A 144,179-nucleotide genomic window follows, 5' to 3' on the forward strand; every position below is an offset into this window, starting at 1 on the left:
AGAGAGAGAGAGAGAGAGAGAGAGAGACAGTGAGAGAGAGAGAGAGAGAGAGAGAGAGAGAGAGACTGTACTATTTCCTGTAACCTACAACAGGTGTGAACAGTGAACCAAAAATGTGCCCCATGGAAATCGGTGGCAACCAATGATAAGAACAAAAATGATAAGATCTTGCTGGAGCAGTGCAATGCATGATCTGTAATGGATTTTTTTAAAACTCCACAAACTATATTTCTAACTGTGTGTAGAGAAAATGTTGATGGAACATGAGGGCTTGGTCCATGCTGGTACACACACAGGGGGCGGGAGCTGGCTGAGATCTCTGAGTTCTCTCTCTGTGTGTGTGTGTGTGTGTGTGTGTGTGTGTGTGAGAGAGAGAGAGAGAGAGAGAGAGAGAGAGAGAGAGAGAGAGAGAGAGAGAAGGAGAGAGAGAGAGAGAGAGAGGCAGACAGAGAGCGAGAAAGAGAGAACAAGTGTGTGCATGACAGATGTCTGGACAGATTCACACGAGGGAGCAGCCACTCCTTGGTCACTTGCTTCACACCATGCCAGGTCAGCAGTGGGTCAGCACCCAGCAAGGAAGAGAGAGAGAGCGAGAGAGAGAGAGAGAGAGAGAAATAGAGGGGGAGAGAGAGAGAGAGAGAGAGAGAGAGAGAGAGAGAGAGAGAGAGAGAGAGAGAGAGAGAGAGAGAGAGAGAGAGAGAGAGAGAGCGAGAGAGAGAGAGAGAGAAAGAGAGAGGGGACCTGGAGTATAGATGGGAGAGAAAAAATGTGAAGAAGTGTAGCTGTACAGAGGGAGCGAGAAGCAGAGAGACAGAGAGAGAGAGAGAAGCAGAGAGACAGAGAGAGAGAGAGAAGCAGAGAGAGAGAGAAGCAGAGAGAGAGAGAGAGAGAGAGAAGCAGAGAGAGAGAGAAGCAGAGAGAGAGAGAGAGAGAGAGAGAAGCAGAGAGAGAGAGAGAAAGAATCAGAGAGAGCGAGAGAGAGAGAGAAGCAGAGAGAGAGAAAGAAGCAGAGAGAGAGAGAGAGAGAGAGCGAGAAGCAGAGAGAGAGAGAGTAAGAGAGAAAGAGAGAGAGAGAGCGAAAGATCAAGCATTAATTTATTGTACAGCACATAGCAGCAGGAGCCATGGCACAGTACCAAAGGAAACGAGAGGCAAGAGTCGAAATGAGAGAGCGTTTCTTTTCGAAGTGTTTCGAATGACTGATGTGAAGAGCACATTTTTAAGTTCTAGTTCAGAGTTATGAGTGGGATGTTGTTTTCAATTAGAGCCACGATTTCCCTCCCATGTTAAAATATGCAATGCTTGGCTGTGAAACCATTTTCTTTGATAGACTGTGCTGCTAAATGAGAGGAAACCAGTATAGAAAAGGCACAGGAGGCATGGGGGAGCGTGCAGGCACACTGAAATAAATCTGGAGTGATTGCAAGTGACATGCCTGCAGCTCCGACATCCAAACTCTATCAATTAAACATCAAATCCTGATCCTCCACGATAGTTTTCCCTGCCAAACCCGTTCTTCATTGCTTTAATCCTCAATACTGAAACCCAGCCCAGTTCACAAGCTAGCGTGGTGAAAGAAAAACAATCTAAGCATGTTAAAGTAGCCCTATGGAGCAGGGGTGTTGGGGGGAAGACAACATGTGTGTGTGTGAGTGGGGAGGTGGGGGGGGGGGCAGAGTGTTTGTCTGTGTGAGAGACATGGTGTGTGTGTGTGCGCGCGTGTGTATGTGTGAGCGAGGGAGACAGTGTGCGTGAGAGGCATGGGGGAATAGGGTGTGTGGGCTGTGGCCAAACCCTCCTCCTCCTCCTCCTCTCCCCTCCATAGCAGGGTCTTGGCTGCATTCACAGTGCAGGCATGTCACTGTCTTTAATGAACGCCGACATCACACAAATCACTGGAGTGGTTTCTCGGCAACTGGCGGGGATTTTGGACCCTGGGTGGAGCCAAGACCGTCTTCCAGTGGGGAAATAGATTCAGTGGAAGTCTTCACAAATAAACAACTAAGTCAATAATCACCACAAGAGCTAAAGGAGGACATTGATTCAGTCTTCTGTTTTCCTGCCAGTAGTTTTCCTGCCAGTAGATATATCAGAGAAGTCAACCCTGACATACAGCCAGAGAATAGCCGGCCCAGTCTGCCACATGCACGCAAAATAGGAAAGACGTGCTGTTTTCACATTGTGGTGATATCCCAAAATCTATTTCCCACTCACTCTTAATCTTCCCTCTTCCCTCTCTCACCATCTTTTTTCTCTCTTTCAACCACTCCCACAAACTGTTATTCATTTCTTTCTTACGACTCCCCCCGTGTGGCCGTTGACATTTATAGGCAGGAATGCAGTCAATTCCCCGAAACCCAAACCAACGTTTGATAGTTGAGTTTTAACTTGAGGCTAAATTTGAAAGTGGTGAAATCTCATAACTCCCAACTCCAAAATTAAGAGTATGATGTCATAACACATGCTTATCTTGTGAGAAACCCCATAAAATGTTAATGATACGCCAGAGGTTGTGGTCATGAGGTCTGTTAATTGTAAAATACTTAAATGGACAATTTTATATCATTATAAAGTCATTTAGCACACATCTAATACATTTTGGTAGAAAAATGAACGAACGGAGGTAAGGCTCGAGCGGTTCTGCATGCATCGCCAATTTTAAGCTGCAGGTATCGGAGCTTAATTTGAGAGTTTTCAACAGCAGGAAAATAAATATGCAGTGAAAGGATTACTACGTGGAAAATAATTCATGTACATTCTTGTAGGGGTTTCCACATTTTTCGTAAGTGAAGAACAAGTCTGACATTTCTTAGTGGAGATTACAAACTTCAGAAACCTTTTTAAACCTCAAATACAGTAGAAGTTTTACATTTCCTGCATTGCAGGATGGTTCTCCTGCAACAGGGTGATCTAATTAAGATCCTACACACTCTCCCCACCTTGAGGGAGTGAATGGTAGGTCTCAAAGACTGTGTTCACACAGGCAGCTCAATTCTGATCTTTTTTTTCACTAATTGGTCTTTTAACCAATTCACATCAGATCTTTTAACATCTGAGCTGATCTAATTGGTCAAAAGACCAATTAGTGAAAAAAAATATCAGATTTGGGCTGCCGGTCTAAACGCAGCCAAAGGTCTGTAAAAAATACAACTTGCTCCATTCAATTTCACCATTGCTCTATAGATATTTTGGCAAATCAAAGACACCCCAAATAAAACCTAGCAGTATTTGCATTGCAAATATTAATGCAGACACTTTATTCAGCCAAACTCAAAGTTTATCGATACAAATCTTGCTATCAACGTCCGTGTTGTTGGTGTTTAATGTGTCTTATTGCTATGACATAGTTCGAAAATACCGGTACAGTAATTTGCTTGTTAACTTACCTATGTTTTCAGGCACGGGTTGTAACGTCAACAATTCCTAAAGACGCTAATTATCTAAACTCCCCACGTTACGCTTAACTGTTGCTTTACCTAAACGTTGGATAAGTAATAGGCTATAACATAATTTACAAAATACAGTATGTTTGATAAATTGGAGAAACAGAAATGTTGTGGGTTGCCTACGTTCACCTTTTAATCTTGCCCCCTCTGCTGGTTAGATTGGAGCATCAACCGTTAAAATGTATCTGGCGCATGCACACACAATTAATTGCAGGTGTTAGCTGAGGACTTTGCTTTGACATAAATGTGCAAATACTAAAGGAATAGTATGATAAATGTATTTAGTTACAAAATAGTTACATCTTTTATAACAGTTTTTCCAAAAGATTGTAATGCATCTGTAAACACATTTCCCAACAATCATATGGCAAGACAAATGCATCATAAAAATGTTTAATTACACAAAATAAAAATAAATTATTGCCACAACTCTAATCCACCACCATCTGTTAATGAATCGCATAGCCTATATCTATGATGGCAATTATCATAAACATTCTTACCAAAAATGATGGCACAACTGACATAACACATGCATATAAAACTCAGAACACAATAAGTAGGTTTTACACAGCTGGCTCAGGGACAGTGCCTAAAACTCTACCTGGTAGTTATTTAGGAGGGCAGGGAAAGATCATAAAGAGAGGATGTAGGTGGAAGAGAGAGGGAGGGGTTGGACATAAATCAAGTAGGCCTACGCGTTGCACATGAGGAAAAACCCTGATTGACAATTCTTCGTTCTCATTCCTAGAGTGAGTGACTGAGGGCCAATGATACCTGAGCTCTGTGTAGTCATTGTATACATCATCGAACACGAGTTAACGGCATAATACCGGTTACTTTTTTCACCCGTTAAAAAAGTGTTATTCCAAAAAATTCTGAGGACCCCATTTCCCGGTCTAAACGCAGCCAAAGGTCTGTAAAAAATACAACTTGCTCCATTCAATTTCACCATTGCTCTATAGATATTTTGGCAAATCAAAGACACCCCAAATAAAACCTAGCAGTATTTGCATTGCAAATATTAATGCAGACACTTTATTCAGCCAAACTCAAAGTTTCTCGATACAAATCTTGCTATCAACGTCCGTGTTGTTGGTGTTTAATGTGTCTTATTGCTATGACATAGTTCGAAAATACCGGTACAGTAATTTGCTTGTTAACTTACCTATGTTTTCAGGCACGGGTTGTAACGTCAACAATTCCTAAAGACGCTAATTATCTAAACTCCCCACGTTACGCTTAACTGTTGCTTTACCTAAACGTTGGATAAGTAATAGGCTATAACATAATTTACAAAATACAGTATGTTTGATAAATTGGAGAAACAGAAATGTTGTGGGTTGCCTACGTTCACCTTTTAATCTTGCCCCCTCTGCTGGTTAGATTGGAGCATCAACCGTTAAAATGTATCTGGCGCATGCACACACAATTAATTGCAGGTGTTAGCTGAGGACTTTGCTTTGACATAAATGTGCAAATACTAAAGGAATAGTATGATAAATGTATTTAGTTACAAAATAGTTACATCTTTTATAACAGTTTTTCCAAAAGATTGTAATGCATCTGTAAACACATTTCCCAACAATCATATGGCAAGACAAATGCATCATAAAAATGTTTAATTACACAAAATAAAAATAAATTATTGCCACAACTCTAATCCACCACCATCTGTTAATGAATCGCATAGCCTATATCTATGATGGCAATTATCATAAACATTCTTACCAAAAATGATGGCACAACTGACATAACACATGCATATAAAACTCAGAACACAATAAGTAGGTTTTACACAGCTGGCTCAGGGACAGTGCCTAAAACTCTACCTGGTAGTTATTTAGGAGGGCAGGGAAAGATCATAAAGAGAGGATGTAGGTGGAAGAGAGAGGGAGGGGTTGGACATAAATCAAGTAGGCCTACGCGTTGCACATGAGGAAAAACCCTGATTGACAATTCTTCGTTCTCATTCCTAGAGTGAGTGACTGAGGGCCAATGATACCTGAGCTCTGTGTAGTCATTGTATACATCATCGAACACGAGTTAACGGCATAATACCGGTTACTTTTTTCACCCGTTAAAAAAGTGTTATTCCAAAAAATTCTGAGGACCCCATTTCCCGGTCTAAACGCAGCCAAAGGTCTGTAAAAAATACAACTTGCTCCATTCAATTTCACCATTGCTCTATAGATATTTTGGCAAATCAAAGACACCCCAAATAAAACCTAGCAGTATTTGCATTGCAAATATTAATGCAGACACTTTATTCAGCCAAACTCAAAGTTTCTCGATACAAATCTTGCTATCAACGTCCGTGTTGTTGGTGTTTAATGTGTCTTATTGCTATGACATAGTTCGAAAATACCGGTACAGTAATTTGCTTGTTAACTTACCTATGTTTTCAGGCACGGGTTGTAACGTCAACAATTCCTAAAGACGCTAATTATCTAAACTCCCCACGTTACGCTTAACTGTTGCTTTACCTAAACGTTGGATAAGTAATAGGCTATAACATAATTTACAAAATACAGTATGTTTGATAAATTGGAGAAACAGAAATGTTGTGGGTTGCCTACGTTCACCTTTTAATCTTGCCCCCTCTGCTGGTTAGATTGGAGCATCAACCGTTAAAATGTATCTGGCGCATGCACACACAATTAATTGCAGGTGTTAGCTGAGGACTTTGCTTTGACATAAATGTGCAAATACTAAAGGAATAGTATGATAAATGTATTTAGTTACAAAATAGTTACATCTTTTATAACAGTTTTTCCAAAAGATTGTAATGCATCTGTAAACACATTTCACAACAATCATATGGCAAGACAAATGCATCATAAAAATGTTTAATTACACAAAATAAAAATAAATTATTGCCACAACTCTAATCCACCACCATCTGTTAATGAATCGCATAGCCTATATCTATGATGGCAATTATCATAAACATTCTTACCAAAAATGATGGCACAACTGACATAACACATGCATATAAATCTCAGAACACAATAAGTAGGTTTTACACAGCTGGCTCAGGGACAGTGCCTAAAACTCTACCTGGTAGTTCTTTAGGAGGGCAGGGAAAGATCATAAAGAGAGGATGTAGGTGGAAGAGAGAGGGAGGGGTTGGACATAAATCAAGTAGGCCTACGCGTTGCACATGAGGAAAAACCCTGATTGACAATTCTTCGTTCTCATTCCTAGAGTGAGTGACTGAGGGCCAATGATACCTGAGCTCTGTGTAGTCATTGTATACATCATCGAACACAACGAGTTAACGGCATAATACCGGTTACTTTTTTCACCCGTTAAAAAAGTGTTATTCCAAAAAATTCTGAGGACCCCATTTCCCCCCTAATCATTTCTCGCAACCCCACCCCAAATGTGTTGATACAATCTTAAAATCTGTCAATCAAATAACCTTCAATTTATTGCATTTTCATATCTTATCCAAATGAAAATAAATCAATAAATACATTGACTCAATACAAATGTATTTTTTTAAATGACCTTTCTCACGTTTTTATATTGTCGAATAAAACAATCTGTACTCTTCATTTGTATATTTTATTAATCCTTTTATTTTTGGCGGACCTCACTGCAGTTCCCCCATGACCCCGATAGGGGTCCCTAACCCAGACTTTGAATACCACTGCTTTAAAAACATCTTCCAACATAAATCCATATAACGCCTACTATCATTACACTTCAGAATAGGCAATGAAATCCCACATTGTATGGAAACGTAAAAAATGTCCGACAGTTAGTCAACATAGTTTGACTGGAATATCTACATTACATTTCTGTTGGGACTTGGGAATGACTATGGTTTCACAGGTTTGTTGAAATCCTGTATATAATATATATATATATATATATATATATATATATATACTGTATATAATATAATACAATACACAGTATAATATCTTTATGATAATAAAGATAATTGAAAAAGTGTTTTCCAAACACAATTTCAAGTAAATATAGGTTGGGAAAAACAACAGGAACTTAATGAAGCTAAACCAAAGTGCTGGTACATCTCATCATACTACCTTCATTACATGTCATATGTATAGGTAGCTATCATAGATACACATGCACACACAATCCATTTCCCTTGTCTCATAATGCCCAGGTGTGCAATGCCTACTGGAAACCTTCTCCGTTTTATCCATTTACAAATATTCTAAATCATAATTTTTTTCTTCAAATAAGGAATTCAAAAGACGTCCAATTTAGCCACCAGTACCTCATCAACAAACATTGACGCCTCCGATGCCCTAAAAATCACCACAAATCAGGCTCCACCCACACAATCTTCTTCTGCTCCTCCCAGATGATGGAGCGCAGGGTGGTGAGCAGAGTGGTTTTGTCGTACCATGAGTCAGGGCTGACGCTGCGGTAGAGGCAGGGCAGCTTGTCCAGCAGGGACTCCTCGCTGCGGGAACACTCCAGCAGCTGCTCCTCGGACCAGCCCTGACGCTGCAGCTTAGACCTAAGGAGAGACGGAGGGGGAGAAAACAGGAGTGAGCGAGAGAGAGAGAGAGAGAGAGAGAGAGAGAGAGAGAACAAGATAAATAAACACGTATATACACCATGTATGAGAGGCAAGGGAACAATATTGCTACCATTCATATTTCGTATCAAAAGTCACACAACGGCCTACTTGAGTTTGCGTGCTCTGCACTTGGAATGGCCGATGAAGATGATGATGGGGAAGATCTCTGCCCTGTGGAGGCGGCGTACGCAGTCCAGGCCTAGAGGCAGCACACAGTGGGTACCCTGAGAGTAGAGATAGAAGAGGAGAGGAGTTTCGCTACGGTCAATACTGCACCTGCACAGATTCTTCTGGAACACAGGGTACATCAAATAACAGGGCCACTGAAAAAAAGGGAGGTAATTATCTGCTGTTTTTCGTGACGTTCGTGTAAAACGGTTCAAGTCAGTCTATAAACCATTAGAGAAAAATATATAATATCAGTACGTCAAATACAGTGTTGTCCTTTTGACTCTCCCACCTGCTTCATGACCCTCTCAACACTCTGCAGGGTGTAACACCGCTGACCCCCCTGTTCACACTCCTCCAGCACCTCCGACCTCTGCAGCCTGGCAGCGTGCTCACTGGAACTCAATAACTCTGGGGATAGGGGGGAGGGAGGGAGAGAGAGAGGGTGAGAGATAAGTATAGGGTAAGGTGAGACAGCAGGTACGAAGAAAACAAACATTCACATCTTTCTTAACATCACCTTCCGCTACCGTGCTAATAATAGATCATCTCATTGGAATTCCCCTCTGGGCATCGGGCAGGAAGATATGCAGTTATTGGATGAAATAAAAAGAGAGAGAGAGAGAGAGAGAAGAACATCAGAAAAAGAAAAAAGAAAGACTCCTCCCTAACCTGGCTCACACAACTGAAAGCCCTGCCACTCGGCCAGCTTCTGATCCAGGACACGGCCGAGGATTGTGGGCAGCAGGAGGACCGGACGACAGACGGGTGGGTAGTGGGGCGTGACCAGGGTGTAGGGCATGAGGGTCAAACAGCCTCTGGGTGCAGAGGCATCCCCTAGAGCAGAGGACAATATTAGGACACACCAGGTTCAGGTCAATAACTAAGGCGACATTATTACAGGTATTAGAGCTGTGACGATACCAGAAACGCAATATTTTTTCCTGGCCAAAAATGAAAACACGATACATGCCACGATACCCGTATCGTCCCAGCCCTAATAGGTATGGTAATATCATAGGGCTGGAATTAATCCAACCTGCTTCAGCAATGGTTTTGCACAGTTTAGCAAACTTGGTTTGATGCAGAATTTCAATGGGCGCCATCTTGACAATTCAATGGAGTTTTTGGCTCCAACGTGGAGGATAGTCTGTTATGATACGGCCTCTATGGTTCTGGCTCTGTTAAGTGTTGTATATTCTTGTGTACAAAAATGACTTCCTATCCAGCCTTGACTGTATCTGATATATACCTGGCCCAGTGCTCTTGTCCTTGCTGTCTTCTACACAGACCCACAGAGGATTCCTCCCTTGTCTCCCCGTACTGACGATCCTCACAGTCTTCTTCTTGTCCTGGGCCTGGGGACCCAGCAAAACAATGTGTTAACCCGAACGTTTGACAGCGGTTCGGCGGGATATTCACATGACTACAACATTTTCTTCGTGAATGTGCGGTTAAACACATTTCAGAAACGTCAAAAGCAAACATTTTTGGAACACATTCGCGGGAAAGGAGCGCCCCTTAACTGTAACTCAGAACCCTAAAGCGAGTTGGATTTAGGTCCCGAGTAGTTCTGCAAACTTTGAAGCTAGTGAATGATGTTACCTTTCTAAGTGTCATGGGTTGGAAGCTCATGTCCTCGATAGCTCTGATCAGCAGGCGTTGGGCCCTGCGATGACAATGAATCTTCACTAATATAATTTATACAGCATGTCATTTATGCATTGGCCAACAGCATGTGATTGTATCAAACATAGATGACATGTAGTACATGCTAGTTCTCCAGAGGGTGATAGATATAGCCTAGTCCCAGATCTGTCTGTGCTATAGTGGTCATAGGAGTTTGGTAAGATAGCACAAACAGACCTGGAACCAGGCTAGGATAGAAAGAATCCATGTCAACAATCCAATCCCCCATGGTGGGTACTGGGCCTAGTACCTGTAGTAGTTGGGCAAGTTGCCAGTTTTGAGGTCCAGCAGTTGGCAAGGGTGGACGTGGCTGGCCCTCCAGGAGCAGTCGGCGCCCGCTGGGCGGGTGCTCGTGACGTGGAGGATGTCGTTACAGGAAACGGTCAGAGCGTCCTGCGAGCCCCCGGGTAACGACATGTTGACGCGCACGTAGAAGGAGTCACCTGACATGGCCTCGCCACTCTGCAGCTGGAGCAGAAGCTTCTCATAGGCTGAGAGAGAAAAAAGAGGAGGGACCGTAGAGGATTATGACTGTGACAGATCTGGGTCACGGCACCAATGTTAAAGGTGTGACATATACACACACAACCGACCAATATGAATACAGAAACATTAAAATAGCATATTTATGAAATGCCAAGTAGAAGCATAACTTCACCTGTTGCGTGTGATAATTCTTAGTGATACACATTACACAGAGAAGGGTACTTATGCAATGCTATTATTAGCATGCCAATAGCTTTCTAGTGAGAACCAGTGAGAAAAAAAGAGAGCACTCTTTTCTGATGTTGTGAATAGTAGCCAGGTGCTGAAATGGACTACTTTGAAGTTGTTTTGGGTTAAGTGTCCCCAGTATGTCACTCTGTTTTTCACCCCTATGTTGCTATGTTACCTCAAAACAAACAGTCATCCTAAAATACATATGAAACAGATAACCTAGGAACTTCAACCTAATCATGAGAATGAGGAACTCCTGCACTCCTTTTTAGTGACGAAATCCAGAGAGACACACTAGTCAAACAACATTCTTTCCAGTCAGCAAAGAGCGCATATTTTTACATCTCTTTGGCGCCTGATCCGAGTGATTTGACAAACTCCACCAAAGTCACGTTAACATTTTGAAGAACATCCTGGCTTTTACAATTCTGTCACATCAGAAGGATAACGTCAAGCAAGGGAGAAAGAAAGGACGCAATCTACGAGCATTTGCACTGGGCAGGGTATTTGAATGTGATGACATATCAATTATTTGAACCAGACTGTATTTGAACATAATGATGACATATTCATATATTTTAACAGGGCCAGGGTCTCACCATCTTGGTTGGGCCTCAGGGAGAGGTGGCAGAAGCCTCGGACTTGCCCCAGAGCCCACATGGCTTCTTCCAGGGTGGAGTCCTCCAGAACCATCCTTAGAGCCTGCTGAGCCTGTTCATACTTCACCTGGAACCCAGTAGCACAAACACCCATTGGAATTACAGTGCCTTCACAGAAACTATAAGGAAGAGGGGGGAGTTATGACTCAAAATGGCCGCATTGAATCGACCTGTCAGGTGCGTGCTGGATAGGAGACGGGAGTTGTGGGGACACAGACACACGCGCACACGCACCTCCAGTATTTGTGCACCCGAACTAATGCCCACTGTGTTGGCGGCGGAGCCCTCAGTGACCTGGTGGACGAACACGCCCGTCTTGTTACCCCCCACCACCTGCAGCTGGCTCAGCAGCGCCTCCCCCTGGAAGGAGATGGTCAGGACCCGGCCCGTGATGCGCATGGCCCTGGGCCGGGAGCGCAGCAGGAACGGGGGGGCTGACGCCCTGGAGAGACTGGGGTTGAGATAGAGAGGAGATGAGAGTACTTGGTTGTTAGATTACTCTCTCGTGGACAGACTACGGAAAGTTTGCAAACAATCGAGCATCTGACCAAATGTGCATGTTATTTTAGTTTCGGGTTCACCGAGTGTGTTGTTAAATGGAGCAAATCATTTTCCGTGTGTCGCCATCATAATACCCTCTCCTTGCAATATGCAGGCTAGATGGCTTTGTTCCTCTGTACTTATGCTTCCTTCCGCCTTCCCTCCACTCATCATCAACAATTCGAGACAGATTTCAGTGCATCAAGGTAAATTCAAGTTCCTCACCCATCACTGTTGTTGCTTTGGCAGGAAGGTGTGGGTGACATAACAGATTGCTCAACCGCATTGCCTGGAAATCGAATAAAACAAAAGAGAGACTGTTCAAGAATGTGTCCACAGAGAGAACGCCCAACCGTTAATGTGTTACCTAGCCTACCAGGCCAGGATCCAAACTTCACCCAAGGCTAATTTAATATCTGCTCGGAGTGTGGCCAACCAAAACATTTCCATTGGTTTTCAGGATGTCTCATCTGGGTGTTTACCCACAAAGATAAACACGCAAGCACACGCTTATATCCATGTACGCAAGCACGCAAAGAGCGCACACACAAACACACTTAAGTAAGTACACACGCATGCACGCACACACAGAAGCTGGTAAGTCCCAGTAAGGTAAGAGGTTGTTAAAGGTCGGAGTTCATTCAGTTACGTACCCCTGGGGATGAACACAAAGTCATTGTCAAGTAAGACGTCACATTCAGCCGTCTCCGAGCTAGGGGCAAGAAGGGGGAATAACACTTGTTTACAAAATGGCGTCTTCTTATTTTGTCCTTATTTTCTTTCTCTCTCTCTCTCTCTCTCTCTCTAACCATGTATGCTGCGACAGATAAACTGGTTGAGTGAGTTCGACTGCAGAAATCCAGAATTGCTATCATGGCACTTGGACAGACTTTTGTCTTGACTGTAAACGCAAAACTACGACAATAAACATGAACATGGGCAGCCGTTCATCTGTGAAAACAACCTATAATTAGTTCCAAAAATAACACCTGAATCCTCAATCAAATATGACCACCAAGGGTGCGTTTCCAATGGCAATCTAATCCCTATATAGTGCACTACTTCTGACCAGGACCCATAGGGCTCTGGTCAACACTACTGTACTATACAGGGAATAGAATGCCATTTGGGACACAGAGAGAGACCCCACATCGTTTATAGGAAGATCAAATCTACCTCTACACAGCTTTAGTAGTAAAATGGCTCTGTTGTAGAATGATCTCATGTTACTAGAACTGAAAGAAGGGCCGGGGACGCTGGGAATAAAATCCTTGAAATGAAGCTCTTCCCGGCAACACAAAGAGTAAACACATGGCCTTCCTGGTAAAAAAAAGCAGACTTTGGACAGTGACATCACATCACTCGGAATATAGAAGGAAGCACGCCAACTGTGCTACTGTGTCAATGTCCAACTTGTTCTGAATGAGGAGTCTGACTGTGTCTTAAACACTCACATTGTCTAAAACACACACAACCCCCCCCCCCCCCCCCCCCCCCCTTACCTGTCTCGATTGTACCATAGGGTCTCTTCTCGTCTCCGCAGTGACTCTGGGCATGGAGGCTCCACATTTTGGGACCGGACACTACTTGGAGTGATATCGCAACTCTACACACAGACCCACACACACAATTACCAGAAGTCAAGTTTATGATGCAAATCATTAAAGTCAACTCAGATGATATAAACAGCTGACATGACTGATATAAATCCTGCACGCACGCACACACACACACACACACACACACACACACACACCTTTATACTGCATCCCCTCAAGGAATCAGGGCAAATTGCATGCATGCGGCGGAGGCGGGGACGAGGTGGGGGGCTGGAGGGGAGGCTGTCACTGCTGGAGCCCTGGCTCTCCCAGCTAAACTTCCTCTCCTGGAACAGACAGATACACGTTAGTCTTTAGTATCGAATTTAGAATCTGCTCTGTAAGTAAATCTGTATACAATGTGAATGTGTGTATGGAGTGTGCGTGAGTGTGTATGCATTGTGCATGTACATGCATACAGTGTGTGTGTGTGTATGTGTGTTACCCCTGGTGTATCGGGGCCTCCTCGGAAGGGCCCCCAGGCCCTGAGGGTGAAGACCTCCTGGAGCTCCACCAGTTGGCTGCGCAGCGTGTCCTTCTCAGCCAGGCTCCTGGCTATCTGGGCCTGGGCCTCGTCTCTGGACAGGTACGCCTGGAAGGATGGACAGACAGAGCGGCAATAAGACACACACACACACACAAACACATACAGTGCCTTGCGAAAGTATTCGGCCCCCTTGAACTTTGCGACCTTTTGCCACATTTCAGGCTTCAAACATAAAGATATAAAACTGTATTTTTTTGTGAAGAATCAACAACAAGTGGGACACAATCATGAAGTGGAACGACATTTATTAGATATTTCAAACGTTTTTAACAAATCAAAAACTGAAAATTTGGGCGTGCAAAATTATTCAGCCCCTTTACTTTCAGTGCAGCAAACTCTCTCCAGAAGTTCAGTGAGGATCTCTGAATGATCCAATGTTGACCTAAATGACTAATGATGATAAATACAATCCACCTGTGTGTAATCAAGTCTCCGTATAAATGCACCTGCACTGTGATAGTCTCAGAGGTCCGTTAAAAGCGCAGAGAGCATCATGAAGAACAAGGAACACACCAGGCAGGTCCGAGATACTGTTGTGAAGAAGTTTAAAGCCGGATTTGGATACAAAAAGATTTCACAAGCTTTAAACATCCAGAGGAGCACTGTGCAAGCGATAATATTGAAATGGAAGGAGTATCAGACCACTGCAAATCTACCAAGACCTGGCCGTCCCTCTAAACGTTCAACTCATACAAGAGGAAGACTGATCAGAGATGCAGCCAAGAGGCCCATGATCACTCTGGATGAACTACAGAGATCTACAGCTGAGGTGGGAGACTCTGTCCATAGGACAACAATCAGTTGTATATTGCACAAATCTGGCCTTTATGGAAGAGTGGCAAGAAGAAAGCCATTTCTTAAAGATATCCATAAAAAGTGTAGTTTAAAGTTTGCCACAAGCCACCTGGGAGACACACCAAACATGTGGAAGAAGGTGCTCTGGTCAGATGAAACCAAAATTGAACTTTTTGGCAACAATGCAAAACGTTATGTTTGGCGTAAAAGCAACACAGCTCATCACCCTGAACACACCATCCCCACTGTCAAACATGGTGGTGGCAGCATCATGGTTTGGGCCTGCTTTTCTTCAGCAGGGACAGGGAAGATGGTTAAAATTGATGGGAAGATGGATGGAGCCAAATACAGGACCATTCTGGAAGAAAACCTGATGGAGTCTGCAAAAGACCTGAGACTGGGACGGAGATTTGTCTTCCAACAAGACAATGATCCAAAACATAAAGCAAAATCTACAATGGAATGGTTCAAAAATAAACATATCCAGGTGTTAGAATGGCCAAGTCAAAGTCCAGACCTGAATCCAATCGAGAATCTGTGGAAAGAATTGAAAACTGCTGTTCACAAATGCTCTCCATCCAACCTCACTGAGCTCGAGCTGTTTTGCAAGGAGGAACGGGAAAAAAATTCAGTCTCTCGATGTGCAAAACTGATAGAGACATACCCCAAGCAACTTACAGCTGTAATCGCAGCAAAAGGTGGCGCTACAAAGTATTAACTTAAGGGGGCTGAATAATTTTGCACGCCCAATTTTTCAGTTTTTGATTTGTTAAAAAAGTTAGAAATATCCAATAAATGTCGTTCCACTTCATGATTGTGTCCCACTTGTTGTTGATTCTTCACAAAAAAATACAGTTTTATATCTTTATGTTTGAAGCCTGAAATGTGGCAAAAGGTCGCAAAGTTCAAGGGGGCCGAATACTTTCGCAAGGCACTGTACATACATACATACATACATACAATGAGTGTTCAAAACATTAAGGACACCTTCCTGATATTGAGTTACACCCCCCCCCAGCAGTGTTGCAGTTCTTGACACAACCCGGCACCTACTACCATACCCCGTTCAAAGGCACTTAAATCTTTTGTCTTTCCCATTCACCCTCTGAACGGCACACATACGCATGTCTCAGTTGTCTCAAGGCGTCAAAATCCTTCTTTAACCTGTCTCCTCCCCTTCATCTACACGGATTACAGTGGATTTAACAAGTGACATCAATAAGAGATAGGTTTGACCTGGATTCACTTGGTCAGTTTATGTCATGGAAAGAGCAGGTGTTTTTAATGTTTTGTACACTCAGTGTATGTGGAGTGACTAGCAAAGACAGACATGCAGGCAGGTCAGTATGCAGATAAGTGGATATAAGCAGACAGACAGACTGACATGCAGGTCAGTATGCAGATAGGTGGATATAGGCAGACAGACTGACAGGCAGGTCAGTATGCAGATAGGTGGATATAGGCAGACAGACAGACAGACAGACAGACAGACAGACAGGCAGACAGGCAGACAGGCAGACAGGTATGGAATTCCAATAATAGATTTCAGGATGAGCAATGACGCCATAAGGTATAAGGTAATAGCTCCGTACGTGGTCTCTCTCTGCCTGCAGCTCCCTCAGTTGGCTCTGTATGACAGTACTCTTCTGCTGGTACATCTCACAGTCCAGAGTCAGCTTCTGAACCTGCAGCGCCAGACACTCCTTATGCTCCACTGTCTAAGAGCAAACACACCGGCACAGTGTTTAGAGTTTGGCCACTCTAAAATATACTGTGTAACACAAAGCATATAGCCTTTCAGCAGATATTTGCTGTCGAATAAAATGGCCAACTCAAAAGGGTTGTTCACAATCTCCTAGACACACACACCTCCCGCCTCTCGCGGGCCAGCTGTTCATTCTCCTCTCTGTAGCACCTGAGCTGCTCAGCCAGCTCCACACGGCCATCCCTCGCCTCAGCCAGGTCTTGGGCCAGGATATCCTCACGTGCCTGAGGGGGGAGATTTGCGGATGGAAAATTTGAGAAAAATGAAAGGGTAAAGAGGGATAGTGAGAGAAACCGAGAGAAAGACAAAGAGACAGTAGTCCGAACCACAGTGAAATTCCACAGTAGAAGTCTGAGCTTGTTTCCTCCTCACTCACCGGGGTGAATTTCTCGGCCACCAGTAGCTGCCTGCGCAGAGTGCTAATCTCTTCCCGCAGTTGCTGCGTCTCGCTGGGGGTGGTGCACTTGAGCGAGCGCTGCCTCTCGAAGTCCGTCTCTGTCTGGGCTTTGCGCAGCTCAAACTGAAGCTGATATACCTGCCCCATCATAGAAAAACAGAAGACTATTTGTCACAAGTTCTGTGACCGCAGCATTTGATCCACAGGTGCTTCAACATGTTTTCTATTGTCCCTTGTTGTTTCTTAAAGTAAATGAAATGTATCTCTTAAAGATGGAATCCGCAGCAGGGGAAACGGCGCCACTGTCCACCCCGTGGCGGTTAATTGTTTTTGTATTGTTGACTAAACAGAGCCGGAGAGAAGAAAAGTGTGGTAGATGCTGTTCTATCGCTCATGCAATGACGTCAGAGGGAAAGAAACGGTGTTGGGTCGTTTTGCAGTGACTTCTTTGTTGTCGTAATATCGCAAACGGACGTGGCCGTTTCACCGTTAAGGATTCCAACCTTTTTCTTAATTGAAATGATTTTTGGTAACAGACGTACTCAGCAAAATGTACAATGTGGACAGGGGTGCAGGAGGAGCCGCGGGAGCGTTAACACGTTTCTACGCCAAAATACTGCTGTTATTAGTTCAATCGACTTTACAATACTTTTGGTCAACTCTGTAGCAACACTGTCAATACCGCAACTAATCGCTTCATGTAACGCAGTGCGGCCATCAACCACTCCTGAATATATCACACAGCTAACCCTTTTCCCCCTAACCTGCAGGTTGAGGTCGCTGCAGTGGATGTTGGCGGCCGACCTCTCCTCGATGGCGGCCGTGTACCGCACATACAGGTCACACTTCTCGTCCTTCAGCTTCAAGATGTCGTGTTGCGCGGCAGCCAAGTTCTTCCTCATGCGGCCGTGGTCGGCCTTAAGACGGCGAGCCTCCTCCTGCTGCTCCAGAGTCTGACCTAGCTCCACCTCAAGGGAGGTGCAACGTGACCCCAGCCGACTGGCCTCCTGCCGAGCCTCCTGCAGCTCCTTCTGCATCCCTGTCACGGCTCTGACCAAGTACTCGGTCAAGTCCGAGCACTTAATCAGGCCTGGGAGGAAATCAGGTTAAGATGGACGCACTACACCCTTCTGCTAACCTATGACTACTGATTGGGCTATGTATAATTTCCCAACCAAATATCTTTACTAAATGATTTACCAAAATGGAGATTAATGTGAATAATTTATAGTGAGAATACTGTTTACTGGTGAATAGAATGAACACATTGTGCTGTTTTCAAGCAGACAGGACAACTTCAAAAAAAGCCACCATCCTTCACACAAGGTAACATGCCCTGATTCAGAGGGGTTGGGTAACATGAGGAAGACACATTTCAGTTGAATGCATTCAGTTGTACAACTGGCTAGGTATCCCCCTTTTCCCCTTTCCCTACTCCTTAACACAGAGCCTAAATGAGCCAGATGGGAAACAGGTCATGTGTTGCGTGCTACTCACCACTGAAGCCGGAGGGCTCGGTGCTGGGCTTGCGGCCTGTGACCTGGGTGTAGAGGGCGGGGTAGTGGATCATCAGGCTCTCCAGCAGGGCCATTGCGCCGTTCCTCCCCTGGATACGCAGCAGGTCCAGCATGTGACCTAAAGAAGATAAAGGGTTGAATAGGACGAAGGTCAGGGAGGGCACAACGTAAATCATACACGTAGATGGACTGTTTTATGGACTGATATTCAGAGAAAATGTACTGTTGTATTTCATCATTACTTTAGGATTGTTTTTATAGGGACAGACACTATTCAAATACTTGGACTTGTTGAGTTATAAACATGTATGAATTGCAGAACAAATTTTCATCACCAGTTATAAGACACGCTCAAGTGAGTAGATATACACTGAGCATACAAAACATTATGAACACCTTCCTAACATTGAGTTGCACCCCCTTTTGCCTCAATTTGCCAGGGCATGGACTCTAGTTGTTGAAAGCTTCCACAGGAGTGCTGGCCCATGGAACTGGATTCTGTGCAAGAACTAAGGCTACATGACAGGCTCACTTTCCCGTTGAACTCATCCTCTTTCTTCTTGAATCCGCAGGACATAAAACAATATATAGGTAAGATGGACATCGATTTTGAGACATGCCATGTAGTATTTTCATATTGTAGTACACACTTTTTTTTAAAATTCGAAATTCCTGTCCTTTCATGAAGATTTCTAAAAAAAAACAATAAAAAAACAAGCTTATCTCTGTGAAAAGTCAACGGAGCACTGAGCGTATACAATGCGTTTTATTTTCAAGGCGTTTTTAGATTTCATTCAGCTCGGAGCCTTTGTTTTTTTGCGACCCGCGGAAACAACTTTGAAGACGACAACAAAATGAAAAATCCTCAAAAGCTATGTCAACAGAGCTTGGTGCTTTTTAACGGACGTATTAGATTACGGAATCCAAATTTTAAAAAAAATATATTCTAATGATATTGTAACCCTCGACCTTCTAGCCCGAGGTCCGGCGCGCTATCGACTGTGCCGCAAAAGCATGCTCGTGTGGCAGAGTCGATTTCCGCGCTTATAAACCCAGGGTTGTTACACTATGTTAGAGAAAGAACCCACTGAATGATTCAAAACATGAATAACCATATTTGTCTTGTGAAATGTATTTTATAACATGAGGAAGTTACATTCCCTCACCAAAACTGGGTGAGTGGGTGGTAACCCTCTTAACAGTATCTCTTACTCATCCAAACTCCTACCAACTTAGTGACCTTGTGGTTAAAGTGTCCACCCTGAGATTGCATGGTTGGAATTTTGGATCATGGTCGATTCATACGAAAAAAATCTAAAAATAGATTGGACCTGATGCCTGTGCTTGAGACTCAATATTAAGGAGGATGGATTGCCGTGGGATGGGGGGGGGGGGGGGGGGGGGGGGGCATACAAGCTAGAACCTCCACATACACTTGAAACAAATAGCCAAACCGAAAACTGCAGACAAAAATGCCTTTTGCTACTAAGATCAGTGAAATGTAGGCTAAACTGACAACGGAGTGGGGGTTCTGTCAGGGGGGAGATTTTCGGCACAACACCGAAAGACCCTGTGACAGTCTAGTGCCCTGCCCAGGGGGTATACTTGTACATCAGGCTGCCTCACGCTACAGAAACAGAAAATAGTCCCTACGGTCCGTTCTGGTTGGGACAAGGTTTTACTACTTACTCCACCAAAGAAATGTATAAACAAAACCAAGTGAAAAAAAATGAACACCGATAGAATCAAATACAATTGAATGGAATATAATTCAACAGAATATAAAAAAATACAGAGAGCATTCAAAAGTAATACAATATAAAATTATAGAAACGAATAGACTAGAAGTCTTACTGGTCCTCATGGAGCGGTTGGTGAGCTTGAGGCTGGAGAGGATCTCGTCTTCATCCATCTCTGTGAGGACCCTGGCCTGGCGCAGGTAGGGGATCAACATGCATGGTTTCACACCCAGGGAGATACGATGGCGGTTGTCGTTGATCAGCTCCCATACATCTTCGTCGCCCATCTCCTTAAGGTCGGGCCCCTCCGGAACACACTCCGCTGCCATGATGAGTGTGGGCGTGTGTGTGTGAGGCGACACACTTCGGGTGAGTGCCACAGTCAATGGTGGTCGCAAGCAGTCGCAGTCCTCGAAGACACACACACTCAATCACACACACCTAGCATCATCGCTGTCCGACGCTGGGAGAAAAGCAAAATGTCAGAGACACAGGAACTTCAACACTGTGTGAGAGAGATTTATTTTCCGCTCTCAGCTGGTGTAGGCGTCTATGCATGCAAGGGTGCGTGTGTGTGTGTCTGTGGGAAAACCTGAAAGACAAGAAACATAATCCCCAGTGAATCAGTGCCCATGCACACACCAAGGGACTGCCCATGCATGCACACAATAACCTGAAAATGTGTACATTTCACAATTGTAAACATCATATTGTGCCGTAGCACCCGTGCTTCATTGATGTAGGCCTATTGTACCTTTTTGTTTGCACTACATGGCTCTGATTCAATATCCGCAGCTAGAACACAAAGCTACTTGCCTTCCTCCATGTTCTTTATTAATGAAGCCATTATTGCACTGTTTGTTGAATGGGGCTACGTCACACGAAGGAATGAATAATTCTGTATCTTTGTGATACTGTCATAAAGATACATAATTAAATTCACCAATTAATTAATTTAATCAATTCCAATTACTATAGCTCCCGCATTTGGGCCAATCAGTGTAACTTTGTAAATGCCGGATCTCTATAGCAAAACGCGTAATTCACCGAAGTTTCGTCAAATAGTATCTTCAGTACAGTCCGAGATATCGCGTGTGAATAAACGAACGGACGGATGGACAGACACACATCCACAGTGCCCTACTCGATTTCATCATGGGGGGAAAACAATAGATCAAGAGATAGGGGATCTTCGCTGGAAATGTACCACTTGTATATGCATGCTTCATATTGTGTTGTTACCATATGTGACTGTTATTACCACGAGTAAACTAATACAATGCCAAAGTTTGGCTATAATAACAAAACCCTAGATAAAAAGGGTAGGCTACATATTTGATTTTGGTCTGTACACGATAGCATGCATTCAAGTAGGCTACAAAACTGGCAAATGCAGGGAGTACTGAGAAACAATAATTAACAGATGTTACTGAATAACCATAAGGAATTTCAGGAAATGAGTACAATTCACACGCATCTATTTAAAGTAAAAGACATATAGGCCTACTTAAAATAGCGTACAATTACTTCTTAGAATATTTACAAAACATAACTAAAATTGATTAGTGCCATTTACCTTTTCTTGAGACTCGCCGGTGTAGCCTTACATATAATCACCATGAACGACCTCATGCGTGCGAGCAGCGCTCCTCTCTCCAATGACAGCGCATGGGCGAGGAGGGCAACTAAACTGACTAATTATACAAAGTTACTAATCAACCAATCAAAAAAAATAAATAATCCGTGTTATTTGAGTAAAAGAACAAAGACATATTAAGATATTTCCTGGTAACATTCCGAGGGTAATTGGGTTATTCCTTGGGAAATTGAATATTAAAAGGCTGTGGTTGGATTTACAATACATGACCAAAGGTATGTGGACACCTGCTCGTTGAACATCTCATTCCATAATCATGGGCATGAATATGGAGTTGGTCCCCCCTTTGCTGCTATAACAGCCTCCACTCTTCTGGGAAGGCTTTCCACTAGATGTTGGAACATTGCTGCAGGGACTTGCTTCCATTCAGCCACAAGAGCTTTAGTGATATTGGGCGATTTGGCCTGGCTCATGGTCAGCTTTGCAATTCATCCCAAAGGTGTTCAATGGAGTTAAGGTCAGGGCTCTGTGCAGGCCAGTCAAGTTCTTCCACACCGATATCAACAAACCATGTCTGTATGGACCTCGCTTTATGCACAGGGTTACTGTTATACTGGAACAGGAAAGGACCTTCCCCAAACTCTTGCCACAAAGTTGGAAGCACAGAATCGTCTAGACTGTTATTGTATGCTGTAGTGTTAACATTTCCCTTCACTAAGGGGCCAAGTCAGAACCATGAACAACAGCCCCAGACCGTTATTCCTCCTCCACCAAACTTTACAGTTGGCACTACGTATTTGGGCATGTAGCGTTCTCCTGGCATCCGCCAAACCCAGATTAGTCCTTCGGACTGCCAGATGGTAAAGAGTGATTCATTCACTCCAGGGAACACTCTTTCACTGCTCTGGAGTCCAATGGTGGCGAGCTTTACCCCACTCCAGCCGATGCTTGGCATTGCGCATGGTGATCTTAGGCTTGTGTGCAGCTGCTAGGCCATGGAAACCCATTTCATGAAGCTCAAAACAAACAGTTCTTGTGCTGAAGTTATTTCCTGGGGCAGTTCTGAAGTTGGTAGTGAGTGTTGCCAGAACTGTTTGTTTGGAGCTTCATGTGAGATTGTACCCCTTCGCTGCTGAGGCGTTGTTTCTTCTAGATGTTTCCACTTCCACTTCACAATTACAGCACTTACAGTTGACCGGGGCAGCTCTAGCAGGGCAGGAATTTTACAAACTGATTAACTGATTTGTTGAAAAGGTGGCATCCTATGATGGTGCCACGTTGAAAGTCACTGAGGTCTTCAATGAGGCCATTCTACTGCCAATGTCAGTCTATGGAGATGGCATGGCTGTGCGCTCGATTTTATACACCTGTCAGCAACAAGTTTGGTGGAAATAGCCAAATACATTAATTTGAATGGGGTGTCCACATACTTTTGTATATACAGTACACGTCAAAAGTTTGGACACACCTACTCATTCAAGGGTTTTTCTTTATCCCTTCTACATTGTAGAAAAATAGTGAAGACATCAAAACTATTAAATAACACATATGGAATCATGAAGCAACCAAAAAAGTGTTAAACAAATGAAAATATATTTAATATTTGAGATTCTTCATAGTAGTCACCCTTTGCCTTGATGACAGCTTTGCACACGCTTGGCATTCTCTCAACCATGACGTAGTCACCTGGAATGCATATCAATTAACAGGTGTGCCTTGTTAAAAGTTAATTTGGGGAATATCTTTCCTTCTTAATGCGTTTGAGCCAATCAGCTGTGTTGTGACAAGGTAGGGGTGGCATACAGAAGATAGCCCTATTTGGTAAAATACCAACTCCATATTATGGCAAGAACAGCTCAAAGAAGCAAGGAGAAATGACAGTCCATAATTACTTTAAGATAGGAAGGTCAGTCAATACGGAACATTTCTAAAACATTTCTAGAGTTTCTTTAAGTGCAGTCGCAAAAACCATCAACCGCTATGATGAAACTGGCTCTCATGGGGACCGCCACAGGAAAGGGTGCAATGCAAATAGTCTGGGTAGCCATTTGATTAGATGTTCAGGAGTCTTATGGCTTGGGGGTAGAAGTTCTTTAGAAGCCTCTTGGACCTAAACGCTCCGGTACCGCTTTCCGTGCGGTAGCAGAGAGAACAGTCTATGACTAGGGTGGCTTGAGTCTTTGACAATTTTTAGGGCCTTCTTCCTCTGGCACCGCCTGGTATAGAGGTCCTGGACGGCAGGAAGCTTGGCCCGAGTGATGTACTGGGCCGTACGCACTACCCTCTGTCGTGCCTTGCGGATGGAGGCAGAGCAGGCAGTGATGCAACCAGTCAGGTTGCTCTCGATGGTGCAGGTGTAGAACCTTTTGAGGATCTGAGGACCCATGCCAAATCTTTTCAGTCTCCTGAGGGGGAATAGGTTTTTTCGTGCCCTCTTCACAACTGTCTTGGTGTGCTTGGACCAGTTTGTTGGTGATGTGGACACCAAGGAACTCTCAACCTGCTCCACTACAGCCCGGTCAATGAGAATGGGGGCGTGCTTGGTCCTCTTTTTCCTGTAGTCCTCAATCATCTCCTTTGTTTTGATCATGTTGAGGGAGAGGTTGTTGTCCTGGCACCACATAGCCAGGTCTCTGACCTCCTCCCTATATGCTGTCTCGTCGTTGTTGATGATCAGGCCTACCACTGTTGTGTCATCAGCAAACTTAATGATGGTGTTGGAGTCGTGCCTGGCCTTGAAATCATGAGTTAACAGGGAGTACAGGAGGGGACTAAGTAGGCACCCCTGAGGGGCCCCCGTGGTGAAGATCAGTGTGGTGCATGTGTTGTTACCTACCCTTACCACCTGGGGGTAAGTCCAGGTTCCAGTTACAGAGGGAGATGTTTAGTCCCAGGGTTCTTAGCTTAGTGAGGAGCTTCGAGGGTACTATGGTGTTGAACGCTGAGCTGTAGTCAATGAACAGCATTCTGATATAGGTGTTCCTTTTGTCCAGGTGGGAAAGGGCAGTGTGGAGTGCAATATAGATTGCATCGTCTGTGGATCTGTTGGGGCGGTATGCAAATTGGAGTGGGTCTAGTTTTTCTGGGATAATGGTGTTGATGTGAGCCATGACCAGCCTTTCAAAGCACTTTGTGGCTACAGACGTGAGTGCTACGGTTCGGTAGTCATTTAGGCAGGTTACCTTAGTGATCTTGGGCACAGGGACTATGGTGGTCTGCTTGAAACATGGTGGTCTGCTTGAAACTCAGACAGGGAGAGGTTGAGAATGTCAGTGAAGACACTTGCCAGTTGGTCAGCGCATGCTCAGAGTACACATCCTGGTAATCCATCTGGCCTTGCGGCCTTGTGAATGTTGACCTGTTTAAAGGTCTTACACTCGGCTGCGGAGAGCGTGATCACACAGTCGTCCGGAACAGCTGATGCTCTCATGCATGTTTCAGTGTTACTAGCCTCAAAGCGATCATATAAGTAATTTAGTTTGTCTGGTAGGCTCGTGTCCCTGGGCAGCTCTCGGCTGTGCTTCCCTTTGTAGTTTGTAATAGTTTGCAAGCCCTGCCACATCCGACGAGCGTCGGAGCCGGTGTAGTACGATTCGATCTTAGTCCTGTATTGACGCCTTGCTTGTTTGATGGTTCGTCAGAGGGCATATAAATTGATTTCTTATAAGCTTCCAGGTTAGAGTACCGCATCCATCCAGCTCTACCCTTTACCTCAGTGTGGATGTTGCCTGTAATCCATGGCTTCTGCTTGGGGTATGTACGTACAGTCACTGTGGGAACAATGTTATCGATGCACTTATTGATGAAGCCAGTGACTGATGTGGTGTACTCCTCAATTCCATCTGAATAATCGCGGAACATATTCCAGTCTGTGCTATCAAAACAGTCCTGTAGTTTAGCATCTACTTCATCTGACCACTTATTTTAGTTACTGAGTCACTGGTGTTTTTCTACTTAAATTTGAGCTTGTAAGCAGTAATCAGGAGGATAGAATTTTGGTCAGATTTGCCAAATGGAAGGCGTGGGAGACCTTTGTATGCGTCTCTGTGTGTGAGTAAAGGTGGTCTAGAGATTTTTCCCTCTGGGTGCATATTTAACATGCTAATGGAAATGAGGTAAAACGGATTTAAATTTCCCTTCATTAAAGTTCCGGGCCACTAGGAACACTGCCTCTGGACGAGGGTTTTCCTGTTTGCTTATGGCGGGATACAGCTCATTGAGTGCGGTCTTAATGCAGATAGAGTATCTCATGATAAGCTGTCGACCACACTACCTCAGGTGAGCAAAACCTCGAGACTCACTTAGATATCGTGCACCAGCTGTTGTTTACAAATATACATAGACCGCCACCCCGTGTCTTACCAGAGGCTGCTGTTCTATCCTGCTGATAGTGTATAATCCGCCAGCTGTATGTTATCATGTCGTCGTTCAGCCACGACTCTGTGAAACATAAGATATTACAGTTTTTAATGTCCCGTTGGTAGGATATACTTGCTTTTAGTTCGTCCAATTTATTACCCAGCGATTGTACATTGGCCAATAGTACAGATGGCAACGGCAGATTAGCCACTTATCGGCGGATCCTCACAAGGCACATGGATCTTCTTCCTCAAAATCTGTTCCGTTGCTATCTCCAACAAGTGACAGGAAGGAGGGCTTGTTCGGGTGTCTGGAGTAAATCCCTCTTTTCCGACTCATTAAAGATACATTCTTTGTCCAGTTCAAGGTGAGTAATCATAAGAGACGGTAGCAGCAACATTATGTACAAAATAAGTTGCAAACAACGCGGTAAAACAAACAAATTTGCATGGTCGGCTAAGAGCCAATAAAACGGCAGCCATCTTCTCCGGCACCATCTAAACAAGCCTTCATGGTTGAATTGCTGCAAATAAACCCCTACTAAAGGACACCAATAATAATAAGAGACTTGCTTGGGCCAAAAAACACAAGCAATGGACATTAGACCGGTGGAAATCTGTACTTTGGTCTGATGAGTCCAAATGTGAGATTTTTGGTTCCAACCGCTGTCTTTGTGAGACGCAGAGCAGGTGAACGCATGATCTCCGCATGTGTGGTTCCCACTGTGAAGGATAGAGGAGGAGGTATGATGGTGTGGGGGTGCTTTGCTGGTGACACTGTCGTATTTATTTAGAATTCAAGGCATACTTAACCAGCGTGGCTATCACAGTATTCTGCAGCGATATACCATCCCATCTGGTTTGCGCTTAGTGGGACTATCATTTGTTTTTCAACAGGATAATGACCCAACTCACCTCCAGGCTATGTAAGGGCTATTTGACCAAGAAGGAGAGTGACAAAGTGCTGCATCAGATGACCTGGCCTTCATAATCATACAACCTCAACCCAATTGAGATGGTTTGGGATGGGTTGGACTGCAGAGTGAAGGAAAAGCAGCCAACAAGTGCTCAGCATATGTGGGAACTCCTTCAAGACTGTTGGAAAAGCATTCCAGGTGAAGCTGGTTGAGAGAATGCGTGAGCAAAGCTGTCTTCAAGGCAAAGGGTGGCTACTTTGAAGAATATCAAATATAAAATATATTTTTATTTGTTTAACACTTTTTTGGTTACTACATCATTCCCATAAAGTGGGGAGAACAAGTATTTGATACACTGCCGATTTTGCAGGTTTTCCTACTTACAAAGCATGTAGAGGTCTGTAATTTTTATCATAGGTACACTTCAACTGTGAGAGACGGAATCTAAAACAAATATCCAGAAAATCACATTGTATGATTTTTAAGTAATTAATTCGCATTTTATTGCATGACATAAGTATTTGATACATCAGAAAAGCAGAACTTAATATTTGGTACAGAAACCTTTGTTTGCAATTACAGAGATCATATGTTTCCTGTAGTTCTTGACCAGGTTTGAACACACTGCAGCAGGGATTTTGGCCCACTCCTCCCTACAGACCTTCTCCAGATCCTCTAGATTTCGGGGCTGTCGCTGGACAATATGGACTTTCAGCTCCCTCCAAATATTTTCTATTGGGTTCAGGTCTGGAGACTGGCTAGGCCACTCCAGGACCTTGAGATGCTTCTTACGGAGCCACTCCTTAGTTGCCCTGGCTGTGTGTTTCGGGTCGTTGTCATGCTGGGAGACCCAGCTACGACCCATCTTCAATGCTCTTACTGAGGGAAGGAGATTGTTGGCCAAGATACATGGCCCCATCCATCCTCCCCTCAATACGGTGCAGTCGTCCTGTCTACTTTGCAGAAAAGCATCCCCAAAGAATGATGTTTCCACCTCCATGCTTCACAGTTGGTATGGTTTTCTTGGGGTTGTACTCATCCTTCTTCTTCCACCAAACACGGCGAGTGGAGTTCAGACCAAAAAGCTCTATTTTTGTCTCATCAGATCACATGACCTTCTCCCATTCCTCCTCTGGATCATCCAGATGGTCATTGGCAAACTTCAGATGGGCCTGGACATGCGCTGGCTTGAGCAGGGGGACCTTGCGTGCACTGCAGGATTTCAATCCATGACGGCGTAATGTGTTACTAATGGTTTTCTTTGAGACTGTGGTTCCAGCTCTCTTCAGGTCATTGACCAGGTCCTGCCGTGTAGTTCTGGGATGATCCCTCGCCTTCCTCATGATCATTGATGCCCCACGAGGTGAGATCTTGCATGGAGCCCCAGACCGAGGGTGATTGACTGTCATCTTGAACTTCTTCCATTTTCTAATAATTGTGCCAACAGTTGTTGCCTTCTCACCAAGCTGCTTGCCTATTGTCCTGTAGCCCATCCCAGCCTTGTGCAGGTCTACAATTTTATCCTTGATGTCCTTACACCCTCTCTGGTCTTGGCCATTGTGGAGAGGTTGGAGTATGTTTGATTGAGTGTGTGGACAGGTGTCTTTTATACAGGTAACGAGTTCAAACAGGTGCAGTTAATACAGGTAATGAGTGGAGAACAGGAGGGCTTCTTAAAGAAAAACTAACAGGTCTGTGAGAGCCGGAATTCTTACTGGTTGGTAGGTGATCAAATACTTATGTCATGCAATAAAATGCAAATTAATTACTTAAAAATCATACAATGTGATTTTCGTTTAGATTCCGTCTCTCACAGTTGAAGTGTACCTATGATAAAAATTACAGACCTCTACATGCTTTGTAAGTAGGAAAACCTGCTAAATCTGCAGTGTATCAAATACTTATTCTCCCCACTGTATGTGTTATTTCATAGTTTTGATGTCTTCACTATTATTCTACAATGTAGAAAATAGTAAAAATACAGAAAAACCCTTGAATGAGTAGGTGTGTCCAAACTTTGACTGGTACTGTATAGTGTATACATTTTTAGCTCATGTGATGCCACATGCCAAATATATTTGAATAATGTGCAATCCTGGTTGCTATTTAAATATGACATATGCAATGACGCCAGAACTGAACTGGAAAATAAACGGTCATTGAGATGACACATCAGTGGTTGCACCTCCAAAACCACATTCATTCCATTGAGTTACTTCCTTACGGCCCATGTAGGCTTTTTACTTGGAGCTGCTGTCAATTATAGGCTGTGACATGAAAAGTTTTTAGGAAAAGTAACCTAGACACTTTGTGTGCAATAGATGGGTGTAGTAGTCCAAAGACCAATGGAACGAGGATGTTTTTGTAACAACCAATGAAACCATCAACAACATGCAGTTTTCACAAGTTTAAGTTATGAGAAACCATATGAATCCACCTCACTGTGACTGATTTCCCAATCAACACCGACAGATGCCCATATATGAGACTGACTAGACATGTATACAGTCATTTGGTGTCACAGTGGAAGTGCAGAACATACCAACTACCTATTTAAAAAATATGTCAATTCGGTATGTGTCCGAAGGCTGCATTTACACAGGCAGCCAAATTCAAATATTTTTTCCTCCTAATTGGTCTTTTGACCAATCAGATCAGCTCTGAAAAAGATCTGGTGTGAAAAGATCTCATGGGATTGGTCAAAAGACCAACTAGAGGAAAATAATATCAGAATTGGGATGCCTTAATTAATGTACACCTCTCCAAGTACTTGTTGACAATACCTGTAAGACCACATTGCAAGTGCAGCTATAGGCCTTCGAATACAGGTCACACACAAACACATTATAAGCCTGGTTGAATTACATTAAAAAGGGTTATACATAATTATAACAAGTTATACATAATTATACCTGGATGCTTTAAGTAAAAGTGTCACTGAAAGGAATTCAATCAAAATAATACATTTCCTGTGCTTGTGCTGTAAACCTTGTCATTTTCTGATTTGAAAGCAAATTCCTAGTAGGCATCCACTATATGCTTTCACCTATCATGTATCCTTAGATCAGAGCAGATGAGCGAGAGGATGCGAGGAAAGGAAGCCTTTATAGACCATTGAGACGCATCCCAGGACGGAACATAACAGGTTAGTGGGTGGTCCACCAGCTGATGTTGATCTGTACCAACTGAAGGACTGTGGCCTCACTGATATGTAACCTGGCCAGGCCTTCTCACCCTTCCAATTACATTCACGGTGTGTATTATAATAGCACCTAACCGGTCATGTAACAGGCAAACAAAGCCACTGGCAAAGCTATCTGTGAGATTGAGGCCAAGCCTCTAAATAACAGCCATCGCTGACAATAAAGATTCCTATAACAAAGGTTTCTGACAGTAAGTACACAAACTACTTTTTGGAGCCGTCAGTGAAACATATAGAATAACAAAAGCTGTTGAAAAGAGGGGGAATGTAATTGGTGACTGGCCTGGTTCCAGATCATCACTGATTTAGGGACAGTTCGGGAGTTCCCTTCCCTTGAAGGAGCCCCAAACCGTGACAAAAGGGACTTCAGGAACGCATGAGATTAGGGGTGGTAATCTGCTTATATAAATGGATTAGATATCCAGAGGTGAATAGAGAATCAACTCCAAATGGGCCTGGTGTTTATTCACAAAGAAAACCCTGGAGAGAGGGGACCATCTGGGACCACTTCCTGACTATGATGTCAGCGACTGCTTATTGGGTGGGGGAACCAGCCAATTGACCGATTATTATCCAGTATTATCTGATATTTGACATTGATGGACAGAACCTTTCATTTATGTTAAGTGACGCTTAATGGCATTGTATGATGTTTCTCTGTTATTATGACATATGATCATCCACAGGCTGGCTTTAGTGATTCCACACTTAAGATTTAGCTAGTTTGTGGATATTAACTAAAGAAAGAATTCCAAATGTTGCTTTCATTGTTTATTTATGTGTATCTTCAGTTTATCCATGGACAATATTATTTTCACACGCTGGTAGGATATCCGTGTATACTGTATATTAAATCAACTCTTCATTCTATCAAGTGAAACAAAAATAAATTGAAATATTCTGAAAACCAAAATTGCCCAAACATGGCCAGGAGGAGAGCTTCCACCCCAAGTCCAGCTCCCTAATCCTAACAGCCAGAGTAACATGGAACACCATAGAGCAGTAATACCCGACAACTATGATGGATCTCTATCTCCAATCTACTCCGTGAGTAATCCTATGATGGGGGTTTTCAGTCATGTAATAGTCAGTGGGTCTCCTGACCAATCGGAGTCTGCAGGCGCGCGGCCAGGGCTAGGGAGAGGCGTCGTAGCGCCCCCTGGTGCTGGGGGAACTCCTGCTGGACACGGTGCAGGATGGTGGTCACAGCGTGCAGACGCTCCTCCTGCCTCTGCAACGCAGGCTCCAAGGCTTCGCTGGTGGACAGGGCGCTGTAGCGACCCTCACGCACCGCTTGGAGCTGCTTGGCATGGCCCTGGAGGGAGACCAGACGGGCCAGGTTCTAGAGAGAGAGAGAGAGAGAGGGAGAAAGGGAGGATAGAGAGAGAGATTGGGTGTGAGAGAGCGAGAGAACCAGACCGAGAGAGGAAAAGGAGGATGGATAAAGGGATTAAAAAAGACATGAGATGAAAAGAGATATTCAAATAGCTATGCACAGCGCAAACCACTTCTCAACTATGGATAACAATACATTGGGCAGGAATAATGTTGAGAGTGAATGGGTGAATGTGTCTACATCGCGTACCCTCTCCTTGGTGTCCTGCAGACATTGGAAGTCTGAGGTGAGGACAGTTCTGGCACTGTGGAGCTCTCCCAGCTGCAGCTGTTTGTCCCGCAGACTGCAGCTCAGACTGGACTGGCCCTGCTGCAGCTCCCTGAGGACCCCGTCACACTCCTCCGCTTGCTGTTAGGGTGGGGAGACACACACACACACACACAACATAGACACACATGAAGCATATACAGTACCAGTCAAAAGTTTGGACACACCTACTCATTCAAGGGTTTTTCTGTATTTTTACTATTTTGTACATTGTAGAATAATAGCGACGACGTCACAACTATGAAATAACACATATGGAATCAGTTAAGAATACATTTTATTTACAAGGACAGCCTACTCCTTTCTCTCCAACGGGGATTTGAACCCCGGGTCTCCCACGTGCCCCGCATTCTGTAGTACAGACATGGCCTGCTCTCCCTTATGTAAGGAATTAGGCCCTTTTCCATGTTTACTACAGTATGTATTGTAGGCTGCACAGTGGCACATATGGAATCATGTAGTAACCAAAAAAGTGTTAAACAAATCAAAATATATTTGAGATTCTTCAAAGTAGCCACCCTTTGCCTTGATGACAGCTTTGCACACTCTTGGCATTCTCACAACCAGCTTCACCTGGAATGCTTTTCCAACAGTCTTGAAGGAGTTCCCATATATGCTGAGCACTTGTTGGCTGCTTTTCCTTCACTCTGCAGTCCAACTCATCCCAAACCATCTCAATTGGGTTGAGGTCGGGTGATTGTAGAGGCCAGGTAATCTGATGCAGCACTCCATCACTCTCCTTCTTGGTCAAATAGCCTTTACACAACCTGAAGGTGTGTTGGGTCATTGTCCTGTTGAAAAACAAATGATAGTCCCACTAAGCACAAACCAGATGGGATGCTATATCTCTGCAGAATACTGTGGTAGCCATGCTGGTTAAGTGTGCCATGAAGTCTAAATATATCACTGACAGTGTCACCAGCAAAGCACCCCCACACCATCACACCTCCTCCTCCATGCTTCACGGTGGGAACAACACATGCAGAGATCATCCGTTCACTTACTCCGCGTCTCACAAAGACACAGCAGTTGGAACTCGAAATCTCAAATTTGGACTGATCAGCCAGATTTCCACCGGCCTAATGTCCATTGCTTGTGTTTATTGGCCCAAGCAAGTCTCTTCTTATTATTGGTGTCGTTTAGTAGTGGTTTCTTTGCAGCAATTCGACCATGAAGGCCTGATTCACACAGTCTCCTCTGAACAGCTGGTGTTGAGATGTGTCTGTTAATTGAACTCTGTGAAGTATTTATTTGGGCTGCAATTTCTGAGGGTGGTAACTCTAATAAACTTATCCTCTGCAGCAGAGATAACGCTGGGTCTTCCATTCCTGTGGCGGTCCTCATGAGAGCCAGTTTCATCATTGCGCTTGATGGTTTTTACGACTGCACTTGAATAAACTTTTCTGGATTGACTGACCTTCATGTCTTAAAGTAACGATGGACTGTCGTTTCGCTTTGCTTATTTGAGCTGTTCTTGCCATAATATGGACTTGGTCTTTTACTAAATAGGACTTTATTCTGTATTCCACCCCTACCTTGTCAGAACACAACTGATTGGCTCAAACGCATTAAGAAGGATAGAAATTCCACAAATGAACTTTTAACAAGGCACACCTATTAATTGAAATGCATTCCAGGTGACTACCTCATGAAGCTGGTTGAGAGAATGCCAAGCGTGTGCAAAGCTGTCATCAAGGCAAAGGGTGGCTACTTTGAAGAATCTCAAATATAAAATATATTTCGATTTGTTTAACACTTGTTTGGTTACTACATGATTCCATGTGTGTTATTTCATAGTTTTGATGTCTTCACTATTATTCTACAATGTAGAAAATAGTAAAAATAAAGAAAAATCATGAATGAGTAGGTGTCCAAACTTTTGACTGGTACTGTACATACACACAGGAACGCACACCCACCAACACACCAACTGACCCACCGACCCACACCCCCACCTTCTGTGTGTCCAGTATCTTCCGACGCAGGCCCTGCAGGATGCCGTGGAAGTCGGTGTGAGTGGGCTGCTTGCGGTCGGTTCGTGCCTGGGCCTCACTGCGCATCACGATAGTCTCCCTGCGAGCCACCACTCCCTCCATCTCCCTCAGTAGGCGCTCCTGCTGCTTCATCAGCTGACCGTATCGCACCTGTAGGGACACACCCACATTGAAGGGGTGAAACAGGTGCATGAGTATATGAGGTGTCCTACCTATTCCACATTTAGCGCGCTGAGGAATCAAATCAAACATGATTTGTATAGTACATTTCGTACAAGACAGCAACACAATGTTGTCGTTTTCTATATGGAGATACAGTATATCGACCTACAGTAGGAGGGACTAAGTGAAAGATTGTGTGATGTGAGAGTTGCTCTTGGTTTCTCCAGTGTGTGTGATGTTACCTCCATCCGGTGGATCTCAGCCCTCATGGTGCGGATGTCTCCCTGGCCCACCTCAGAGTCCACAGCCGACCTGGTCTCTCTCACCAGCTGGGTCTTCTTCTCCCACAGCATGATCTGACGCCTGAAAATACATATGCACGCACGCAAATAAACATCAACAAATTTATTTTCTAAAGCCCTTTTTTACATGATGTCTGCAAAGTGCGCCGCAGAAACCCGGCCTAAAACCCCAAGCAGCAAGCCACGCAGATGTGGAAGCGCCGGTGAACTCAACAAAAACACACACCCATATAACACAAGCACGTGAAACACACACACACGTACACTCGCATGAGGACAAGACACAGACAGACAGATAGACGGAGGCTCATGTTTCTAGGAGGACCACTTTGCTACTGTTTGACTCACTCTGACTCCACCAGACTGTTGAACAGCCTGTCCTTCTCCTCCTGGATCCTCTCTAGCTTCATCTGCGTCTCAATGGAGTTTCTCTCCGCCTCCTAAACACACGACGTCACAGGAGTACACGGTTATACATGAGGTATACGTTTCTATTTCTATACGCATTTCTATACGTCTATTTACAGTCTGAGTAGGTGTGTCTAGCATACTGCCCTTTGATTTGGATAAAAAGGCCTTTGATCGGTTGTAACGGCCAGGTATATCTGATTAACGCACGGTATTTTGTTTCCTGACACAAGAACAAGCCTGTTGATCAACATCGATCGTGGTGCATCAGAAATTGCTGTCCGTCTAGACAGAAAAATACTTTGTAAGTCAGATTTTGTAGTAAAAAAAACAAACAACGTAGTTACTGCGTTTTGCTTTTGTGGGGCAATATAGAATGCAGTGGTTCAGGACTGAAACGTACATATTTATACGTGTGTGTATTTGACTGAGGGACGGATGAACACCAGAAATAGCCCCCACCGTGACCACCAGTCTGACCTTGAGTCTGTGCAGGAAGTCAGTCTCCATGACAACGTTGCCCTGCTCCAGGGCCTGGTGGAGATGCCTGTTCTCACTCAGCAGGGAGTTGAGCTTCAACATGTCCGCCATCAGCTCCTTCATGTGTCTCTCCAGCTCGGCCTGCTCCCGTTGCTCCTGTTGTATCTCACCTGGACGGGAGGCAGCGGAGAGGTGGGGAGTCCATGGGTTAGCGTGTGTTTTGTTAGGGTAGGGTCACAAAGACCCCAAAAATGGTGAAGTGTCTGGAATCTTGATTCAGACCGGGAGTGATTGAGATTGCTCTGTGGGTTCACAATGCCTGGAGGAGAAGGATACATGTACTGTTTGTGTAGTGGGGCTATATGGTAGCTGTATTCTATGCTCATAATTTGTCAAATGTTATTTTATGCTGTAGTGTTTTGTAAGCCCATGTGGGCTGGGTACCGGTAGGTGTATGACACTAGTGTCCGTAGTGTGAGCAGGGCGGTGCTCCGGGCCACTTTCTCCATGGTCAGTGAGTGTGCGCGCCCGTGTGTGTTACCGTACTCTCGGTGCGGACTTTCCTCTGCTGTAGGATGGTGAATTGGGTCTGCAGTGTGAGCAGGGCGGCGCTCCGGGCCTGTTTCTCCTGGGTCAGTCTCACCAGTTCCCCCTGCTGCCGCAGCCAGAGCTGCTGCTGCTCCTTGATCTCTCCTGCCACCCCCTCCAGCTGCTTGGTCAGAGTACTGGCCTGGATCTCCAACGGGCCCAGGTCCTCGTGCTGTTGACGTACGTAGGGACGTGATCAAGACAACATAGAAAGTCAGGAAAATGTGCATTTTTTTTCCCCCAAAGCTGAAACGTTTCAAATCCATTCTGGCTCCGGTCTTATGGTAGAGGATGGTGCTACCATAGAAATAGAATACCATTCTAGATCTGTAGGTGCCACCTATTTTAGATTCAGTACCTATAGTCCTTTATTCTAAGGGAAATAAACCCAGAGTGTTCAGTTGGTTACTGGTCAGTGCTTGGTTGTAAGTTAACTCTCACCCCAGTGCTGGCGACGAGCTGCTCAATCTTCTTGTTGTAAACGTTGATGGTGGCCTGCTTGCGCTCGATGACGGTGACGCGCTTGGTGATCCTGGCCTCGCTGGCGCCGAGCAGTTCGTTGCGGCGGCTCATCTCCGTCTCCAGCGAGGCGAGGGTGCGGGCCAGACCCTCCAGGCGCAGGGTGAGGTCACTGCTCTCCAGCGTCACCGCCGCCATTTCGTTCTCCAGCCGGGACAGCTGGGTCTCCTGGCAGGGTGAGGAGAGAGAGAGAGAGACGCACACACAGAGTTTGGTTTGAACACAGTGATACATTGCGCTAGCAAAGTTTCATATGTTGCATTGCGGTTGGTGTGGTTTTCAATGGACCCTTTCTTTGTCTACACAGGTCATTGAAAAACTAGCTCAAGATATTAAATAACAACCAGATGTAACTCCTTCTGTACTGTAATTTTACAAAGTCTCCCATTCCTAACACATCTCCACAATATGATTGACAATACACAGCTAAATAGTTTTTGTAATATTGTGAATTACTTGAAAACTCCCGGAATAAACTTATGTGAGCCCCACCTTTAAAAAAACAAATTAACTAGGCAAGTCAGGTAAGAAGAAATTCTTATTTACAATGACGGCCTACCCCGGCCAAACACTCCCCTAACCTGGACGACGCTGGGCCAATTGTGCACCGACCTATGGGACTCCCGGTCACGGCCGGTTGTGATACAGCCCAGGATCGAACCCGGGTCTGTATGCAGTGCGTCAGACCGCCGTCGATGCAGTGCCTTAGACCGCTGCCCCACTCAGGATAACCCCAAAAAATACGGCGACCGACCCCGCTCACCTTCTCCCTCTTGTGGGCGGCCATCTTGTCGGTGAGGCGTCGGGAGTACTTGGTGGCCTTGTCGTGGGTGAGATGCTCCTGCATCTTGGACATGATGCGGTCCTCCAGCTCGATGCGCCGCACCCACTCCTTCTCCGTCTGCTTCCTCAGGGAGGACACCTCCACCTGGCGCACCCCACACTCCTGGAGAGAGGGGAGGAGAGAGTGGAGGGGAGGAGAAGAGAGATGGGGAGACGGGAGGGAGGGGGACAGAGGTTAGAAGGGTTTCATCGTATTATCGTCCACTTACACGAGTCACGACAACGACAATACATTCCAGTCACTTCACATTGAGCGGATATTGCATTCAGAGGAGCCTGCATAGGGAAAGGACTATAGATACACAAATCAACTGCGGACTTGAGAAAGAAATAGAAGAAGCAAACCACAATAAACGCAAGTCTTTTGACTTCATTGAGTGTTTACCCTCGGTTAAAGCAACCTATACGCGTTACAAATGTGTCAAATAAAACCAATCCACTCACTCACCGTGTTAACGCGTTGCAGCGTCTGCTCGGTCTCCTGCAGCGTCCTCATGTAGATGCTGTACTGGACCTGCAGCGCCTCCTGCTGGCTGTGGCTGTGGGAGATCAGCTTCCTGGAGGTGGCGCTGTCCAGCTGGGTCCGGTTCAGTAGTACTGTCAGCAGCTCATTGCGCTCCCCCTCCTGCGTGATGGACTTCTTGAAGCCCTCGATCTCGGTGTCTAGAGAGCGGACCTGGTGGGTGGCCGCGCTGCATGGAGGCAGGGAGAGGGAGAGAGATTGACAGACGTGTGCACGGTGGCATCCCACAGGTGGACAGCATGTCCAGTCTCAAGGAGAAACGTTTGACCAGAGCAGACCAACAGGACTGATGCGCGGCAAATACAAATTATATTGTAACTAGACATTGGACAGTGGCCAATGTACATATTGGCAAAAGTAGTGCATTATATAGGGAATAGGGTTGCCATTTTAAGTCTATCCAGTGTGTATTATCTTCCACCGTGGTGTTGGCCTCGTCTCGTCATACCCGCCAGGCTGCTGTTCTACACTGTGTGGTGAGGTGTGTGTGTGTGTGTGTGTGTGTGTGCGCGCGTCACAGGCGGCTGGTGGTATCTTAATTGGGGAGGACGGGCTCATAGTAATGGCTGAAACGGTATAACTGGAATGGTAACCAACACATCAACAGACGGTTCCCATGTGTTTGAGAACATTCCATTCACTCCATTCCAGCCGTTACCATGAGCCCGTCCTCCCCTCAGCAGCCTCCTGTGATGTGTGTAGACTCTAGGCGTTTACGTGGCCTCACCGTAGAGCCTCCAGCATGGCGGTGTAGGCGTCGTCTCGTCTCCTCATGCCCACCAGGCTGCTGTTCCACTGCTGCAGCAGCTGCTTCCTCTCCATCCCCAAAGAGTCCATCTCCATCTGGGCCTGTATCGAGAGACACACAGGCAAAAGGCACACCGTTCACCACCATTCCCCATTCCTTCTGTGTGTACAGCTTTTGTCTCAGCCTAAGCAGTAACACATTTATTATTGATTGGCTGGATCAAAAGCCTGTACCCAACCTGGAGTGGACAGTAGTGTACCTCAGAGAGGGCCTCCTTGGCTGCCTGGGTCTCCTCAGACTGGGCGATGGTCTGTACTTTATACAGAGCTATCTGCTCCGTCAGCCGCTCCATGTGTTTGGTCAACCGCTCCACATACAAGTCCTGAGAGAGGGGGGGGGGGGTGGTAGAGAGTGAGAGGGGGGGTAGAGAGAGGGTGGGTAGAGAGAGAGGGGGGGGGATAGAGAGAGAGAGGGGGTAGAGAGAGAGGGGGGGTAGAGAGAGAGGGAGAGGGTGGGTAGAGAGAGAGAGGGGTAGAGAGAGAGGGGGGGTAGAGAGAGGGGGGGTAGAGAGAGAGAGAGAGAGAGAGGGTGGGTAGAGAGAGAGAGGGGGTAGAGAGAGAGGGGGTGGGTAGAGAGAGAGAGAGAGGGTGGGTAGAGAGAGAGGGGGTAGAGAGAGAGAGAGGGGGGGGGTAGAGAGAGAGAGCGAGGGGGGGGGGGGGGGTAGAGAGAGCGAGAGAGGGTCATATAAGGAATCACCTGTAATACACTACAAGAGAAGATTTAGCCACAGTAATAAGAATTATTTTAAATTCTATTTCTAGACCCTTAGCATCTGGTCCAGGACCAGTTTTGCGGTTTGGCTCAGAACGGTTAACATTAGAACTAACATGCCAATCAGCTGATCTTGAATCAGTTGTAAAAGAAGGAAGGCGTGTGTCCTGACCTGTTTGTGCTTCTGCTCCTCTGCCTGGGTCTTCTCGGAGTAGGCCTTGCGCGAGGCGTTCTTCATGGCCGTGATGTCAGAGCGCAGGTCGGCGTTAACCTCCTGCATGTAGAACAGACGCAGTGCCAGGTTCTCTACCTCACTCTGCAGCTGGGACACTGAGGAAGGAGGTGATAGACATAGTTAGGGACAGGAGTTTTTCCTGACTGTCACCTGACCAGGAAAACCTTTATATCATTATGGACTATTATAACTAGGCTAGGGTCCTGATTTTTTTTTCCTTGATTAGGTCAAGAAAAACTCCTGTCCCAAGCCATAGTATAGATATAGGATCTTAATTTGACCTATATTGTCACAGCAAAATAAGCGCATACTGTTGCTTGATCGGTGGTTAAGCTATTAGCTGGCCAAAAGTAGGTTACCTGAAAAGTGCAATACTGTTAGTATGGGTCTTCAGTGAATTTATGTAAATCACAAAGCTTGTCTGCGCAGACAACAAAAGTGATCAAATGAAGATCCTACATCTGTAGCAAAGTGACAACACCCTACGTTCACAGAAACGTGTGCTTTATGACAGTTGATGAGTCAATGTGTCTATGTCTCTTGTGAGCAGTTGTTTGGTATTCATACAATCCTTGTATAGTGTCTGTCCCTTTCAAGTCAGTGAGTGGTCTCAGCACAGAATGAAAAAAGACATATGTATCTTTATATCTTTATGGGTCTCACCGTGTGACCTCTGCTTGCCGGCCTGGATGGCTGTGGTGCGGTACTGGCTTCGGACCCCCTCCAGCTGATCCTGGGCCTGTCTGCGCTGTGCGGCCGCCTGCGCGTTGGTCTCGTGACGGCCCTCCAGACAGGCCTGGAGTCTGGCCAGCTCCTGCTGTACGCCGTACAGCTCCACACCCAGCTCCTCTCGGTGGTCGCTCTCAGACCTCTCTATGGCCATCTAGGGAGATGGATGGAGGAGGGGAGGGAAAGAGAGCATAGGTTGGGGTCAGAATTGCACAGGGCAAATAAATGCATTTGAAACATACTGCAAGGCCTGATGATCTCTTTAAACAAATGTTTTTATAACAATAGTGATTAATCCTTGTAAATCAATTGTTGCCGCTTATAGATCATTGCTAGTTGCAGATTAGCTTATTTTGTGTTTTGAAAAACGAAAGCACAGGGTCACGGTTCGAGATTGAGCCAAAATAAGTCAATGGCGCCCTCTCCTGGGAAAAGAGTGACTTCAAAAAGAATGACTATAAATGGCATGAATCGTACTCTATGCATACTGTAAAGTGGATGTCCATGTTGATTTGATTGTGGCCCATTGTAAAGGATGAAGAGTCTTTGGCTCAGAAGAAGAGAGCTACTGCACCTTCTCGCGCAACTCCATGTTGAGTCTCTCCAGTTGCTTGTGGAGGTGGTTCCTCAGTGCAGTCTGGAACCTTCTCATCAGCGGCTGCAGGCAGATGGGAGAAAGCACAGTAAGACATTTGTCTGATAAGCATGACGGGGCTTAAACCTTAAGGTATTTAAAACCACGTTAGCAGTGATGTTAAGCGGGGAAACTGCTTTTACGTGTTCAGGGTCCAGCACGATGAGCTCATCTTCCTCATCGCCCTCATCCGCCGCACTGCGTAACCCGTCCGCATCGCTGTCGGAGAGGGGGACTGAGAGGTGCAACGAGGGGTGAGGCGGCAAGGGCATCGTTCCGTTATCTGGCATCCCAAAAAAAACAATGTTTCATGATCACTCCTCAACAGATACCGCGCTTGGCAAGTCACAATGCTCAGGTCAATGGCAAAAAGTGATAGAAATCAGTTAAATTGTTCTATCCCTCCCTCTTATTGAAACCCAGCTGACCTGAGTTGCTGGCGGGGTTGAAGGCTGCGCCTGTACCACTGTTTCCTGACTGTGACACTGGGTAACCAGCACCCGCCTCGGCCTGCTCCCTGTCTGACTGCTCTGCTGATCCACCCTGCATGGAGGACAGACAGGAGGACACTCAGGAAGTCAGTTTTTGATCCATAAAGTTACAATACAAATAATAAAGGGTTATATTTAATTATGTGCATTGGACCACTGCCTAAATCATGTCTAAATCGTCTTTTGGGAATAAGTTCATGATTTTGAATGACAACAAATACAATGCAGATGACACAATATCATGAGTCACAAATCCTAACTTGAGAAACGTGTGAAAAAAAAAACATATCCTATACTGTAGAGTAGTATCTTTCACAAACCTCCTGCCCAGGTAGTACAGTAACCCCAGAGTCCTCTGCTGCCTCGCCAGCACCACCTGGCTGTTCAACGTACTTCCCCTCCTCCTGTGGCGGGGTTCCCCTCCTCTCCTCTTCTCCTCCTCCCTCACTTCCTCCACCCTCCATTGGACTCGGTGGGAACCAAGATGGTTGACTCTGTCAGCACTACAAGAAGGTTGCCTTTGTGACAGCGACATTGGATTTCATTGCAGTCATGTTGGCAGGTAGCCTAGCGGTTAAGAGCTTTGGCGCCAGTAACCGAAAGGTTGCTGGTTTGAATCCCCAAGCCGACTAGGTGAAAAATCAGTGTATGTGCCCTTGAGCAACGCACTTAAACCTTAATTGTTCCTGTAAGTCGCTCTGGATAAGAGTGTCTGCTAAATAATGTCACCTGCTCTTACCTGCTTCTTGAGTTAAGGAGTTACCTCTTCAGAACTGAAAGAAAGGCCAGAGAATGAAAATAATGTATTGAAGCAAAAATGCACATTTAAACGTTGACTGACAAAGCCTCCTGTCATCACCTGGGAAAACATGACAGAGGAGACACAAATATTTAAATATTAACTAACGTTATGAAGTTGACGACAATCATTCATTAGGCCCTCATACTGTACATTTGCTTAAAAATGAAACAAGACAGATACCTACCTATATGATGGCTATGCCTACTACGCGCATAATGTTTCCCGTGGAATGCTGCTATCCACTTGCCTTGAAGTTAGCGTGCTTATTCGTTAATACGCTATTAACGCTAACGTTAGCTAGATTACCTAACAGCTTAAAATACCAGAATGTTTTAACTGTTCTCGAAATGCACAAGTTACTCAACCTTACGGCTGCTTTATCACCTCTTCAGCAACAACAAATAATCCTGCAGCTCGTAGTACAAAATTGAATTTGCAAACTAAAAACAGCTAGACTCACCTCTGTTTGTCAGCCGGCCAGGCGTTGCTAGGAAACGATTAACTTCCGTGAAGGGATAAGGGGTAGAGCCTAGTCATTGGATAGTGCCGCCCCTGATGAATATTGAAATTTGTGGACTATTCAAGCTTTGAGGTGCATGTATTATCAGAAATGGAATTTGAACATTTTAAATATTGATGTATGGCATGCGAGTGTGGCAATTTAAATAACTTCAGTCTATGACAAAAAAAACTTGGTTTATTAAAAAAAAATCTTTATTTCAATCAAGAGCAAATAATTACAAAGCAAGTTGATCTTTTTTATCATTTGTACCACAATACCATTGCAATTCAGTCATACAAAATCGATAACAGAAAATAACAAGGCCTGCTAAATCAACATTTGTAAAAATAAAAAAGGCATCATTTTAAAGCACTTCCTTTAGGGAAACTTGGTCTCAACCAACTAAGAGACCAAGTTTCAGCCAAGCAGTAGACATGGATGAGGCTCAACAAATTTGTCCTTAAAAATCTAAATAAGTCATCTATTTGCAGAATCATCAACTCTTTATTGTTATAAATCTGATGTGCTATTCATAGCATCATTCTGTCATTGTATTTCAGGAAAGCAGACAAAGAGTTACAAAACATGTATTCCAACCTGGTACTAGACCTACATTCAGGTCCATAATTACTGGCACCCTTGATAAAGATGAGCAAAAATACTGTATAAAATAAATACAAATTTTTGTATTTGTACACTATTTTGTACACTCCAAAAAACTGGGGAATTCTATTATTTTATACGAATACAATTGCTCAGAGAACGAGATTTTGCTTTTTCTTTAAAGGCTCAGTGTCGTTATCCTCACAAAGGTACGGTCGGTGCTGGAGTACTGAAAACAGGGCTGCCAATAACTTTGACACCTATCTTTTTGAGAATTGTCTTATTACTTTTGAAACTAAACCTCTTTCTCTGGGCAATTGTGTTAATATACAATAAATCACATTTTCAACATAAAATTGCATGCAATATAGCGCAGTATTTGTATCATTTATTTTAGTATTTTTGCCTCATCATTATCAAGGGTTCCAATAATAATATTACTAACTGAATAATCGTTAAAACAAAAATTAAACAAGAAACCAAATTAGAAGGAAAGTTAAAAAACGATATTCCTTCATCAATGACATTCTACAACAGTGCTTTAGTGTCCTGACAAATAAATGGAACGAATGGAAACACAAATAGGAATTCATGTAAACAAATCCAATGCTAAAACTGTGCATTTAAAACGTAACCTCAAAATGAAGAAAACATAACAGTAGAGTATAGGAGGTGATTCAGACTTCAATAGTGATGATTTGAGACTACAATTATGGTTTGAGTTAACAGTTTATTTTAATATTAATGATGGTTTTGGCAAAAGGCACAGTACATCATATAGTTTAACTCTACCAAGTGTCATTTAGCACGTCTGGCAAGGGGGCTCATTTCCATGCATTGGCAACTGTGGATGATGGCCATTTGAAAATACATAAAACAACATAAAAAAAAATTAAAAAATGCATAACACTTCCTACATAATTTGAAAAAAAAATACATGAAAACCTGTTGTTCCGAGTACAACAGGAATGGTCTCAACATCTGCCACGGGTATTGTACATGCTAGAGAGCATAACACAATAGCACTGCAAATATGCAATACATGTCTGTAGATAGTATTTCATTAATAGTGTTTACAAGGAAAACATAAATCAAAACTTCTGTTTTAGTTGTGCAATACTTGGCATACCCCAATCAACATAATCCATGTGATTGGTTAGGAATAGTTTCCATACAACAAACAATAAAACAGTCCAATGTCAATATAGCCATACATACATTCAACAAAAGTGTTAGGCCCATTATGTACACCTTTTCAGAAATACATACACACACACACATATATACACTATTTTCTCATTGCTCACCTCATGTCCATGTCCTTAGTTGGCAAGGAACTTGCATAGGCATTAGTGAATTAAAGACACGTGTTGCCTAGGTAATGACGGCTAACCCTATAGCATTGGCTTGCAGAGAAAATTGAGGGGAGGGGTTTCATTTAGCTGCTTCCATACAGATATGGACACAGTGATCATTTGCATATAAAGCGGTGTGGTGTACAGTTAAGAGGGGAATACTGTAGGTAGAACTTTCCCCCTTACCACTGCTATAGGGTCAGACATTTTCTCATCCACAAAATGGTTAGGATTTGGGGTAATCTGATTCTAGACCTGTGGTAAAGGGGAACTTCTACCCCGAGCAGTAAGAGATGTGGGTGGGGTCACAATAAGTGAATACATGGTTAGTGTTCACCTGGACAAAGCATAGGGGGCATTAGATGTCTTATATCATATGGCAAATAATACATGTGACATTATCAAAAGTATGCACTCCTGCTTTAGTGTCAGGCTTCACACACACATGCACTCTCTTGCAGACATACCCGTACAATAACAAAAGTATAATCTAGAGGTTGCGCGTCTCATTCAACCATTTCTTTTCACTTCATTCTCCCTCTTGATTTGGGTCCCCAAACATAAGTTGTTTCCTACCTAGGACGTAAGGTGAACGGCGAATGCGAAATAACCATGTGTTCATAGGACACTGTGTAACCTCATAACCCACAGAAACTCTCCACACCGCTCCACCTATACCACTAGGTTGTATCACTGTTACATTTGTGCCATTCTGAGAAAAATCTACTTTTCTAAGTCTGTTCATCCTACACAGATTAAAAAACAGAGCAGAAAGTGAGTTTTTATTTTTAGTGTTTCTCCTTCCTGGTTGGTTGACTGACTGACTTCTGTCTCGTTCGGTCAGTGAGCTTGTTAAAAAGTCAAAGTTCATCTGATGACTGAGGTCATCCTGTTCTGCCAGTGACAAAAAAAAGACCCTTGGGTATGGAGCTATTGGAATGTCAATGTGGTAACAGAAGTCTTGTTGTATGTCCTTATCCACCAATAGGCCTTATACTACTTCAAAGCCCCCTGGCTCCCATTCTAATTCACACCTTTCAGGCAAATACTGTAAACAATCCTTCATATGCCGTGAGTGGCGCCCCCCTCTGTTTCGGAAGGCTCCGTTTCCCTCTGGGTCGTATCGGCGGTGGAGGTGGAGGGCGTTCCAAAAGAGCGGGGGTCCATGGCAGAGTGCATGATGGTCAGCCACAGGTCATCCATGTTTGGCATGACAAAGATTTTCTACGTCGAAGAGAAGATGGGAGAGATTCAGAGATGTTACATTTGATGTAGTATGCTGACATAGAGTTTGGACAAAGTACGGTATCACGCACACACACACAGGCATGCAGACACACACACACACACACACACACACACACACACACACATACCTGAAACTCCTGGTCCAGTTTCTTCTCGATCCAGTCGGTGACGTGGGCCAGTGTGACCTCTCTCTCTCCCAGTTTGGGCCGAGCCTTCAGCTCCAGGTGGGGTGGACTCCTGAAACCATACCTGCGATTCAAAACAGAGTCAACAAACACACTAGAGAAACACTAGAGTGTAGATTTAAACTATAACAGATCATGCAGCAATGAGCCATTTGTTATTGTAGTATGTGGGCAAGTTAATGGTAAAGGTTACTCAGAATAATAAGGCAAACAAAATGTCAGTTTTCCAGGGATGTGATCAGTCACCAGCAGAGGGCACAAGTGCATTGCAGAACATAATTAACTAATGCACAAGAATGCCAACAAGTGTTTTCATTATGTATTGTGGTGGTATGAATGTGTTGTATCCTGTTGCTGGGCAGAGGTATGATGTGTAACTCTATGAAGCTGTCTTAGAACATACCATATCCTGTCAGTGGGCGGGGGTGGGATGTTGACGGCCAGCGTGCCCCTGAGCTCCTGAACCTCCACGGTGAGCAGCAGGGGAGTGTTGGACACCTCCTCCATCTTCTTCTTGATGAACTCCGTCTCGGTGGCCTTCTGGAAGTACTTGGACTTGGCGATCTTGTCCACGAAGCGCATTATCTTACTGGGCTGGCGGCCCCCCATGTGTCTGAAGGAGAGGAGAGATTTAGGGGTTGAACTTTGTCGCGCAAACCTACCTTGATTTACGTGAAAGTTTGCATTAAGATCAAGTCTGGATTACATGAAAGTTGTACGGAAAGGTACTTTTAAAGGTAAACAAGGTAAATAATCAGGGTAAAAGTAAATACTCACCCCTCTGCTCCAGGGACGTCATTGGTGACCTCTGAAGTATCCTCTTCGTCTGAGGACCCAGCACTGGATGACTCCTCATCACTGTCAGCTAGGCAGTACGTCCGTGGTCTGTACCTGGCGCACACACACACACGATTCAGTATGGATTCATCTCCATTGTTTTCAGAGGGAACGCTGACTCTTAGAACTACAAAGCCTATTCATACAGTGATTCCTCATTTAAAAAGTTGCAAGCTTACACCGCGGGACTTAGAGGTACCCAGCGTCACGGCTTCATTGCTACAGACCACCACAAGGGGGAGTTAGAGCCCTCATTATGCATTTGGGTCCCAAGGTTTTTATATGACCCATCATATCGAGTGGTTCCAATGACGAATTTGACGAGAGCCACCCGTCCGTGGTGACTTTCTTCAGCAAAGATGGCTGACAAAACATTACGGGGGAAGCAAATGTATGTTGTTATAATGTCTTAACGAGTCAAGCAAAAAATGTACAATTGAGAGGAATATGTTAGTTAATGTAGAGATAAACGTTTACGCATATTTGTAACTATGCAATAGACTAGAAACATGATTTACGTAAAGGCTGATTTGTAATTCATATATACAGAATAAAATAACAGTATATCCTGCCAGCACGCCCGCAAGCGTGCTGAATGACGCGTGGAAGAGAGCGAGGAACGAGATGGGAGTAACAATCCAGGCTATTTGCTCTGAGACTGGCATAATAATGTAATGAAACAAAGCAGGGAGCAGGTTTCGAACCCTCAACATTCTAGTCCGAAGGCCAGAACGCTATCGACTGTTCCTAAATTTATTAATTGGGGTTGGGGCCGATTGTGGCTAAAAACACTATCAATTGGAATCTTTAACATTTGGAAAAGGGGAAAAAGCATTATTATTAGTTTTTCACAAGCGTAACTGGATGGGCTATAACTGAACAATAGACTATTCAACTTTTACTAAAGAATTGTCTAATAGCCGAGCTAGGTGTGAACCCCCCCCCCCTCTCCTCAGCTTGAGCTAGGTGTGAAGTTAGCTTGAGCTAGGTTGGAGTTATTAAAACTCGTTTTTCAACCACTCCACAAATGTATTGATAACAAACTATAGTTTTGGCAAGTTGGTTAGGACATCTTACTTTGTGCATGACACAAGTAATTTTTCAAACAATTGACTACAAACAGATTATTTCACTGTATCAATTCCAGTCGGTCAGAAGTTTACATACACTAAGTTGACTGTGCTTTTAAACAGCTTGGAAAATTCCAGAAAATGATGTCATGGATTTAGAAGCTTCTGATTTTCTGATTTAGAAGCTAATTTACATCATTTGAGTCAGTTGGAAGTGTACCTGTGGATGTATTTCAAGGCCTACCTTCAAACTCAGTGCCTATTTTTAGACCTCCACAAGTCTGGTTAATCCTTGTAAGCAATTTCCAAACGCCTGAAGGTACCATGTTCATCTGTACAAACAATAGTACGCAAGTATAAACACCATGGGACCACAGAGCCATCATAACCGGTCAGGAAGGAGACGTGTTCTGTCTCCTAGAGATTAATGGACTTTGGTGCGAAAAGTGCAAATCAATCCCAGAACAACAGCAAAGGACCTGGTGAAGATGCTGGAGGAAACAGGTACAAAAGTATCTATATCCACAGTAAAACGAGATATCGACATAACCTGAAAGGCTGCTCAGCAAGGAAGAAGTCACGGTTCTAAAACCACCATAAAAAAGCCAGAATATGGTTTGCAACTGCAAATGGGGACAAAGATCATACTTTTTGGAGAAATGTCCTCTGGTCTGATGAAACAAAAATAGAACTGTTTGGCCATAATGACCATCGTTATGTTTGGAGGAAAAAGGGGGATGCTTGCAAGCAGAAGAACACCATCCCAACCGTGAAGCACGGGGGTGGCAGCATCATGCTGTGGGGGTGCTTTGCTGCAGGAGGGACTGGTGCACTTCACAAAATAGATGGCATCATTATCGAACAAAACATAAATGTATTGTGTAACATGATGTCCTATGAGTGTCATCTGATGAAGATTATCAAAGGTTAGTGATTCATTTTATCTCTATTTCTGCTGTTGTGACTATCTTTGGCTGGGAAAAAGGGCTGTGTTTTTGGGGATTTGGTGGTGATTTAGCATAAATATATGTTGTGTTTTCACTGTAAAACATTTTTAAAAATCGGACACGATGGGTAGATTAACAAGATGTTTATCTTTAATTTGCTATATTGGACTTGTTAATGTGTGAAAGTAAAATATTTAAAAAAAATAATGTTGAATATCCCGCGCTGCCTTTTCAGCGGAATGTTGGAGGGGAGGGGGGGGGGGACGTGTGTCCTAGACAGGTTAACTGGCTGAGGAAGGCTATGAGGCTTAACAGCCGAGTAGAAGTTAGATTTTGATTTTGTTAGGCCTACTTACAATTGCAACTGGTCAAATGTAGCATCCTACATAAAACAATAATTTAAAGAAAAAAAATCTCCGCCTTCGCACTAAAACAACGTAACTAATAATTAAAAGCGCACATTTGTAAATCCCAAACTCTAAAAGTAATTGGAAAGGTAGATACAAATTGTGTGTGACATTGTGGTTAAAATAAAGAATGTAGCTCATCAATCAAATCTTTCCTATTAGCAGGACAATATACTTTTTATAGCCCGCCTACTGTTGTGAAAATCCCTCAATTTGCAATGTATTCGATGCTTATGTACTCTAGTGTTACATATCTAACTCAAAACAAAATTTCTTCATCAACATCTTTATGCTTTCGTTAATATTTTTGATCTTCTTCCACGGTTGATTCGTCTGTGAAGATGACGTTATTCAATGTCTCGCCAGCTTTGATCCATGCCTGGGCACGCAGGACACAAAGTTCTTTGTTTGTCAGTCGAATCATTGAAATCATTGACTCACTCAGGCGTTGAAAAGGGCGATGAATGAGATTGAGTCAACATACGGTTCGTCAGGTTTTCGGTTCACACTGACATTCCCATTCCTCTTCTGACAACAGAACTTGACCAACTGCTGCTCACCAGGCACAGCAATGGCCGCCCGGACCGTTATGCTGCTCTGCTATTCCAAGGATGAGTAACCGAAGAGAGAGATCACGAGTGGGCACAAAATATCTAGCCTTCCCGGTGTATCGCTTCGTGGCGCTCTGAGACAAGCATGGAGAAACAACATTTTTCAAATATTCCATGATATTCTTATATGTGTAGGCTGAATATAAGCAAGTGATGTCTGCTAAATAAACAAGTTCGGATTCTCCAGAAATAAATAATTCTAAATAACAAACTGCCATTATTTACAAATTACTGAGAATGTCTCACCCCATGTTCAAGAATTGCCTTTTTCCCCTCGCTCACTCTAGGTTACATGAAAACTAAATCTCCAAAATATCATAACTTTTTAAACAAAGTGATTATTATTATTAATAAATGTAGAATTATATAAAAGCCCCTTAGATATTCTCACAGATCTAACTGAAAATGCCCCTTAGTAATATGGAGTCCTCCAATCCTCTATATGTAATTATTGGCGGAGAGTCAAATCTTTGGAAAAAACATTTGTAGATATATTGTTTGAAATGGTGTAGGTCTTATTTAAAGAGCATATTGAAGTTAGAAGCAAAAGCCTACAACTATTTTAGCATTGTTTCACACTGCTCTGAGACAAGCATGGGGACTCTGAGATAAGCCTACTTCCTCCCCGTCGGGGATTTGAACCCCGGTCTCTCGTCACCTCGACACAGGGATTCTTTACCTAAATAGCCAAGTACTGTACTGTCATGTTGTACAGTGCCATATTTTTCGTTCCATCCTAACAGAAATCCAGATGGTTTTTCATTTTTCATGGAATAGAAACACCATAATATTAATCCAATTAATTAAGCACCAGTCAAAAGTTTGGACACACCTACTCATTCCAGGATTTTTCTTTATTTTTACTATTTTCTACATTGTAGAATAATAGTGAAGACATCACAACTGTAGCAGGTGTAGCCATTCATTACTTTTTAAACAAAGTGATTATTATTATTATTATTATGATTTAATTTAGAATGATATAAAAGCCCCTTAGATATTCTCAGATATTATCACAGATCCTAATGGAAAATACCCCTCAGATATTAATTTAGAGTCCTCCAATCCTCTAAATGTAATTATTTGGCGGAGAGTCTCGTCATTGAATTATAATTTTTTTCTTCGATGTACTGTAGGCCTACCATAGGCGAAATGAGTCTCACTAGTGTTGAGTAATGTGCTGTTAAAAATGATGTTGGTCTTATTTATTTAAAGAGCATACAAGCAAAAGCCTACAACTATTTTAGCACCGTTTCGCCCTGCTCTGAGGCAAGCATGGGGACTGGTCTTGATAAATCAATGAGATTTTTATTTTCACTTAATCTCCATTTGGGTATTGGTTAGACAATAATTTGAAAATTAGGGTGCAGAAATGTTATGCTCTTAGTGTAACCTTTATTTAACCATACCTGTCAAAAGTCTGGACACACCTACTCATTCCAAGATTTTTCTATATTTTTACATTGTACAATAATAGTGAAGACATCACAATTATGAAATAACACATCTGGGACAGGAGGACAGCCTACTCCTTCCTCCCCAACGGGGATTTGAACCCCGGTCTCCCGCACTCTGTAGTACAGACATGGCCTCTCCCTTATGTAAGGAATTAGGCCCTTTTCCACGTTTACTACAGTATGTATTATAGACTGCACAGTAGCCTAATATACAAAACTACATTTCGTTAATAAAACTATTTTAAAAGACACTGTCAAAATGCAGCTGATGATTTAGTTATGGATCCATAACGAATTACTATGGGAATAAACATCACTGATTTACAGAAACATTGAAACAAAGTTGTCTAATGAAGGCAAACCATTATGAATCCTCCAATCCTGTAGCCTCCTCCTGACTGTCACATTGTTCAGCGCCATATTTTCCATTCCATCCTAACGTAAACCCTGAGGGTTTCGTTTTTCCCTGAATAGAAACACCATAATATTAATCAAATGAATTAAGCCAAATTTCTTAAATCAATCCCATATACTATGTTACTGCAAAAAATGTTTTAAATTCTCCGGTAATGCCAATACGGAATACTATCAAATGCTTCTCAAAGATTCCCTCCGGTGGTCAAACGATTGAGCAGTGTTTTCCACAAGTACATAGAGTAGCCAGCCAAATAGAAATAAAATTGCCAGCTAGGCTCCCCCGATCCTGGGGGCAAAATAGAGCTCATTATTGAAGGAACTCTATTTTGGTGGCCTCTGGTACATTGAATTATTGAATACTTTATCAAGTTTTTCTCCCAGATTGGAAACATTTGTTGTGGTATTGTGCAGAAAGACTGAAAATATATGAATTCAGTGTATTGTTAGCCGTTTTGAATATTGTCTCGGTCTAAGACTTTACAGTTTAACTGCAAGATATGAAATGCCACATTGATGTTTGTTCTTCAAATTATGTATTGAATTAAAACAGAAATATGAAGTAAATAGCCCACATTATCTAGAAAAATGTATTAAAAGGTTTGGTTTTTAAGAGTGTGCAGTTGTGCCGTTGCAAACCGTAGTCTGGCTTCTTTATGGCGGTTTTGGAGCAGTGGATTCTTCCTTGCTGAGCGTCCTTTCAGGTTATGTCGAAATAGGAGTAGTTTTACTGTGGATATAGATACTTTTGTACCCGTTTCCTCCAGCATCTTCACAAGATCCTTTGCTGTTGTTCTGGGATTGATTTGCACTTTTCGCACCAAAGTACATTAATCTCTAGGAGACAGAACGCATCTCCTTCCTGAGCTGTATGACGGCTGCGTGGTCCCATGGTGTTTATACTTGCGTACTATTGTTTGTACAGATGAACGTGGTACCTTCAGGTGTTTGGAAATGGCTCCCGAAGAACTAGACTTGTGGAGGTATTCAATTTTTGGCTGAGATCTTGGCTGATTTCTTGATTTTCCCATGATGTCAAGCAAAGATGCATTGAGTTTGGTAAGCCTGGAAATACATCCACAGGTACACCTCCAGTTGACTCAAATTATGCAATTAGCCTATCAGAAGCCTCTAAAGCCATGACATAATTTTCTGGAATTTTCCAAGCTGTTTAAAGGCACAGTCAACTTAGTGTATGTAAACTTCTGACCCACTGGAATTTTGATACAGTGAATTAATCTGTCTGTAAACTATTGTTGGAAAAATTACGTGTCATGCACAAAGTACATGTCCTAACCAACTTGCCAAAACTATAGTTTGTTAACAAGAAATTTGTGGAGTGGTTGAAAAACAAGTTTTAATGACTCCAACTTAAGTGTATGTAAACTTCTGACTTCAACTGTATATTACATAGGACAGCAAAATCACGAGCATCAAGCTCTCTACCAACTCTGTGTAAAGAAACTCGATAGGCGACAAGCGTCGGTCCAAAATAATCCCATAGAAACGCATTGGGATTATTTTGGAAAATTTGGGGGTGAGAGTGAAACCTCTCGCTTCGCATGTTCCTCTCTGCTGCGTTGCCCTGTCATCGCTCGCTTCGTGACTGACAGGCGCCTATCCTACCAATAGCTCTTTAGAAGATGCATATCGCCCATTCGAGTGTGACAGGGTTCGACGGACTAGCCCATTTAAACTTTTAAATGAAAAGTAACGTAGTTAATATGAAGTGGAAAATGTAGCAAGCTGAAAATGAGTCTGTAAATTGGCTGATTAGCCGGCGCTAATGGAAAACACTGATTGAGTATGGACTGATGCATCCTCTTGAGATCCCCTTTGGATTTAGAATTCACATGAGGACACACAGTCTGAACACTGACAAAAATGAACCCATTCACAATGTCAGTTAGATGGGATGGAAGCTATATTTATTTTTATTATTTTTTAATTTTTTATTTCACCTTTATTTAACCAGGTAGGCTAGTTGAGAACAAGTTCTCATTTGCAACTGCGACCTGGCCAAGATAAAGCATAGCAGTATGAACAGACAACACAAGTTACACATGGAGTAAGTAAACAATTAACAAGTCAATAACACAGTAGAAAAAAAAAGAAGGGGAGTCTATATACATTGTGTGCAAAAGGCATGAGGATGTAGGCGAATAATTACAATTTTGCAGGTTAATAACACTGGAGTGATAAATGATCAGATGGTCATGTACAGGTAGAGATATTGGTGTGCAAAAGAGCAGAAAAGTAAATAAATAAAAACAGTATGGGGATGAGGTAGGTAAAAATGGGTGGGCTATTTACCGGTAGACTATGTACAGCTGCAGCGATCGGTTAACTGCTCAGATAGCAGATGTTTGAAGTTGGTGAGGGAGATAAAAGTCTCCAACTTCAGCGATTTTTGCAATTCGTTCCAGTCACAGGCAGCAGAGAACTGGAACGAAAGGCGGCCAAATGAGGTGTTGACTTTAGGGATGATCAGTGAGATACACCTGCTGAAGCGCGTGCTACGGATGGGTGTTGCCATCGTGACCAGTGAGCTGCGATAAGGCGGAGCTTTACCTAGCATGGATTTGTAGATGACCTGGAGCCAGTGGGTCTGGCGACGAATATGTAGCGAGGGCCAGCCGACTAGAGCATGCAAGTTGCAGTGGTGGGTGGTATAAGGTGCTTTAGTGACAAAACGGATGGCACTGTGATAAACTACATCCAGTTTGCTGAGTAGAGTGTTGGAAGCAATTTTGTAGATGACATCGCCGAAGTCGAGGATCGGTAGGATAGTCAGTTTTACTAGGGTAAGTTTTGCGGCGTGAGTGAAGGAGGCTTTGTTGCGGAATAGAAAGCCGATTCTTGATTTGATTTTCGATTGGAGATGTTTGATATGAGTCTGGAAGGAGAGTTTGCAGTCTAGCCAGACACCTAGGTACTTATAGATGTCCACATATTCAAGGTCGGAACCATCCAGGGTGGTGGTGCTGGTCAGGCGTGCGGGTGCAGGCAGCGAACGGTTGAAAAGCATGCATTTGGTTTTACTAGCGTTTAAGAGCAGTTGGAGGCCACGGAAGGAGTGTTGTATGGCATTGAAGCTCGTTTGGAGGTTAGATAGCACAGTGTCCAAGGACGGGCCGGAAGTATATAGAATGGTGTCGTCTGCGTAGAGGTGGATCAGGGAATCGACCGCAGCAAGAGCAACATCATTGATATATACAGAGAAAAGAGTCGGCCCGAGGATTGAACCCTGTGGTACCCCCATACAGACTGCCAGAGGACTGGACAGCATGCCCTCCGATTTGACACACTGAACTCTGTCTGCAAAGTAATTGGTGAACCAGGCAAGGCAGTCATCCGAAAAACCGAGGCTATTGAGTCTGCCGATAAGAATATGGTGATTGACAGAGTCGAAAGCCTTGGCAAGGTCGATGAAGACGGCTGCACAGTACTGTCTTTTATCGATGGCGGTTATGATATCGTTTAGTACCTTGAGCGTGGCTGAAGTGCACCCGTGACCGGCTCGGAAACCAGATTGCACAGCGGAGAAGGTACGGTGGGATTCGAGATGGTCAGTGACCTGTTTGTTGACTTGGCTTTCGAAGACCTTAGATAGGCAGGGCAGGATGGATATAGGTCTGTAACAGTTTGGGTCCAGGGTGTCTCCCCCTTTGAAGAGGGGGATGACTGCGGCAGCTTTCCAATCCTTGGGGATCTCAGACGATATGAAAGAGAGGTTGAACAGGCTGGTAATAGGGGTTGCGACAATGGCGGCGGATAGTTTCAGAAATAAAGGGTCCAGATTGTCAAGCCCAGCTGATTTGTACAGGTCCATGTTTTGCACCTCTTTCAGAACATCTGCTATCTGGATTTGGGTAAAGGAGAACCTGGAGAGGCTTGGGCGAGTAGCTGCGGGGGGGGCGGAGCTGTTGGCTGAGGTTGGAGTAGCCAGGCGGAAGGCATGGCCAGCTGTTGAGAAATGCTTGTTGAAGTTTTCGATAATCATGGATTTATCGGTGGTGACCGTGTTACTTAGCCTCAGTGCAGTGGGCAGCTGGGAGGAGGTGCTCTTGTTCTCCATGGACTTCACAGTGTCCCAGAACTTTTTGGAGTTGGAGCTACAGGATGCAAACTTCTGCCTGAAGAAGCTGGCCTTAGCTTTCCTGACTGACTGCGTGTATTGGTTCCTGACTTCCCTGAACAGTTGCATATCGCGGGGACTATTCGATGCTATTGCAGTCCGCCACAGGATATTTTTGTGCTGGTCGAGGGCAGTCAGGTCTGGAGTAAACCAAGGGCTGTATTTGTTCTTAGTTCTGCATTTTTTGAACGGAGCATGCTTATCTAAAATGGTGAGGAAGTAACTTTTAAAGAATGACCAGGCATCCTCAACTGTCGGGATGAGGTCAATGTCCTTCCAGGATACCCGGGCCAGGTCAATTAGAAAGGCCTGCTCATGGAAGTGTTTAAGGGAGCGTTTGACAGTGATGAGGGGTGGCCTGACCGCGGCTCCGTAGCGGATACAGGCAATGAGGCAGTGATCGCTGAGATCCTGGTTGAAGACAGCGGAGGTGTATTTGGAGGGCCAGTTGGTGAGGATGACGTCTATGAGGGTGCCCTTGTTTACAGATTTAAGGTTGTACCTGGTAGGTTCCTTGATGATTTGTGTGATGAAATATGTAATGAAATGACCACAAAAACAGATTGAAATGGAACGAAAATGGAAACGAGAAGGCCCCAGAGAAACGCTGCACTCACCAGGTGAAGAAAATATCCATGTAAGGGTGTGCGTCCAGGAACAGAAGGAAGGAAGGACAGAGAAAAAGGTGGTGTACAGAAGACGAGTTAAAAGAGAAGTGTAGCTAACCCCTGACCCCGTGGAAAGCTAATTCTGTCATTATCATGTGTTCAGAGGAGGAAAACAGTGTGAATCTTTAACAGTTGTTTCAAGAAAATGTTTACAATCATTATTAGAGTAGGTCACACACCAGTCAGTGTAGTGTTTAGTGAGGACCGTTCCTTCCCCTTACCCATCCTTGCTGATGTCTCTGAAGCGCATACAGTCGCCGTCCTTCCCCAGTCTGATCAGGTTCATCTTGGTCTCCAGGGTCATCAGGAAGGAGCCGCTGTACGAAATCTCCAAGTCAAACCACAGACCTGGGGGAGAGAGACAGACAGACAGACGTAGGTCATTGTGAGTATGTGTGGGGCGGGAGACGACAAGTTTGTGTGTCCGTGTGTGTAGTCGCAATTGCACATCTCAGTGTGTGTTTAGAAGAATCACAACGGAGTGGAAGAACGCACATCAGATGATCATTTTGACAAACCAAACTACTTCAACCAACTTTGATCAGTAACCTACCACCATTGACTGTAGTATGAAAAATATCAGTGCTGAAAAGCAGTGCTTCAGGTAAAGTAATTGGAAACTACAGTAAGTGATGAACTTTCCAGATCTGCAGAGCCTAAAAGTTGAGTAGATCTGGCTAAAGGTTCTCAGTCTGTGGCAAATGCTCCAGGACACTAGCCTTCAAGTCTGCCATTCACTTCTGCCTCCCTCCCTCCCTCGCCCAGTCTTCCTCGCTCCCCTGCCTCTTCCCCTCCCACAAGCATCTCGGACCCCCACGTTCATCCCTCTCTCAAATCTCCCTCCATCTTTCTCTCATTGCCTGACAGTGGAAGAGAACCGAAGTGAGGGATACAAAAAGAGAGAAGGAGAGAAAGAGGGAGAGATCACAGGACCCTTTGAACAGAGGGGAAACAGTTGGACACCGTGCGATACCCCTCATAGGGCTCGTTTGATGTCAGCGGGGTGCTGCTCGCTGTATAAACATGGTTCTCTTCTGAAAGCCCCAGCCCTGCTAATCTGGGTTAGAGAAATCTCCTATCAATGCCCCGGCCCAAAGCCCCCCTCGCATGGGGCAGGCCTGGGTTCTCCGACAGGGGGCCCATCACACACAATATTACACAGCATGTGAACACACACTAGCACATATACGGTAACACACACAGAACTGTACTTTGGGAGAGTGCTACTTTACACCACTAGGGGGCACTCATGGGTTGATAGATGATGCAGGCTGGTGTGTGTGTGTGTGTGTGTGAGAGAGCAAGAGAACACACACTTTCTCTTGGCAACACAGTAAGACTTCCCACTAAAACATCACTTGTACCTCTCCTACAGCAGGAATGATGGGAATTCTATCGGTCTTAATCAGACAGTCAATCAAGACAAAACACAGACACATACAGTTCATTCGGAAAGTATTCAGACTCCTTCACTTTAACCACATTTTGTTATGTTACAGCCTTACGCTAAAATGGATTCAAATTACAATTCTTTCATCAACCTACACTCAATAACCCATAAAGACAAAGTGAAAACAGAAAGACTATTTACATAAGAATTCAGACCCTTTGCTATGAGACTGGAAATTGAGCACAGGCGCATCCTGTTTCCATTGATTATCCTTGAGATGTGAGGGATAGGTGAAACTTTGCCCTAGCAAGCGATAGAGGGATAGATGAACAGAGCAAAGTACAGAGAGATCCTTGATGAAAAACCTGCTCCAGAGCGCTCAGGACCTTCAAATCAAATCTTATTGGTCACATACATGTGATTAGCAGATGTTATTGCGGGTGTAGAGAAATGCTTGTGCCTTCACCACACTGTCTGTATGGGTGGTCCATTTCAGTTTGTCAGTGATGTGTACGCCAAGGAATTTGAAGCTATCCACCTACCCCACTGCAGTCCCGTCGATGTAGATGGGGGGGAGGGGACGCTCTGCTGTTCCTGAAGTCCACGATCATCTCCTTTGTTTTGTTGACGTTGAAGTGAGAGGTTGTTTTCCAAGGCACCACACTCCTAGAGCCCCCACCTCCTACCTGTAGTCTGTCTCATCATGGTTGGTAATCAAGCCTACTACTGTTGTGTGTGTCGTTTGCAAACTGGAGTTGGATGCGTGCTTGGCCACGCAGTCATGGGTGAACAGGGAGTACAGGAGGGGGCTGAGAACACACTGAGCACGCACCCTTGTGGGGCCCCAGTGTTGAGGATCAGTGGAGTGGAGGTGATGTTTCCTACCTTCACCACCTGGGGGCAGCCTGTCAGGAAGTCCAGGACTATTTACATAGGGCATGGTTCAGACTCAGGGCCTCGAGCTTAATGATGAGCTTGGAGGGTACTATGGTGTTGAATGCTGAGCTAGTCAATAAACAGCATTCTTACATAGGTATTCCTCTTGTCCAGATGGGAAAGGGCAGTGTGCAGAGTGATGGCGATTGCATCGTCTGTGGACCTACTGGGGCGGTATGCAAACTGAAGTGGGACTAGGGTGGCCGGTAAGGTGGAGGTGATATGATCCTTGACTAGTCTCTCAAAGCACTTCATGATGAGAGAAGTAAGTGATAGTGATTTAGTTCAGTTACCTTAGCTTTCTTGGGTCCAGGAACAATTGTGGCCATCTTGAAGCGTCGGTGACACTGTTATCCTCAAAACGTGCAAATAATGTGTTTAGCCTGTTCGGAAGCAAGACGTCAGTCTCGGCGACGTGGCTGGTTTTTCTTTTGTAGTCCGTGATTGCCTGCCACATTCGTCTCATGTCTGAGCCGTTGAATTGCAACTCCACTTGATATCTATACTGATATTTAGCTTGTTTGATTGCCTGCCGGAGTGAATAACTACACTGTTTATATTCTGCCATATTACCAGTCACCTTGCCATGGTTAAATGCGGTGGTTCGCACTTCCAGTTTTGCGCGAATGCTACCATCTATCCACAGTTTCTGGTTAGGGTAGGACCTCAGACTAGATCAAAGGTTCACCTTATAAAAGACGGAAGCCACAGTAACAAAAGGCACATGACAGTCTGCTTGGAGTTTGCTAAAAGGCACCTAAAGGACTCTCAGATCATGAGAAACGAGATTCTCTGGTCTGATAAAACCAAGATTAAACTCTTTGGCCTGAATGCCAAGCCTCAAGGCTGGAGGAATACCATCCCTATGGTGAAGTATGGTGGGGGCAGCATCATGCTGTGGGGATGTTTTTCATCGGCAGGGACTGGGAAACTAGTCAGGATCAAGGGAAAGATGAATGGAGCAAAGTACAGAGAGACCCTTGGTGAAAACCTGCTCCAGAGCACTCAGGACCTCAGACTGGGGCAAAGGTTCACCTAACAGGACAACGACCCTATGCACACAGCCAAGACAATGCAGGAGTGGCTTCGGGACAAGTGTCGGAATGTCCTTAAGTGGCCCAGCCAGAGCCCGGACTTGAACCAGATCGAACATCTCTGGAGAGACCTGAAAATAGCTGTGCAGCGATGCTCCCCATCCAACATGACAAAGCTTGAGAGGATCTGCATAAAATGGGAGAAATACCCAAGAACACTTGAGGCTGTAATCGCTGCAAAAGGTACTTCTACAAAGTACTGAGTAAAGGGTCTGAATACTTATGTAAACGTGATCTCTTGTTTTTATTTATTTATAAAAATGAAAAAATGAAATATCACAGTTACACAAATCCTCAACTGGCAGCTTCATTTAATAGTACCCGCAAAACACCAGTCTCAACGTCAACAGTATAGAGACGACTCCGGGATGCCAGTTGAGGACTTGAGGCGTCTTTCTCAAAACTAGACACTAATGTACTTGTCCTCTTGCTCAGTTGTGCACTGGGCCACCCACTCCTCTTTCTAGTCTGGTTAGAGACAGATTGCGCAGTTCTGTGAAGGGAGTAGTACACAGCGTTGTACGAGATCTTCAGTTTCTTGGCAATTTCTCGCATGGAATAGCCTTCATTTCTCAGAACAAGAATAGACTGACGAGTTCCAGAATAAAGTTAGTTGTTTCTGGCCATTTTGAGCCTGTAATCAAACCCACAAATGCTGATGCTCCAGATACTCAACTAGTCTAAAGGGGGTCAGTTTTATTGCTTCTTTAAATCAGAACAACACTTTTCAGCTGTGCTAACATAATTGCAAAAGGGTTTTCTAATGATCAATTAGCCTTTTAAAACGATAAACTTGGATTAGCTAACACAACGTGCCATTGGAACACAGGAGTGGTTGCTGATAATGGGCCTATGTACACCTATGTAGATATTCCATTAAAAAAAAATATTTAAAAAAGCAGTATCCAGCTACAATAGTCATTTACAACATTAACAATGTCTATTTCTGATCAATTTAATGTTATTTTAAAAATTGACAAAACAAATGTGCTTTGCTTTCAAAAACAAGAACATATCTGAGTGCCGGCAAACTTTTGAACGGTAGTGTAGACACACACATTTAAAAAAAAAAAAAATGGTTTTGCTTTGTCATTATGGGGTAGTGTGTAGATTGATGAGGGGGGAAAAACAATTTAATCAATTTTAAAATAAGGCTGTAACGTCGTTTTTTTGGGGGGGGGGGGAAAGTTAAGGGGTCTGAATACTTTCTGAATGCACTGTACAGTCGTGGCCAAAAGTTTTGAGCATGACAAATATTAATTTCCACAAAGTTTGACTCTTTAGTGTCTTTAGATATTTTGTCAGATGTTACTATGGAATACTGAAGTATAATTACAAGCATTTCATAAGTGTCAAAGGATTTTTTTGACAATTACATGAAGTCGTTGCAAAGAGTCAATATTTGCAGTGTTGACCCTTCTTTTTCAAGACCTCTGCAATCCGCCCTGGCATACTGTCAATTAACTTCTGGGCCACATCCTCTGATGGCAGCCCATTTTTGCATAATCAATGCTTGGAGTTTGTCAGAATTTGTGGGTTTTTGTTTGTCCACCCACCTCTTGAGGATTGACCACAAGTTCTCAATGGGATTAAGGTCTGGGGAGTTTCCTGGCCATGGACCCAAAATATTGATGTTTTCTTCCTCAAGCCACTTAGTTAGCACTTTTGCCTTAAGGCAAGGTGTCCATCATGCTGGAAAAGGCATTGTTCGTCACCAAACTGTTCCTGGATGGTTGGGAGAAGTTGCTCTCGAAGGATGTGTTGGTACCATTGTTTATTCATGGCTGTGTTCTTAGGCAAAATTGTGATAGAGCCCACTCCCTTGGCTGAGAAGCAACCCCACACATGAATGGTCTCAGGATGCTTTACTGTTGGCATGGCACATGACTGATGGTAGCGCTCACCTTGTCTTCTACGAACAAGCTTTTTTCCGGATGCCCCAAACAATCGGAAAGGGGATTCATCGGAGAAAATGACTTTACCCCAGTCCTCAGCAGTCCAATCCCTGTACCTTTTGCAGAATATCAGTCTGTCCCTGATGTTTTTCCTGGAGAGAAGTGGCTTCTTTGCTGCCCTTCTTGACACCAGGCCACCCTCCAAAAGTCTTTGCCTAACTGTGCGTGCAAATGCACTCACACTTGCCTGCTACCATTCCAGAGAGCAAGCTCTGTACTGGTGGTACCCAGATCCCACAGCTGAATCAACTTTAGGAGACGGTCCTGGCGCTTGCTGGACTTTCTTGGGCGCCTTCTTCACAACAATTGAACCGCTCTCCTTGAAGTTCTTGATGATCCGATAAATGGTTGATTTAGGTGCAATCTTACTAGCAGCAATATCCTTGCCTGTGAAGCCCTTTTTGTGCAAAGCAATGATGACGGCACGTGTTTCCTTGCAGGCAACCATGGTTGACAGAGGAAGAACAATGATTCCAAGCACCGCCCTCCTTTTGAAGCTTCCAGTCTGTTATTCAAACTCAATCAGCATGACAGAGTGCTCTCCAGCCTGGTCCTCGTCAACACTCACACCTGTGTTAACGAGAGAATCACTGACATGTCAGCAGGTACTTTTGTGGCAGGACTGAAATGCAGAGGAATTTTTTGGGGGGGGGATTCAGTTCAATTCATCTGATCACTCTTCATAACATTCTGGAGTATATGCAAATTGCCCTCATATAAACTGAGGCAGCAGACTGTGAAAATTTATATTTGTGTCATTTTCAAAACTTTTGGCCACGACTGAACATAACACACACACACACACACACACAACAATTAGAGACTCATATCCTCCTCCAAACAGTGAAGCTCTGTATGAGTCTGTAATTGAATAACATACATCCTCTATATCACATGGTCGTCTTTATCATGGCATGTCTTTGAACACTGTGTACAGAAAGACCACTGAAGGTGTCCTGCATGGCACTACATGGCTTTGAAATGACAGATGTTAGGCCTAGTTACACTTAGAAGAAACTTGATAGCTAGACAGACAAAGTTTTGGTACAAATGTAATTAGCAGTGAGTATTTCGTTTCATTTTCAATTCTTATTGTAGGCCAATTTTTTGTGTGTGCTTTCATCCAAAAGTAATTTATCTAGGACTATGCTTGAGTGAGAGGAAAATCATAAAGAGAGTAGCAAGCCCATAAAACCATAAAGAGACTTGAAAGCCCATAAAACCAGCAAGCCATCAATGTGCCGGGCCGACCTTTAGCCTCACTGTTCATGTTGCTTTCACAGAAACATAGCAGGTTGAGAAAACGAGGAACTATGCAGGACAACCAACTCGTGACACCATCCGCCTACGGGGTGAACACTCCCAGGGGGAAGGGTTGGAGAAGCTAGTGCTTCTTTCTCAACACCGTCGTCTCCAAGCCTAAACGCCAGCTGTGCTAAGTGACCACAAGGCAGCCCTGTGACACCAGAGGCAAGCAAACGCACACAAACACACTCCCTGCCCTGTCCACTCAGACCTACTCCGTCGAAATCCCCATGGTGTGAAAGAGAGAGAGAGAGAGCCCGTGGACTTGTGGCCCTTGCCTAACCCTGTGTGTGGCTCTGGCGAGCCCTGGTGATAATAAGGCTGTGTCCGACAGCGTTAGGGAAGGCAGGGCTGATGGCGTGGGGAGAGGAGCCCCAAATCGCTAGCTGCGAGAGCAGCGTTGAAAGCCAACTCTGGCTTAATTGGGGTGAGCTGGCCTGGTGACGAGTCAGACGAGCGGAGCACTCCCATGCATACAGGCTCAGAGGAAGGAAGGATACCAACGTGAAAGCACGCAGGAAAGTACACACTCTGACACAAAAGCATACAAGCGAGTGCACGTATACGTGCACACAGAGAGAGAGAGAGAGAGCGACAGATAGATGTTGGTCCTTAGGCCCACCCTCTATTCCACTGCCAGTGAGTTTTATTGATCGTGGTTGCCCAGCAGTTCCAGTAAGGGCAGAAGGCAGAGACCTGGCGCTGCCTGGAGGACAGGCAGGCTGCACACTACCAACTGGGCCTCTCGAACTCCCTGGATTATGTACATGTTTCTTTAGAATGTAAGCTAGAGGAATCTTTTCCCTAAGAAACATTATAGTTGCATACACTTGTTCCAATGCAAATGATTCAAATGTTGGTGAATTCTAGCAATTATTTGTCGGTTAACCTGCACATTGCCAGTTCAGCTGTGTGTTAGCCTCAGTCTAGAACAGTGGTATTCAGTGGTCAGGCTGGGGGGGTGGGAGATTGGCACTGCAGCGGGGTTGCCAAAATAAAAACATGTTTGAGAGACTAAAATGTAATCAATGAAAGGTTATTTGTTGATAGAAAATCAGCTAATTCTACTGTTAGTGAGTTTTATATCGACCTAATCCCTACTTACTTGGGGGCCTATTTTGAAACGGTTAACCAAGTTGCAGCATATGATCATTACTAAGTAACATTTGGTTGCGAGATAGTGGGACTCTGTAACCGAGTTGGATCGAACCACCATATTATTGAGATCATCTTACATTGCATAACATCAGGCAAAAAAACAATATCTTCCCAGAAAGCAGATTACTCCTTAAACCCATAACAACTCACAAAAGAAACACAATTAACAACCCAGAAAAAAAATGGGTCGTGCTCATTCTTATTGGAAAAGTACAAGTAGCCCCTCCAGATTTCACTCAATGCTTTACTGTTTGGTGACTAACGAACATAACCCAGTCCTCCTGAGTGTAGTGGAAGTGCATTCCTCCAACTCTGATCCAACAGAATCTGTTCCCCTCTCAGCCTGTGGTGGAATCCATTTCCTCCGTCATTAAGTCACATCGGAGCGCGGGGCGATAGAAATGACAAAACAATGGTGGCAGTGACTCACAGAGGAACAGCGGGGAGACAACGAGAGACCTAGACAGAGAGTGTTCGGCAAAAAGAGGAAGAAACAGAATGAGAGGAACAGAGAGAGGGAACAGAGAAACTGGGAGAATTAAAGATGGGTACTGTGGAAAGACAGAGATGGGTAGAAAGAGAGAGAGAGAGAGAGAGAGAGAGAGAAGCAACAACCCAAATGCCAGACACAGAAACACACATTATTTCACTAGTGTTTATCTCTTCCTGTCTGTAACTCAAGCCCATGGGAGAAGCAGATTCAAGACTGGGCCCTAGTCATTTAGAGGCCATAGGAGGGCCATGCCCCAATGGAGTGGGGGGCATTCAGTGGGCCAGTCATCTTTAGCCATTACTAGAATGTAAAGTATCTGATCTACATATCATATGACGCCATCTCTCCTAATATTTACACACTAATAAGATGCAGGAAAATCTATACTGTGGTGCGTAAGGGTGTACGTACCCAGAAATGACATGTGATGTGTATGCACCCAATAATGATTACCTACTGTGCAAATATGGAAGGTGCTGGATGGTTAGATGTTACGAGAGACATACTTGCTTCTGCTAGAAAGCAACCAACTGACAGTCACTCTACCAAAGTGAAGGCATTTACCTCTAGTAATATTATGTATTGTCCAAACCTCTGCGCAACTGTGCTATACAAACTGCAACGTGTCTGTACTGAGAAGCCGGTTGTGCAACTAACAGCCAAGTCTATGACCCCTCTAGTGTACCTCAGCCTTTATTTACTCAGGTCTAACAGATAACCATGTGACCCACTCAACAGCTCAGGACTTGATTACGTTGTACTTAGCAAGGCATTTGTGGTATTGGGTTGAGCTATTGCCCCTACTTGGATTGCACATTCTCCCTCTGTTGATGAACGCAATGCTAGAATTCTTATTCTTAGATAGTCTCACAATACAGAATTGTGGTTGTTGTTAGCTAGCATGACATCGTTTCGGTCAGTGGTGTTATTGTTGGCACTTGTTAGCATTGCTATATCTGCTGTCACTGTGGTCTCTTGGTTGTTGTTCACGCTGTCAGCTAGCATTACATCGTGTCGGTCAGTGGTGGTGTTGTCCCCTGGTCCAGGGTTTATGACAGAGCCGGTGAACTCAACACAGGGCCCTAATATTACAATGTTATTAGGCAGAGAAATGGCGGGGTGGGGAGTAGTCACAAGACACATCGACACTTCCGTACTAGGACAGAGCCGAGTGTGGAGGGTGTGTGAAAAGAGAGAAAATGTATACTTGTTAAACAGTAGCGTCGCGTGTGCGAGTAATCAGAGGATGTATATCAACAGTGCGCCATACGTGTGTGTGTGTGTGTGTGTGTGTGTGTGTGTGTGTGTGTGGGTCGCACCTGCGAGAGTGTGCGTGTGTGAGACTATGTATCCTGGACCTGTGTAGCACTTTAACTCATATCACATGAGACCACACCGCAGATAAGAAAACTTGGAATTCCTGTACTGATATGACTCCAACCAAATTGTCAACATATTAGACACAGACATAAAAAACACCCACTCTCACAATACTGCCCTTATGCTTATAGAGAGCCGTGCTAGACTGAATCTACGGTTCATGCCTTCTCGTAAGGAAAGAGTGATTCTAATAAACAGATTACACAGCACAGCTCGACATGATGCCTCTGCCACGATGGCACCACGCAGCGGAGGGGATCAATTGCAACGATGGGGCGGTGTGAAGTTGAATTCAACCCTGCTAATAGCACATTGCACAGTGGGAGCCTGGCTGAGCGAGTGTGTGTGTGTGTTAGTTGCACAGTATGTGTGTTTGAGTGCGTGTAAAAATACAATGAATTGCAGTTTTTCTTCACGGGTCAGGATTTGGTTGATGGATAATACAGTAGCACATTTCCAGGGTTCTTACCTTGATGGTCAACTGAGGGTTTGGAGGCGCCAAGGATTCTGGGAGTGGCCACGCCCATGTCCAGCTCTGTCAGGGTCAGCTCGTTCATGAAGTAGGGGAGCTGGGGGAGAAAGAAACAGTCAAGTAGATGACACACACACACACACACACACAAAGGATCTGCAGCTGCAGGTGTATAGTAAGTGCAAGTTAGAGGTTGATGGTAACAAGCCACTCATTCACTCCTTCTACATCTCCCAGTCATTCTCATCTGCCACAAAGGCCCCTATCGACTCCCTCACGCCGGAAACTGAGACAACAAGACTAACAGCCAACATCACCACACGACATTGGGAATAGGACCAGACGAAGGGCTATCGTGGGGCTAGTAACAACCCCAAAGATGAAACATGGAGGGATAATCGAAGGACCAGGATACAAAACTGGGATAGATGGATGGATATATAGAGAGATAGAGAGATAGAAAGAGAGAGAAAGAGAAAGAGAAAGAGAGAGAGAGAGAGAGAGAGAGAGAGAGGAATGAGGTTCTCTCTCTGAGCCCAGTGTGGAGTCAATGAATCCTGTAGCGGGGGCTGCACAGCGGAAGTGGCTGACATTTAGAGTGTGTGTGTGTGTGTGTGTGTGTGTGTGTGTCCATTCCTGGACCCACTGAGAGGCATGAGTCCCCTAGTCTCTTTTTATTTGTGTTTTTTCTATATTTAGGAATGCATGGCTCCTTCTCTCTCTCTACCCCTCTTCCCTCCTTCTGAGCCAAATAAACCTCATCTTCTTCATCCCTTTTTTGTGTGTCCTTTGATCTGCTCTGTTGAACATATGCAGCTCAGTGGTAACAGAATACAGTACAGATACAACAGTGTAAGAATGCTCTTTTAAACACACGAGCCCTTTGTCACAACAGGGTCATAGGTGAGAGAAGAGAGGTCAAAGGCCACCCACCCGGATCTTGCTGAGTTTCATCTGGATCTTCTTGGAGACCACGTCAGCCCAGTAGGGCTCGCCCAGGAAGTCCCATGCCACCCGGCCAATCGCAGAGTTCACCCAGGCAACAGGCTCCTCCTCCCCCAGCAAAACGACAGGGTCAAAGCTGCTGCTGCTCTGCAACTGGTAGGCGGGTACACAAGAAGTGAGATAAATACACAACTGTGTACTGTAATTTGATTTATTTACAGAAATGATGTATAACAACAGAGTATAGTACACAGTTGTGAGAAATGAGAGGGGGTTGAATGTATACCTTCTTGCCCGACCCAGGGCTACTCTGTGGACTCTGGACTACGGGACTAGTGGCAGCGATGGGGGTGGCAGTAGCAGTAGCAGTGGCAGTGCCAGTCTCGGGGGGTACCAGGGTGGCCATGTAGACACTGTAGTCCAGTAGGGACTTGGTCTTGGCTGGTATGCCTGCTGTTGAGTCCCTGGTCCTGGGCTGAGACGCTAGCACCTCGTCCAGACTGCTCCGGCTGCTGCTGCGGCTGTGGGAGCTCAAGGCTGCCACAGGGGTCAAAGATCAACAAGATATTAGTACGATGCAGCTGGATCAATATATTGCATGTGCATTATGAAATACAAATGCAGCCTTGCACTTCCCTCAGTCGCTTTCACATTGTCACACTATATTTGTGCAAGCATGCTAGCGCCAGACATGTTGAGTCAAGCGATAACTTCCTGTAAATAACTAGTACGGAAGAATGTGTGTGTAAGTGTGTGTGTTGGTCCGTGAGTGAGTGTGTGGCACCTGGATCCATCCACTCACCAGTCTTACTCCCCTGCAGACCAGTGACTCTCTTCATCCCTGTCTTGGGGGGCTTGGAGGCCAACAGGATCCTCCGGTGCCACTCCTCCTTCTCCCTCCCCGTCCGACCAAACAGGTACAGGGTCAGTTCAGGACCACCGGACCTTTTGGCCTCCTCCGTCCCCACGGTCGCCTCTCCTGTGGCCGTGGTTCTCTCGTGTGTGGTTTCGCTGTGGTCGCCCTCTGCCTTGGACATGAAGTCGTCCTGCTTGGCCAGCTCGATGCGGATAGGGTACTTCTTGTTCCACACACGCTTCCTGGCCAGACTCTGGGGCACCAGATAGATCTAGAGAGGGAATAGAATGTTTGATTGAGTTGGGTGTGTCTGTGTGGGTCTAATGGGAACACAAAATTAAGTTGAGCTGTAGTGGATATTTTAAGTTAACAATGAGGAGAGACAAGATCAATCACCAATCAGTATATTAACATTATTAAAACCTCTCTAGGGTACGTGGGACGGTAGCGTCCCACCTGTCAACAGCCAGTGAAACTGCAGGGTGCCAAATTCAAAACAACAGAAATCCCATAATTAAAATTCCTCAAACATACATGTATTTTACACCATTTTAAAGATACACTTGTTGTAAATCCAGCCACATTGTCCGATTTCAAAAAGCCTTTACGACGAAATCAAACCAAACGATTATGTTAGGTCAGAGCCAAGTCACAGAAAAACACAGCCATTTTTCCAGCCAAAGAGAGGAGTCACAAAAAGCAGAAATATAGATCAAATTAATCACTAACCTTTGATGATCTTCATCAGATGACACGCATAGGACTTCATGTTACACAATACTTATGTTTTGTTCAGTAAAGTTCATATTTATATCCAAAAATCGGAGTTTACATTGGTTTACATTGGCCCATTATGTTCAGTAGTTCCAAAACATCCGGTGATTTTGCAGAGCCACATCAATTTACAGAAATACTCATAATATACATTGCTAAAAAATACAAGTGTTATGCATGGAATTTTAGATCCACTTCTCCTTAATGCAACCGCTGTGTCAGATTTCAAAAAAACTTTACGGAAAAAGCAAACCATGCAATAACCGAGTACAGCGCTCAGACGACAAATCAAGCCAAACAGATATCCGTCATGTTGGAGTCAACAGAAGTCAGAAATAGCATTATAAATATTCATTTACCTTTGATGATCTTCATCAGAATGCACTCCCAGGAATCCCAGTTCCACAATAAATGTTTGTTTTGTTCAATAATGTCCATAATTTATGTCCAAATAGCTTATTTTGTTAGCGCGTTTGGTAAACAAATACAAACTCACGAAGCGCGTTCACTAGGAGCAGACGAAAAGTCCAAAAGTTCTGTTACAGTCCGTAAAAACATGTCAAATGATGTATAGAATCAATCTTTAGGATGTTTTTAACATAAATCTTCAATAATGTTCCAACCGGAGAATTCCTTTGTCTGTAGAAAAGCAATGAAACGCAAGCTAACTATCACGTGAGCGCGCAAGACTCGTGGCTGCTGGCAAGACTCGTGGCTGCTGGCAGACCTCTGACTCATTCCCCTCTCAATCAGCCCCACTTCACAGTAGAAGCATCAAACAGGGTTCTAAAGACTGTTGACATCTAGTGGATGCCTTAGGAAGTGCAAGATGACCCCATAGACACTGTATTCGATAGGGCAAGAGCTGAAAAACTACAAACCTCAGATTTCCCACTTCCTGGTTGGATTTATTTCTCAGGTTTTTGCATGCCATATGAGTTCTGTTATACTCACAGACATCATTCAAACAGTTTTAGAAACTTCAGAGTGTTTTCTATCCAAATCTACTAATTATATGCATATTACTTTTTTATTTCTTATTTTTCTATGGCTGAGTAGCAGGCAGTGTAATTTGGGCACGCTTTTTATCCAAAATTCCCAATGCTGCCCCCTACCCAAGAGAAGTTAAAAAACGTATTGATAAAGGGATCTGGTCTCACCACCCACAAAGTGAATAGAGTGAGAGTCCACTGAGTGGATTGAGCCTCTGGGTTATATACTATATAAGCGCAACATCAGAGATGAAGTACAATGGTTCCGGACACCAACCCCACACATCCTGTGCCAGACCTTGGCCCCAAATGCAAAGATCTTGTTGTTTTGTTCAGTACTAAGAACATTTGCTGTTACTTCATCTCCACCTTGCTAAAAAGGGGTCGAGGGGAGAGAACAATATCCCCCAAGGCCCCAAGGAGGGGGTGACTGACACACAGACATTGTTGAGACAAGTGATTGGTTCCCCATTGCTCACGCTGTCCCCTGGGGCGGTTAGAGCGGTGGACCAGTAACTGAAAGGTTGCTGGATCAAATCCCCAAGCTGACAAGGTAAAAATCTGTCGTTCTGCCCCCGAATAAGACAGTTAACCCAATGTTCCCCAGTAGGCCGTCATTGTAAATAAGAATTTGTTCTTAACTGAATATCCTAGTTAAATAAAAAAAATCCCTTCACATGGTTTGCAACAGGTAAAGACACATATTCACATATGTAAACAATGTTCCCTTCTGACCTCCTTTGCCTTATTCTCTTTTTGATATTTTTTTAAATGCACCCACCTTGCTGTCAGTGAGGTCGTAGATCTTCTGGCTGATATAGGTGACGTCGGGCTTGGGTTCGTTATGGGTGGCCCGCCGGGCGATGTTGCGGTTGGGTGTGGACAGGCGCAGGATGGAGCCCTCCAGTCTCACATACACAGAGTGGGTCAGAGTGGCGTGGTATGTCTCCGGGTCGTAGTTCACTATCTCGTTCATCCAGCCCTGCAGGGGGAGATAGAGACATCAGTCAGGTCAATCAAATCAATGAACAAACCAGTGGAACAATCAACCAATGACACATTAAACCAATCAATCAATTAACACATCTACTTTGTATGGCGCAATAAAATTATTTGTACAGTAGACTATACAGTGCATTCGTTAAGTATTAAGACCACTTGACTTTTTGAAAAAATTTGGTTAGTTTACAATCTTATTCTAAAATTAAATCGTTTTTACCCTCATTTATCTACACACGATACCCCATAATGACAAAGCCAAAATAGGTTTTTAGAAATGTTACTAAAAGTATAAAAACTTAACTGAAATTTTACATTAAGATACAGTACCAGTCAAAAAGTTTGGACACCTACTCATTCCAGGGTTTTTCTTTATTTTTACTATGTTCTACATTTTAGTATAATAGTGAAGACATGAATACACATATGGAAGCATGTAGTAACCAAAAAAGTGTTAAATCAAAATATATGTAATATTTTAGATTCTTCAAAGTAGCCACCCTTTGCCTTGATGACAGCTTTGCACACGCCTGGCATCCTCTCAACCAGCTTTATGACGTAGTCACCTGGAATGCATTTCAATGAATGAGTGCCTTGTTAAAAGTTAATTTGTGGAATTTCTAGCCTTCTTAATGCGTTTGAGCCAAGCAGTTGTGTTGTGACAAGGCAGGGGTGGTATACAGAACCTACTTGGTAAAATAACAGGTCAAATAAGCAAAGAGAATAGACAGTCCATCATAACGTTAACTTTTTATGGCTGCAGGGGCAGTATCGAGTAGTTTGGATGAAAAGGTGCCCACTGTAAACGGCTAGCTCCTCAGTCTCAGTTGCTAATATATGCATATTATTACTAGTATTGGATAGAAAACACTAAAGTTTCCAAAACTGTCAAAATATTGTCTGTGAGTATAACAGAACTGATATTGCAGGCAAAACCCTGAGGAAAATCAAAGCAGGAAGTGGCTTCTATTTTGAAAACTCCATGTTCCATAGAATCCCTTTGCACCATTTAAAGGGATATGAAACCGATTCCTTTTCCTATCGCTTCCTCAAGGTGTCAGTCTTTAGACATAGTTTCATGCTTTTATTTTGAAAAATGAGCCAGAACGATAACATCGCGTCAAGTGGTCACATGAGTTTTGCTTGCGCAACAGAATTTGGACAGCCATGGTTTTCCCCTCTCCTACTGTGAAAGAAATTTGCGGTTGATATATTAATCGATTACATGTTTTAAAAACAACCTGAGGATTGACTATAAAAAACGTTTGACATGTTTCTGTGGACATAATGGAAACTATTTGGAATTTTCGTATGCGTTGTCGTGACCGCTCTTTCCTGTGCATTTCTGAACATAACGCTCCAAACAAACTGAGGTATTTTGGATATACAAATAATCTTTATGGAACAAACGGAACATTTGTTGTGTAACTGGGAGTCTTGTGAGTGAAAACATCCGAAGATCAAAGGTAAATGATTAATTTGATTGCTTTTCTGATTTTCGTGACCGAGCTACCTGATGCTAAGTGTACTTAATGTTTTATCGTGCGATCGATAAACTTAAACACATAAACATGGATTGCTTTTGCTCTAAAGCATAATTTCAAAATCTGACACGACAGGTGGATTAACAAAAGGCTAAACTGTGTTTTCCTATATTGCACTTGTGATTTCATGAATATACATATTTATAGTAATGTTTATTGTATGTAGAGCTATGCTATTCAGCAGTTGTTGATGACACTTATCCCGATATCAGGATTGCAGCCATAACAAGTTAAGACATGGTCAGTCAATCCGGAACATTTCAAGAACTTTTCAAGTTTCTTCAAGTGCAGCCGTAAAAACCATCAAGCGCTATTATGAAAGTGGCTCTCATGAGGACCGCCACAGGAAAGGAAGACCCAGCATTATCTCTACTGCAGAGGATAAGTTTGTTAGAGTTACCAGCCTCAGAAATCGGCAATTAACTGCACCTCAGATTGCAGCCCAAATTAATTCTTCAGAGTTCAAGTAACAGACACATCAACTGTTCAGAGGAGACTGCGTGAATCAGGCCTTCATGGTAGAATTGCTGCAAAGAAACCACTACTAAAGGACACCAATAATAAGATGACTTGCTTGGGCCAAAAAACACGAGTAATGGACATTAGACCGGTGGAAATCTGTCCCTTGGTCCGATGTGTCCAAAATTGAGATTTGAGACAGATGATCTCTGCATGTGTGGTTCCCACCATGAAGCATAGAGGAGGTCTGCTGGTGCTTTGCTGGTGACTGTCTGTGGTTTATTTAGAATTTAAAAAAAGGTTAACTTAACCAGCATGGCTACCACAGCATTCTGCAGCGATACACCATCCCATCTGGTTTTCGCTCTTAGTGGGACTGTCATTTGTTTTTCAACAGGACAATGACCCAAAACACACCTCCAGGCTGTATAAGGGCTGTTTGACCAATAAGGAGAGTGATTGACTGCTGCATCAGGTGACTTGCCACCATAATCACCCAACCTCAACCCAAGTGAGATGGTTTGGGAAGAGTTGGACTGCAGAGTGTAGGAAAAGCCGCCAACAAGTGCTCAGCAGATGTGGGAACTCCTTCTAAACAGTTGGAAAAGCTTTCCTCATGAAGCTAGTTAAGAGTATGCCAAGAGTGTGCAAAGCTGTCATCAAGGCAAAGGTTGGCTACTTTGAAGAATCTAAAATATTTTTGATTTGTTGGTTATGACATGATGCCATCTGTGTTCTTCATTATTCTACAATGTAGAAAATAGTAAAAATAAAGAAAACCCTTGCCTGAGTAGTGCGTCCAAACTTTTGACTGGTACTGTAAGTATTCAGACCCTTTACTCATACTTTGTTGAAGCACCTTTGGCAGCGATTAAAGCCTTGAGTTTCTTGGGTATGACGCTACAAGCTTGGCACACATTTGGCGAGTTTCTCCCATTCTCTCTGCAGATTGTCTCAAGCTCTATCAGGTTGGAAGGGGAGTGTCGCTGCACAGCTATTTTCGGGTCTCTCCAGAGATAATCGACCGGGTTCAAGTCCAGGCTCTGGCTAGTCCACTCAAGGACATTGAGACTTGTCCCGAAGCCACTCCTCAGTTGTCTTAGCTGTGTGCTTTGGGTTGTTGTCCTGCTGGAAGGTGAACCTTTTTTCCTCAGTCTGAGGTTCTGAGCGCTCTAGAGCAGGTTTTCATCAAGGCTCTCTCAAGGTACTTTTCTCTGTTCATCTTTCTCTTGATCCTGACTAGTCTCCCGGTCCTTGCCACTGAAAAACATCCCCACAGCATGATGTTGGCCCCGCCATGCTTCACTATCGGGATGGTGCCAGGTTTCCTGCAGACATGACGCCTGGCATTCGAGGCCAAAGTGTTCAATCTTGGTTTCATCAGACCAGAGAATCTTGTTTCTCATGGTGTGAGAGTCCTTTGGGTGCCTTTTGGCAAATGCCAAACGGGCTTTCATGTGCCTTTTACTGAGGAGTGGCTTCCGTCTGGCCCCTCTACCACTGGTGGAGTGCTGCAGAGATGGTTGTCCTTCTGGAAGGTTCTCCCATCTCCACAGAGGAACTCTGGAGCTCTGTCAGTGACCATCAGGTTCTTGATCACGTCCCTGACCAAGGCCCCTTTCCCCCGATTGCTCAGTTTGCCCGGGCGGCCAGCTCTAGAAAAAGTCTTGGTGGTTCCAAACTTCTTCCAATTAAGAATGATTGAAGCCAGTGTGTTCTTGGGGACCTTCAATGCTGCAGAATTTTTTTGGGGTACACTTCACAAGATCTGTACCTTGACACAATCCTGTTGTGGAGCTCTAAGGACAATTCCTTCAGCCTCATAGTTTGGTTTTTGCTCTGACATGCACTGTCAACTATGGGACCTTATATAGACAAGTGTGTGCCTTTCCAAATCAAGTTCAATCAATTTAAAATGTACCACAAGTGGTCTCCCATCAAGTTGTAGAAACATCTCAAGGATGATCAATGGAAACAGGATGCACCTGAGCTCAATTTCAAGTCTGTTTTTTTATTTATTTTTAATACATTTACAAAAATGAACAAAAAAACATTTCGCTTTGTCATTATGGGGTATTGTGTGTAGACTGATGAGAAAAATGTACAATTTTATCAATTTTAGAATTAGGCTGTAAGTTAGAAAAATTAGGAAAAAGTCAAGGGGTCTGAATACTTTCTGAATGCACTGTATGAACATTCTGTACTGCTGAACCCTTCCGAAAAGACACTACAATGATTTTAGGCACCTGACAAAGCAAATGAATCAAATGCATGAACATCTGATTCCCTCTATGTATAGAAACTAGAGGTCGACCGATTAATCGGAATGGCCGATTAATTAGGGCGGATTTCAAGTTTCATAACAATCGGAAATATGTATTTTTGGGCGCCGATGATTTTTTTTTTTTTTTTACAACTTTATTTAAATCTTTATTCAACTAGGCAAGTCAGTTAAGAACACATTCTTATTTTCAATGACGGCCTAGGAACGGTGGGTTAACTGCCTCGTTCAGGGGCAGAAAGACAGATTTTCACCTTGTTAGCTCGGGGGATCCAATCTTGCAACCTTACAGTTAACTAGTCCAACGCAATAACGACCTGCCTCTCTCTCGCTGCACTCCACAAAGAGACTGCCTGTTACGCAAATGCAGTAAGCCAAGGTAAGTTGCTAGCTAGCATTAAAATGATATTTTAAAAAACAATCATAAATCACTAGTTAACTACACATGGTTGATGATATTACTAGATATTATCTAGCGTGTCCTGTGTTGCATATAATCTGACTGAGCATACAAGCATACAAGTATCTAAGTATCTGACTGAGCGGTGGTAGGCAGAAGCAGGCGTGTAAACATTCATTCAAACAGCACTTTTGTGCGTTTGCCAGCAGCTCTTTGTTGTGCGTCAAGCATTGCGCTGTTTATGACTTCAAACCCATCAACTCCCGAGAGGAGGCTGGTGTGACCGAAGTGAAACGGCTGGCTAGTTTGAAACGCTATTAGCGCGCACTAACTTCACTCGCTCTGAGCCTTGGGGTGGTTGTTTCCCTTGCTCTGCATGGGTAACGCTGCTTCGATGTGGTGGCTGTTGTCATTGTGTTGCTGGTTCGAGCCCAGGGAGGAGCGAGGAGAGGGACGGAGAGGGACTGTTACACTGGCAATACTAAAGTGCCTATAAGAACATCCAATAGTCAAAGGTCAATGAAATACAAATGGTATAGAGGGAAATAGTCCTATAATAACTACAACCTAAAACTTCTTACCTGGGAATATTGAAGACTCATGTTAAAAGGAACCACCAGATTTCATATGTTCTCATGTTCTGAGCAAGGAACTGAAACGTTAGCTTTCTTACATAGCACATATTGCACTTTTACGTTCTTCTCCAACACTTTGTTTTTGCATTATTTAAACCAAATTGAACATGTTTCATTATCTACTTGAGGCTAAATTGATTTTATTGATGTATTATATTAGGTTAAAGTAAGTGTTCATTCAGTATTGTTGTAATTGTCATTATTACAAATATATTTTTAAAATTATTTTTATTATTATTATTTAATTTTTTTAAATGTCCGATTAAATAGGTATCGGCTTTTTTGGTCCCCCAATAATCGGTATCGGCGTTGAAAAATCATAATCGGTCGACCTCTAATAGAAACTAAATCACAATCAGTTTGTCAAAATTGAGATCACAACTCCTGTGTTGATAAAAATGGTCAAGAACAGATGGATCAGAAGGATTTGGTAACGCTTATAGTAAGTAGGCTGTTGCGCAAGTTTGATGCATGTCTTGCCAATAGACCTGAGTCAATAATTTCATTGTCTCTGACTCACCAGATAGCCTTTCATTTCCTGGGTTTGTTTGCGTTCTCATTTCAATTTATAAACAGGCAATATGTATTAAAACGAAAAACCAGTCTATTTGTGAACTAGGGTGCCCCATGTGTGTAGTTAGACCAAAATGATGTAGTGGGTGGGTCAAAAAGTCATCATTTGTTTTTGAAAAATAGCTTCCAAACATATTTGGTGTTGAGGTCAATTATAAAACTTTATGGTAGAAAATTAACTGCTGATTTATCTAGCTGTATTTTCCTCCTAAATTACTCATGCAGGCTTAGACTGCATCCTGTGTGTGTGTCTTCGATTGTCACTGCTACCAACAGCTTCATCAAACTACTAGGCCTAATCAAATCTAAAGGGGTGGAAATCAAGTCGGTCTAAATCCCTGGACATGCCCTATGCCACAGACGGGACCAGTAACGTCTAAAATGCTTAACCTTCAAAGAACGATGATGCCGTCACAGATTCAAACACACAAAAATCCACAACTTGACCTCAACCCTGATGGTCTGCAGTGTGGGTTAGGTATAGTGATGATTGAAACTGGTTGCTCCTAGTGGCTATCATCACTTTTACCACCAGTGTATTGTCCACGTTCTTTAATTCCAACGTGTAGAGAAATATTGCACCACTGGTTTAGCCTTGAACCACTAATAAAAATCCTCATCCAACAGCAGTAGATTGAAGAGGATAGTAGAATCGCGACAGCAGTCATCTAGTAACGTGCTGCCTCCTCGTCGGCTGAGTCTGAAGTAGTGCGCTATGTTAGAGAATAGGGTGCCATTTAGGATGCAACCCCCCAGTCTCATCTCGTCCCTTCCTCTTCACAGAGATCAAGACGGCCCCTAGAGCTTTGCCACCACAGACACACAAGTCTCCTGCAGGAAACTTGATATAGGCCTAGATGTGCTGGTTCTATTGCTCCCACAGCTAGATATGAATAGGGAGATGAGAAAGAGAGAGAGAGAGAGAGAGAGAGAATGACAGAAATAAAGACAGAAAAAAAGAGAGAAGGAGACAGAGAGAGAGAGAGAGGGCATGCGAGGGAATAAGAGAATGAGGGGAGAGAGACAGAAGACACTTGTCACCAAATTGTCATATTATAGCCCTGAACAAAGCCTATCCCCTTTGTGTCCATAACGCCACCATTCACTGTCCCTTTGACTGACAAGGCCAAGCCCAGGACAGTAAAGCCTGACAGTTAATGTGTTTGTGTGCTGCCTGCTGGTGATGTTATTATCAGCTTTCCAATATGTGGGGGTCAAACAAGACCGTGAACCCTCTCCATTATACTGTGACTGACCGACTGGCTTTCGTTGACAGTCCAGAGGTGACATCATTTGGAAGGAGGGCCACGGGGTGACCACTCTTCCACAGGGTCTACTACTGCCTGGCAAGCCATAGAGGGCATTAGCAGTGAAGAGAAAGTAGGCTAACAGGCTTTGAGTATGATATACAGCCACAGTGGCTATGGCCTGTCTGATCCATTTGAGTGCTAATGCTGCTAAATGCACAGCTGGCTTCCCTCAGGTAATTTATTTTCTATTAGCGCTAACAATGGAGGATGAGGTATATTTGCCTCAGAGCCTCACTCTTTTGTTCCCTCTGACATCAAAGCGGTGAAAGAGTCGAAGCGTGGACGATCTCATTTACTGCTCAAATAGGCGTTTCTTCTCTGAATGGCACTTTATGTGGGCCGTCACAACAGTCGTCTATATTTGTCTAGAGGCGAGACTAGTCAGGAGACTAGAAGATAATATAAGAGGCTGTGACAGGATGCTAGCAGATACTCATTGACTTAAAGTCATTGCGCTAACACTAGTTAGAGGTAGTTTTGCGAACCAATGCTAACTTTCTTCATACTGGACACAGAGACATATAAATGGTATCCACTAGTTCATCTGACTCTGGGAAAGTAGATACATGGCCTCATTGCTAAAATCCTAGAGTATGCCTTTAAGCCAGTCACGGATCATGATGGGTGCTGAAACGCTGTACAGGTAACTGCCAAAATAAAGGAAACTTGAGTAAATGAGGGATAAAATACATTTAAAGCAGGTGCTGCCAACACAGGTGAGGTTCCTGAGTTAATTAAGAAATGAACCGCCCGAGATGGCATTTTCCACCACCACCAATAAAACACCAAATTATGGAATTTCTGTTGCATCCCTCCAATAGAGTTCCAGACTCGTGTAGAATCAATGCCAAGGTGCATTGAAGCTGTTCTGGCGGCTCATGCTGGCCCAAAACCCTATTAAGACACTTTGGTGGCGTTTCCATTAGTTTGGCAGTTACATGTAGGTGATCAGTCAGTAATAAAAGAGACCTGATCTAGACCTACTTCGTGGTGCCCTTACAATTCATTCTCTACAAGGCTTGCACAATTCCCAAAGTTCACAGGTTTTGAAGAAGTCCCCAGCTGGAGGATTCCTGGAATTAGGAGGGAATAAGCAGGGAGGAAATCCTCCAGCTGGGACTTCTGAAGAATCGGAGAACATTGGACATTTTTTAAGGTGCTCTTATGAAAAGAGTATTGCACAGCAGGAGCTAAAATAATAATTAGTCGCAATTAAGACCAGGCTACAAGAAGGTCACCCGGCTTCTTCTTAAAAAAATATGTACAATGAACACCAACGGGATCAAGGCTAGTGAATTACAGGTCAACCTTGAGAAATCGATCTCTAATGCTCGGTCTAAAGCAGCTTTGCTCTGATAACACAAGTATTGGGAAAGTTCAACGTGATACCTTACCACAGCAGGTCTCTCATTGTTAACGAACATAATTCTGGCCATTAGCTAAGTAATAATAACATGGTCTTATGAATCTTTCATTTTTGGGTCTGTGTTCAGCACCACTGCCTATTTGTGTGACCATAGATTTCTGCATATATTCAGTTCATTGGTTTTACAGTGATTTCAAACCTCTCCTCGGTGATCCCCAGCCTGTCCAATGAATTTGCTCTATTCCAGAGCTAGCACTACTGATTCCACTTCTCAACTAATCATTAGGCCCTTGTTTAGTGAATCAGGAGTGGTAGTTCTAGGGTACAACTAAATTGTGAAACATCTGGGGGTCCATGGAGAGAGGTTAGAGAACCAATAGGTTAGAAGATCATGGAGTTGCTCACCTTGAAGATGCTTGGCTCTTTGATGCCCAGCTGGGCCATGTTCCTCAGCTTCCCCTGGTGTCTGGGATGTCTGGTGCGATTGCCAGAAGGCTTGGGTCCGGCCAACCACACCACAGCGATAGCTAGCATGAACCCTAGTCCCACTCCCAGCAGCATGCCCCCAACGTAGGTGGGCAGGGGCAACACGAAGTACCCGTAGACCAGCGCTGTGATGATGATCAGGGTGTAGTGTGGAATGCTGGGTGGCGGAACTTCTCCCTCTGACTTGTCGTCACTGCATAGTTCTGGACTGCCACTAGGCGGCAGTCTGACTTGGCTACATGTATCGTCGGTTGTGTCTCCATAATCCCCCTCGATATCCTCAAAGTCCTCACTAGACAGGATGCAGAAGTCCTCGTCCTCCAGCTTGGCCAGGGCTGACATGGAGCAATTGTCCAGGCTGAGAGAGGCAGAAGACATTTTAGGACTTCTGGTGTCAGAGGTGGGATTTGGAGAGCTGGCTCCGTTTCCGGTTCCCTCGGACTCCCAGTCATCCCCGGTTTCCTCCTCCTTGATGCTGTAGTTGTTGTTGTTGCTCTCCGGTTGGCCGTTATTGAGGGAGGCCAGGCAGGTGAGCTCCGAAGCACTGGACGAGAGCGCTTTGGACCGAAAGGCACTGCTGCCAATGCCTCCACTCTTGTCCTCCATGATCTTATTGAACAGCTGGAGAGGCTCGTAGATGGCCTCGGAGAAACGGCGCTTAGTGTCCTCGATGCTCGCTTCCACGGACGCCTTAAAGAAGTTGCGGCTGTCTGGGGAGGTGAGCGTCGAGGAGGGGGCGGTCTTTGAGTCAGCCCCGGCAACGACACCTACTGGGGCACGGGACTGCGTGAACTGCTTGAAGAGGTGCAGGTTGAGGCGGGAGTCCGAGAGGCGGTAGGGCGAGGAGGAGGAGGAAGGGGGGGATTCCTGGGAGGTGTCAGAAGAGAGTGACTTGACCAAGGTTTTCATCGGGTGGCAGTGGCGCACGGAAGTGGGGGCAGCGGGGGAGATGGAGACATTTTCAGAAGGCTCAATGATGTCAGAGGATAGAGACTTGACCAGGCTGAAGAAAGGTTTGTCGCTAGACTTGGAGGAAGTGGATTTGGAGGTGGTGGCAGGGGAAGGAGAGGAGCTTTTCAGTTCAGAGGGTAACGTGGAGGTGATGGTGCTTTGAGGACCAGTTGAGGACAACATAGGCAGAACTGCAGCCTGAGCCTCAGAGTCCAACCCGGCTCCATCAAGGATTAGATCCTCGCTGGCCTCCAGGGCCGTCACAATGCCTGGGGGGTCCTTTATGGGTCCAGCAGGGGGAAGAGGAGAGGACACAACTGCCCCATAGAGCTCCTCCTCCTCCTCCTTCTCCTCCTCCTCGCCCAGGGGCGAGAAGTGGATGGTGATGGACTTCCGGGACAGCGAGCCCTGGACGTGGAGCTTGGGCATGGCTGGCGGCCGTGAGGCTGAGGGAGGAGGAGCTTCGGCGGTGTCTGCGTGGCTACTGTGGCAGCTGGCCATCGCAGCGCTCCTGCTGGGTCACAGCCTAGGGAGATAGACAGGGAGAGGGCAAAGGTCACACACGTCCCCATACTGTATCACCAAACAAACTCCCAACTACAAAACAGAGTATATGGCGTTAAATGGGTATTGATATTATCGACCACACACAGCCCTACGCAAATACAAACAAACACATGAACCTACACAAACAGGAGGGCAATGTTAGACATGTAGGCGATTTAGTCCACGATGTCCCCATTGTGTGTCATTATCGAACAACAACAACTCAGCCAGAACAAAGAATGGGTTCAACAATGAGCATTAGACTGTTAAATCGAGGTTTGGAGGAGGAACCTACTCCAATAGCAGGACTAGAAGAAGTATCACTAAGCAATTAACAAAAAAGTTAATCAAGTCGAGTTACAGTAGCCGATTCCTATGAGAAGGCCCCTATAATATCCTTATTGAAAGCAAGGCCAAAACAATGAGGGGGAAATGAATTAAGCCCTTAAAGACTTCCCCTGGCTGAGCTCTGTCCTTTGATAGGGGATCGAGTCCAGCACAGCTCAAATCAAATCAAATCTTATTTGTCACATACACATGGTTAGCAGATGTTAATGCGAGTGTAGCAAAATGCGTGTGCTTCTAGTTCCGACAATGCAGTAATAACCAACGAGTAATCTAACCTAACAAATTCCACAACTATTACCTTATACACACACAAGTGTAAAGGGATAAAGAATATGTACATAAAGATATATGAATGAGTGATGGTACAGAACGGCATAGGCAAGATGCAGTAGATGGTATCGAGTACAGTATATACACATATGAGATGAGTAATGTGGGGTTTGTAAACATATAAAAGTGGCATTGTTTAAAGTGGCTAGTGATACATGTATTACATCAAGATGGCAAGATGCAGTAGATGAGAGAGTACAGTATATACATATAAGATGAGTAATGTAGGGTATGTAAACAAAGTGGCATAGTTTAAAGTGGCTAGTGATACATGTATTACATAAAGATGCAGTAGATGATATAGAGTACAGTATATACATATACATATGAGATGAGTAATGTAGGGTATGTAAACATTATATTAAGTGGCATTGTTTAAGTGGCTAGTGATACATTTTTTACATCAATTTCCATTATTAAAGTGGCTGGAGTTGAGTCAGTATGTTGGCAGCAGCCACTCAATGTTAGTGGTGGCTGTTTAACAGTCTGATGCCTTGAGATAGAAGCTGTTTTTCAGTCTCTCGGTCCCTGCTTTGTTGCAACTCGCCTTCTGGATGATAACGGGGTGAACAGGCAGTGGCTCGGGTGGTTGTTGTACTTGATGATCTTTATGGCCTTCCTGTGACATCGGGTGGTGTAGGTGCCCTGGAGGGCAGGTAGTTTGCCCCCGGTGATGTGTTGTGCAGACCTCACTACCTTCTGGAGATCCTTACGGTTGTGGGCGGAGCAGTTGCCCGTACCAGGCGGTGATACAGCCTGACAGGATGCTCACGATTGCGCATCTGTAGAAGTTTGTGAGTGCTTTTGGTGACAAGACGAATTTCTTCAGCCTCCTGAGATTGAAGTGGCGCTGCTGCGCCTTCTTCACAAAGCTGTCTGTGTGGGTGGACCAATTCAGGTTGTCCGTGATGTGTACGCCGAGAAACTTAAAACTTACTACCCTCTTCACTACTGTCCCGTTGATGTGGATAGGGGGGGCTCCCTCTGCTGTTTCCTGAAGTCCACAATCATCTCATTTGTTTTGTTGACATTGAGTGTGAGGTTATTTTCCTGACACCACACTCCGAGGGCCCTCACCTCCTCCCTGTAGGCCGTCTTGTCGTTGTTGGTAATCAAGCCTACCACTGTAGTGTCGTCCGCAAACTTGATGATTGAGTTGGAGGCGTGCATGGCCACGCAGTTGTGGATGAACAGGGAGTACAGGAGAGGGCTCAGAACGCACCCTTGTGGGGCCCCAGTGTTGAGTATCGGGGTGGAGATGTTACCTACCCTCACCACCTGGGGGGCGGCCCGTCAGGAAGTCCAGTACCCAGTTGCACAAGGCGGGGTCGAGACCCAGGGTCTAGAGCTTGATGACGAGTTTGGAGGGTACTATGGTGTTAAATGCTGAGCTGTAGTCGATGAACAGCATTCTCACATAAGTATTCCTCTTGTTCAGATGGGTTAGGGCACTGTGCAGTGTGGTTGCGATTGCGTTGTCTGTGGACCTATTGGGGCGGTAAGCAAATTGGAGTGGGTCTAGGGTGTCAGGTAGGGTGGCGGGGATACGGTCCTTGACTAGTCTCTCAACGCACTTCATGATGACGCAAGTGAGTGCTACGGGGCGGTAGTTGTTTAGCTCAGTTACCTTTGCTTTCTTGGGAACAGGAACAATGGTGGCCCGCTTGAAGCATGTGGGAACAGCAGACTGGGATAAGGATTGATTGAATATGTCTGTAAACACACCAGCCAGCTGGTCTGCGCATGCTCTGAGGACGCGGCTGGGGATGCCGTCTGGGCCTGCAGCCCTACAAGGGTTAACACGTTTAAATGTTTTACTCACGTCGGCTGCAGTGAAGGAGAGTCCGCAGGTTTTGGTAGCGGGCCATGTCAGTAGCACTGTATTGTCATCAAAGCGAGCAAAAAAGTTATTTAGTCTGTCTGGGAGCAAGACATCCTGGTCTGCGACAGGGCTGGTTTTCTTTTTGTAATCCGTGATTGACTGTAGACCCTGTCACATACCTCGTGTCTGAGACATTGTGACAAGCATTGCCACCACACTGAGGGACCAGCTGACTTGGAAGGCTGGTGAAAGAGAACCTAAAATAACACCCTGGAGGCCGATACTATGTTCTAGTCTCTGAGTGGCTAATGCTGAAATCATGGCTACGATAGCATTGATCAAATGGGGGCAAAATGGTACTGAATCGATGGTAAGAGTCTACGATATCACCAGAATACAAGAAGCAAGGAAGGTTAGAAGGTAGCCTAATAAACGAAGACAGGGAATGGTAGAGTCGTCAAAATCAATGCAGGCTTTCCTGGAAGTTACCAAGTTGACATGAATGCATGGCTATATGGATGAATACATGACTACATGGTTATCTGAATATGAATCACCGTTTTTCATTCCCAGACGGAGTGAGGGGGAGAGAAAGAGTTGAGTGGGTTGAGGCTGACAGAATGCCATGCTGTGTCTCTCTGTGCTTGTTCAGCGTCAGCCTTCCAAGCAGGCCGATAACCCCACCCACACCTAGTGATTATAACCCCACTGTGACACCACCAGGTGAGAGACACACACACACATATATGAAAGCATTCAAATGTGTGGGTGACACACTATCCCTCCTTTCCTGGGTCTTTCTCTCACATGCTCACTCACACCCCTCAGAGCAATACATAAATTGCCTGACTAATTATTTGAAGATAAATAAATCCTTTATAAAGGCCAAAGTGGAACTTCTTTGAAGCTTGTTGACGGTAATAGAAAAGTGGGATGGCGTGTACTCTCTGTGATTGCCACAGAACGGGAACAAACACTTTCACAACAAGCTATAAGGGACCAAAATATCCACATAACGAGACTGTCCCATCTAGGCCTAATTCCCTAGCTGTAATACTGGGAATGGATTGAACAGTGTGGGACAGAGTGACATTTGGGACTGGTTGGTTGGTTCATCATATGACCCTTGGTCTGGATGTCGATAGAGAGCAAACGGTGAGGTCATTATCCAGTCCACACATGGCAACGCACAACACAGGCTTGTCTCATGACTGCTTGTGTCATTGACCATAAACAAGAGACGTTGTTTTGGAAATAATGGCAAGAAAGTGATAAAACAATGGATGGGAAAGCCATACTGGGTATTCAACTGTGTAGAATGGACCAAACCACAGGCTACCATTTGCCTATAGGTAGGATAGTCATACTGGAATGACAACCATACCCGTGGCATACAAACATAACTGCTGTTTATGCTATCCTTTAACGAACATAGTCCGTCCTTATCTCAAGCGTCCTAGGCTTTATCGTTTAACTGTATACCTTTGTGGTTCAATGGTCATTTAACCATTATTATAGCAATAGACCCTGGGCAATGGTCTCCGAGTGATGTAACAAGGCGAATGGTGATGTTTCCACTATGGTATCCCACTTACAGTCACAAGAGAAGTCACGGAGAGAGTGCTCATCCAATTAATAAGCCTCGACTGGGATTTCGTCTATGGCACTAACTAAAGGGATGGAGATAGTTTTGGAAGCCAGGTTAACAAGGTACTGTTTAGACACTTGCGCTTGTTATTTGCCCTAGTTGTCAGGTGATATCTCTGGAAGTGACCAACGGAACAGCTCTAGAAGTTACATGTAAACACAGATCTAAGATCAGCCTACCCTCCTCTACTCATAGCCTTAACCGTTTTTTAATTTTTTTATAATTTTTTTCATTTAACCTTTATTTAACTAGGCAAGTCAGTTAAGAACAAATTCTTATTTACAATGACGGCCTAGGAACAGTGGGTTAACTGCATTGTTCAGGGGCAGAACTTGGGGATTCAATCTAGCAACCTTTCGGTTACTGGTCCAAAGCTCTAACCACTAGGCTACTTGCCACCTCTACCATTGTATGCATACCGTGCACTAGGGCTGCACAATTAAATTGCAATATTGACATGTCGCAAGAGGCTGCAATATATATATATTTTTTTTACACCATTAATGTATCAAGGGTCCCCTGGGATGCTGACCAACACTATGGTTCCTACCCTGTCACAACAACTTTTACTCTACCCATTTTTTCATTAGTTGTCAACCATAGAATCGGAATACTCATTTAATTTCTATGATTCCAACAGTTCACCAAAGTGTTTCGATCTAAATCGCAACTAATATCACAAATCTCAATATTAGGTTAACAAAAACATGGCAATTTGATTATTTTCCCATATTGTGCCACCCTACGGTGTGCATTATCCGCACGAGTTAACAATACACATACAGGCAGACATGCACATACCTGTATGCTAAACACACAAGGTGTGGTCAAAGTGCTGCTCTTAGGTCAGTATAATTTCTACCCTGCTGTTCCCCCGCTCACAGCTACAAACAGAGAGCCACTGATCCAAGATCAGTTTCCTTCCCTCAATAAATAATGCATAATTTCAGCAGACTGCCAGATTGTTATGGATTGGTCTTGGCTGCTAAAAGCTGCTCTCTGTGCCTCTGCAGGAGAAGTTGGTTTAATGAAGGAAAAGACTGGAGGAATGTCAAATCAAATCACATTTTATTTGTCACATACACGTGTTTAGAAATGTGTGCTTCTAGTTCCGACAGTGCAGTAATATCTAGCAATTTCACCACAAATACCTAACACACACGAATCTAAGTAAGGAATGGAATTAAGAATATATAAATATATGGACGAGCAATAGAGCGGCATAGACTAAGATACAGTAGAATAGAATATAGTATATACAGTGGGGCAAAAAAGTATTTAGTCAGCCACCAATTGTGCAAGTTCTCCCACTTAAAAAGATGAGGCCTGTAATTTTCATCATATGTACACTTCAACTATGACAGACAAAATGAGAAAAGAAAATCCATAAAATCTCATTGTAGGATTTTTTATGAATTTATTTGCAAATTATGGTGGAAAATAAGTATTTGGTCACCTACAAACAAGCAAGATTTCTGGCTCTCACAGACCTGTAACTTCTTCTTTAAGAGGCTCCTCTGTCCTCCACTCATTAAAGTATTGAGAAACTTTTGTTATTGACCAAATACTTATTTTCCACCATAATTTGCAAATAAATTCATAAAAAAATCCTACAATGTGGTTTTCTGGATTTTTTTTCTCATTTTGTCTGTCATAGTTGAAGTGTACCTATGATGAAAATTACAGGCCTCTCTTCTTTTTAAATGGGAAAACTTGCACAATTGGTGGCTGACTAAATACTTTTTTGCCCCACTGTACATACGAGATGAGTAACGCAAGATATGTAAACATTATTAAAGTGACTAGTGTTCCATTTATTAAAGTGGCTAATGATTTCAAGTCTGTAGACACCTCTCTGTGCTAGTGATGGCTATTTAACAGTATGATGGCCTTGAGAGATAGAAGCTGTTTTTCAGTCTCTCGGTCCAGGCTTTGATGCATCTGTACTGACCTCACCTTCTGGATGATAGCGGGGTGAAAAGGCAGTGGCTTGGGTGGTTGCTGTCCTTGATTATCTTCTTGGCCTTCCTGTGACATTGGGTGCTGTAGGTGCCCTGGAGGGCAGGTAGTTTGCCCCGAGTGATGCGTTGTGCAGACCACGTCACCCTCTGGAGAGCCCTGCGGTTGTGGACGGTGCAGATGCCGTACCAGGCGGTAATGCAGCCCTACAGGATGCTCTCAATTGTACATCTGTAAAAGTTTGTGAGCGTTTTAGGTGACAAGCCAAAATTCCTTCAGCCTCCTGAGGTTGAAGAGGCGCTGTTGCTTCTCTGACCACTGACCTCTCCTGCTGCAGCCGATTTCCTCCTTGGTAAGCCTTCCAGGAACCGTGACCTCTGACCCGTCTGTCTCTCTCTGACCTCGACACAAAACGACCCCTTTTTCTTCAACCCGTCAGAATCATACAAGGTAATGTGATGCCAATAGTATCAATATTATTCATCCTTTCACCAGAATAGGTGAGAACCTGAACAATTGCAACTGTTGTATGCTTTCTTACCATAATGCACCAACAGGAAAGGCTGTGTCGAGGGAGCAAGAACAATGGATAATCCTATATTCCTTAATGGAGGATTGTGCAACCAGCAGTTTAAGTAGCAAGCTAATTAAAAATAAATCTGATATCTAGTCGTCATGCCGACTAACAATTTCCTACATCTCCCACTAGCAACAAACCTTTCCTGGAAGGAATTAAACTTGTTGTTATGGCGATGCATTGTTTTTTTCTACCACGACAATACGTGGAATTAGAGGGAAAAAAATATTTTCTATGCTTTAACTCGGCCATTAGGAAAACCCATCACGCTCACCGATATCTCATTTGCTAGCCCTAATCCAATCAGCATGTTAGCATCTGCTTAGCTTTCACATCGATTTAGCGGCTAGCTCGCCCAGCAGCAAAATAAATGGGTTTGAGGTCTTCACTGTTCCTGCTAGCTGGACTGCGTATTGCAGTCAGAAAGAAAAAGGGCTAGACAATAAGACTCAATGTGTGGGAGCTGGTGCTAGAAATTATGCAACAAAAAAAAAAGGATGTGATTTCAGGTCAGTAAGGATATCAAATATCAGACATTCTTTCAACAGCCCTGCTCTCACATTTAACACTTGAAACTGAACCACATCAAACCAGTCTGAGCTGGTATCTGGTGGAAAAGGTTCCCTCGGGTTGATGACATAGGCGGACTGCCCAGGGAATACCACCAATATGTCATATTTTGATGTTCTTTCCTGTGGTTCAACCACTAGGGAACAGCATTATAGGCTCACACTGCATGTAAATAATAGTATTATCCTGGGTTAAAAAACAGCCCAGGGCTGTTGATAATGCTCTATGGGTGAAGATAGTCTCATTCTTTCTGAGCGTTGATAGCATGTTGCCTAGGGTCTGACAGCCATAAACCTCTGAAATAATTTGTTTCCATGGTAGCTTGTTTAACCCTCACGAGAGGAGTATTTTTTGCAAGTCATCTTGTGCCTGCCATGTGACAGAAATAACAGGCTGCTAGGAGGAGGGGTGGCACCATAGCCTCACATCACTAGCCCCCTCTGAGGCCTTCTCAAATGTCAAAATGCTGTTTTTCCTAATGGCAATCCAGAATAAACATGATCATTCTGGCGGCTAGCGTTCAGGGGACATTAGGAAAGTGGTGAGAGAATAAGTCCATGTGAAGGAGAGGGGGAAGAGTGAGTCAAGATGAAGTCAGAACGTGCAGCTCCGTCATTGTTTTGCGGAGGCTTGACAGGTGCTTGGCGGATGTCCTCATAATCATGTGCAGAAATGTATTAAGATGAGCTGGAAAATTGAAATCTATATGCAACTCAGAGGAAGACACGATTGGCCAAAGCAAAGCATTTGAGTGTTCTTTGAGTCAAACCTACCTTCCATTACCAATCCCAATGGGACCGATGGCTACTGTAGCTCACCAACCAAGCTTGCTTGAGACACACATAAAAGGATAAAGCCTAGAGATCTTAACTTTCATTCTGTCAGAGAGATGACACCCCCAACCTTCCAGGGCGTGTTGGAGAGATTGTGTAATCCCAGCCCATGTATCCTAGGCAGGGATTAGCAATAATCCCCCCACACTACTTCCCCACTGTTTACTTATTCAACCCCTCCACCGCATCGCTAATACTGCAACTACCTGCGGAGTCGCTTACTGAAACCCCCAAAGCAATGTCAACCCACACAACCCAACCCAGCACAAAGCCTCTGGTTATTGGTGAACGGTGAAAGCATCTTCCCCTTCCCATGTGCCGTGAACAGTTCCTGTTGCTGTCGCCTTTGAAAAGGCAATTTACCAGGGTATTTAAGATAACACTACCTTAAGAAGGTGCTGAAAACGAGGAAATGGGAGGTAAAAACATGTTTGTAGCTCTCTCTCCCTGTGAATCCCTCGCAGTGATGCTTTTGTGCTTTTACATGATGTAATACACTGCAAATTCACGAGACGGGCCCCTATAACCTGGGGGGGGGGGGGGGGGGGGGGTGGAGATAGAATGTAGAATAAAAACATGTGGCGTAATAATCTTTCCAATTCTATTGAATCGGTGGGTGCGAGTCTGCCGGGTATGAAAATGCCTGCACAGGCAGGGGATAAGAAAGAGGGGATTACGGGAGAGAGGGGCGGCGGTGGAATAGGTGTAAACAGCACAGTATGCTGGAGCTTAGCTAACACTGACTGAGCTGATAGCAACGTGTGTGTGTGTGTGTGATTGAAGTATAAAAGGTTAGAACCTGGAAGGATGGGATTGGAGGTAGGGAAACAGAGAAAGAGAGAGAGGAGAGAGGAGAGAGGAGAGAGAGAGAGAGAGAGAGGGGCCAGTGAGTGTGCTTACACCTGACCCCTGTTTGGAGTCTGAACAATCTTAGTGTAGCAAGCCTCCCTCACCCAACAGACCTGGAGCTGCTGTGGTCAAAACTGGCGGGGCAAGGAGAAATGCCGGGCAGTGAAATGAGATCACGGCTATCAATTGTCTGGTCTTTTGCTCGAGTAAGTGAAGCATAGAAACCTTCTATGCTCTGGGTCGGAAGTTGGCAGTTGGCACAGATCTAGGATCAGCTTACGCTCCCCTTCACCCTACTCCCATTAGTTACTATTAGACGACGACTTTAGTGTTAACGACATCCATTGCCTTACGTGAAGTGTTTGTGAGAGTACAGCCTGTGTGCCAGGGTTACTATACACGGCCCCGCTTGAAAAGTGAAGGACACTCCCAAATCCATTTCTATGGATTGCACTCCTCTAAACGTGAAAGCCTCATTGACTCACGCTTGAGCACAATCAGCTATTAAACTAGGACTGGTGACAGCGTCGGCCTGTAAATACAGGGGACAGGACACAAGCCGCTCTACCACCCACACGCCTAGGACATTGTTGTCTGACACTTTTAGAAAACTCGAGAACACCTGACAGTTCCCCATATACGAGCGCTGAAACACCTGCCCTTGGCTGCCTGCGGTAGGCCTGGCTGGTGTGTGTGTGTGTGTGTGTCTCCACAGAGAACACTAGATGAGAGGACCAGAGAGCTGGAGGCCTGACTGTTTGCATATGTTGTGTTAACCAGTAAGTGTGAACTAGTGTGCATGAATAAACATGTGAGTGATAATGTGTTGACACACAAGCCAGTTTAAAAACAGTGTGTGCGTTGACTGGGGTAAAAATACCCCAGTCAATGAGACAGGGTCACCACAGGGCAGCCTGTCAATACAGTCAGAACTCAGTCATACACAAAATACCACTTCAAGAGTGTATGTGCACAGGCTTAAAACAGTATTTTTGGAATGGGTATGTAGTGGTATCGCGGTCTTGCAGGCAGTTTCTTCAACCCTCACTAACTGCCAATTCAAAGAGACACTTGTAAACAAGGAGCCGACTGTGTTCCTGAGGCAACTTCCAGGGAAAAGCTGTGTCACTGCTGCTGGGGAGCAATGCTCGGGGCCAGGGCTTGATTGGAGAGTGTGCTCAGTTACCCAGAAGTCTATGTAAAAAATAAATGTGTAAAACGGACCTGAGGTTTAGAGAAGTTCTGTCTTGTTCTCTTTAAAACAGGAAAGGTCCTGATACTTCTCCCCCAGGCCCGATACTGTACCGAACGTGCACACTATATAGGACCTACCCACGGGTCTACACAAAAGCCCAAAGGCATTAACAAACATGCTGCAGGCCTAACAGTAGCCTATGCATGTTTGAGCTGCTACTTACATAACAGTAGCCTATGCATGTTTGAGCTGCTACTTACATAACAGTAACCTATCCATGTTTGAGCTGCTACTTACATAACAGTAACCTATCCATGTTTGAGCTGCTACTTACATAACAGTAGCCTATCCATGTTTGAGCTGCTACTTACATAACAGTAGCCTATCCATGTTTGAGCTGCTACTTACATAACAGTAGCCTATCCATGTTTGAGCTGCTACTTACATAACAGTAGCCTATCCATGTTTGAGCTGCTACTTACATAACAGTAACCTATCCATGTTTGAGCTGCTACTTACATAACAGTAGCCTATTTGTTTCCAAATGGCTACAGTATTACACAGATAAAAAGGTCCAATAGATTTCCAATACATCCCAAACAACATTTCTGATTGTGGTTCAGTTGTTCTTTTCAGTGAGAAAGGAGCTGGCTGGCATGGCTCCAGTATGTGACGCCATGCCCAGTGCCCACTAAGACTTAGGGCACTTAGCCTAGTGCTAAGTGGATGCCAGATGTGAGAGAGTATGAGAAGCAAAAGAGAGAAAGTGCTCATGACAAGCCCATCAGCGAGCGAGAGACCGAGAGAGGCTGAGAGAGAGCGAACGCGAGAGAGAGAGGCAGAGCGAGAGCTGGAGGGTGCTCCTCTATGTCCGTTCTCTTCTCGCTCGCCAGCGGCCTCTGGTACGGTTCACTGGTCCTTCATGACGACCCTGACCATATGCTAACATAAAACAAGCGGTCACGCGAGGTTAACAACCCCAAAAACATGCTCTTGGCTTGTCTCTCTACTTGCATCTTCCAAAACATCCGTATCGCTGGCATTCCAAGTCCACAGTGTATCTAGTAATGTTGGATATGTACGAACACAACAGAGCCGAAGTCTGTGTCTCAAGGTAAAGATAAGAGGTTGCAGGTGAATTCATCAGACCATTTCTAGGGCTCTTTAAAATCTGCGTTGTGGAAAACGCGGGGCGGATTCACAGAATCCAGACATTAAAAATGGAATTCAACAACACATTTATTTTATTTTATTGAATTTAGTAGACACCAACCCGCAAACAAGATGTTTTGGCGTGTCTGAGGTGGAACTGCAAAGAAGCGGTCAAATCGTTGAGTACCACACGTCGGTGATCACCCAATCGTGTCAGAAGTTCAGAACGAGAAAATGTAGACTATATAGAAAATTACGATCAAATTGAAAAATCTTTTAACTAAATAATTAAGATTTCTATCAGCCTAATCGCTTATGGCAAATGTCCTCTAATGACAGAAGCCGCTTGTGGATTTGACAGCTCTAATGCAGTTCCCCCTAGACACCGCCAACACAACCTCTATGCCGATGTCGCCTAAAGCGGATCGGATGGAACCCTAAATGTGTATTGAACTTATTCAAAAATTAATTGAATTTAAAATCACAATACACGAACCAAATGCATTCTGAAACAGTACAGGAATGCCCGTCAGTGTGTGTTGTGTGTGTCTAGTCTACACTTTGTGTAGCCGTTAGCGATAAAGCTAATGATAAAAAATAAATAAAATAAAAATATTATTTGTACTGGTTTGTCTTTCACTTGTTTTCTTTGGTGCAAATTTTTATTTTCACTAAAAAAACTAAAACCATCTGCTGGTAGATGGAAAGGCTTCCCCAAAAACCTTCTACATGAAATTTTAACTACAGAGTAGCCTATGCCTACCTGGAAGAATTATATCACTTTCATGGATTTTTCCCAGACCTCAAAAGTGGTCTCCTGATGTGGTTTAAGTATTGTTTTGGACTAAAAACATAAAATGAGTGAAAAACTGAAACCTAAAAAAAAAAAAATGGAATCAGGACAAAAATAAAAATATATTATATAGGGCATTACATTTCTATAGCAGGCCAAGGGTAAAGGTTTCAAGATGTAAGTAATAAAGCCTACCAGACGGCCTAAATGCCTTTTAAGCTCGCTTCGAGGCAAGCAACACTGAAGCATGCGTGAGAGCACCAGCTGTTCTGGACGACAGTGTGATCACGCTCTCCGTAGCCAATGTGAGCAAGACCTTGACACAGGTCAACATTCATAAGGCCGCGGGCCTGACGGTTTACCAGGAAGTGTACTCAAAACATGAGCGGACCAACTGGAAAGTGTCTTCACTGACATTTTCAACCTCTCCCTGACCGAGTCTAATACCTACATGTTTCAAGCAGACTACCATAGTCCCTGTGCCCAAGAAAGTGAAAGTAACCTGCCTAAATGACTACCGTTCCGTAGCACTCACGTCGGTAGCCATGAAGTGCTTTGAAAGGCATCAACATCCCAGAAACCCTCGACCCAACCCTTGACTCGGTACCCCCTGTATATAGCCTTGTTATTTTATTGTGTTACTTTATATATTTCATTTTTACTTTAGTTTAGTTTATTTAGTAAATATTTTCTTAACTCTGTTTTTTGAACTGCATTGTTGGCCAATGGCTCGTAAGTATTCATTTCACAGTAAGGTCTACTACACCTGTTGTTTTTGACGCATGTTACAAATAAAATTTCATTTGATTCCCCTTTTCAAAAGAACAATACAATTTCGCAGAAACGGGCACTCGCCCACACACACAGTGTGTATTTTCTCCCTCTGAAAGCTGCCCAGTGTTGATGGCAGATTTAATCGTTCAGACCAAAGGGCAAATTAAACTTCACACCTCAGACAATAACTGCTAGAGTTACCAGTCAGCACAATGTGTTAATGGAAGAGGGTTTAGTGAAAATGTTCTTAATCCCATTTCCTTAAAACTGCATTGTTAGTTAAGGGCTTGTAAGCATTTCACTGTAAAGTCTACACCTGCTATATTCGGCGCATGTGACAAATAAAAATGTATTTGATTAAATGAAAAGAGAATAATGACAAATCAGGGTTCCCATTCTAAGTCACTTCCAGAATTCCATGGCCCCAGCGGAGGGGAAAGGATTTAACATGCACACTTTAGGCTGAATCAATGTGAGCTATATCGGTTCATTGACCCCTCATGACGTCCATTATGAATAATGCACTCCTCACTTAACCGCCACTCAACTTCCTAAACAGGCCCTCATTATCTTTGAATGAGCTACACGGCCTTGACAGCGACATATTTGCTACGCTGCCCGCCACACAGTGATCTGGTTCCACTGCTCTGGTTACATGACCGACGCAGCTAGACAATCTTGGCTGTTGCCACAGTCAGCCATTACGGCTACAGGTAGGCTGCAATGTTAGTTTTTTTTCTCCCCTTATGGCTGAGCCAACACCCAGAGCCTTTTGGGTCTGCTACTGACTACCAAGTTGAACCAAGGGTTCAAGTGTTCCCGCTGTCACTCACAGCTGAGCTCGTTTGAACTTAAGCTATAATTACAGACATAACAATTGCAGTTCTCATTTGAGGGGGCATGATCTACATAGGCTAATTATTGTGATTTGGGAGCTTAGTTACGACTTAGAAACTTGGAGCAGTTTACCAGGGTGGGAACTATGCACTGGAAAGTGGTACTGTAAAACAGTTTACGGGTACAACGTTTTTCTGACACTATTGACGAAGGCATGTTTCAAATCCAACAACTTAAGAACCAAGTGGAACAATATGAACTTCATCAGACATCCGTATATAAAACTGACTGGATTTCCGCGTTTGGCCCGGTAAAACAATGTATTTTGCAACTCTTGGACGAATCACTCCACGAGTGTTTATAAATAGACATTTTGATGCGTCTGTTATTCAGATGCTAACTGAAACCGATTCCAAAACAACTTCATTCTGATGAGGTGGAAAACTCAGATCAGTGTCTAATTGACTGTGGATACAGATGCCAGACGTTACACCAGGAGTTACATAAGAAAGCCTACTCAAGTGAATCATATTCAACTAGTCTACTTCAAGCAAACCTAGGAGTTTTCTAGCGTGTGTAAAGAATCCTGAGTTCAATGCGTAGCTCCGGCAGCAGCCTGCCTGTCTATGCTTCGCGGGCATCCATCTCAAATCAAAACAAAAAATGTATTGGTCGTGTAAACAGTTTAGCAGATGTTATAGCGGGTGCAGCAAAATGCTTGTTACTAGCTCCGAGCAGTGCAGTAAAATGTCCAAGTACACAAAAAAAAAAACATTTGCATTACTGTAACAGTAATTGAAAACGCAATCTAGACGTACATATACACACACACACAATGAATTTAGACAAGATATGCATGAGGAATTATGCTCTAACAGTCTTGAAGGAGTTCCCATATCTGCTGAGCGCTTGTTGGCTGCTTTTCCTTCATTCTGCAGTCCAACTCATCCCAAACCATCTCAATTGGGTAGTTGTCGGTTGATTTGTGGAGGCCAGGTCATCTGATGCTGCACTCACTCTCCTTCTTAGTCACATAGCCCTTACACAGCCTGGAGGTGTGTTTTGGATCATTGTCCTGTTGAAAAATAGTATAATGCCATTAAGCCCAAACCAGATGGGATGGCGTATCACTGCAGAATGCTGTGGTAGCCATGCTGGTTAAGTGTGCCTCGAATTTTAAATAAATCACTGACAGTGTCACCAGCAAAGCACCCCCACACATCCTCCTCCATGCTTCACGGTGGGAACCACACATGCGGAGATCATCCGTTCACCTACAATACATCTCACAAAGACACGGCGGTTGGAACCAAAAATCTCGAATTTGGACTCATCAGACCAAAGGAAAGATTTCCACCGGTCTAATATCCATTCCTTGTGTTTCTTGGCCCAAGCAAGTCTCTTCTTATTGGTGTCTTTTAGTAGTGGTTCCTTTGCAGCAATTCAACCATGAAGGCCTGATTCACACAGTCTCCTCTAAACAGTTGATGTTGAGATATGTCTATTACTTGAATTCTGAAGCATTTATTTGGGCTGCAATCTGAGGTGCAGTTAACTGTAATGAACTTATCCTCTGCAGCAGAGGTAACTCTGGGTCTTCCTTTCCTGTGGCGGTCCTCATGAGAGCCAGTTTCATCATAGCTCTTGATGGTTTGTGCGACTGCACTTGAAGAAACGCTCAAAGTTCTTGACATTTTTCAGATTGACTGACCTTCAGGTCTTAAAGTAATGGACTGTCGTTCCTCTGTGCTTATTTGAGCTGTTCTTGCCATAATATGGACTTGGTCTTTCACCAAATAGGGATGGTATACAGAAGATAGCCCTACCTTGCTACAACACACCTGATTGGCTCAAACGCAATAAGGAAAGGAATTCCACTTTTAACAAGGCACACCTGTTAATTGAAATGCATTCCAGGTGACTACCTCATGAAGCCGATTGAGAGAATGCCTAGAGTGTGCAAAGCTGTCAACAGTGTTTAAGACTTTTGTGGTTACTACATCATTCCATGTGTTATTTCATAGTTTGAGTCTTCACTATTATTCAATGTAAAGTAAAACCCTGGAATGAGTATCCAAACTTTTGACTGGTACTGTATATGAATGGTGTATATAGACAGTATCAGGGCTCCTAAAAGTGTGACCATTTGCACTCACATCTGCACCTAAATACCTGGAATTTTAATGTAGGTGATAATTGTTGAAAAGATTAATACACTGTACCTCAGCCCATACCATGGAGAATACACTGTACCCCAGCCCCTACCATGGATAATACACTGTACCCCAGCCCCTACCATGGATAATACACTGTACCCCAGCCCCTACCATGGAGAATACACTGTACCCCAGCCCCTACCATGGAGAATACACTGTACCCCAGCCCCTACCATGGAGAATACATTGTACCCCAGCCCCTACCATGGAGAATACACTGTACCCCAGCCCCTACCATGGAGAATACACTGTACCCCAGCCCCTACCATGGAGAATACACTGTACCCCAGCCCCTACCATGGAGAATACACTGTACCCCAGCCCCTACCATGGATAATACACTGAGCGCAGATTTGTGACCGTCATGCTTGTACCATGATGGTTTTATTGTTCTCCTAAATTTCTTTGTGTACCACTAAATTTTTCAACATAGGGGCACACGTGATCCTTGTAAAATAACAATTTTTAAACGCGTAGAGCCTTCAAGTATGGACATTATGTGAATAGAAAATATGTGTACAACAGTAGTTATATAGGATGAGTCTTGACTAGAATACACTAAATACATATGAAGTGGGTAAAACAGGATGTAAACATTATTAAAGTGACCAGTGTTCAATGACTCTGTACATCGGGCAGCTGTCTCTAAGGTGCAGGGTAAAGTACTGGGTAGTAGCCGGCTAGTTACAGAGTCTAAGGTTCAGAGAAGGGTACTGGGCGGAGGACGGCTAGTGTTGACGGTTTCATTCTGATGGCCTGGGAGAGAGAAGCTGTTTATCAGCCTCTCGGTCCCAGCTTTAATGTACCTGTACTGTCTCACCCTTCTAGATGGTAGCGGAGTGAACAGGCCATGGCTCGGGAGGCTGAGGTCCTTGATGATCTTCTTGGCCTTTCTGTCCAGCCGTCTACTGCTGCAGTGTTCACCAACACTGGCTCTAATGCTTCCAACCTGGTCTCCCCCTTGGCTAACGGACACACTCAGTCATCCAGACACACAACGACACGCACGCACGGGTACACAGTCGCACACAACTGAAAGTGTGCAAACAAGGACACACACCTAAGAAAGTGAACTGGGTTCTGCAGATGTTTTTCTCTCCTTGGCAGACAACACATGCCGGATATCTGCCTGGCTGCCTTATCTGTCTCAAGTAATTGGGTTTTCCTGCCACTTCGACATAGTTCCACAACGGCTAACTTCCAAGGCAACCGTACGCTACAGCACACAACAGTGCTGAAGAACTGATACCTAGCTAGACAGACTGTAGGAAATGAGGAACAAACAATAGTTTGTGATACTGCACTGCTAATAATGCTGTATGTAGAAGAAACCAAAAGGGGTGAGACATTGCTAAGCTGACTTAACGATAAACTCCGGTACTTTGATCGATAGCGAAATTGACTAATGTGGTCAAAAGGGCTGAGCTGCCAAGAAATATCCATCCGACTAATCACTTACGTCGCGGCCTCATGAACTGGAGGATCTGGAAAGGCTGGAATGCCACAGTTCGGGTCCAAAATGACAGTCTGTCTGTGCTTCAGCTTTCTGATATGAGACATCTCTATTTCGGTCTGCTTTCGGCTCGAAACCAGAACTCAAGCCCTGACGCAACTAATCACAGTTTGCCTCGTCATATCGGTTTTTAAAAGCAATAGACATTGGCTTGGAAAGAATACATTTCTACTCTATATTTATTTCCCTCCCACCCTCCTTGTATCAGCCCTGTTTCTCCTGGTAAACAAGTAATTGTATCCTGGAGACAGGGATGATGGACGTGCCCGTTACTAGGTACAGAGACTATGCCTGGCCCATCTCAGTTATCGTTCATAGCTGACAGGCTGACATGTTTCTATAAATGGGCATTACTTCTGAGGAATATCAAAGGCTATTGACCCTGTCTGCACAAACAACTGTCTTCAGACACCTGGGGAAAAGACAAGAGCGCTCTCAGGAGTACGAGGAATCACTGAGCAACGAAGACAAAATTAATAGCTGCCATATTGAAAAAGAAATTGGCCAAATGCAATCTCCATTCGTGCCGGAGGAGGCATGGGCCTGTTAACAGAATGGACAATGTGTTCAGAAGTCTTAGCCAGGTGTCTTCAGTTGCTGTTCAGTAGACCAATCGAAATATTTAAAAATGTGCATGTTTCCATATATAGACATGTTTCAACCAAAGCAACTATATCCACTGAGCTCGTCTGATGCTTTAAGCGCATGGTTTAATTTAAAAAATTAAGACACGCAGATGACTAAAGGTAGTCCGACCGTTGATTTCATTGTGCCATGTCAGGCTCAGACTATAAAATGACAGCAAGTGACTGACTAGCACCCATTGTCGCTCTCTGCTCCCTGCTGCAGTGTCCACCACAGAACATCAGTGTTTATCGCGCTGTCGTGTTGCTGAAGCTGCAACATAGTTATAGCCATTTCTGACTGTTACGGAAATCCCTCATTTGTTTAGGAAAAACATTCCCTATTCACTCAACCCTTGCCCTCTTCAGGGCCTGACCTATTGCGTATCACAATCACATTAATAAATTGGTTATAACAAACGGTGGGCTCTTATATGAGTGTGTGCCTTTCCAAATTGTGTCCAATCAATTGAATTTACCACATGTGGACTCCAATCAAGTTGTAGAAACATCAATAATGGTCAATGGAAACAGGATGCACCTGAGCTCAATTTCACATCTCATAGAAAAGGGTCTGAATACTTACGTAAAATCTGATCCGTTTTCTTATATCTAAAAACCTGTTTTTGCTTTGTCATTATAGAGTATTATGTAGATTGATGAGGGGAAAAACGAATTGAATCCATTTTAGAATAAGGCTGTGATATAACAAAATTTGAAAAAGTCAAGGGGTCTGAATACTTTCCAGGCCTAAGTAAGTTACGGCTCAAATGGTGGTTATACAATGCTGCTATACTAATGACATTAGCCTACTTATTATAATAGTAATAATACCAATTAGAAGGAGATCAAGAAAAAGGAGGGCTATTATTATTATTATAATAAATATTATTTTTCTGACCATTTGGAACAGTATACACACTAAATAAACTATAACACCAGAGTGGCTGTTTTAACAGAAAACAAGAGTTTCCCAGGGACTTGCTTCCATTTAGCCACAATAGCATTAGTGAGATCAGGTACTGATGTTGGGCGAATAGGCATGGCTCGCAGTCAGCATTTCAATTCATCCTAAAGGTGTTCAATGGATTTCAGGTCAGGGCTCTGTGCAGGCCAGTCGAGTTCTTCCACACCGATCTTGACAAACCATTTCTGTATAGACCTCGCTTTGTGCACGGGGGCATTGTCATGCTGAAACAGAAAAGGGCCTACCGCAAACTGTTGCCACAAAGTTGGAAGCACAGAATCATGCAGAATGTCATTGTATGCTGTAGCGTTAAGATTCCCCTTCACTGGAACTAAGGGGCCAGCCCGAACATTGAAAAACAGCCCCATACCATTATTAATTTTCCGCCAAACTTTACAGTTGGCACTATGCATTGGGAAGGTAGCGTTCTCCAACCATCCGGCAAACCCAGATTCACCGTCAGACTGGTGAAGCGTGATTCATCACTAGGCTCGTTCTTAGGCTTAACAGTTCTTGTGCTGACGTTGCTTTCAGAGGCAGTTTGGAATTCAGTAGTGAGTGTTGTAACCGAGGACAGACGATTTTTACGCACTATACAAGCTTGTGTGGCCTACCACTTCGCAGTTGAGCCGTTGTTGCTCCTAGACGTTTCCACTTCACAATAATAGCACTTACAGTTGACCGGGGCCGCTCTAGCAGGGCTGACGAATTTGATGAACTGACTTGTTTGAAAATATTGCATGGCTGGGTGCTAGATTTTATACACCTGTCAGCAAAGGTTTTGTTTGAGATACCCAAATCCACTCATTTGAAGGGGTGTCCACATACCTTTGTATATATAGTGTATATGGATGATTAATAAAGTCAGGCACATTTAACAGTTAGGTTGTTGATAATAGACCTAATTAAGTTGGGGTTTCATCTCTCCTCACTTTTCTTAGACAATCAAGGCAAGGGCTGTTTTCTTGTCTCCTAACTCTGCTGCTGCCTCCACCACATTGTTCTAAACACCAATATGCTGGCTAACTTTCCTATGATGCACATAGCAACATGGTCTAGGAAAAGGCGTCAATTCAACAGGGCACTGATGTTTCAGAACAGCGTCCGCAATCCAACACGGGAGAATGCGCATTTGTTATAAAATAATATAATTTTTATTAGCGTTGCACCATTGTTCTTATGTAATAGAATCATATAAAATGTCAGTAATGCATGTCTTAGAGTGATGGACTGGACTATCCCCACAGCCTCCACAATGGATTAGTCCACTCAGAAAGGTCTGTACACCATTATTTTTACTATTGCTCGACTAAAGAAATCTGTCGACCAACAGCCTATTGACCAGTCAACTAAATGGGGTCAGCCCTACTGTCCAGACAGAGTCATCTTAGCAGATGTCCACTGACACCCCAGTGAGACATTCTAGACCCACCACATCCTGTCCGTCCGTCCATCCATCAGTACACACTGATCTTTGTATAGGAGCTCCTCCAGAGGCTATTGGTGCCCCGTGTGAGGCGTGTGGGAAAAGTGGGCCTAATTGAGCAACTATTCACCGCCTCTCAATCAATGAATATGACTATAAATTAAGTTTGACAGAGAATTATCAACATTTCTGTAAATGTGCTAGACCGTGTCTGTCATTTTTAGGACCGTGTCTGTCAATTTTCTCCCAAATAAAACAAATCTGAATTCTGTGTTTTACGATGTATGCAAATTTTATCATCAGAAAGTGTGTCTAATAATGTGATTGAATAAAAAGTCAACTAATTAATAAGATATAACAATAAATTTGTAATGATGCAACATTGCACTATTTCTTATCAAGGCAAGTGCTTCAATACAGAGTTATACTAAGTGTTTCATAATAAATGAAAAAAGTAATGCAAGAATCTAGATAATGCAGCAACCTTATTGGTTTCCAGCTGGCTAAGGATGTTTGTGACTGCCTGGGATAATGCCTTTTCTGCAACAAAAACTCTGTACAGATGAACATGGTACTTTCACGGTCTCAAAACAGCTATTCCATCTGGAGCTCACTGCTTCAGGAGGAGCCTTGGCCTGCACAAACTCCTTCATAATGAGGAAGCTCCACTATCTTCTCTTTCCGGCAGGCTTCTTGAAGACAGATCTCATCCAAGTCACAAGTGATGCAACTTCAGGGACATATTTGTAGTGCTGCCAGGTCTCACCCACCAGATTGACGACATGGCAGAGACCGGTTACATGGACACCGTTGGGCATCACTCTTTTCAGAACGTCCTTGTATGCCTTCAGGCAGTAGGAGGCATCATCTGTGACCACTTCCCAGGCATCATTCAGGTTCAGATGGCTGCTGTGGAGGGAGGCTAATACAACTTGGGAAAACGTTGAGTAGTTGCATCTTTCCATGAAAATGACATCTAACAGAAAGCACTGGTTTTCAACACCTGCAATGAAAGATAAGGAAACACTTGAATTATGTTTTTAACCTAAAATAATATTGTGACAAAATAAGTGTTATTTAAATTTCAAGTGTAAACACAATATAGATACAGCGATAGTTAGCTAGATGGAGAGGCAGACAGCTGCTGACATTATGCATCGCTATATTTCACCACGATAGCTCGTCATTTGGAATATCACAATTTGCATGCGTACAATTCACATTGCAGAATGTAAAATGTAGGCTATTGCAACGGTATATTAATAGGATGTTAAGTTAACTCACCAATGACAATGTTTAGAACACTGCAATCCCTTGCATTGGTTGTCTTGTCAACAACCAGCTCAATTTTCTTCCCACGTATCTTCTGTAGAATGGCAATGTTGGTCAATCACAGGGCAGGGTGAGTTTGACGGAGGCTGCTCTCATTTTCAGGCAACGCTCCTCCCCGTTTGCAATGCTTCACTAGAAACAGTCGTAGCTTTCTTTGGTTTTCTAAGGGGATGTCAGACTCGGTGCACAGCCACAAAGTCCTGAATAAATTCTCGTCTTGAATCTGTTGATGAGCTTGCACTAGTAATGGTCATTTGAAGAGGCATGCTCTGGCTAACACAGTGCTTTTCCTTGTTCTTCACATGGGCTTCAGACTAAGTAGTCATCACACATATTTTTACAGGTCCAATCAATAGTATGTTGATGTCAAATTTGTATGTTTTTTTGATGACTTGACCCTCAGACGGCCTCTTCGACATGTTTCTCAAAATGACAGCCAAGTTGTGAGGTGACGTAAGGGTCTCACGCACGACCGACCCCCCTCTCAAAACACCACAATATGAAAAGGGAATTATTTCTCTAGGCCTACTCGTCTGTAATTTTACAATTATGAAATCATTTAGGTTACTACAATAATTAGGCCTAATGCTGATTTAAAAGAAAAAAATCGATTTCAGCCAAATTATGGAAAATTCTGCAATATTCCACATTTTACAGTTGATTCCATTTTTATTACCAAATTCCGCGATTCCGTCCGTGTTATCCGCATCGCCGAAATCATAAGGCCCTACATTTTCATCTGGGTAAGCTCACTGTCTCCCGGGAAGAATGTCAGTCTTGCCAAGAGGAGAATAATGGTGATAGAAACAGCCAACAACTAGCATAAAAAATATTTCTGCCTACATTTCTCATACAGGGCTCTGCATAGAGCACATTCCACAGAGCACATTCCAGATTCACAAATCACAACGATGAGTCATTGTGAAACATCGATAAGTATTTTTCCTCATAAGAGACAAACTGATTGATTTACATAATTGTTTTGGGTTGCACTGCAGATGAAGGTTCAGTTAACCTAAGTGCCTAATGCATCAACTGTTGTCTGTCTGATCTGATAAGAGAGTGCATTTTGAGGATACTAGGGCAATGGGAAACAAGGCCAAAAGAAAAGCCTGTTTATTGAACTATTGTGCCCTCCTGCCTTAATCCCAGTCAAACCTGTTCAGATCAAAACCAACAACAATGCCATTCCAAGGAGTTAAACATCACCAGCTTTGATCTGTACTTGCATAGACATGTTTGGGTTGATAGAAAGAGCCTGTTGGACTTGATCAACTGTGGAAGGGCAATGTGGTGAGTTTCCACAATTGCTCAGCTTTCTGACACCTGTTACGGCCTCTGAATGGCTAACCTGTGACATGGGCCATGATGCAACAACACACAACCCTACAGTTGAGTCAACAACTCAGTGCTCTGCTCTATAAAGAGTAGGTTGCAAAGGGTCGGAAACATTCCGGTAAAGTTCCGGAATTTTATACGGAAATTTTCCATGGGAAGTTAAGGGAATTTTGCTTAAATTCATTAAAAAAAAAGTTTGCTTATAACAGTAAAAAAAAAATTGTGGGATACACATAAGGCAATTCTGGTTCTTGCGGCATATTTTGGTTAAACTATCTCTAATTCAATGGAATTGCAACCCTCTGCATGCACAGTGCATTCTTGCATCACAGCTGATTCTCAAGATCTTGCACACTGATGAGATGCTACTGAGCCCACACTACTACACTGTCTGAGCCAAAGACTACACGTTTTCTGGTAAGTTTTGATTACAATACTGGGTGGTGTAAATATATTTTATATGACATACATGATTTTTTGTTAACTAGTAAATAGTAGCCTACAGCAAACTGTGTTTAAATAATTTCTAACTTGTTAACAATTTCTGCTACCATGTGGGTTTTAGCTTGCTTGAGCCTGCTAACTGAGTGTAAATTCACATTTCCATCCCTGTTCACCAGTTTCCATAACATTCACCTATTTAATTTTAAAACATGTATCTTACAAATGAATTGTTTAATCTAACTGCTTAACTATTTATCTGTACATGGAATTGTATTTGGGTTTTGATTTACTAATTTTCTAATCTTAACTGGAAAGTTCCATGGGCACTATCTGATGTGTGGAGACATTTCACTGCAGCTAATGTAGAAGGAAAAGCTGTGTACATTTGCAAATACTGTGCCAAATCATATGTGAAGAATGCAACAAATATGCAGAATCATCTGGCCAAGTGCATAAAGTTCCCTCATCTCTCACAACATGCAACCTCTGAGAAAAGTCCCTCTACTACAGACACCTTACCGATAGCAACAGCTCATGGTCCTTTTTGACCCAATGGAAGAACGTATTCAGAGAAATGCTGATGAATGTCTTGCTCGAACTGTGTATGCAACTGGTTCACCTGTGATGCTCACAGGCAATGTGTATTGGAAGAGATTTCTGAATGTTCTACACTGCTCCAACCAGACATGCTTTATTTACTTATTTGCTGGATGCAGTTCAACGGAGTTCAAGTGAAGGTCAAGCAAATCATAAGAGAAAGCAGACTGTATTATAATCATCTCTGATGGGTGGTAGAATGTTCGTGGGCAATGAATAATTAACTACATCACCAGCCCTCGACCAGTATTCTACAAGAGCGCAGACACAAGAGACAACAGACACACTGGTCTCTACATTGCAGATGAGCTGAAGGCAGTCATCAATGACCTTGGACCACAGACGGCTTTTACACTGGTGACAGACAATGCTGCAAACATGAAGGCTGCTTGGTCTAAAGTGGAGGAGTCCGAACCTCACATCACACCCATTGGCTGTGCTGCTCATGCATTGAATCTGCTCCTCAATGACATTTTGGCACTGAAAACAATGGATACACTCTACATGAGAGCCAAGGAAATGGTTAGGTATGTGAAGAGTCATCAAGTTATAGCAGCATTAAAGCATGCTTGAGAAGAACATGATCAGACTGAGTGAGTGAATGCAAGCTGATGTATGGTGGCTGTACAGTTACTATGTTTTGTAGTTCACCAAGCAAAGTGAGAAGAATAAGAGCACCACATTGAAGCTGTCCAGCAACACCTGTTGGGGTGGTGTTGTCATCATGTTTAACAGTCTCCTGGAAAAGAAGGAGTCTCTCCAAGAAATGCCCATAACACAGTCTGCCGATATGGACAGCCCCATCAAGAGGATCCTCCTGGATGATGTATTTTGGGAGAGAGTGGTAAGCAACCTGAAACTTATAGCAGTAGCCATTGCACGGATTGAGGGAGACAATGCCATCCTGTCTGATTTTCAGTCTCTGCTTGCAGATGTAAGAGAAGAAATCTGTACTGCCCTGCCCACTTCACTGCTGCTCCAAGCTGAGGAAACTGCCGTTCTGAAATACATCAAAAAGTGTAAAGACATCTGCCTGAAGCCCATACATGCCGCAGCATACATGTTGGACCCCAAGTATGCTGGCAAGAGCATCCTGTCTGGTGTAGAGATCAACAAGGTCTATGGTGTCATCACTACCGTGTCTCACCACCTTGGCCTGGATCAGGGCAAGGTTCTTGGCAGTCTGGCGAAGTACACTTCCAAGCAAGGGCTTTGGGATGGAGATGCAATATGGCAGTCATGCCAACATATCTCATCAGCCACCTGGTGGGAGGGACTTGGTAGATCTGAGGCTCTTTCCCCTGTTGCCTCCATCATCCTCCAAATCCCACCAACATCAGCCGCCTCAGAGCGCAACTGGTCCTTGTTTTGGAACACATGCACCAAAGCACACAACAGGCTGACCAATACAAGGGTTGAAAAATTGGTGGCCATCCGGAAAAATGTTTGGCTTTTTGAGCCTGACAACGAGCCATCCTCAAGGTTGGAAAGTGACAGTGAAGATGTTCAAGAGTCTCAGTCTGATGTTCAAGAGATGGACATTGAGGAGGTCCAGGGAGAAGACATGGAAGCCTTAGAGGAAAACAACCAAAGCTTTAGTTTCTAGACTATCATTTTACAGATGTATGTTGAAAACGTTTTTGGGAGATGGGTTGGATAATTGGGGATCATTCAATATTCCCTTTCTTTTGTTGTACAGTGAAATCATCGCATGTGAAGAGTCAACTCATTTAATTAAAGTTCAATTCGTAACTAAATCGTTTTAAATTTTTTATTATTGGAAGGATTTAATAATTTGCAATTATGTCTACTTATGATAAGGTAAAAGGTTTGTTTGTCTCCATATGATATGGTAAATATATCCAATGCAAAAAACATCTACATTTAAATGTTATTCATATTAATTTGCATATATTTCCGTTAATTCCCATGGAAAGTTTCCACCTCTGAATATCCCCCAAAATGTGCAACCCTAATAAAGCGCCATTACAAAATGGTATGAATGGTAATTTGGTGACTGATGAAGGATCAGAAATGAGCTTGAGTATAAAAAAAATATACCAACATCGTGGAAATATTTAGGTGAGCAGGTGGCCAAGTAGTCAGTCAGGGGCAAAGCCATGAACAGGTGCCGAGTCAACAGGGTGTAATCCGTAGGCCCCGCATAAAACTGTGATAAACAGCACATTTTCCCAGTCTCACGACAGGCACAATAACACACTGCAGTGTGGTATTACCAGCATTATACAGGGAGGCCTCTGCACTGTGAAGAAAACAGCCTACACACACCTGTTCTATGACATTGCAAAACAGCATAGATGGAGATCCGTCATCAGTCGCCAAAGTTAAACAACAAGCATGGGATGTTCGGCTTGAAAAAAAAGAAAGACATAACATTTCAGCCTGTTCTTAAATCAGTTAGCTTTCTGCTAACTTGTTATGTAGGGGGTCACTATCCGGCCTAAAATTAACGTGAGACCTAAGACCTCGACCTCACGACCACATGTGCCAATGTGGTCAAAGTGAGCAGTCGCCACGACTACCAGTGGGAAAACAAAACATTTGTTTTGCGGCAGCTTTTGCCTGACAGGAACAGAAGGCTCGCTTTGATTTCCCTTTCTACTGTATACCAGACATCCATTTCACTATGCCTCCGGTGTTTTGCTGAGGATAGACAAGCGTAACTTCTCTTTCTGATGGACCTGCTACAGAAATTAGAGCTAAGCTTAGTGAGTCTTAAACAGGTGCGCCGGCACTCTATCCATTCTCTCGCTTTCACACGTTATAACTCGACACACAATTCCAGAGGATTTCACACTACTCAAGGCCATGTCTATTGTGTGGACGGTGTTTTCGGATGTGGGGAAAGTGCTTTTGACTAAAACACAGAGCAATTCTATTAATAGCCTTAGTGTTAGGGTAGGTGATGTGTGTTGCGAGAGTGACATAAAGGATGTAGAGACGGAATTAGTAGAATTTGATTTCAGAATTTGCCTAACGGTAGCTTGCCTAGCACACACAATATTGTATTGAGTACACATGAGGCCCCTTGAAATGACTCATGCTCGAGGGCAGTGTAAAAAGGGTGCAACCAACAGTGGATCATTAACCAATGACACTGTAACCAAACCGTTACCATGGTGAAATACCATTTTGAGAGGTTTCGCACACACTATCAGGACATCGCATAATGATCAATAGCACAAACATATGATCAATAGCACAAACAGATAAGCCCTTACACATGGGCCTATGGGAAACTCCATTGAAAACAAATACACCTTGTATATGCAAAATAGGAAGGCCAAGCCTAGGCCTACAACAAGTGCAAAAGGTTGCTAAACCAAAACTGTTGAGTCTTTCTTGAGATACATTTGTTTAAGGAAAACGGTTGAACAATCACTTTACAGGAATTGTTTATTTGACTTGTTTATTTTTATCACAGTGCTGAATGGCAGCCACAGAGAGCCATTCACTTTTCACTAGGCCAATTAGTCAAATCCATTTCAAAGTACCTGACAAATACCTCAGGTCTGCTCAAAAAGACTAACAGCAGAGGGCATTCTGCCCTCGTCTCAGCAGCAGTGAACGTCAGTGACAACGTTTATTTTTTTGTATTTGTTTTGGGCTAAAAAGAGACATACTGATCTGTGGAGGCTGCTGAGGGGAGGACGGCTCATAATAATGGCTGGAAAGGAGCGAATGGAATGGCATCAAAACACATATTTGATACCATTGCACTCATTCTGCTCCAGGCATTACTACGAGCCCTGTCTGTCTTTTTATGGTTCGCCTAGAACCTGTCCTTGACTGCTGCTGCAATCTCAATATTTTCCAATAGAATAAAGGCTGTGTGATACAGAAATCAGTGTCTCTCTTTCTCATGATCTTTTATTTTCTCTCCTCCCCCAGACCCCCCATCTCTCAAAGGTCAGTTGTGTCAGAGAATGGATCAATGATCAGGTCAAATTTACTGGCAAAGTACTTACCTCGTATCCTCAGTGCCATTCAATCCAGCATCGCCTCAGCGTCTGCATTCATGTCGAGTCTCACATGTCCATAGTGTTCAATGATCTGCCAAAGAGAACAAAATAAACAATGGTCATACAGATTTTTGCACATCAAACATGTGCAATCGCACAACACACACACTAACTTAACGGCACATTGGACTTGCTGTGTAACTAAGCAGTTTTCATCATGTTGTCATCACTCAAACATTTGCTCAGGTGAGAAATGTTTCCAAAGATGTATTCCAATTTACCCACAGTCTGCATTTGAGATAAATGTTAGCCAGAACAGTTTAACTAACTACTGTACGTATGCAATGACTAACGTTACCATCTGGCTTTGTAGTTGCTTCAAAGAACAGTATAACACATATGAAAGCAACTTCCTGCTTATGTTATGAACTATAAGGAAACGCGGGCAATGTTGTATCGATCAGTAAGTTTATGTTGCATAATAAACTATGCATACACTGCTAGCTTTGCCAGCTAACAGTGACTCGCTAGCGTTTAGCTACGGGTAAACCAAAGCCCTAGCAAACTCCCTAGTTTAGTTTGGGATGCATCTACCTACACCTAATGACTAGCTAACTTAGCTAGTTGCTAGCTAGCTAACGTTAATTGTCTCAAAACAACTCTCGCTTTTACATTTCAACATTCACTCTTGTGAAAGCCCTGCTCGAAACGGTTTGTTTGACGAAATAACAACGAAGTCGTTTGTGGAAAAACAAATCTCTGTAAACCGCTGGCTACGTGAAATTTCTCGACGACGAAGCCAAAGGTGTCAAAACTGAAACTCCGATAAAGAGGTGTGTTTTGCCTAAACAAGCGCGACCTTACCGTGTCCCGAGTTCATCATCTCTCGAGCAAGCAGGATTACAAAATCCACTGAATGGATATGAACAGTTTTACAGGACAGTGACAAAACGTTGTATTGTTATCACTTCCAAGTACTGCGTCGTTGTCTGAGCCTCATTTCATGCCCAGCCTGTTGACAGCTGACTGCTGAAAGCACAGAGTTCCTGAGTGAAAAAAACAACAACATTAACGTCTTCCAAGGCTAGAGTAATCAAAGTAGATAAGTAGGATCATCAACCCGAACCCGTTCGGGGATTGATTATACAGAAGTTTTTCGGATGTTTTTTTTTTTTTTTTTAAGTTTTAGAACTATAAAATGGACTTGAAATACATGTCACAGATAAAAAGGTTCCCGAAAAATGGTCAATGAAAATGACATAGGCCTTTATAGGTTAGAACTGGAGCGCAGTTGGAGCACACAGATACACTTTGTAACTTTGGTCTCTGTGTCTTTCCACTGTGGATTGTCTCATTATACTACAAAGAAATGAGCAATAGAGAAAAGTGCAATTAGTTTGAAGTTGAATTATTTGAATTAAAGGCTTGTATGGTAATGAAAGCATCGCCATCTAGTGTTAATGACTTATAACTGTTGCTACTCCCCCAACACATTTGTGACATGTTTGTATCCACTGCAGAAACTCATCTCTGGATGAGTCCACTCATCTCTGGAATCTAGCTACATTACATTTAATGCACATGTTTACTTTATACAAATTACATTTAGACTATGCTTAGATTCGTCACAGACTCTATTCAAACTCTTATAGAATACTAGGCAATACCAAAAATAAACCAAGAGTGTTGAGAAACAACTGCACCATACCTTGCTTGTTCAAGATGTCTTATCAATTAAATCACTTCCTTCCTAACTCTGTATCTTTCATCTCTCAAAGACAGAACCATAAGCAAGACAAGTTACAAACTCAAAGTATTCTAAATGAAATCACTAAGCCCCTTGCATGAAGACAAGATGAAAGAGAATTCTGCCCAGACAGAAACATGGCAGTTGGCACCATATCTGAAATCTGCAGTGTGATGACATTTGTCTGCCTACCAACTCCCCAGTTGGGTTATGGTAATGAGTTGTGACACAGAATACATGTAATGTTAGTCTTTTGTTTTCATTTATTCACTTAATTTATTTATTCCCTTAATAGGCCCTCACTGCTTCTCAAGTCTCAACTGTAGTCTTCTTATGTATATGTGTATGTCTCAGGATCAGTCAAATCGTTGTGTATTATGTCAGTTTCAAGAGATGAAAATTATTGATTATTTCACATTTATTTTACAAATCTAAGAAATATAAAAATGGTTTACCAAGTTACCAATTACTTCACACTAGAAGAAGTTCAGCTAGAGTAAAGCTACACCGAGTGTAACGGATGTGAAACGGCTAGCTTAGTTAGCGGTGTGCGCTAAATAGCGTTTCAATCAGTGACGTCACTTGCTCTGAGACCTTGAAGTAATTGTTCCCTTTGCTCTGCTAGGGCCGCGGATTTTGTGGAGCGATGGGTAACGATGCTTCGTGGGTGACTGTTGTTGATGTGTGCAGAGGGTCCCTGGTTCGCGCCCGGGTATGGGCGAGGGGACGGTTTAAAATTATACTGTTACACGAGTATACAAATATACACTGAGTATACAAAACAATAGGAACACCATCCTAATATGGAGTTTTTTAGCTATATATTTTTTTAATGTAGGAAATGTAGTGGGCAGTTGGCTTGTTCCACGAAATGAGTACCTTTTGATAGTTTAAGTAGAAGTTGTGCACCAATATTACATTTTAAAACCCCTTTATTTTCATATAAACCACATGGAGAATTCAATCAATCAGATTTTTTTTATTTGAATAAAGATTTTCTCAAGTGCCAAAATCCAGCATTTTCAAATATCCCTCCACGCATCCTCTGTGACTTCCAGGAAGTTTGTAACCCACTTAACCCCAAAATATATCCAAGTATACACCATCATTGTAAAGCCTTCAGTCATTTTGTTGCTTTGACAGTCATTTCTGAAGATGATTATTTATTTCATGTGATTAGTGATTCGTTTTAAGGAATCTGTGCCTCATTTTAAGGTCAACCCTGTTACATGAACTGAACTCTTGTTTTAAGATGGTAAAACTATTCCTGTTTAAATATTTTTTGACTAAAAGAAACAGTGAACATCTAATAGTTAAATAATAGTGTTAATGCAGGGCTGGGTAGTAACATGTAATCTGAATACAAAAAAAAGAACTGTAATCGGTTAGCTGCCAGCAAAAATATTTTTAATCAGATAACAGATACTTTTGAAAGACTAGAATAATCATTTTTGTTGATTACTTTTAAATTCAGAAAGGGCGTTTGCAGGGGGAAAAAAATACGTTATGACACCTTTCTGTTTTCTCAATGACATTCAATTCAGCATTGAAAAAAGGTGCAAGTGAATTGCTGCTTTGTAACCAAGTGGGAGGTAGGAATTTACCAGTTGTGAAGTCGTAAATACCAGTTGGAAGGTCGTTAAAGTGGGTTTTTCCCAGTCGATGTGGTAAATTCGCTCTTCTCACTTGGTTACAAACGCAGCATAACTTTGTTCCACCTGAGCGAGTGATGACACACAAAATACATTTGATGGATCCATTTTTGTCTTCTGCTGATGCCTCTTAAGGGGAAAGTAATTCAGAAGTAACTGAAAGTAATCAAATGATGTTACTGAGCTAAGGTAATCCATAAATTACTTTACTGATTAGAATTTTGGACAAGTAACTAGTAACTGACGGATTACATTTAGAATGTGACCGATTCAATCCTCTGGAAAAGCAGGCGGGTTGGTTCCACTCTTTTTGGCTATTTTCTGGTGTTGTGTTATGGATAATTGAGTGGGTCGAGCATGACACGTCAACCCTCTAACTCATAGATAGGCTAGAAATATTTTGACACTTAAGTTTTTTGGGATGACGCTTGCGTTTAATTGCCCCTACATGTTGTACACAACAAGCTTCCATTCCACTTGTCACAAGGGGATTCATGGCTAATTTAAGGTGAAATCGTCAACCCTGTTACAGTCAAGCCTGTTACTTTATTTGGCACTTAATAGGCCCTTACTATAATCGTTTTTTAAAATTTATTTAACCTTTTTGAGATAAGAAAACTTGTTTTTTATTAAGTTGAACACGCGCTCATTATGACAGAATGTTCAAATGAGTTGAAATCAAACAGGTTTTTTTCACCAAATTAAAGAATCTCAAAAAGGCACCGAATTGGTGGAACTACCCAGTTGCAGTAAAAGCTACATCACTACTTGGCAAACAAGTAATTGACCACTGAAAACACTACAAATATTTGAATTTAGTTAAACTACCACCAAGCTACTGCAACATGTAGTTAAATTACTAGTTGAATTACATGTACTGGAACTAATCCCCAAAACTGTGCACATGAACATATCGTACATGAAAATATCTATGACATTTGTTTTTCATTTTCAAGCCTCCGATCGATATACAATTGGCATCAACAGAACGTAATATTTCATGGACTTTGGCAATGTGTCCCCTTCTCCTATAATACACGATGACTTTGTTACTATCCATAATGTACATGTTATGTGTTCTGAAGGTCAACTATCCAGGCGAGTCTTTTTCAGGCGTGACTCCTATCCCGCAGCAGTTTGATAGAGAAGGCCAGGTCCACTGTGTAAGCTAGCAGAGTAATGCTGGTCATCACTGCTTCCATGATAACAAGGGTGGGCCCAGTTTTCCTGTCTGTGAACTCTTGGCCGGGGTTTTGTTGCTCCAGGACTCTGGTAAAACACAGTATGGTGGCGACCACATAGAGAAGCACCCCTGTCAGACTGAAGCTTGCCAGCAGGCGGTCAAAGGGCAGAGGGCATCGCCCAGCACAGTCCCCTAGAACCACCATCACTGTACCCAGGGACATTAGGAGACAGAGGGCATACACCACCCCAGACACCCATAGCTGCCAACCCACAGCTGCCAACCCTACCCCGGCTCCTTTTACCAAAGCTCCACGGACCTGCTCCACCACCAGGACGATCATCTCACATCCTCCCCAGAGCTGGAGCACCTTGAGCAGGCCGGGTACGCTGGCCATGTAGCCCTTCTGGTCCTGGGTCTGGGTGCGGATGAGGTAGGCCTCGGTTGCATAGGCCAGGAAGGTGAGACACGATGCCAAGGAGGCGGCGATAGGACGGGGCCAGACACCTTCATGACCCATGACCGCCCAAGGAAAGGTGACCGAGGCGCTGAAGGTCATGAGGGCGGCGAGAGCTGCCACGGTCACGGTCAGGTTCTTCCAGGAGATGGGGACCAGGCTGTGGAACTGGATGATGTTGACCACGTGGATTAGGAAGGTGAGGATGAAGAAGAGGCACCAGGTGAACATGCAGAGGATCCTGAAGGAGGGCTGGTGGGTGTCAGAGGTCAGCTCTGGGGAAACCAGAGAGGCTACCAGGCTGAAGGTGAGGCAACCGGACAGGAGAGCCCACATACGCACCAGCGACAGAGGGCTGGTCAGATCACTGGCCTCCAGTACAATTACAGGCATGGTGGTGGTTCCCAAACAAAGTCCAAAACGAGAAAGTCCAAAAGGCTGTAGACAGAGATTTAGAATGTTGTAACAGGCTTTGCTGTAGAGCAGCAAAGAGGTGTCTTGCTTCCTATATTACTTCTTTAAACCTCAGTTTGGACAAGCTCAATTTCAAGTTGTAATGTCTATTTCGGTTAAAACAGAAATTTGCTTCCACCTTCCGAAAGGATGTCAACAACCTTAACCAGGAGAATGTACTGCACCAGTATAGATTCAACTCACAAAAACATTTCCCACCAACTGAGAAAAAGAACGCCGTCTTGTTGAGCTCTTTCAGTCAGATGACAAACCCCCTTGTACATTTCTCCAAATCCTGGAAAGAACCCTCCGGAAATAGAATATGGTAGGCCCAAAATTAAAGGCCCCAAAAATCACTTAAACCAACAGTTCAGCGCATGAGCCAACGGTCATCTCCACTCTGTCCTGTACCACCAACACCATTCACAATGCAAACACAGTGCAAACCCGATTAAAACCACCACTCTTCAATCCTGTGCTTCTTATACACCAGCCTGGTCTCATAGACTAGACGTATCATAGTAAACATAAAGCCGGGACACTCAAATGAGCATGATATATTACGTTTAGTATGGTTACATGAGGCAAAAAACTAAAGTAGGGTGGTTGGTCGAGGAGGATGGGTGGGCATATAACACGAATGTATAGCAATCCAAAGATTGTGAGTTCAAATCTCATCATGGACAATTTTAACATTTTAGCTAATTAGCAACCTTTCAACTACTTATTACTTTTTAGCTACTTTGTAACTACTTATCGTATTAGCTAACCCTTCCCCTTAAGCCTAACCCTAAATTGAACCATTTTAGCTAACCCTTTCCCTAACCCAAACGCTAACCCTTTAACCTAACTCCTATACTTAACCCTAATCCCTAACCCTAACCACTAGCCGAGCAACTAGCCACATAGCTAGAATTCGTAACTTATAATACGTTTTGCAAATTTGTAACATATTGTACGTTTGCAAATGTATAACTTATAATACAAATTGTAATTCGTAACATATCATATGAAATGGGTGAAGGACACCCACAAATTAATACATACCATACGAAACGTAACATATCATACAAAATCCTGGACTTCCTGACGGCCACACCTAGGTGGTAAGGGTAGGTAACAACACATCCTCCACGCTGATCCTCAACACGGGGGCTTCTCAAGGGTGCGTGCTCAGTCCCCTTGTGTACTCCCTGTTCACTCATGACTGCATGGCCAGGCACGACTCCAACACCATCATTAAGTTTGCCGATGACACAACAGCCTGATCACCGACAACGATGAGACAGCCTATGTGGAGGAGGTCAGAGACCTGGCCGTGTGGTGCCAGGACAACAAATTCTCCCTCAACATGATCAAGACAAAGAAGATGATTGTGGTCTACAGGAAAAGGAGGACCAAGCATGACCCCATTCTCATCGACAGGGCTGTAGTGGAGCAGGTTGAAGTTCAAGTTCCTTGGTGTCCACATCACCAACAAACTATAGTGGTCCAAGCACATCAAGACAGTCGTGAAGAGGGCATGACAAAACCTATTCCCCCTCAGGAGACTCAGATGGGTCCTCAGATCCTCAAAAGGTTCTACAGCTGCACCATCGAGAGCATCTACTGGGTTGTACACACCTGACTGGTTGCATCACCGCCTGGTATGGCAACTGCTCGGCCTCCGACCGCAAGGCACTACAGAGGGTAGTGCGTACAACCCAGTAGATCGCTGGGGTCAAGCTTCCTGCCATCCATGACAGGCAGGGTCAGAGGAAGGTCCTACAATTTGTCAGATTCCAGCCACCCTAGTCATGGACTGTTCTGTCTGCTACCACACGGCAAGCAGTACCGGAGCGCCAAGTCTAGGTCCAAAAGGCTTCTTAACAGCTTATACAGCATAAGACTCCTGAACAGCTAATCAAATGGCTACCCAGACTATTTGCGTTACCCCCTCTCCTTTTACACTGCTGCTACTCTCTGTTTATTGTCTATGCATATTCCCTTTAACTCTATCTACATGTACATATTACCTCAATTACCCCCGACTAACAGGTGCCCTGCACATTGACTTACCGGTGCCCCTTGTATATAGCCTCGCTATTGTTATTTTTCTGCTCCTCTTTAATTATTTGTTACTTTTATTTTTTACTTAACACTTATTTTTCTTAAAACCGCAGTGTTGGTTAGGCTTGTATTTCACTGTAAGGTCCAAACCTGTTGATTTTGGTGCATGTGACAAGTACAATTGAATTTTAAATGGAGGTTCTTGGATTCACATAGAGAATAATACGAAATACTCTGAGACCAGGTTGTATACCCCCACCCCTCTCCTCCACCCACCTCTTCACTTCACTGGCTTCACTTCCTGTTATGGTTGCAGCACTCTCAGTCTCATAGTGTAGGTAGCTGCAGGTGACCGCAATAACGCTGTCGCAAAACATCACTATCTTTCTCCCTGACACAGTTCGCATGACATGTTGTTCCCTTTTCTAGAATTATGGCGAACAATTCATTTCTGGTTAGTGTAAATAATGTGGTACACACATATGCAGGCATGCATGCAAACACGCACAATGCCTTTGCCCCCGTTTATGGAGGCATAAATATGGTCAGTTTGAACTGAATGTTGTTTACAAGGTGTTTGATTCTATTTATTACATATCAGGTCTGGATTTAGAGCTGGGTACTCCTAAAGCAAGCCAAGGCCCATTGACAATTGGAGGGTGTTGTAGATCATTTGACTGAAGTGCTTTTCAGAGGAGCTATATGTGGAACATTTGATTCTACACAGTCCTCGGGGGAGTGGTACCGGAGGTGGAGAAGAATCTCTCAGTTGCTCTTTCATTTGACAACACTAGTATGTGTGCTTGAGGTGTGCAGATACATGAGTGTGTGTGTGTGTGTGTGTGTACAAATAGTATATCATTTGTTTTTCTGCATATGCATGTGTTTATTTGGGTGTCCGTGAGTAAGTTGGTCTGAGTGTGTTTCTAAGTTCATGTGTATGTGTTTGTTAGTGTGTGTGTACATTTGTTTATTTGTCTGTGTGTGCGTATGCATCCGTGAATTCTGTTCATGACGTATGCGTGCGTGTTAGACATGTTCCGTTTTTAAGAAGACTAGCTATTTGACGACATATATGATAGAATAACACCATTTTACCAACATAGAGTCAGAACACATCATCAAATACATTAAGAAATGTATTAGGATCATCAGACAAACTCCAGTCATCACTGAACAATGATGTGACATCATTCAATTTTCTTTTGCTTGGGTGCCATTATTGCTGTCTAAACTAGCCTAAACCATACTTAGAGGGTGATGGCACAGACATGTGTCCTGACTGGGCCATCTCTAATTGTTCAGGCTTGTGATTGGACTGCAGATAGAACCTTATAGTGCCAAGTTCAAATGGCTTTATGCAGATCTTTCTAGTTTAGCATTTTTAAAATGTACTTTCTGAACAATCGAACTTCACAGACATAAGAAGAACCATCTAAAGATCTATGAAATGTGACTAACTCATTTTTGACAAAAATGACAGACGGAACCTTATAGTCCCGAGCTTTTGATTTGTAGTTGATCAATTCATTGCATGTATAGATTTTTTTTACTTGACTTGAGACTTGACTTGGAAAAATGTGTGATTCGACTTGCCCTTAGAATGCACGACTTGGACTGAAGTCGAGTCTCGGCCCGTTCTACTTGGGATTCGACTCGAGACTCGAACCTTTGTGACTTGAGACTTGCTTGTGACTGGAATAATAGTGAATTGGTCCCACCTCTGGTGTACTCTGTGTATGATGTGTGTGTGTGTGTGTTTGTGTGTGTGTGTGCATGCGTGTGCGTCCGTTTGTTTATGCGTGTGTGTGTGTGTGTGTCATTGTACACAAACACAAAGAGTCTTGTCACGATCCGACACAGTCACTTCAGTTGTTGAACCTGCTTTCTGTGTTATATATAGACACGGGATACATCAATTCCCATGTGTTCACACTGCTCAAGTTCAAAAACGGCCTTCTGACAAGAGAAGACACACGCCACAAAGACACAATAGCAGATAAACAACAGAAACACATGCAAGGTAGCTCGCTGTTTGGAAGTAATGTATGAGGCTTTAGCGCTTCAAGGTTGGGGATGAATTAATACAATTATAATTAGTTAAATTTGAATTTAATTTCAAAGTGGAAATTGCTCATTGATTTCAATGAGTTTTATTTCGAATTGACATGTTAATTCATTTCTTGAACTGACTGTGTGGTGATGGAGCTTCTCTCATTCTATGTAGGATGGAGTCGAATATCTCAGGATGAATCGTTATCAGTTTTGGTTTGAAGAAACTTTGTTGAAAAAGGTGCGTCTGTTGTATGACTGATCTTCAATGTCTACCATGCTGAAAGTGGTCCATCTTACCAGTATAAATAAGGAGGTCATTTGGGTAACAGTGCCACAATGTGGTAGATATATGAATTACATGGGCTCTCTAAAACAGCCAGACCTCATACTAATTCAGGTTTGGAGGGGACCCCCAATGTATCACTATGAGGTGAACTCTCCTACTGCTTTTACAAATGTACTCATCACAGACAACCATAGTTTCTGTGTACAACTTGATATTGACATTCAGTCTATTTGAATCAATATTTCATACACATCATAATAACAATCACGTAAATGTTTTAAAATTCAGATGAAAATACTGATTGGAATAGGTAACCAATGAATACAGACAATGACTATAGGCATTAGACAACAGTGAAGAAACGGGGTTTACAAAGTGTAAAGGTCAACTGTGTCCTTCTGCAACTGAATGTAAGACACAACCAGAGGACAGAGAGCCGATCGTATCCTTTATGTGGCTTTCACATAAGTCATGTAGAATTGTTTCTCACTGCAGTTTTCAATGCTATGTATCCTTTACCGCTATGCATTATAAGGAGTCATAGACACTGACGGATCTATGTCATTAACGGTCTGCTATTGCCAGGACCATGTGATCTGACCAGGAAAAACTCAGGGCCCTAATTATTGAGTATGTATATCTACGGCCGTAGATGGAGTAACACAGCAATGAACAAGGGCACCACTGACTACCCACAAGGACACAGCCACCTCACGGAAAGAGGAGGAATTGTCCCCCACTAGCCTAACTAACACACACACACAAAAAAGAGACGAGCAACTATTTCATTTTGGAGAGAGAGAGGGGGAAAGAGAGAAGAAGGGAAGAAAGAAGGGAGGGTGGGGGAAAGAGAGAATAAGGAAGGAAAGAAGGGAGGGAGAGGGAAAGAAAGGGAAAGAAAAGCAGAGGAGAGTGAATAATTGATGTGGCCCCGGTCCCGGTGCTGGTTCCAGCGCCTCCCTCTATCGCACAAAGACATTTAGCAATGATTCAGATCAAAGCGCCACAGACTCCCGCTGCTAAGCTGAAAGGCGAAGCCCGCCGATTGCCTTCTCCCCAGCACTAATAATATCGTCTTTATGCAGTTAATAAACTGCACACTTCAGTCAAACTATATCATTACGGCCGACTTAGGAACTAATCATTTAAAAGCAGAGAATCGCCTCTGTTCTCCGCTGTAAACCAAACAGCATTGTACTGCATGCTGGGGCTGGGAGCAGGCATGTGTGTGTGTGTGTGTTTTTGGAAGGGGACATTAAAGCTTTGTCACAGTGTATAGTGAGCGCGTGAGGCAGGCTTGTAAACACACTGTCTACTTCGGGTCGATACGGACATGAAGAACACTATTGAAGTTGCCGGGCCTTATAAGGCCACAGGGCAGCATCAGGTTTGGTCAGAACCTCCCACACACACACACACACTTGCACGCAAGCACACACGACATGCACACACACATAAATGCACACACACAAACGTGTACACACACAGATGCGCACGTACACACACACACGCATGCACATACGGCACACACACGCATTACACACACACACGTGAACCCAAACACGCGTGAACATGCACACGTGCGCACACGAATGCAGGCACGCACACATACACACACACCATAGGAGGTGGGTGGCACCTTAATTGGGGAGGACAGGCTCGTGGCAAAAGCTGGAGTGGAACAAGTGGAATGAAATCAAATACATCAAACACATGGTTTGATGCTATTCCATATACTCTGTTCTGGCCATTATCATGAGCAAGTCCTCCCCTCAGCAGCCTCCTGTGACACACACACACAAACACGCCGCCCCCTTTAGTTTTGTTAGGAACCTATCACTTCATCAAATGTGTGTTTGTTGTGTGTGAATGTATGTGTGTGTTCGCATGTGTTCACGGTAGGGCAAGCAGTAAAGTCCTCGTTCTGTCTGATGTCAACTGGCTTCCAGTAGCACATCTTAGTGAAAAGCTCCACTGTTTTCCCATTTGCATTTCATAATCATAATCTTTCTCACCGAAAAGACTGTAACACAAACAGGGCTTTATAGACAAAAGGGGTGACTGGGAGTACAATAGAATAGGGGATGTCATTGTAACGGAACATTCATGTGGTGCTCATCCCAAAACAACCACTAGCTTCTATCCCTTACCCCTACTCTCATGCACTTGTGGAGACCTGAGAGGACTGGATAAGGAATGTGGTAAATGCTTCGTCATGACATACAAAACGCTGAGGGGTAGGGGAGGGGTTGATATGGGATTGGGCATTCTTCCGCATACAGTCCTCCAGTCTATAGAGGGCGCCATCTAACTGAAGACGTTGTCTTTTTAATCCGAACATTGTTCATTGAATCAAGGAATTCAGCTCTTATCTGCTGGTACTATGTAATGATTCCAATGATACATACAACTATTTTCTCTCCCATGAGATATAATATGTTTAGCCAGTTGGACTACAACAATAGTTATATTCACACAGTAGCACAATGAAACACAATCACCACAAACAATACTAGGTGTGCTTCATGTAACCACCTCAGGGTGATATAATGACAGTTGATCTGCTTGAGACGTTACATAAATGCTCTTAAAATAACCCTTTATGACTTTAAAGGTGACATCCCCTTCTTCGCTTTAGATCGAAAAGGGGATGTTTGAGCAATCGTCAGTTAGGCCGCAGGCTCCTATGGCCGTGTCGCGGGAATACTGTTTCTATGTAATAGAGACACAGTGTGAAGGTTAAGTCTCTGGTTCCGTATCAGTGATGTGGCGTCATGTTGTGGTTACGGAAATGGTTGAAGGACACTGTTCTCAGGATAGCCCAAGTTGAAAAACAGGTAGGGCCAAAAAAGTATGCTTACAGGATTGACTGACACCAGAACAGATCTTTGACTCCCCTGCACTGGAAAACAGGATGGATCAACTCTACAGAACAACTGGACTGAGATCAGTATACAAAAATTACAGGTTAGTGAAGGTGGATGGTGAAGCTCTGGGATGGGGCTAGTGCACGCACACACACACACACACACACACACACACAGGTAGGGGTCAGCAGCTGTTAGGTTGTCTGTCCAGATGGAAGGAGCTCCAGGGGTCAACACACACAGGACACTGCAGCTGTATCAGACGGCCCAAACAGCACTAGAGTTACCCACTCAATCCTGGGCTATGTGGCTTCGCTCACCTCACTTCTGGTCAGGTGCCTTATAAGAAACCAGACTACCTGGGTTGAGATATTCAATTCATTTGTCATGGTATTGGTAATCCCTGTATACAGCTTCATTCTTGTGTGTTTTATTTGTCTTGTATTTTACCTTCTTGTTTAACTCTGCATCATTGTGAAAGAGCTTGTACGTTTCGCTCCAAGGTTGCCTTCGGCGCATGTGACAAATACAATATGATTAGATTTTAATTCAATTCGGCACCACACAGTATCAAATCTTCTAAAGGAATGGTACTGGCACAAGCTGACGCCGTTGATTATTCAGCTGACGCTGACCGCATTGACATCAGAGGAGTAATAGACAGACAAACATAATTTGAGAGCATCAAAAATATAGTCCAGAAGAAGATAGGAAGTGGTGGATCCGTTGAGAAAGTTTGTCAACCACAACAAGGAAGAAGGTGTCCTTCGATGACCTGATTTCTCATGACGATACCTAGACGATAGCGATCTAATGCCGCCTACACTGGGCGAAATGCGACAAGACCAAAATGAGAGAAAGGTGACGATAACCTATTTAAAAAAAAACACAAACTGTCCTGTCGATTGCAATGGGCATAGTTCTGCTGTCCAGTGGGTTTGAAGCTTGTCTGTTATCTCACCGCTAGAAAGAAAACATGCTTATCGCGTAAGAACCTCAAAGAGAAAGGTTCAACTGCTGTTCTGCTTTATTTATTTCACTTTTAACTAACTTCTTCATTGTGCCAGAGATTTGCCTTAATTTTGCTGCCTAGCTATACAGTATGTAAAGTTCAAAAAACACACGACACATAGAAGTCCTTAGACGTGCAGGGAGGTGTCGAGAGGGACTGGTGGAACACACAGCAGTCCCAAGCTGAGAGCCACAAGTCTGTAGAGCCTTCTACCTTCAGACCTGAGGAACAACACACACATTACTCTGCTGGCACCCTATTCCCAACGGCTCTGGTCAAAAGTAGTGCAGTACAAGGCCTCCCGGGTGGCGCAGTGGTCTACATCGCAGTGCTAGCTGTGCCACCAGAGACTCTGGGTTAGAGCCCAGGCTCTGTTGCAGCCGGCCGCGACCGGGAGGTCCATGGGGCGACACACAATTGGCCTAGCGTCGTCCGGGTTAGGGAGGGTTTGGCTGGGTGCAGTGCGCGCTGACCAGGTTGCTAGGTGTACATCGTTTCCTCCAACACATTGGTGCCGCTGGCTTCCGGGTTGCTTGTGTTAAGAAGCAGTGAGGCTTGGTTGTGTTGCGCTTCGGAGGACGCATGACTCTCAACCTTTTTCTCTCCTGAGTCCGAACGGGAGTTGTAGTGACAAGACAGTAACTACTAACAAATGGGGAGTAGTGCAGTACATAGGGAATAATGTGCCATTTTGAGGCACAGCTCCTGACTTCCTGCACCACTGCACATGGTTGGACTTCAGTTACTGACTTCAAAAACAGTGTGGTTCCCTGGAGTCCTTCACTAAAAACAACACCAGTATTTCAACTTAACATACAGAAATGTTTATAGTACAATCTTCTCTCTTACCAGATGTTTGGGCCACATGTAGGTTTTTTGTCATGTTGACATTGACATACGTTGCCGAATCCTCAGAAAGGTTTGTTTCAATCTGATGGATTTCAGAACGACGTAAGCACCGACAAACACTGCCATCTCTGTTATCTTGGTTGCGTGAGCGTGTTACGGTGTTTCTCTCCTCTGATGTACAGCCCTGTGTGTGCTTTTTAACCCATCCAAAGACAGGAAACTGTCATATCAAACAGTAGAAGAAGTAAGGGGACGTGAGTGACTGTCGCGCAAGCTAGATATTTAATCACTATGGGCAAACTAGGGCCCACAGGGCACTGGTCAAAATTATGTAGGGATCAGGATGCCATTTGGGACTGACGCATTGACTAGTGAAGTCAACACCAGTGATGTATTGAGCACCACGTGGACGAGGTGATGGAGAACGTGTGCTTCATTCTATAGCTAGAGGACCCCTGGTATCTCCAGGAGTGAGAAGTATAATGTTGTCTTTATCTGTTGTCTAGTACTGCCATCTACTTTAAGTGCTGCCTGTCTTCCCAGTAGCCTACTTGGTGTGTGAACTGCTGACTGCTCATCATTTGCAGATGATTGTTGACACATCAACCAGGATTCAGGGGCAGGGCAACTTGTAACTTGTTTTGATAATCAGTGGCTGTATTGGAGGGGGAGTGGTTTCTGCTCTCCTAGGCAATCAGCAATTAGTAGAATGTGGCGTGCTCTTCACCTCTGCTAGGCAATTAGTGTTAGTACTTCAGTCTCCCCTGGTTTCTCAGCAGCAGCTGTAGGTGGAGGTCGTGTCGGCAAAACGAATGCAAGACCTTCCCGAAACAAAGCTCCAAACTACTCTTTCACAGGAGCATCTCACTTAGTTATTTTCTGATGATATCATTTACTCTTTTGTAGCTTTGGCAACTCTGTGTTGATTCTCCAGGAGGCATTACAGACTGTCCCTTGGCTGCAACCCTTCTAATTTAGTGAACCCTGCACGCACGACCCGTGTGGAATTCCGGGTCTCTGGCGATCTGCGATCAGCCTATGTTGCCCTTCAGCCCCTGGACTTTTTGGTCCTGAAGGAAACATGGACCACTACAGAGAACACTGATATTCCAGCTGCTCTCTTCGTCAGATTACTTTTTCTCTCCTAGTCCAAGAGCATCTGGTCATTGTGGTGGTGGCACAGGGCTGCTCATTTCTTGTAACTGGAGATTTTTTCCCTTCTCTTTTTTTCTCCCTCTCTCACCTGTCCATCTCCTTATTTTAATTCCATGCTGTCACTGTCACTTGTCGACTCAAGCTCAACATTGTTGTCATCTATATTCCACCAGGCGCTCTCGGAGAGCTCATTTCCTGATGGCTCTTCGTACTTGGCGACTTCCTGACGTCTGCCTTCGATTCATTCATTTCCAACTGTCTGTGCCTCTTTTGACCTCCCACTCTCCCGATCCCCTACAACTCACAGGGCAGGCAATACGCTTGACCTCATCTTTACTAGAAGCTGCTCGCCTACTAATCTCACTGCAACCCCCCCCCCCCCCAGGTCTCTGATCATTACTTTGTTTCCTTTTCTCTCCCTTTCCTCCAACCCTAGCCACAGCCCCTACCCAGATGGTCATTGGCCATCGCACGCTTTGGTCTCTCTCTCTCCCACTACTTTCTCCTCTTCTACCCTATCATCTTTCCCTTCTGCTAAATCCATCTTCCTTCCTGATTCTTCCTCCCTGGTTCCACTCACACATAACTACCCTAAGCCTTCTCCCCTCTCTTCAGATGAAAATCCTGTGACTAGTGAGGTCTGGCCACTCGCACTTGACTCATCTGATGTCAAACTATAGACCTGTATCCCTTTCTTTTCTTTCCAAAATACTTGAGTGTGCTGTCTCTGATCAACTCAGTCGTTATCTCACTCAGAACGATCATCGTGACCGATCAGGCTTCAAGACGGGCCACTCAACCCGAGACTGCCCTTCTCTGTGTCACGAAGGCTCTCCACTCTGCCAAAGCTGACTCTCTCTCCTCTGTTCTCATCCTCCTAGATCTATGCACTGCCTTCGACACTGTGAACCATCAGATCCTCCTCCCCAGCCTTTCAGGGCTGGGTGTCTCAGACTCTGCACACTCTTGGATTGCAAACTGCACACTTCGCTCCTACCAGGTGACGTGGAGAGGCTCTGCCTACACCACATGCTCTCACTACTGGTGTCCCCCAGGGCTCGATTCTTGGCCCTCTCCTCTTCTCTCTATACACCAAGTCACTCAGCTATGTCGTATCCTCACATCTCCTATCATTGCTGTCTGAAAGACGCTCCACTACTTTTCTCCTTCCACCCCCCCACTTAGCATACATGTTTGGCATATGACACGGAGTAGGACTGAAATGTTAGCACATAACAGGTCTGGATTTCAGGCAAGTTAGCTACAGGATCTTAATTTGACGTGTATTGTCCCAGCAAAATAATCCTGCAGAAACAGGCTTTGCACTTTGAGTCCATAATGATGCTTGATAGATGGTTGGGCTATTAACTGGCCAAAAGTAGTCGACATGAAAAGGGCAGCACTGTTAACATCACTGTGTTAGTGTGTGTTCAGTGAATTCATGTCCATCACAAAGCTCATTGGCATTTCCTGCGGTGCAGGAAAATTCTCAGCGACAAAAGAGTGATCAAATTAAGATACATATGTACACTGTGTTCTCCGAATTGTGATAGACATTATTCAAATTCTGAGTTGCGTCTAGCTACACATAATGTATTCAAGAATATATTCTAATTATACTGTAGCTACAGCACATCAATAACAACAATATAGCCTATTGTAGCTTGCCGAGACTGTCATATTTCTGTGGCCATAGAATGTACTGGTCGACTGTAACAAGACAAACAGCACAGTTACAGAGCTGACCCAAGATTTGCTTCGAAGGTAAACATCACCCTTAAGCATTACCGCCAGGCCAGGGTAGGTCCCATGGCATCCGTATCCACGTTGGCAGCACTATAAAGTCCAATAGGATCTCTCTCCAACACCCTCTCTCTTGTTTGACCAGCAGCCAGACCGCTCTGCCAAGCTAGCCTCTATTATCCAGTCTGGGCCAACAAAAAAGGCAAGCTAGTTTTTCAGTTTGACAATCCCACGCTGCCTCGGCTTATCCACACCCCATTCCTTTCTCGTTCCCCCTCTTCTCCTGAAAGAAAGACACAGAGATGGGGGGGGGGGGGTTGCCTCATGGTAGGTTGCTGTTTTATATGAAATGTATGAGGGAAGAAAGGAGAGAAGGGGGAGAGAATGAAAGAAAGGGAGACTTGGGTCTTGGTGAGGGTTGGTGTGTAAGAGCCCGGAGCCACTTCAGAAGCAGTGGGTCTTAGATTGGATGGGTTTGTTTGGAGAAGCCCTCTCCAGCCAAATGTGGGATTACCCAAACGCAGGTTCCCATGAAACACCACCACATAAATCATAAAGGGGGTTACACACATGCATGCACAGACACGCAAATGTGCAAGCAAACAGGCATGAACACACACATGCATGCACATACAGTGCCTTTGGAAAGTATTCCGATCATTTACTTTTCCCACATTCTGTTAGGTTAAAGACTTATTCTAAAATGGATTAAATGCCCCCCTCGTCAATCTACACACAATACCCCACAATGACAAAGCAAAAACAGGTTTTAGACATGTTTCATAATTTATTAAAGATGAACTGAAATCACATTTACATAAGTATTCCGACCCTTTACTAAGTGCTTGGTTGAAGCACCTTTGGCAGCGACTACAGCCCAGCGTCTTCTTGGGTACGCTACAAGCTTGGCACACCTGTATTTGGGGAGTTACTCCCATTCTTCTCTGCAGATCCTCTCAAGCTCTGTCAGGTTGGATGGGGAGCGTTGCTGCACAGCTATTTTCGGGTCTCTCCAGAGATGTTCGATTGGGTTCAAGTCCAGGGTCTGGCTGGGCCACTCAAGGACATTCAGAGACTTGTCCCGAAGCCATTCCTGCGTTGTCTTGGCTGTGTGCTTAGGGTCGTTGTCCTGTTGGAAGGTGAACCTTAATTAAGGATCTCTCTGTACTTTGCTCCGTTCATCTTTGCCTCGATCCTAACTAGTCTCCTAGTCCCTTCCGCTGAACAACATCCCCACAGCATAATGCTGCCACCATCATGCTTCACCGTAGGGATGGTGCCAGGTTTCCTCCAGGTGTGACTCTTAGCATTCAGGGCAAAGAGCTCAATCTTGGTTTCATCAGACCAGAGAATCTTTTTTCTCGTGTTCTTAGAGTCTTTGCCTTTTGGCAAATTGCAAGCAGGCTGTCGTGCCTTTTTACTGAGGAGTGGCTTATTTCTGGCCACTCTACCATAAAGGCCTGATTGGTGGAGTGCTGCAGAGATGGTTGTCCTTCTGGAAGGTTCGCCCATCTCCACAGATGACCTCTAGAGGTCTGTCAGAGTGACCATCGGGTTCTTGGTCACCGGGCGGCCAGTTCTAGGAAGAGTCTTGGTGGTTCCAAACTTCTTACATTTAAGACTGTTTTTGGGGACCTTCAATTCTGCAGAATTTGTTTAGTACCCTCCCCCAGATCTGTGCCTCGACACAATACTGTCTCGGAGCGCTAACAACAATTCCTTCCTCATGGCTTGGTTTTTGCTCTGACATGCACTGTCAACTTTTGTCACTTATATAGACAGGTGTGTGCCTTTCCAAATCATGTCCAATCAATTGAATTTACCACAGGTGGACACCAATGAAGTTGTAGAAACATCTCAAGGATGATCCATGGAAACAGGATGCACCTGAGCTCAATTTCAAGTCTCATAGCAAAAGGTCTGAATACTTATGTAAATGTTTTTTTTTCTTCTAAACACCTGTTTTCACTTTGTCATTATGGGGTATTGTGGTTATATTGCTGAGTATTTTTTATTTATCTAATCCATTTTAGAATAAGGCTGTAAAAGTAACAAAATGTGGAAAAAGTCAAGGGGTCTGAATACTTTCCGAAGGCACTGTATCCACGTACGCACATGCACGTACATGTACGTACAAACACATGTACACACAAACCTCAACACTCTCTGACCACTTGTAATGAAGAAAGGAGAACTCCTTCCCGGACCCCTTTCTCTCACCACGTTCACTCTGAGGAGAAACAGTTTCCCAGAATGGCAGGAAGGAGGGACATAATGTACTGTAGAAGCCTGGTGCTGGTGTAAAGGGAGGAAGGCACATAGATACCTCAAATATTTAACAGGCTCAGTATATTGCACGAGTGAGGGAAGTTGCTTGGAATTGTGGATAGGCTGTTCAGTGTCTTTTCTGCTTGCGTGCAGTCTTGTGGTGATGGTAGTCCCCCCTGGTGAAATCGCTGTGGGATTAGCTGCCGTGACGATCCCCCCCATTTGCCATGCCGATCCGGCCCATCCTCGTTTCCCTTTGATCTCCCTATGCCACCCTAGTGGCAGATTGGACAACTAGAGCAACTGTTAGCCCCTTGTCCTCACCTCACTGTCCACTCAACAGACAGCAGAGCTAGCCTAGCCTACATAGCATACGCATCCATCCTCAACATCTCTGTTAGCATAATTAGCACTGCTAAAGTCAGGAGGCCTCAGAGGCAGCTGTCAAATGAACTAGATTCCAATGCTAGGTCCAAGGTCGCTCCCACGCTAGGTGCTAACTCCATCGAGCTCACTGTTAAGCTTGGTTTGTCTCTTTGAATTTGAAGACCACTTAAAGGGATAGTTTGTGAGCGGCCCAGTTGAGCTAGCCTCAGCATGGGGTGAAGCCTGTGGTTGTCACCTGTCATGAGACAACTCACCAAGCGAAGACAAGGGGACTGATGGACTAGGGGATCCTCAAAGTTCCTCATTTTACCTTTACATTTGAGTAATTTAGCAGACTTACAGAAGCAATTAAGGTTAAGTGCATTGCTCAAGGGCACATTGACAGATTTTCACCTAATCGGCTCAGGGCTTGAAACCAGCAACCTCTCGGAGCAGACAACATTCTCTTATGAACATGCAAAAAGGCACGTACATACGTGTGACACACACACACTAACACACTCACTGACACCTGGAGAAGATTAGGTTGTTTCAGTACAGGGCATCTCCCGTTACTAGCAGTGGTGTAAAGTACTTACAGTGCCTTGCGAAAGTATTCGGCCCCCTTGAACTTTGCGACCTTTTGCCACATTTCAGGCTTCAAACATAAAGATATAAAACTGTATTTTTTTGTGAAGAATCAACAACAAGTGGGACACAATCATGAAGTGGAACGACATTTATTGGATATTTCAAACTTTTTTAACAAATCAAAAACTGAAAAATTGGGCGTGCAAAATTATTCAGCCCCTTTACTTTCAGTGCAGCAAACTCTCTCCAGAAGTTCAGTGAGGATCTCTGAATGATCCAATGTTGACCTAAATGACTAATGATGATAAATACAATCCACCTGTGTGTAATCAAGTCTCCGTATGAATAGTCTCAGAGGTCCGTTAAAAGCGCAGAGAGCATCATGAAGAACAAGGAACACACCAGGCAGGTCCGAGATACTGTTGTGAAGAAGTTTAAAGCCGGATTTGGATACAAAAAGATTTCCCAACCTTTAAACATCCCAAGGAGCACTGTGCAAGCAATAATATTGAAATGGAAGGAGTATCAGACCACTGCAAATCTACCAAGACCTGGCCGTCCCTCTAAACTTTCAGCTCATACAAGGAGAAGACTGATCAGAGATGCAGCTAAGAGGCCCATGATCACTCTGGATGAACTGCAGAGATCTACAGCTGAGGTGGGAGACTCTGTCCATAGGACAACAATCAGTCGTATATTGCACAAATCTGGCCTTTATGGAAGAGTGGCAAGAAGAAAGCCATTTCTTAAAGATATCCATAAAAAGTGTTGTTTAAAGTTTGCCACAAGCCACCTGGGAGACACACCAAACATGTGGAAGAAGGTGCTCTGGTCAGATGAAACCAAAATTGAACTTTTTGGCAACAATGCAAAACGTCATGTTTGGTGTAAAAGCAACACAGCTGAACAAACCATCCCCACTGTCAAACATGGTGGTGGCAGCATCATGGTTTGGGCCTGCTTCTCTTCATCAGGGACAGGGAAGATGGTTAAAATTGATGGGAAGATGGATGGAGCCAAATACAGGACCATTCTGGAAGAAAACCTGATGGAGTCTGCAAAAGACTTGAGACTGGGACGGAGATTTGTCTTCCAACAAGACAATGATCTAAAACATAAAGCAAAATCTACAATGGAATGGTTCAAAAATAAACATATCCAGGTGTTAGAATGGCCAAGTCAAAGTCCAGACCTGAATCCAATCGAGAATCTGTGGAAAGAACTGAAAACTGCTGTTCACAAATGCTCTCCATCCAACCTCACTGAGCTCGAGCTGTTTTGCAAGGAGGAATGGGAAAAAATGTCAGTCTCTCGATGTGCAAAACTGATAGAGACATACCCCAAGCGACTTACAGCTGTAATCGCAGCAAAAGGTGGCGCTACAAAGTATTAACTTAAGGGGGCTGAATAATTTTGCACGCCCAATTTTTCAGTTTTTGATTTGTTAAAAAAGTTTGAAATATCCAATAAATGTCGTTCCACTTCATGATTGTGTCTCACTTGTTGTTGATTCTTCACAAAAAAAATACAGTTTTATATCTTTATGTTTGAAGCCTGAAATGTGGAAAAAGGTCGCAAAGTTCAAGGGGGCCGAATACTTTCGCAAGGCACTGTAAGTAGTACTTTAATGTACTTTTACTCAAGTTGGGTTTTTTGGTAGCTGTACTTTACTATTCATATTTTTGACAACTTTTACTTCCCTACATTCCTAAATAAAATAAAGTACTTTTTACGCCAACATTGTCCCTGACACCCAAAAAGTACTTGTTACATTTTTACAAGAAAATGGTCCCTACTGCCTCTGATCTGGCGGACTCATTAAACACAAATGCTTGTAAATTGTGTCTGAGTGTTGGAGAGTGCCCTTCGCTATCTGTAAATACAAAGTGAAAATAAAATTGTCCCACCTGGTTTGCTTAATATAAGGAATTTGAAATGATTTATACTTTTACTTTTGATGCTGAAATATGTTTTAACAATTCGGTTTACTTTTGATACTTAACTAAATGTAAAACCAAATACTTAGACTTTCCCTCAAGTAATATTTTACTGGGTGACTTTCACTTTTGCTTGAGTCATTTTCTATTAAGTTATCTTTACTTTTATTCAATGATGACAATTGGGTACTTTTCCCACCACAGAACAGGGCCCTGATATCTGCCTTTCTACCCCTCTCTCTTTCCTTCTCCTCTTCACACTCACCCTTTACTTCTGGTCCTCTCACTTCTTCCACTTCTAAATGACAAAAGGAGCTAGTGACACTTTCTCAAATTTGGACATCAAGGTCAGAAATACAGCTGATTTTCATTCTTATCCTCCAATCAGGGACTGATTCAGACCTAGGAGTCCAATCATGAATTAGTCAATTACCTACCGTGGAATAAATAAAACCAGCAGTACTCTGGACCTCCAGGCTCAAATTTAAATTGCCCCTGAACTAGTGTATCAAGAAAACTAGTCAACAGTAAAATCCATACCCTTTTTTATATGAATTGCGTCTTCATGGTGTAAAATAATGTATTAGTGTACAGGCCTACTGAACTGCCAGATTTAAAGGCCTATGCACTATTTGTGTGTATAGGTGTACACATATCTGTAGGCAAGGGTATAGCCTAAGTGTGAGTTCGAGACAACCACACACACAACTATGCTTTGTGGTTTGCAACAGTCACCTTCACTGCAAGACAGATGTTTGTGTGGCATGTGTGAAAGGTAACATTCATTAGCTCTCAAGACCATTTCTACAGTGGGGAGAACAAGTATTTGATACACTGTCGATTTTGCAGGTTTTCCGACTTACAAAGCATGTAGAGGTCTGTAATTTTTATCAAAGGTGCACCTCAACTGTGAGAGACGGAATCTAAAACAAAAATCCAGAAAATCACATTGTATGATTTTTAAGTAATTAATTAGCATTTTATTGCATGACATAAGTATTTGATCACCTACCAACCAGTAAGAATTCTGTCTCTCAGAGACCTGTTAGTTTTTCTTTAAGAACCCCTCCTGTTCTCCACTCATTACCTGTATTAACGGCACCTGTTTGAACTCGTTACCTGTATAAAAGACACCTGTCCACACACTCAAACAGACTCCAACCGCTCCACAATGGCCAAGACCAGAGAGCTGTGTAATGACATCAGGGATAAAATTGTAGACCTGCACAAGGCTGGGACAATAGGCAAGCAGCTTGGTGAGAAGGCAACAACTGTTGGCGCAATTATTATAAAATGGAAGAAGTTCAAGATGACGGTTAATCACCCTCGGTCAGGGGCTCCATGCAAGATCTCACCTCGTGGGGCATCGATGATTATGAGGAAGGTGAGGGATCAGCCCAGATCTATACGGCAGGACCTGGTCAATGACCTGAAGAGTGCTGGGACCACAGTCTCAAAGAAAACCATTAGTAACACACTACGCCGTCATGGATTAAAATCCTGCAGTGCACGCAAGGTCCCCCTGCTCAAGCCAGCGCATGTCCAGGCCCATCTGAAGTTTGCCAATGACCATCTGGATGATCCAGAGGAGGAATGGGAGAAGGTCATGTGGTCTGATGAGACAAAAATAGAGCTTTTTGGTCTAAACTCCACTCGCCGTGTTTGGAGGAAGAAGAAGGATGAGTACAACCCCAAGAACACCATCCCAACCGTGAAGCATGGATGTGGAAACATCATTGTTTGGGATGCTTTTCTGCAAAGGGGACAGGATGACTGCTCCGTATTGAGGGGAGGATGGATGGGGCCATGTATCGCGAGATCTTGGCCATCAACCTCCTTCCCTCAGTAAGAGCATTGAAGATGGGTCGTGGCTGGGTCTTCCAGCATGACAACGACCCGAAACACACAGCCAGGGCAACTAAGGAGTGGCTCCGTAAGAAGCATCTCAAGGTCCTGGAGTGGCCTAGCCAGTCTCCAGACCTGAACCCAATAGGAAATCTTTGGAGGGAGCTGAAAGTCTGTATTGCCCAGCGACAGCCCCGAAACCTGAAGGATCTGGAGAAGGTCTGTATGTAGGAGTGGGCCAAAATCCCTGCTGCAGTGTGTGCAAACCTGGTCAAGAACTACAGGAAACATATGATTTCTGTAGCAAATATTAAGTTCTGCTTTTCTGATGTATCAAATACTTAAGTCATGCAATAAAATGCTAATTAATTACTTAAAAATCAAACAATGTGATTTTCTGGATTCTCTCACAGTTGAAGTGTACCTATGATAAAAATTACAGACCTCTACATGCTTTGTAAGTAGGAAAACCTGCAAAATCGGCAGTGTATCAAATACTTGTTCTCCCCACTGTATGTGTCTCAAAAAAGCTACATTTGTTCGCATTAATCCAGAGGCGGAATTTGGCTCGACAAGTGATCAATGAGCAGTCGCGCGTCGCCAGGTGCTGCGACAAATCCTAGTTTTTTGTTGTTTTTTCTTCACTGAAAAGAGAGAGAGAGAGAGAAACAATGCTTGGGCGAACTGCTATTGTGTCTGAGGGAGAGAGAAATACTTGTATTCCCATTATTTCTGAAGGCCTTTTCTTCTCTCGTTCGGAAGGAAGAAGGGGGGGGCGAGATCTAGCGAGTGTGACGGTGAATCGGGGGAGCTGTGTGTGTGTGTGTGTGTGTGTGTCCCTTGTGTGCCGTCGACTAGTGCGCCACGGCGGTTTGAGACGGTTTCTCTCTGCAAACTACAGCAACACTCAAGACACTCAGCCAGCGGGAGCGAGCGAACGGAGAGAGGACAACGCTGCAGGGATTAGGCTTTATTAAGTCTCAATCATGAAGGATGGGCACGACAACAGTCACAAAACAACACACTGCTACACACACTGTGTGTGTCTTGCTGGGCCGGAGAGTGAAGGGATGAGACACAAAGCATATCTTTCAATCTATAGGCTGTCCTCTGAAGGAGGGGGTGTATGGGGGAAGCTGTAATAAGTATCTCAATCCCAAAGTGTTTACAGTGCAGCACTGTTTGGAGAGTATCACCTCACAATACGCACATGATGTCCAGCCCTAGGGGGCAAGCGAGACGTTATTGAAATGGAGGGATTGGACAGATTAAGCATCCTCACACTCTCTAACATGACTGACAGTTTAGGAGATGGGGAGTGCATCGTGCACAAGGGCTCTGTTGGCACGCACAAACACAATAAGAGGTCAAAGGTAAACATAACAATTGTTCAATTTAATTCTGTTCAAAGATGGCTGTAGAAAACAGATGAGTCTTGGGACCAGCTCTAGGCCCTGAACGTGTTCTAAGTGTGTGTTGGGTTTCTTTGTCACCATCTGGAACCCTGATTTGAACCCAGAAACAAAATGGCCGCCTTTTGAGTGAGTCAGCGTTAAGACCTCATTATCAAACAGACACTTCCATTAACCTGACTTGACGCATTTCTTTTTCCTCTCCTGAATTGCGATTTTTGATGGTTTAACTGCTAATACTAATGTCAGGGTTGAGACACTTTATTCCACTGAATTAATCATCAACACTTTCTTCTAACAGAAGATTCCACAAAATTGCTTTGTAATACTTAATTCTCTAAAGCTCTAAAATGACGCACTAGCCCTCTGTTGTCAAGTAGTGAAGCATGTGAAATCCACATTCTCCAAATGCCATCACTTTCAAAACTCCTTTGAAGCTGTGACATTTGTTTCACTTTGAAGCATCATATTTGTAGACAGACACACACACATTCCTGTCACGATGCCTTTTTTTTCACAAGACCACAAATCTTCACTCAATGTCCATCCAGTAAGCATCAATCTGTATCCTTACACCCAGTCAACAGCATGAAACATAATGCTGTAAGTTTCCTTACAACATTGTTGCGGTGCAGAACTCCATGGTGTGCGAATGAGCTCACCAGAAATCAGAAATGTCCACTCGTGTATGCATGTGTTCACTGTATGTGTGTGTTTGTTGGGGCCATGTTCACAGCCGGTGGCCCTTGTGGTTGTCACAGTAGCTTTATTCAGGCATTGTAGAGTGGTCGGTTGGAGGGGAGGGAGGGGGCCCTGACAAGTGGGTATCAGGTCCAGAAGCGTGTGAACCACGGTCGCGATCCAGCTGTCTCCACCACACCCCAATCTCCCCCTCTATATACCCCCCCTCTATCTCGCCACCCTTCCAGCCCTCCACCCTCGCTCCTCCTTCAGCCACTGCTGCCTCCAGCTGGAAGCTTTGAATCCCCTTCACCCCTCCCCTCCACACCTCCTCCCTCTTCTTCCACAGAAGTCCAGAGATTGGAGAGGAAGAATAAATAGACGTCACGGCATCCCCTCGTCTTTCATCGCAGCGAGGGGGGGGGGGGGGGGGGTCAGAGTGTGTCAGGCGGGTTAGAGTGACGTTTTTGTCTCGGCCGACAGTCAGACAGGTCATCCAGGCCATCCTATAAACAATTGCCAAAGTGTACGTGTGACATCATGGGAATATTCAGTTAAACATTAACTTTAAGTGGTGTCAAATACAGTCCGGTTACATTACAGTGGAAATGTACCCTCAATATAAGAGGTCACAGAAATAAAATATTTAAATGGATATAGAGGAAAGACCTTAAAGAAAACCTCACATAGTTTTCTTTGAAGTACTGGTAATGAAAGAAAAACAGCGCAAACCATCTGACTAAAATCAAAAACAGTACCAGTCAAAAGTTCAAGGGTTTTTCTTTATTTTGTACTATTTTCTACATTGTGGAATAAGAGTGAATACATCAAAACCATGAAAAAACACATATGGAATCATGTAGTAACCAACAAAGTGTTAAACAAATTAAAATATATTTTTTATTTGAAATTCTTCAAATAGCCACCCTTTGCCTTGATGACAGCTTTGCACATTCTTGGCATTCTCTCAACCAGCTTCATGAGGTAGTCACCTAAAATGCATTTTATTTAACAGGTGTGTGCCTGGTTAAAAGTTCATTTGTGGAATTTATTTCCTTCTTAATGTGTTTGAGCCAGTCAGTTGTGTTGTGGCAAGGTAGTGGGGTATACAGAAGATAGATAGCCCTATTCGGTAAATAAAGGTAAAAAAATTTTTTTTTAAATGACCAAATCCATATTATGGCAAGAACAGCTCAAATAAGCAAAGAGAAACAACAGTCCATCAATACTTTTAGACAATCCAGAAAATGTAAAGACATTTTAAAACAGTCACAAAAACCATCAAGCGCTATGATGAAACTGGCTCTCACAAGGACCGCCACAGGAAAGGAAGACCCAGAGTTACCTCTGCTGCAGAGGATAAGATCATTAGAGTTACCAGCCTCAGAAATCGGCAATTAAATGCATCTCAGATTGCAGCCCAAATAAATGCTTTACAGAGTTCAAGTTTCAGACACATCTCAGCACCAGCTGTTCAGAGGAGACTGCGTGGATCAGGCCTTCATGGTCAAATTGCTGCAAAGAAACCACTACTAAAGGACACCAATAATAAGAAGAGACTTGTTTTGGCAAAGAAACATGAGCAATGGACATTAGACCAGTGGAAATCTGTCCTTTGGTCTGATGAGTCCAAATTTGAGATATTTGGTTCCAACCACCGTGTCTTTGTGAGACACAGAGTAGGTGAACAGATGATCTCTGCATGTGTGGTTCCCACCGTGAAGCATGGAGGAGGAGGTGTGATGGTGTGGGGTTGCTTTGCTGGTGACACTGTCAGTGGTTTATTTAGAATTCAAGGCACACTTAATTAGCATGGCTACAACAGCATTCTGTAGCGATATGCCATCCCTTCTGGTTTGCGCTTAGTGAGACTATCATTTGTTTTTCAACAGGACAATGACCCAACACACCTCCAGGCTGCGTAAGAACTATTTGACCAAGGAGGAGCGTGATGCATCAGATGACCTGGCACCCACAATCATCTGAGTTGGACCGCTGAGTTCAGGAAAAGCAGCCAACAAGTACTCAGCATATGTGGGAGCTCCTTCAAGACGGTTGGAAAAGTATTTCAGGTGAACCAGTGTGCAAAGCTGTCATCAAGGCAAAGAGTGGCTACTTTTGAAGATTCTAAACTATAAAACATATTTTCATTTGTTAATTAACACTTTTTGTGTTACATGATTCCACCTGTGTTATTTCATCGTTTCGATGTCTTCACTATTATTCTACAATGTAGAAAATAGTAAAAATAAAAACAATTGAATGAGTAGGTGTGTCCAAACGTTTGACTGGTACTGTGACTCCATGCACACCAACAGTGACGATCGGATTGGAAAACAAGGGCAAATGTGCAGCCAAATCTTTTTACACGTGTTAAAAGGGGGCAAAAGAAAGCCTCTGTGTCTGTTAAATTGGATGTGCATATGACATTTCAAAGCACATCAAAATGGAAAAGGGATGAATAAAGCAGTGGAACAACATTTATTTACATCATAAACGCACAGGTTTCTTTTCAACAGGCCTCTTCAGTACTCTCTGGCTTTTAATGGTGGGCATGTTCGAAATGCCACTCGTCTCCCACTGCTTTGGAGAGATAGAAGTATAGCACAGCCCCAGTCTCTCTGAGTGTGTGTGTGTGTGCGCGCATACTTCTCTCCCTCTGTCCCAGTTATTCAAGCCCACCCTGGCCAAAGTCCTTCTCGTGAGAATGGGAGGGATATAGGGATGAGCGGGAAAAGGTGCCCTTTCCTGTCTTCTTTTTGTTGCCCCTTTTCTATCCCTTAATTTTTCACATCACATCCCTGTTCTTTTTCTCTTCCTCACGAACCACTACATTTATTTTTTGTATTTCTCTTCCTTTCTTTTCTCTCTGTTCCATCTCCTTCTGCCACGTTCCCTTCTTCTTCCTCATTTCTCCCAGAGTGTTGGCGAGGGATTGCTAGAAACGGTGTCTTGGGGAAAGTCGCTAACATCCCAGCTCCGAAGCATCTCCGGATCCCGAGCGGAGCCAGAAAGCCATTGCCCCACGGTGAAATCCCTGCATCAAAGCCGCGAATCGTTCCCTTTTCCTCCCCTCCTTTCTCGGGTCTTGCTTTCTTCCATGGTGGCACTTCAAGCGACTCCGAATGTTTAACTTCACACATCGTCCTCATTAGGGGCCCTCAAAGCCTTCCATTGATTCTAAAGGAGCTCATTTGAATATTTAATCACACATACTGTATGTATTGTAGCTGTGCTCAGCACTATGCGTGCTCTCGCGTCGCTTGTTCTTGCAGCCGTTTTAAAGTCCTCTCAACCTCTTGAAGTCTCGAAGTTAAGACTTTTACTTAGCAGAAGCCACACATCATGGAGTATTGATGGAAATGACTTGGAATGGGGAGCAGAGATATTAGACTTATATGGTGGCTGTATTATGATGTGATGGTAATACAGTGAAAGTGATATGTTGTTCTGGTGGTGACATTGTGATGGCATAGCAGTCAGGAGTCTTTTGTCTTCGTCTTGTCGTGTCCCGTGTATATATCTGATTATATTATTTTCTTCGCATATATTTGTAAAATATTTTTCTTAACTCCAACTTCAACATACTCTCCTGCAACCCGCCTCACCCAATGTGGTATGGATCTGCTATTTTCTTTACTTCAGAACCGGAACCCCCAACAGAAGCTAGCCAGCTAACTAGCTACTAGCTAGTAGTCAGCTAGCCACTGCTAGCGGTCATCAGCTAACCTTTAGCCCGGACAACTTCTGCCAGTCTGCACAATGCGATTCAACCCAGAGCGTATCGGACTTCTTATTCTCCATATGCCCGGATTCCTACGCAAGCTCTGAACCTCTTCACCTGGATCATCGCAGCGAGCTAGCCTATGCTAGACCGATCTCCCAGCTAGCTGAAGAGGTCCATCAGCTACTCCTTGGGCTACAATGCCTATTTTGCCAATTGGCCTGGACCCCTTTTATTGCCGAAACGGAGCCACGCCGATCCTTCACGACTGGACTACCGACGTAATCCGCCCAAGTGTTTTTTTCAACTGGCTCCCCCGTCGCGACGTCCCCTGAATGCCCATCTGTTAGCCGCTATCCGCGGCCCGCTAGCTGTCTAGAGCACACCGGACTGTTAGCTGAAGAAGTCCATCAGCCAATTTGTTTGGGCTACTATACCGATTTTGCCAATTGGTCTGGAACCTTCTATTACACAGAGCCTTGCTGATCCATCACAATTGTTCTACCGACGTAACCGCATGAAGGGGCTATAACTGACTTCTTCCATCGTGACGTTCCTCTAAGGCCCTTCTGCTAGCCTGCTATCCCCGGCCCGCTAGCTGTCTGAATTGCCGTGTCTCCAGCTTGCCTAGCTACTCACTGGACCCAATGATCACTCGGCTACGCATGCCTCTCTCTAATGTCAATATGCCTTGTCCATTGCTGTTTTGGTTAGTAATTATTGCCTTATTTCATTGTAGAGCCTCTAGCCCTGCTCAATACGCCTTAGCTATAACCCTTTAGTTCCACCTCCCACACATGCGGTGACCTCACCTGGTTTAAATTATGTTTCTAGAGACAATATCTCTCTCATCGTCACTCAATGCATAAGTTTACCTCCACTATATTCACATCCTACCATACCTTTGTCTGTACATGGTGCCTTGAATCTATTCTACGGTGCCCAGAAACCTGCTCCTTTTACTCTCTGTTCCGAATGTACTAGACAACCAGTTCTTATAGCCTATAGCCGTACCCTTATCCTACTCCTCCTCTGTTCCTCTGGTGATGTAGAAGTTAACCCAGGCTCTGCAGTGTCTAGCTCCACTCCCATTCCCCAAGCACTCTCATTTGTTGACTTCTGTAACCGTAAAAGCCTTGGTTTCATGCATGTTAACATTAGAAGCCTCCTCCCTAAGTTTGTTTTATTCACTGCTTTAGCACACTCTGCCAACCTGGATGTCCTAGCCGTTTCTGAATCCTGGCTTTGGAAGACCACCAAAAGATAGAACTTCCAAAGGGGGTGGAGTTGCAATCTACTGCAGAGATAGCCTGCAGAGTTCTGTCTTACTATCCAGGTCTGTGCCCAAACAAGTTGAACTTCTACTTTTAAAAATCCACCTTTCCAGAAACAAGTCTCTCACCGTTGTTGCTTGCTATAGACCACTTTCTGCCCCAAGCTGTGCCCTGGACACCATATGTGAATTGATTGTCCCCCCCCCCCCCATCTATCTTCAGAGCTTGTGCTGTTTTGTGACATGAACTGGGACATGCTTAACACCCCCGGCCATCCTACAATCTAAGCTTGATGCCTTCAATCTCACACAAATTATCAATGAACCCACCGGGTACAACCCCAAATCCGTAAACACGGGCACCCTCATAGATATCATTCTAACCTACTTGCCCTCCAAATACACCTCTGCTGTTTTCAACCAGGATCTCAGCGATCACTGCCTCATTGCCTGCGTCCGTAATGGGTCTGCGGTCAAACGTCCACCCCTCATCACTGTCAAACGCTCCCTAAAACACTTTAGCGAGCAGGCCTTTCTAATCGACCTGGCCCGGGTATGCTGAAATGATTTAGAACTCATTCTGACAGTAGAGGATATCTGGTTATTCTTTAAAAGTGCTTTCCTCACCATCAGTTCTGGGACACTGTAAAGTCCATGGAGAATAAGAGCACCTCCTCCCAGCTGTCCACTGCACTGAGGCTAGGAAGCACTGTCACCACCGATAAATCCGTGATAATTGAGAATTTCAATAAGCATTCTTCTACGGCTGACCTTGCTTTCCACCTGGCTACCCCTACCCTGGTCACCAGCCCTGCACCCCCCACAACAACTTTCCAAAGCCTCCCCCATTTCTCTTTCACCCAAATCCAGATAGCTGATTTTCTGAAAAAGCTGCAAAATCTGGTCCCCTACAAATCAGCCGGGCTAGACAATCTGGGCCCTCTCTTTCTAAAATTATCCGCCAAAATTGTTGCAACCCCTATTACTAGCCTGTTCAACCTCTCTTTTGTATCATCTGAGATCCCCAAAGATTGGAAAGCTGCCGCGGTCATCCCCCTCTTCAAAGGGGGAGACTCTTTCGACCCAAACAGACCTATATATATCCTACCCTGCCTTTCTAACGTGTTTGAAAGCCAAGTGAACAAACAGATCACCGACAATTTCGAATCCCACCGTACCTTCTCCGCTGTGCAATCTGGTTTCCAAGCTGGTCATGGGTGCACCTCAGCCACGCTCAAGGTCCTAAACGATATCATAACCGCCATCGATAAAAGACAATACTGTGCAGCTGTATTCATCGACCTGGCCAAAGCTTTCAACTCTGTCATTCACCACATTCTTATCAGCGGACTCAACAGCCTTGGTTTCTCAAATGACTGCCTTGCCTGGTTCACCAACTACTTCTCAGACAGAGTTCAGTGTGTCAAATCGGAGGGCCTGATGTCAGTCTTTGCTAGGTAAAGCTCCGTCTTATCTCAGCTCACTGGTCACCATAGCAGCACTCACCCGTAGCACACGCTCCAGCAGGTATATCTCACTGGTCACCCCCAAAGCCAATTCCTCCTTTGGCCGCCTTTCCTTCCAGTTCTCTGCTGCCAATGACTGGAACGAACTGCAGAAAATCACTGAAGCTGGAGACTCATATCTCCCTCACTAACTTTAAGCACCAGCTGTCAGAGCAGCTCACAGATCACTGCACCTGTACATAGCCCATCTGTAAATAGCCCATCCAACTACCTCATCCCCCATACTGTTATTTATTTTATTTGGCTCCTTTCCACCCCAGTATATCTACTTTCACACTAATCTTCTGCACATCAATCAGTCCAGTGTTTAATTGCTATATTGTAATTATCTTGCCACTATGGCCTATTTATTGCCTTACCTCCCTTATCCTACCTCATTTGCACACACCTTTTCTATTGTATTATTGACTGCATGATTGTTTATTCCATGTGTAGCTCTGTGTTGTTTGTGTCGCACTGCTTTGCTTTATCTTGGTCAGGTCGCAGTTGTAAATGAGAACTTGCTCTCAACTAGCCTACCTGGTTAAATAAAGGTGAAATAAAACAAATAAAAAATAGACTTTTGATATCAGGCATCATTTGTGATGCTATTGACATAGATTTCTGATGGATGGGCTACATTGCAATGGTGGTGACATAGTTTTGTGATGTCTTGGAAAGGGATATATTGTGTTGGTGGTGACTTAGTGATGAGATTGTGAAGTGAGAGGTTGTATTGAGATGAGTAAGATTACAGTACTGATATTTATTAGGTACGGGAGTAGAACCTCCTCACCTAATAACCTAACAAGCACACGTACTAGTGTTACTGCTCCTTCTAGTGTCACATGCAAATTGTAGTTTGCCTATTGAAAAGGTCATCCATAATGTATAGAGCTATGCATCACTCAGTCCGCGTGGTTGATATAGCTATATATAATACTCACACACAGAAACTATATGCATACAAAGCCTCAGCTAAGCTACAGAGAGACTTTGTCACTCAAGCAAGAACAGGGAGGGAGAAAAACCCTCAGATCTTTCTGCAAGAAGTACACCTTTGAATCAGAATTTCCTTGCAGAAAAAAAGCGCT

General features: G+C 43.9%; 4 protein-coding genes across 10 annotated transcripts; all 4 read right to left on the reverse strand.

The window, feature by feature from the left end:
- Positions 1–6,171: 6,171 nt before the first annotated feature.
- LOC110485971 (caspase recruitment domain-containing protein 14-like) lies at positions 6,172–21,798 on the reverse strand. 2 transcript variants are annotated; one of them, XM_021557242.2, is made up of 21 exons: positions 21,718–21,798; positions 20,257–20,604; positions 18,383–18,520; positions 17,650–17,975; positions 16,865–17,023; positions 16,593–16,712; positions 16,316–16,441; positions 13,827–13,973; positions 13,540–13,668; positions 13,286–13,389; positions 12,437–12,495; positions 12,009–12,072; positions 11,478–11,694; positions 11,184–11,310; positions 10,118–10,358; positions 9,784–9,847; positions 9,431–9,536; positions 8,851–9,015; positions 8,471–8,589; positions 8,119–8,234; positions 6,172–7,947 (listed from the first exon to the last, which is right to left on the reverse strand). In XM_021557242.2, the coding sequence occupies exons 2-21, from the start codon at positions 20,468–20,470 to the stop codon at positions 7,740–7,742; spliced, it is 2,949 nt and encodes a 982-aa protein (XP_021412917.2). In that variant the 5' UTR covers positions 20,471–20,604; positions 21,718–21,798; the 3' UTR covers positions 6,172–7,739. The 2 variants fall into 2 exon arrangements, with proteins under 2 accessions (XP_021412917.2, XP_021412915.2); XM_021557240.2 differs by having other exon boundaries at positions 20,257–20,733; positions 21,718–21,794.
- A 9,175-nt stretch (positions 21,799–30,973) lies between these two features.
- Positions 30,974–42,654, reverse strand: ccdc40 (coiled-coil domain containing 40). 5 transcript variants are annotated; one of them, XM_036940634.1, is made up of 20 exons: positions 42,568–42,654; positions 42,045–42,078; positions 41,626–41,823; positions 41,243–41,357; positions 40,958–41,097; positions 40,755–40,838; positions 40,115–40,334; positions 39,389–39,546; positions 38,705–38,827; positions 38,425–38,546; positions 37,623–37,866; positions 37,095–37,277; positions 36,254–36,499; positions 35,771–35,984; positions 35,225–35,394; positions 34,685–34,776; positions 34,277–34,397; positions 33,834–34,022; positions 31,801–31,959; positions 30,974–31,557 (listed from the first exon to the last, which is right to left on the reverse strand). In XM_036940634.1, the coding sequence occupies exons 3-20, from the start codon at positions 41,767–41,769 to the stop codon at positions 31,303–31,305; spliced, it is 2,979 nt and encodes a 992-aa protein (XP_036796529.1). In that variant the 5' UTR covers positions 41,770–41,823; positions 42,045–42,078; positions 42,568–42,654; the 3' UTR covers positions 30,974–31,302. The 5 variants fall into 5 exon arrangements, with proteins under 5 accessions (XP_036796529.1, XP_036796531.1, XP_036796530.1 ...); XM_036940636.1 differs by having other exon boundaries at positions 41,626–41,808; positions 42,568–42,616; XM_036940635.1 differs by lacking the exon at positions 42,568–42,654 and adding an exon at positions 42,292–42,561 and having other exon boundaries at positions 41,626–41,808.
- A 145-nt stretch (positions 42,655–42,799) lies between these two features.
- Positions 42,800–111,142, reverse strand: LOC110485973 (testis-expressed protein 2). Of its 2 annotated transcripts, none has more exons than XM_021557245.2 (13): positions 110,840–111,142; positions 109,982–110,066; positions 80,272–81,829; positions 71,081–71,281; positions 68,480–68,804; positions 67,964–68,214; positions 67,666–67,830; positions 66,730–66,829; positions 56,771–56,897; positions 46,778–46,885; positions 46,404–46,613; positions 45,944–46,064; positions 42,800–45,791 (listed from the first exon to the last, which is right to left on the reverse strand). In XM_021557245.2, the coding sequence occupies exons 3-13, from the start codon at positions 81,802–81,804 to the stop codon at positions 45,630–45,632; spliced, it is 3,303 nt and encodes a 1,100-aa protein (XP_021412920.2). In that variant the 5' UTR covers positions 81,805–81,829; positions 109,982–110,066; positions 110,840–111,142; the 3' UTR covers positions 42,800–45,629. The 2 variants fall into 2 exon arrangements, with proteins under 2 accessions (XP_021412920.2, XP_021412919.2); XM_021557244.2 differs by having other exon boundaries at positions 46,778–46,891; positions 110,840–111,140.
- A 3,341-nt stretch (positions 111,143–114,483) lies between these two features.
- On the reverse strand, positions 114,484–115,407 carry LOC110485111 (myeloid-associated differentiation marker-like). Its single transcript, XM_021556186.1, has one exon. It carries the CDS (start codon positions 115,405–115,407, stop codon positions 114,484–114,486), a length of 924 nt encoding a protein of 307 aa, XP_021411861.1.
- Between the last annotated feature and the right edge of the window lie 28,772 nt (positions 115,408–144,179).

Source organism: Oncorhynchus mykiss, chromosome 13 (assembly GCF_013265735.2).
Source record: "Oncorhynchus mykiss isolate Arlee chromosome 13, USDA_OmykA_1.1, whole genome shotgun sequence".
In the NCBI taxonomy this organism is placed as follows: Eukaryota; Metazoa; Chordata; class Actinopteri; order Salmoniformes; family Salmonidae; genus Oncorhynchus; species Oncorhynchus mykiss.

Excerpts from the sequence above, each read along its gene's own strand:
- LOC110485971 (XM_021557242.2), bottom strand. The coding sequence starts at position 20,470 with ATGGCAGCGGAGTGTGTTCCGGAGGGGCCCGACCTTAAGGAGATGGGC. Across the intron at positions 9,537-9,783 it reads AACCCATGACACTTAGAAAG|GCCCAGGACAAGAAGAAGAC; the intron begins GTAACATCATTC and ends CTGGGTCCCCAG. Across the intron at positions 8,235-8,470 it reads TTGAGAGGGTCATGAAGCAG|GGTACCCACTGTGTGCTGCC; the intron begins GTGGGAGAGTCA and ends CTCTACTCTCAG.
- ccdc40 (XM_036940634.1), bottom strand. The coding sequence starts at position 41,769 with ATGGAGGGTGGAGGAAGTGAGGGAGGAGGAGAAGAGGAGAGGAGGGGA. Across the intron at positions 37,867-38,424 it reads GCCATGCTGGAGGCTCTACG|CGCGGCCACCCACCAGGTCC; the intron begins GTGAGGCCACGT and ends GCCTCCATGCAG. Across the intron at positions 31,558-31,800 it reads TGCAGGACACCAAGGAGAGG|AACCTGGCCCGTCTGGTCTC; the intron begins GTACGCGATGTA and ends CTCTCTCTCTAG.
- LOC110485973 (XM_021557244.2), bottom strand. The coding sequence starts at position 81,804 with ATGGCCAGCTGCCACAGTAGCCACGCAGACACCGCCGAAGCTCCTCCT. Across the intron at positions 66,830-67,665 it reads TGAAACTCAGCAAGATCCGG|CTCCCCTACTTCATGAACGA; the intron begins GTGGGTGGCCTT and ends TTTCTCCCCCAG. Across the intron at positions 46,614-46,777 it reads GACGTCCCTGGAGCAGAGGG|ACACATGGGGGGCCGCCAGC; the intron begins GTGAGTATTTAC and ends CCTCTCCTTCAG.
- LOC110485111 (XM_021556186.1), bottom strand. The coding sequence starts at position 115,407 with ATGCCTGTAATTGTACTGGAGGCCAGTGATCTGACCAGCCCTCTGTCG.